General features: G+C 42.2%; 2 protein-coding genes and 4 pseudogenes across 4 annotated transcripts; 5 read left to right on the forward strand and 1 right to left on the reverse strand.

Moving 5' to 3' along the window:
* The first annotated feature begins 946 nt into the window (after positions 1-946).
* On the forward strand, positions 947-17,172 carry LOC115798427 (5-hydroxytryptamine receptor 3A-like). The gene is made up of 11 exons (XM_030755277.1): positions 947-986; positions 1,713-1,873; positions 1,955-1,999; positions 3,035-3,144; positions 11,970-12,139; positions 12,234-12,394; positions 14,739-14,949; positions 15,060-15,206; positions 15,320-15,326; positions 15,542-15,626; positions 16,954-17,172. Exons 1-11 carry the CDS (start codon positions 947-949, stop codon positions 17,170-17,172), a joined length of 1,356 nt encoding a protein of 451 aa, XP_030611137.1.
* Positions 17,173-21,492: 4,320 nt separating this feature from the next.
* Positions 21,493-28,110, forward strand: LOC115798429 (5-hydroxytryptamine receptor 3A-like; annotated as a pseudogene).
* A 16,393-nt stretch (positions 28,111-44,503) lies between these two features.
* On the forward strand, positions 44,504-74,053 carry LOC115798215 (5-hydroxytryptamine receptor 3A-like). 3 transcript variants are annotated; one of them, XM_030754974.1, is made up of 11 exons: positions 44,531-44,595; positions 54,029-54,097; positions 60,300-60,463; positions 64,577-64,621; positions 64,758-64,867; positions 67,338-67,507; positions 69,417-69,577; positions 72,752-72,962; positions 73,045-73,215; positions 73,304-73,392; positions 73,644-74,053. In XM_030754974.1, the coding sequence occupies exons 1-11, from the start codon at positions 44,559-44,561 to the stop codon at positions 73,860-73,862; spliced, it is 1,446 nt and encodes a 481-aa protein (XP_030610834.1). In that variant the 5' UTR covers positions 44,531-44,558; the 3' UTR covers positions 73,863-74,053. The 3 variants fall into 3 exon arrangements, with proteins under 3 accessions (XP_030610836.1, XP_030610834.1, XP_030610835.1); XM_030754975.1 differs by having other exon boundaries at positions 73,343-73,392; XM_030754976.1 differs by lacking the exon at positions 60,300-60,463 and having other exon boundaries at positions 44,504-44,595.
* A 4,621-nt stretch (positions 74,054-78,674) lies between these two features.
* On the forward strand, positions 78,675-81,891 carry LOC115798432 (uncharacterized; annotated as a pseudogene).
* An 871-nt stretch (positions 81,892-82,762) lies between these two features.
* LOC115798433 (cilia- and flagella-associated protein 69-like) lies at positions 82,763-102,020 on the forward strand (annotated as a pseudogene).
* Positions 102,021-104,558: 2,538 nt separating this feature from the next.
* On the reverse strand, positions 104,559-108,578 carry LOC115798434 (lysine-specific histone demethylase 1B-like; annotated as a pseudogene).
* Positions 108,579-116,149: the final 7,571 nt, after the last annotated feature.

The following is a 116,149-nucleotide window of genomic DNA, read 5'->3' on the forward strand; positions in this document are numbered from 1 at the left end:
CAGGATTATTACTTATTACCTATTTATTTATTGTTAGTATTTAAGTAAGAACATACTGTTTTTTTTCTTCTTTTTTTGTGTGTGTGGTGGTGGTGGGTTTCTGCTTGTTTGTTTGTGTTCTTTTTCATAACTCTTTGACTTTAATAGTATGATAGTTTGTATGCACCAAGTTCAGCAGCGCTTCCAGTCTCATTGTGTGTCTGTGTCTACAATGCCAGTAAAGTTTATCTTGTCTTGTCTTGTTTTGTCTTATCATCAGTAGCAAAGATAACCTCCAGTGTGATTACAGCAAGCCCATTAAACTGTAAAAGAGTCACTTTCACTTTACTGTACAGAAAGACCGTTTTTTTCCTAAATAATAGATCAGGTTTGATGCTCAGCTGGCCACTGTGAGACTGGCAGGAGATGACAATGAGAACAAATGGGTTCAAATGGGAGCAGTGCTCATAATGTCATTACCACATTGTTTTGGTGATCAAGTTCCGCTTTAATTGAATTCTACCTTCTCATTTGAGGTTTGCAGCTTTGTGTGCGTTACAGTAAGTATCTGTTATGCAATTCAAAGACCTACAGCAGTGACTATGTGTTTGTCACCAGCAACCTGCAAATTCACATTATATCTGCCCCCAGGGATATAAAGCCCCTCCACCTGCCTTTATCTCAGTTTCATTATTCGTTATTCTTCTCCTAAACCAATTATCCTCAGTCTCACCTGCCCCAAGAAGCAAAGCAGTGTTTGATATATACTTTATGTTCCTCTCCTCTATCAGCCGATTGCAGCATCAGTCATGGGAGGCTTATTCTCATTTCAGGCAGCAAGCGAGGTCATTTATTGTGCCCAGCCCTCCCCTCCTCAGATTGAATCAAAGGACAGCAGCTATAACAGCAGGGACACATACTCCTCTGGAAGTGGCTGAGACACACAGACACACTCACAGCTGCAGATATGATGCATTTAGCTTTTCTCATCCTGATCGTCTTAACAGGTAAGACTTTGTGTTGTTTGGAGTTATGTTTCTATATCATTAGTTGACTTTTTAGGCAGCAGAGTGAAATGCTTCTCATCCAGTTTGCTGATTCTTTAACATTTTATTGTAATTGCTACTGTAACTCTTCTTATAGTTACTTCATATCATATTAGTATCTGACAGTACTGAAAAATGGTCAAATTAGAGTCACTTTATTTTTCCTAATGGAAGGCAAAACTTGAGATTCAAGTAAGGGAAGGAAAAAAGTGAAACAGACGTCATTTAATGGGCTATAAACCCAGAAGCCTCCCTGTTGGTACTACATCTGAAATTTAAAAGTGTACATAGACAATCTATTATAACAAAACATGGTATTTATTTTAAAAATAAACTTAATTATAATAATAAAAGTACAAAAAGCTGCTTTTCTTGCAGGGCATTTAGATTCTATTAAGGTTAGGAGCTCAGGAGTTTACAGTAAATCTAGATTAAGAAAAAAAAGAAACTTCTGCATGTATAACATGAAACCAGTATTGTGACACTACAAGCTAAATTAAATATTAAAAGCGCCGAAGAAAAAGAAACTGATAAAGCAGCAAACTAAGCAAAACTGTGTACTGTCAAATCTCATAAAAAAAAAAAATCCAATTTTTTTGCCACAAGAGGTAAAAATGAACAGTAGAAAAATATTTTTAAAGTAAAATTTTAAGGAAAACCATTTATCTGACAACTGTTTTGCTGCAGATGTGGCTTCCTCTCAGAAAGTATGCAGTTACCAGGATGTTCTTGATTACCTGAACCTGACCACAGATAACAGTGTGTTTAAACTGACCCGGCCTGTGCTGGACTACACACACCCCACCATAGTGCAGCTGGACATCATCCTCTATGCCATTCTGGCTGTGGTAGGTGCTGCATTACGGCACAAGCTAAATGCTACAGTGAAAGTGACCAGTACTGAGATTATGAGTGTTTTTTACTTTCAGATTGAGAAAACACAAACTTTTATTCCCTTCGTCTGGGCAACCCTGGTGAGTTTATTTGTTTGTTTGTTTTTTAGGATCCCATTAACTGCAACACAAAGCACAGCTAGTCTTCTTGGGGTCCATATTAAGAATACACAACAACACATTTTAAAACAACATTACACTAAAATCAGTAAACAGCATCTTCTTCCTTTTTTGAGAATTTCCTTGAAACAGCAAAGCCATCTTGGAGACAATATAATCAATATAATCAGACTGAGAAAAAAAAAGAAAAAGATAGTAATGATAGTATAAGAGTAGACATTAGTACTAGTAATTTAATTGTAAAAACCGCCTAAATGAAAATCTCATCTCTAAATAGGTTTAGCACCACTGCATGAGGCAGAACATTCCTACTGGCAAATACAATGCATTTAGTTTCGGCAATATTCAGTACCACTTTATTAATTTTGTCCCATTTTGTGATATTAAGTAACTCAACCTATAAGTTCTTTCGTATCTCCTCTATTTTTGGTGAGACAAAAAATAAAGTTGAATCATCAGTGTAGATGACCATCAGGCCCATTAACAGCATAGGGAAAGTCAAAACTGAAAATAAAAGTGGACCTTAACAACTCCTCTGTGGAACGCCACAAGATATAGAAAAAACACTTGCTGTGATTTCAGTTGCTTTTCTTTTTGCTTATTCAAATGTTAAATATTTTCTTACATAATTAGACAACTCTTCACATCTTTATATGGTTTGTTATTTGTCTCTTGTTAGTATCTTTTGCTAAAGCAGCTGGAGTATAACATTTATGCAAGTTTTGACAAATATTTTAACCCTAACATCATCTTTTCCTAAACCTAACCATGTGCCCAAACCTTATGAAAAAACATAAAATATGCAAACCATGATCTCCTGAAATGTGATCATTAACTGCCAGAGGCCACTGCGTTAGAGACCTGCATAAAGGGATACCTTGTACATAACAGTGGGATGTAGACAGAATGGCAATATTTTTCTCACTGGGATGAGAACACATTGCTTTTATTTATATCTCTGTCTTTAACGTTTCTGCTAATCTAACCATACTACAGATTTGGAATAATGAACGCATCTCATGGGACCCTGCTCATTTTTGTGGAATTACCCACATTACAATTCCTCGAGAAATCCTCTGGAAACCAGATCTCTTCATTTATGAGATGTGAGTCTGCAGCACACACAACCATTAAGCATTGTTTATCACAAAATCAAACACAGACAGGTTTTAAAGGAGACACTTTTTAAAATAAATAAATAAATAAAACTCAGGTGAAACCAGAGGGAATCAGCTAGCCTGGCTCTGTCCATCTTTAACAAAAGTCCCCTAAAGCTAATTTAATGACTTTATATTTTATTTGCTTAAGCTAGATAAAAACAGAAGTATAGAAAATACTGGCACTGGTTTTGCAAAACATTACATGACAAACTCTTTCCTGGCCTGGAGCAACAACATCTGAGAGAAGTGTATTGTGAATAAAATAGGATTTAAATTACCAAAGAAAGAAAACAAAGAAAGAAAACTGTAATGATAGACGTCGCAATACCAAGTGATGGCAAGACCAGGAAGAAGAAACACGAGAAGCTCGATAAATAGGGCTCAGAAGAGCTAGAAAGGATGTGGATGGTGAAGGTAACAGTGGTCAATTAAATGTGGATTATTAAACATTAGGTCTCTCTCTTCCAAGTCCCTATTAGTAAATGAGTTAATAATTGATCAACATATTGATTTATTCTGCCTTACAGAAACCTGGTTACAGCAGGATGAATATGTTAGTTTAAATGAATCAACACCCCCGAGTCACAGTAACTGTCAGAATGCTTGAAGCACAGGTCGAGGAGGAGGAGTAGCTGCAATCTTCAATTCCAGCTCATTAATTAATCACAGACCCAGACAAAGTTTTAATTCTTTTGAAAGCCTGACTCTTAGTCTTGTCCATCCTAATCGGGAAACTCAAAAACCTGTTTTATTTGTTATTATCTATCGTCCACCTGGTCCTTACTCAGAGTTTCTGTCTGACTTCTCAGACTTTTTATCTGATTTAGTGCTCAGTTCAGATAAAATAATTATAGTGGGTGATTTTAACATCCATGTAGATGCTGAGAATGACAGCCTCAACACTGCATTTAATCTATTGTTAGATTCAATTGGCTTCTCTCAAAATGTAAAGGAGCCCACCCACCACTTTAATCATACTCTGGATCTTGTCCTGACATATGGCATAGAAACTGAAGACTTAACAGTATTCCCTGATCATTTCTTAGTAACATTTACATTTACTTTAATGGATTACACAGCAGTGGGGAATAAGTTTAATTACAGTAGAAGTCTTTCTGAAAGTGCTGTAACTAAGTTTAAGGATCTAATTCCTTCATTATTATGCTCTTCAGTGCCATGTACCAACACAGTGCAGAGCAGCTACCTAAACTCTGCTCCCAGTGAGGTCGATTAGCTCAACAATATTTTTACATCCTCACTGCACTGTAAACCCGGAAAAGTTGAATCTACTTAAAAAAACCAAGGTAACTCGTTGCCTTAAATTTTTTTAAGTAATGAAACAGTTCATTTAACTCAGCCTGTTCAGTAAGCACTACTCCATTTCCAGTTGAACTAATTGTATGTTCTAATTGACCAAACATTTATAGTTCATGAAAAAATAAAATATCTTTTGATCAATCAATTCCCCCTATCCTTTTCATGGTTGTGTGCGGGTGGTGGGAGCTGGAGCCTATCCCAGCTGACAAGGCAGTAAGATGCAGGGTACACCCCGTACAGGTCACCAGCCTGTTGCGGGGCTGACACAGACAACCATTCACACCTGTGGGCAATTTAGAGAGACCAATTAACCTAACCCCAGTAACTGCATGTCTTCAGATTGTGGGCGGAAACCCATACAGACACAGGGAGAACATACAAACTCCACATAGCAAGAGTCCCGGGCTAAGGTGGAATTGAACCCAGACTATCAGACTACCAACACGCCACCATGCTGCCCAGTAACACATATTTTTTACAGTGTTGAACTGTGTCTGTTTAAATTTGGTAAATAAACATGATAAAACTCAGCGCTGCTTAATGCTGGTACATTAACATTTACAAATAACATTTGTCCATGGAACAATTAGCTGTCTTAGCTAATTATAGGCCAATCTCCAACCTTCCTTTTCTCTCAAAGATTCTTGAAAGAGTAGTTGTAAAACAGCTAACTGATCATCTGCAGAGGAACGGTTTATTTGAAGAGTTTCAGTCAGGTTTCAGAATTCATCACAGTACAGAAACAGCATTAGTGAAGGTTACAAATGATCTTCTTAGAGCCTCTGACAGTGGACTCATCTCTGTTCTTGTCCTGTTGGACCTCAGTGCAGCTTTTGATAATGTTGACCATAACATTTTATTACAGAGATTAGAGCACACTATAGGTATTAAAGGTGCTGCAGTGCAGTGGTTTGAATCATATTTATCTAATAGACTCCAATTTGTTCATTTAAACGGGAGTCTTCTTCAGACACTAAGGTGCCGTTTACACGAAGCCGTTTTCACTGGAAACGGTGTCGTTTTGATGCGTTTCAGCCTTTCGTTTACACGATGGCGTTTCAGAAACGATCCGCGTTTACACGAGGACATGTGAAACGATGAAAACGATGTAGTTCCCATGCCAGGCCACAAGTTGGCGTTGGTTTTCTCTTTGCAAAGTTTGTTTACGCAAGACGCGCATGCGTGGAGTGACAGTAGGTAGTGCGGCAAATTGTTCATTACTTACAAAACGGCCAATGTGAGAGGTTTTGTGTGGACCGATGATGAGGTTGGATCGCTGCTGCACACAACGCTGAATTACAAAACGGTAAAAACACAGGAAAAGCATAAGAAGCACTCGTGAATCCGCGAGTACTGTTTATCAGTTTGCGCGTGCGCGAAAAACTGGCCGTCGCAACCATAGTGCGCATGTGCGAGTCGAGCGTTTTCAAATCACCCCGGTTTCAAGTGTTTACACGAAAACGCAAGCCGGTGCGTTTCTGAAACGCTCCACTCTGGCCCCCGTTTCTGAAACACATCGTTTTCACTCTGTTGTCGTGTAAACAGAAGGGCGAAACGCATCAAAACGACCCCGTTGTCGTGTAAACGCAAGGCCGAAACGCATCAAAACGACACCGTTTCAAAATGAAAACGGTCTCGGGTAAACGGCACCTAAGGTTAATTATGGAGTTCTACAGGGTTCTGTGCTAGGACCAATTCTATTTACATTATACATGCTTCCCTTAGGCAGTATTATTAGAAAGCACTGCATCAATTTTCATTGTTATGCAGATGATACTCAGCTTTACCTATCAATGAAGCCAGATGACGCACATCAATTAGGTCAAATGCAGGAATGGATGACCTCTAATTTCCTGCTTCTAAATTCAGATAAAACTGAAATTCTTGTACTCGGCCCCACAAATCTCATAAAAATGGTGTCAAACCAGATACTTACTCTGGATGGCATTACTTTGGCCTCCAGTAACACTGTGAGAAATCTTGTAGTCATTTTTGACCAGGATATGTCCTTCAATGCACATATTAAACAAATATGTAAGACCACTTTTTTGCATTTGCGCAATATTTCTAAAATTAGAAACATCCTTTCTCAGACTGATGCTGAAAAGCTAATTCATGCATTTATTATTTCTAGGCTGGACTATTGTAATTCATTGTTATCAGGCTGTCCTAAAAGCTCCCTGAAAAGTCTTCAGCTGATCCAAAATGCTGCCGCTAGAGTACTGACAGGGACTAGAAACAGAGAGCATATTTCTCCCATATTGGCTTCTCTTCATTGGCTCCCTGTTAAATCTAGAATAGAAATTAAAATCCTTCTCCTCATATACAAGGTCTTGAATAATCAGGCCCCATCTTACCTCAAAGACCTTATAGTCCCATATCACCCAAATAGAGCACTTCGCTCTCAGACTGCTGGCTTACTTGTGGTTCCTCGGATACTTAGGAGTAGAATGGGAGGCAGAGCCTTCAGCTTTCAAGCCCCTCTTCTGTGGAACCAGCTCCTAGCTTGGATTCGGGGGACAGGCACCCTCTCTATTTTTAAGATTAGGCGTAAAACTTTCCTTTATGATCAAGCTTATAGTTAGGGCTGGATCAGGTGACCTTGAACTACCCCTTAGTTATGCTAATATAGGCCTAGGCTGCTTCCCATAATCGACTGTTTCTTTTCATTCACCTTATTTACTGTGTTTATACTTTACTCTGTATTTAATCATTAATTATTATTAATTTCTGTTTCTCTTCTACAGCATGTCTTTTGTCCTGTCTCTCTCCCCTCAGCCCCAACTAGTCACGGCAGATGACTGCCCCTCCCTGAGCCTGGTTCTGCTGGAGGTTTCTTCCTGTTAAAAGGGAGTTTTTCCTTCCCACTGTCGACAAGTGCTTGCTCATAGGGGGGCGTTTTGACTGTTGGGTTTTCTCTGTATTATTGTAGGGTCTTTACCCGCAATACAAAGTGCCTTGAGGCAACTGTGTGTTGTGATTTTGTGCTATATAAATAAAATTGAATTGAATTGGTAATCAGAACACTCAGGGCAGTGACCCCCAAACTGGGGGAGTGGCTCCAGCAGATTCCTTGAACTACACCTGAGATCTCTGTCCAGAAGAGCACAGTCCTGGGAAAAGCTAAGATACAGTGCAGGACCCTCAACCTCCCAGGCTTCTGGTAGAGGACCTGAACTTGGAAGGCAAAAGACAGCCCGTAGGGGGCGAGCTAGAATTTTATATATATATATATATATATATATAAATAAATATATATATATATATATATATATATATATATATATATATATATACCGTATTTTTTGGACTATAAGTCGCTCTGGAGTATAAGTCGCACCAGCCAAAAAATGCATAATAAAGAAGAAAAAAACATATATAAGTCGCACTGGACTATAAGTCGCATTTTTTTGGGGGGGGGGGGGGGGGGGGGGGGGGGTATTTGATAGAATCCGAGACCCAGAGCAGAAATTCCATCTTGAAAGGCAATTTAAAATAATAATGGATTAAAGAACAGGGCGAACACGGTTACGCCTACGTTATGCTAACGTAACACATTCAGCTACATGACGCACAACGAACAGAGTACGTGTTTGGTATGTTAACGTAACATTAACAGTTATTCAGATAACCATAGCATAAAGAACATACTAACAAGTTAACCAAACCATCAATCCATTTAATTCTTCATCCTCGGTGTCACTTCTAAACAACTCCGCACACTCCGTAGGTAGATGAAGCGCCGCTTCCTCTTCTGTATTGCTTTCGTCAGACTCATCGTCAGCTGCAGTTCCAATTATTCCGGCCTTTCTGAATCCCAACAGGATGTTTTCGGTTGTCACTAAAGCCCATGTTTTCTTGATCCATCCAATGACTTCCAGGAAAGTTGGGTGGCGCATTCTCCCAGTTGCCGTTAAGCTGTGCTCTCCATCCATCATCCACTGCGCCCTCAGGTTACGCAAGACTGCCTTAAAGCTCCAGTTCACGGAGATGTCAAGTGGCTGGAGTATTTTGGTTCATGTGTTATAAATTTCACATATAAGTCGCTCCGGAATATAGGTCGTACCCCCAGCCAAACTATGAAAAAAAGTGCGACTTATAGTCCGGAAAATACGGTATATATATATATATATATACACACACACACTTCTCAAAAAAATAAAGGGAACACTCAAATAGCACATTCTAGATCAGAATGAATGAAATATTCTCATTGAATACTTTGTTCTGTACAAAGTTGAATGTGCTGACAAAAAAAATCATCAACGGAAATCAAATTTATTAACCAATGGAAGCCTAGATTTGGAGTCACACAAACTTAAAGTGGAAAAACACACTACAGGCTGATCCAACTTTGATGTAATGTCCTTAAAACAAATCAAAATGAGGCTCAGTATTGTGTGTGGCAAAGAAATGCCACACCACACCATTGCTGACCCACTGCCAAACCGGTCATGCTGAAGGATGTTGGAGGCAGCAGATCGCTCTCCATGGCGTCTCCAGACTCTGTCACATCTGTCACATGTGCTCGGTGTGAACCTGCTTTCATCTGTGAAGAGCACAGGGCGTCAGTGGCGAATTTGCCAATCCTGGTGTACTCTGGCAAATGCCAAGCGTCCTGCACGGTGTTGAGCTGTGAGCACAACCCCCATCTGTGGACGTCGGGCCCTCGTACCATCCTCATGGAGTCGGTTTCTAACCGGCTGTGCAGACACATGCACATTTGTGGCCTGCTGGAGGTCATTTTGCAGGCCTCCTCCACGTCTCCTGGTGTACTGGCCTGTCTCCTGGTAGCACCTCCAGCCTCTGGACACTATGCTGACAGACACAGCAAACCTTCTTGCCACAGCTCACATTGATGTGCCATCTTGGATGAACTGCACTATCTGAGCCACTTGTGTGGGTTGTAGAGTCCGTCTCATGCTACCATGAGTGTGAAAGCACACCAACATTCAAAAGTGACCAAAAAATCAGCCAGAAAGCATAGGTACTGAGAAGTGGTCTGTGGTCCCCACCTGCAGAACCACTCCTTTATTGAGTGTGTCTTGCTAATTGCCAATAATTTCCATCTGTTGCCTATTCCATTTGCACAACAGCATGTGAAATTGATTGTCAATCAGTGTTTCTTCCAAAGTGGACCGTTTGATTTCACAGAAGTTTGATTTACTTGGAGTTATATTGTGTTATTTAAGTGTTCCCTTTATTTTTTTGAGCAGTGTAGAAGTCATTAGCAGGACTCTGGAGAACTTGACTGCATACTGAGGAGGTAATTCAGCAATTTGATTCAGGTGTGTTGGATCAGGGACACATCTAAAACCTGCAGGACACCGGACCTTGAGGCCTGGATTTGAGGATCCCTGATATATATGTACAGTGTATCACAAAAGTGAGTACACCCTCACATTTCTGCAGATATTTAAGTATATCTTTTCATGGGACAACACTCACAAAATGACACTTTGACCCAAGGAAAGTAGTCTGTGTGCAGCCTATATAACAGTGTAAATTTATTTTTCCCTCAAAATACCTCAATATACAGCCATTAATGTCTAAACCAGCAGCAACAAAAGTGAGTACACCCCTAAGAGACTACACCCGTAAATGTCCAAATTGAGCACTGCTTGTCATTTCCCCTCCATGTCATGTGACTCGTTAGTGTTACTAGGTCTCAGGTGTGCATAGGGAGCAGGTGTGTTCAATTTTGTAGTACAGCTCTCACACTCTCTCATACTGGTCACTGAAAGTTCCAACATGGCACCTCATGGCAAAGAACTCTCTAAGGATCTTAAAGGACAAATTGTTGCGCTACATGAAGATGGCCAAGGGTACAAGTAGATTGCCAGCACCCTGGAACTGAGCTGCAGCACAGTGGCCAAGATCATCCAGCGTTTTAAAAGAGCAGGGTCCACTCAGAACAGACCTCGCGTTGGTCATCCAAAGAAGCATCCAAATGCTGTCTCTGAAAGATAGACACAGGAGTGCTGTCAGCATTCCTGCAGAGATTGAAAAGGTGGGGGGTCAGCCTGTCAGTGCTCAGACCATACGCCGCACACTACATCAAATTGGTCTGCATGACTGTCACCCCTGAAGGAAGCCTCTTCTGACGTCTGTACACAAGAAAGCCCGCAAACAGTTTGCTGAAGACATGTCAACAAAGGACATGGATTCCTGGAACCATGTCCTATGGTCTGATGAGACCAAGATTAATTTGTTTGGTTCAGATGGTCTCAAGCATGTGTGGCGGCAATCAGGTGAGGAGTACAAAGATAAGTGTGTCATGCCTACAGTCAAGCATGGTGGTGGGAATGCCATGGTCTGGGGCTGCATGAGTGCAGCAGGTGTTGGGGAGTTACATTTCATTGAGAGACACATGAACTCCAATATGTACTGTGAAATAATGAAGCAGAGCATGATCCCCTCCCTCTGGAAACTGGGTCGCAGGGCAGTGTTCCAGCATGATAATGACCCCAAACACACCTCTAAGACAGCCACTGCTGTAAAGGTGCTGGACTGGCCAAGCATGTCTCCAGACCTAAACCCAATAGAACATCTTTGGGGCATCCTCAAGCAGAAGGTGGAGGATCGCAAAGTCTCGAATATCTTGCCAGCTCCGTGATGTCCTCATGGAGGAGTGGAAAAGCATTCCAGTGGCAACCTGTGAAGCTCTGGTAAACTTCATGTCCAGGAGAGCTAAGGCAGTTCTGGAAAATAATGGTGGCCACACAAAATATTGACACTTCAGGAACTTTCACTAAGGGGTGTACTCACTTTTGCTGCCACTGGTTTAGACATTAATGGCTGTCAATTGTGTTATTTTGAGGGAAGAATAAATTTACACTGTTATATAAGCTGCACACAGACTACTTTTCTTTGTGTCAAAGTGTCACTTTGTCAGTGTTGTCCTATGAAAAGATATACTTAACTATGCAGAAATGTGAGGGGTGTACTCACTTTTGTGATACACTGTATGTATGTATGTATATATATATATATATAAACTCTGTATTATATTTAATGTATTCTCCATCAGAGATCATATTAAAAAAAACATAGATTAAGAGCACTAATTTGCTTGAAGAAACTAAATATAAAACAGGTAAGCATACAAAGAAACTGGAAAACAGCGGGAATAATTTAAGATAACTCTATTGCTGAAAATTAAATTGAATGTAAGGCAAACATAAAATTGCACTTTATAGTTGCTCAGCATCAAATGCAATTGCTTCATTTTTGCTGGCGCCATCCTGTGTTTGTTTAGAAGGTCAGCTCCTTCATTATGTGCTCACTTTTATTAAAGTACACACAGAAGCTTTCATACTACTTTTAAACAAACACATTATCCTGCTGCTGTGACAGCAGAGCTCCAGAATTCATGTCATAATCAGTGTGAAATATCATGTGAGGTACTCTACAAATGCAGCATAAGAGAAAAATTATGTGTGTTTGTATCTCAGGATACAGACGGACGACTCCCCTCAAAATGCATACATATACGTATCATACGACGGGATCATTACTTCTGAAGAGGACCTTAAGATTGTCAGCACCTGTAAGATGGATGTCCACAAGTTCCCCTTCGACACACAAAAATGTAACATCACCATCGGCTCTGCGATTCACTGTGGTGAGGGAGGATGTGTGTTTTGGTGCTTTTTGTCAGTTTATCATGCTTTCACAGTGGCTTGTGCTCTGAATTGTTTTCTCTGTTCTCACCATAGTAAATGAAATGAGGCTTTTGCCTTTCTCCAACTCATCTCGGGCGACACAGTTTTCCCGTGAGGTGATGAAGACGCAGGGAGAGTGGGAGTTCCTCCAGCTATCCATCTCCAAAGTCAATTTCACCATCGAAAATAGACAGTGGGAAAATCTCATATATACTGTATGTAACACAAAGAGAGATAAACACGGGTGGCAAATTAAAGAGATGTCATGTGAGGTATACATATCTACAACCCCAATTCCAAAATAGTTGGGATGTTGTGATATTTTATTCTCAATAGAACTGCGTGTCAGCTGTGTGGCAGGCAGAGTTGGACCCAAATGCAAGATTCAGGAGACAGAACTCATATGTTGAATTCTCTTCCAAAACACACAATACAAAAAATAAGGCAAGATTGGAGCCAAAATTTAAAAATAAACAACTCAGAGACAAAAGGGGAGACAAAAGAAGAGGAAGCACACATCATGAGGGGAGCCACAGAGAAGGACACAGCAAATAACAGAAAAACTGAGGCCATAAATACACACAGCAGGTAATTAGGGAGCCTGGAGACAGCAGGGGAGAACAGGTGAACTAAATCTAACTATGAGACAAGGGAAGCAAAACTAACTACAAAGCACATGATACAAAGGACTGCCAAAGTAAGACAGGAAGTAGACGTGGAAACAGAAACAGAACCACTAAGGGGAAAACACAGGGAGAACTAAACTAAAAACTAAAGACACTGGAAACTTAAGAATACTAAAGGAGAACACATAAAACAGTATAACATAAAACAAACATGTGATCACAAAGGCAGATAAACTAAACTAATGACAAAAGTCCATCAAACTCAAAAACACAAGGTCGCAGACCCAATGACAAGAACATAGAAAACATATCAACTGTTTAGACCATTTCACAAAAAAAAGTTGAGGCACAAACAACAAAATGCTGGAAAAATGAGTGTTACTAGAAAGAAGACCATTTTCCAACTAATTAGGTTAACTGGCAACAGACCAGTAACATGACTGCTTATAAAAAGAGCATCTTAGATGGGCAGAGGTTCACCAACCTGCAAAAAGCTGCATCTACAAATTCTGGAACAATTTCAGAATGCCATCCATCCATTCTCTTCTGCTTTTCTGGGGCTGAGCCCTTCCCGGATGGCCGCACTCCTCACCAGCCACCAGCCACCCTTTGAAGGAAACTCATTTCTGCTGCTTGTATTCGCGATCTTATTCTTTCGGTCACTACCCAAAGCTCGTGACCGTAGGTGAGGGTAGGAACGTAGATCGACCGGTAAATCGAGAGCTTTGCTTTTACACTAAGCTCCCTCTTCACCACGACAGACCGGTGCAGCGGCCGCATCACTGCAGAAGCAGCCCCGATCCGTCTGTCGATCTCCCGCTCCCTTCTCCCATCACTCATGAACAAGACCCCGAGATACTTGAACTCCTCCACTTGGGGCAAGAACTCGTTCCTGAGCCGGAGAGGGCATTCCACCCTTTTCCGGCTGAGGACCATGGCCTCAGACTTAGAGGTGCTGATTCTCATTCTGGCCACTTCACACTCAGCTGTGAACCGTTCCAATGTGAGCTGGAGGCCACTCCCTGATGAAGCCAACAGGACCGCATCATCTGCAAAGAGCAGAGATGAGACTCTGAGGCCACCAAGGAAGCATCCTTCCAATTTCAGAATGAAGCTCCTCAATATAAAATTATGATGACTTTGAATCTATAGTACATCATCTAGATCATCATTGTCATCCGTTTATAATATCAAAAGACTCTGAGAATCTGGAGAAATCTCAGTATGAAAGAGACAAGGCCAAAAGTGTCTTGGATCGTCAGGCCCTCAGGCGGCACTACATTAAAAACAGGCACGATTCTGTCATCGAAATCACAGCAGGCTCGGGAACAGACAGAAATCATTGCCTGTGAACACAGTTCACTGTGCCATGCACAAATACAGAGATTAAAGCTCTATGATGCAGAGAACAAGTCATATATGGACAAGAAGAGGGGATGGTACACAGCAGTAAACATGGTCCTGCCCCAACTTTTGTCAGAGGTGTTACTTCCATCAAATTCAGAATGACAAAATGGTCATTTTAAACACTTTAAACACTTGCTGTGTTTTCTATTTTCTCCTCAGTCACACCGTTTAAGTTTCTTTAGCCTGCCCACAGCTGCTGCACATCTACAAGTCCCTCAGCATCCCACCTTTGCTGAACTCATCCTTTTATGCACCTTTTGACTTTATGAGAGGCATAAAGTTATTGTGGACACCTGCTCTGTTCTGCACTGGGGTTTTGCTGTTGCTCGCCATATGTATTCCTTGTATTCATATGGCAGGGAGGTCCCAGAGCTGATTACAGGTGTCTTGTGTTAATAACTCTGTATTCATAAATCAAGCAGTTTAAAAAAACATAAAAATTTACTCCTATAATACCACACTCACACAATGTCATAATTTTTCACATGAGGTTAAACTAACCTGACCACTGAACCTGTTTTCCCAGTTCACCATGAAGAGGAGGCCACTCCTTCATGTCATTAACTTCCTGTTGCCCATCTTATTCTTCCTAACTCTGGATCTCGCCTCCTTCTTCATCGCTGATCATCGGGGGGAGAAGCTGGGCTTCAAAGTCACCGTGCTGCTGGCGATCTCGGTTCTGCTGCTCATCCTCAATGACATCCTGCCGTCCATGTCCAACAAGACCCCACTCATAGGTACGGACTCCTTCCATTTAAAGACAATGTTTAAGTGTGGTGCAGTTCATGTATTCAGAAGCACCAGATACCAAAAGAAAAAATAACTGTTGCTTGTTCCCTCCTTTCAGCGACCTACTGTATTGTGATTTTTGCCCTTATGCTGCTCAGTCTGCTGGAAACGATTTTGGTTACATATCTGATAGAAAAAGATTCCCAAGTCAAACTCAAGGTGAAGGACAAAAAGAAAAAAGTCAAACGTGACAACAGTGATGCAGGTAAGAGCTGTACAAAACAGAGAAGACCAGTTTACACAGAATCTTCTCAGATACTGCTCACAGATTCAGGCTATAATCTTAGCTAGTATCATTCTGACTACACAAGAATCCAGATCTCAGGTAACACCTTTTATGCTGCCAAAGATACACACTCAGTCTCATCTAATCAGCCAGTTCTGATGAAGTAGATAGACACTGCTTTTTAAATGTTAAACTCTCAACAACTTTTAGCTAGGACATGTTTGATGTTTGTACAGTGTAAAAATAAGCAGAGTGACTTTGGAGCTTATTAAATGTGTGCAAATTCTCGAGACAAACCTACTGTTTGATTTCAGAAGACAAAGACAGACCTGCTGTTCCTGCATCTGCAAAGTGTCCAGTGAGGAGAAACAGCATGAGCTACTGCCTGCTGTCGAAGAGGTACAGCTTTAGTATCATACAGATACTGCATTAATATGGCAAGGATTTGCAAGGATATGTTTTTCATGTGAGTTTTTAGGAGATCTTTAAAAGATCTCAATCAGAGACCACAAATCAACACACACACACACACACACACACACACACACACACACACACACACACACACACACACACACACACACACACACACACACACACACACACACACACACACACACACACACACAAACACAATTTGGAGAAAAATCTCATTACTTAAAGGCCTTAAAGTTGCCTTTAATGTACATGTAGTGCATCCAGTTTTAATAAAATAGAGGGAGTGCTGACAGAATGAGAATGAGGTTTTAGATTTGGACCAAATTGTAGATGCTGCATCCATACTGCAGGGGTCACTGCAGACTTATATTAAAGAGGTTATAGAGAGTACTGAGTTACATTATGGTTAAATATGGGATTCAGTGTTTCTGACAAGTCCTGTTTCAAGTCTCATCATTAATTCTCTTTTATCTCTCACATGAACCCTCATAAATGGTGTAGAAAGAAAGACAGAAAGAAAGACAGAAAGAAAGAAAGAAAGAAAGAAAGAAAGAAAGAAAGAAAGAAAGAAAGAAAGAAAGAAAGAAAGAAAGAAAGAAGAAAACTAGTATTCACAGACATATTTATTTTCAATATCTTTAAACTGAGACAAAAATGATTCTTGTGATTTAAGATGACACCAATGTGTCAAAACCTACTTCCTTTTCATGCAATATGATTGCACTGTTACTGCCCTTTACTACTTGTTTGTTTCTTTAATCAAGCTATTTGAAAAAACATTTAGGAAAAATTGCTGTTAATAACTGTTACAGTATAATAGAGGTGCTATACTGAAAATTGTAGAAGCTACCTACAAAATGTTGTTAGTAATGCAATAAAAATGTAGTATAATTATAACTAAACTGCAACAAAACAGCTCGTTGGCATCTGTGTAACAATGTAGACATTTGCAATTTTCCCCTTAGGGCTGATTTTTTAATTTCACTGACAGAATCTTCCTAAAGGAATTAATAAAGTTTATCTAATCTAATCTAATTTCAGTGAAAAAGTCACACGAGATGTGATTAAGCAGGAAACATGAACAGATGTAATGCTGCAGGGCAAAAATAGGTCAGCTCTTATGCTGATTGTGTTTGTAATAAAATTTTTTCTGTGCATTTAACATCTTTAGATGCCAGAGTTCAGCCTGCTGAGAAGTCATTTTGCCACTATTCCCCATAATGCCTTATTAAGCTCAGCAGTATAAACTGACTCTAATGCCCCTCTCTGACTGTTTGACTGTCTGCAGGTTAACAACAGTGTTCATACAGGAGAGTCTCATGTGTTGCTGCTAATCCTGGAGGAGCTGAAGGAGCTGAAGAAAGCCCTAAATCTACACCTCTGTGGCAGCGGGGAGGGAGGGAAGTACGTCCAGTGGGCTGCTAGAATCAACAGGGTTTTCTTCATTTTCTACGTTGTCACTGTGTCGCTCTTTCTAACTCTTATCTACACGGAGTGGAACACTTAGAAATGGAAAGTAATCCCTATTAACACCACAATTGCTCTACAGCAGCGTATTTGTATCAAAACATGGCTTATTGATGTATTTAAGGACACCATGTTGACACTGTATAACCTTGTTGTTTTGTGCTTTTCAAAACACAAACTCTGTATTGTCTTGTGAGCAGCACTTTATGTAGTTTTGCTTTTCAAACTTTTGCCTAATTAAAACTGAAGTTAGTCCTTTAGGCAGATAGTGGTGTGAGAATGATGAAAGTATTATTAAGTGCTGTACAAACAAAGAAACGAACAAACTACTCAAATCATTGACTCAGTTTGTGGGCCATGACAAACAAATACTACCATCTCATAATGTTTTTAAATAAATACAGTAGGTGCAAAAACCTTCAGTCATCCCAGATTCTGTTATTTTGCTTCTAAGGAGCCAGACATGCTTGGGAATTTTCAGTGGGATCTTGAGCAACATCTCTCCAGGCGTTCTGAACGTCTGCCTTTTCACTCTTTTTGAGTCCAGTTCTTGTACCTGACTATTTTTTAAGGACCAACTTTAAATTGTATCTGCAGGAATTCCAAAATACGCAAAAACTGGACTGGAAATCAGTGGCAACAGGTCTTATGGAATTTTACATTTGTGGTTCAAATCATCATCAGTATGATTCAGAGAGATGTCAGGAGAGAGGTACAGCAGATCACTGTTCGACTCAATGTGCTGCACAAAGCATGAGCTACCACAGTGGCTGCAGACATTAAACTATGTAAACAATATAAAACAAAAACATTAGACATAAGTAAACATGTTTAAACTAATCACACAAAAAACATTAAGAAAATGAAATAATTTAGACAGCAAGTGACTGGTGGAAAATTGAGGCTTGGATCAGAATTGATATATAAAAAAAAATAAAAATAAAAAAATTGGTTAAATAATATTAAAGGGCTCCAAAGTCAAAAGCAATCTAAGAAATAAAAAAAAAATAAAAAAAAATAAAACTGTGAGAAAGTAAAAATAAAACCACAAAATTAAAATAGATTTAAAAACATTAATAAAATACTACTTCAGACTATCAAAATACACCACTCAAGGGCAGAGCTGAACAGGGTGAACAGAGTAAAATGTGAATGGTAGATGGCACTTGGGTCAGCTATAAAACTGATGCACTCTGACCTGCAGACGGGAGTAAACAGGATAAAAACTGGACAATTCCAGATTTTCAGAACACCTGCCAGACTGATAGACCAAGGAGTGGAAATTTACAGAATGGGCGGCCTCGGTGGGCCACTCTCAATAAATAATAGAGCCAGCAGTCATCTTCAACTGAGGGGTGCTTTTGTCTTATTTTTCATCTGTTTTGTCTATGATTCAGTTTTTGATGATACTATGCCCCTAAAATCAGTTTGTAAACTAGTTGTTTTCCACTGTAAAAATGGGTATTTTATAGTCTATGAGGTATGACCTACTTTTGGAGCAGGCTCATGAGGCCATCTGAATTAGTTTCTTTTTTTGGTCCAGGGGGTTGCTGTTTGGCTCAAACCTGAAAACAGTGTCTGATGTGGTGCTTTTTCCACAATAAACTAGATTACAACAGCCTGCTGTATTATGTCAGAAGTATTACCCTCTCAGGAGTACAGTGTATACAAACCCTAACAAATTAAAAAGGCTGTGGACACAATGAACAAGCTACTGTAGGTGCAACTACTCAACATAGGTTAACAAAAGTAACAAAATATGGTGTTCAGGACACCACTTTAAACTGCTTTGCTATATTACAGCAGGGTTGAATGCAACTCTGGTCTCTTGCCTATGAACTTTGCCATTTCCAAAACCATTTGAAGTCCATCATTCTACAGTGAGGAAGATTATTCATAAGTGAAAAACATCCAAGACAGCCAGGAGTGGCTGTCCAAGCAAATTCACCCCAAGGTCAGATTATGCAATGCTCAGAGAAATCTCCAGAAACCCAAGAGCTGCATTGGGTCATAATAAGCTGACTATTCAGTTTAGTGTCACTGCTGAAAAGCATCAGAAATGTCATTTGATATCGTTTTCTCCTGTGTGTCATAGATGATGACTACCGAAGCCCCATCTGGGATACTCCTTAATGTCCTCACTAAAGACTGAGATGTCCTAATTGTTTTAGCCTTTTCTCCCATCATGTCTAAACATTTTCATAATGTCAACCAACAGAAACACTCAGTGCCTTTCCCTGCACTTATTTTTCCTCCTTAGAGAGAGGACAGCCAGTATCATTAATTGTTCCCTGAAACATTTTTCCCAGTGATGTCACGCAGGTTGGGAAAGACAACAAAGCTAACAGGGGGCTTGTGGTGTGTGTGTGTGTGTGAGACCAGTGTGTGGTATACCGTATTTTTCGGACTATAAGGCGCACTTAAAATCCTTAAATTTTCTCCTTGTTGTGCTTACTGACCTTGACCCAATTGGTACACTGCACTCAAAAATCTGTTAAAATGTTTTAGTGCGACTTTGGTAAGGGAAGCTTCACAAATATCGACATTTTCCAGAGCGTACAAAGCGTACGTCAGGGGGGAGGGGGTAACACCCAGCGTACGCTTTTCAAATAGTTAGAAAATGTCGGTCGGTCTGTGTAATTTGAGCGCTGCCGTCTGACCACCGATGGCCGAGGCATCCACACCACTGCACCATTCCGTGGTCTGCAGCGATATGGCCTCAGGTCTGGCGGATCATTAATTCTCTAAAATATGCCATCTTCGATTCACAAAATGACTCTACTGACGATATTAGACAGGAACAAGCTGTGAGTGCGGCGCAGCAGGTGTGGAAAGCAGCCAAAGCCACCGGAGATAAATTCAAGTGGAAGCATTGTTCCAGAAATAGAAACCGCGCAGACTGCAGATTTGGCCTATTTGCATCTATGCTGGTCCAGATATTTGTGTGTTATCTTGCGATCGGCAGCCGGCACTGTTGCCAACTTTTGTTCAATAAAACTCGCTGTCGGCTGTCTCAAAAGTTGCTAAAGGACGAATCGAGGTCTGGGGGTGTGTGCTGTCCCCCTCGGTGCCAAAGAGAGGTCCGGGCGATGCCACAGTATGAAGGGACGCAGCAGGAGCGCAGCAGGAACGGTGAAAGCGGAGTTTTCAAGTTTCCGGTGTTTAGTCAAAAAGGGGTTTCCTTTTATTTATTATTTTTTTAATGTTTTATCTTTGCTTATATTGATAAATAGACTAGTGCACAGGATTTGTGAAGGACTTATAAAATGAATAAATGACTTGTTTTTACACACATTAATAAAGAATATATTGTAGCGTCTGTTAAGCCGTTGAAGAAGATGGCGAGAGAAGGCCAACAAAAGTTGCCCTTTTATTAACGATTAAATGGTTGCTGTGGGCTGCAACCAAACAAAACAGTAAGAACAACGAGACTGACTCGGATAATGATGAGAGGGAACCCGGCATGCTTGATGCAGAAATCGCCCAACTGTTCAACTCAGACACTGAAGATGAGGAATTTGATGGATTTGTGGAAGATGAATGATTTAAAATGTGAGGGTATGTTTCTGTATTTGTTACAAATGAACAATATTCTGAGTTATTGTGAATGAGTTGTATAAAGTTCGACTTACCTGACGCTTTTTTTCGCTCTACATATGTTTTATCATGCGCCTTATGGTCTGCAAATACGGTATAATGGTCTAAGCTGGCACAGTGAGCACTTCTTAGACAAAAATTTGAAGGCAACATTTAAGAATATTTCATTTGATACTTTCTAAGACTGATTGGTCAGAAACTGTTTGGTAAGACTGAGAATTAAGGATGAATGTTTTCAGTGTAAACCCACCGTCAGAATTTCAGATTCATTTTTTTTAAAGATGTTAACTGCTTCATAAACAAGTTTTGTTCTTTTTCTATTATCTTATGCTTTATTTTACATGTTTAATTTGTATTGAGTTGATCTTCTGTATCTTTACTTACTTTTGATTTACACATTAACTAGTTTTTTAAACTTGCATTACACCTCTATCTGTTTTGGTATGTATTGGTTCAGTGCTGCTGTAAATATACAGGATTATGGCTTCTCTGGAGTTCGTACAGTACCGTTGTAATCTGGAAAGCACTCAATAGAATTACAGTCCAATCCACTTTTATTTCAATTTTCTTTTCTTTCCTCTCCTTCAATAAACAAAGTAAACAAAACACATAAAGGATTAACAATTCAGTTAGCCCAGCCCCCTTCCAGGAGCTGACAGTGGTTTTATTACTGTAGGGGGCTTGGTGACATTTCCAGTTAGCACTGACAGGACGAGGATACACATCCACCCCACAGACTTTGGCTCCGCACGAAACACAAGTCATGACATTTGGTGGCTTCATTTTTCTGCTCTTCCTCTCAGGTACGTTAAGCAGAATGATGATCTGAGAAATCTCCTGCAGGCTGGATAAAAGCTAATATTTAAAATTTGTTTTCATTAGCTCAGTGGATCTTTGCCACGTTTTGGATTTGTGAGGTTTTTATTGAAGGCATGAACCTGTCTTAGGTTTGTCAGGGCTTTCATTTATTTGAATTTGAGGGATTTCACAGTCAAGAACAAAACAAACAAACCTTGTTCTTAAAAATGTCAGTTTGGTGTCCCAACGACATCTTCCAGCAATAAGTAAAAGAAAGGGGAAAAAAAAAAGGACTCGATTGTGTCTTTGAATGATTCCAGAGAGGGGGATGTTTTGGTTCCCATTTGATACATTTGGATTATCTATCACAGGTAAATGTCAAATAGAGACTTCAATCTAAACATGCAATAATAAAAAAAAAAAAAAATGAAAATATGCTTATAATTTATAAATCATCAGTGGACTAATGGACTAAAACCGCATGATCCTGCCAATGTCCATCTTATATGGATTTTTAGTGACCACATTTGCTGGATAATTAATGCATTAAGATCAACCAATCTCAGAAAGTAGCGAATGAAATATTAATGTTGTGAGTGAGCTGGTGTTTTAGTGGTTTGATCATAAATTCAAGAGTGTTAGACACTGATGCACTGAGACTAATGGACGTTCTTCAACACTGTAACCAATTAGGATCTAATTTGATATCTGATGTCCTGATAAATGCCTTTTATGCTCATTTTAGACTCCATATAATTATAATCTTTAATTTGGAATGCCACTAGAGTAAGTTTACATGATTCACAGATCAAAATAGCTCTTATTTATCTTATACTCAGCCTTCCTGCAGCCCCTCACTTTATTCTGTGTCTGAAACAAGCTGTTTTAGCTCCTCTCCCTTTAACCCTGCAACACTAACATGAGGGTTGTAACACTATCATGCTCACTTTGATGTGGGTGAAAATCAGCCGAGGTTAGTGTTTTGGAGTCAAGCCATCTTTCTTCTGATTGGCTGCACCTCATAAACAAAAGGTTTGAGCAGCAGGTGGGTTTCACTCACATGCTGGTCCAAAGAAAAAAGAAACAATTACTTATACACAGGCTGATGTTTAAAACTTGGGCTATTTGCCACTGTAATAAGTAATATATAGAACTGAAAATCCAATTTGAGAGCATTTTGACTTTATGAATAATTTTTGTGAATTTATCTTGATGTTTGTTGCTGTAGATGGAGTGCGCTCTGAGCGTATCTGCAGCTATCAGGATGTTTTAAATTACCTAAACCTGACCAAAAACAATGAGCTGTTTTTCATGGCCCGGCCTGTGAAAGATTACAAAACCCCACACAAGTAACACTGGAAGTTCTGCTGTATGCCATCTTAGATGTGGTAAGTGCTCAAAACTGTATTTGTAAAGTTTTGAAATATCAAGATTTGTCTAACTGCTTTTAGTGATGAATGAAACATCATTTTGTTCTTTATAGTCTCGTTTCCTCTTACAAAGTTTAAATGAATCAACATTTTGCCAAATATGCTAATTCCCTTTCTGTAGTTAGATTTGCTGAAGATCAATACCACTCTAATGTTTGAAATGGGAGAAACCGATAGTCTGACTCGCTCCAAATTATAGAATCGACAACACACACACAAAAATTAATGCAATTTGTGCTCTTAGAGGGGGTTACAATAACAGGAAGTTTTGGTTTCCAAAGCTCAGGGACAGTTATACCATGTACACCCACCAAGACCACACCAATACTGGACCTGCCTTTGATCCCAAATCAGCCTGAGTCATGAATCAGGTCCGATTTGGCAGCTACAGCGTACTGCATTGTGGTCACAATATGATACACATGGTCAGTAATGGACAAAGTCCACAACTGAGTGGCACCAAGAGACCCAAGAATGCTCCTAAGAAAACTTTGTCACATATTTGTTTCTTTACAGGTTGAGAAAGACCAAAAGTTCATTCCTTATGTTTGGACCGTCACTGTGAGTTTTGCCACTAGACAATACATGAGACTGAACAACAATGGCTTTACATCTCTGAGTCTTTTTAATTTCTGTCCCTGTTTTTGACTTTTCTTAATTTCTTCCTGTTTTTGCTCCATGTTTTCCTCCACAGAGATGGCACAATGACTACATTTCCTGGGACCCAGATCAGTTTTGTGGCATTAATAATATTTCTGTACCTACTGAGATTTTGTGGAAGCCAGATCTCACTATTGAAGAAATGTAAGTATAAATGTGCCCACAAAGATAAGACATACTTGTCCCCTGTCTTTGTCAGGACACCCTTTCATATACTGCATTTCTCAGTCCCAAGATAACTCTAAACTAAAGAAAACTCAGCCTGAACCTTTAACCGGGACAATTACGCTCATTTCCATATTTTATTTTTCAACTCAGCTAGAATAACTTCACATAAGTTACAGTTCAAAATATTCCTCAGCCTTCAGTTCAACCACTGTGTAAAACATTTTAGCTCCTTTCCCTGTAAGCCAGCTTTCTTCTGATTGGCTGCCCCTCACAAATAGAAGATTTGAATGGCAAATGACTGATGTTGGTGTGCCCTCAACCAGAACCATGCCTGAGATGATCATATTAGGGATGTCTGCTTTTGCTGACATCTTATGGACCCACAAGAAAAGTTTATACTAGGTTATCTTTAAAACAGTCTAAAAAGTAAATCAACACAAAGTGTCTGAAATGAAGTATTTGTGTAATAATATAAACAATAAGGCAATAAAATAGACTTGGTGAGTTTATCATAGTGCTGACTGTGTGAAGCATGGAGGAATGAGGGCCCATATACACAATGTGGAAGCTGATTATGTTAACTTAAAGTAGTGATTCTCAAATCTAGGCCTCATGGCCCAGTGTCCTGCAGGGTTTAGATGTGTCCCTGATCCAACACACCTGAATCAAATGGCTGAATTACCTCCTCAGTATGCAGTCAAGTTCTCCAGAGTCCTGCTAATGACTTCTATATTTGATTCAGGTGTGTTGGATCAGGGACACATCTAAACCCTGCAGGACAATGGGCCACGAGGCCTGGATTTGAGAATCACTGACCCAAAGTGAGCTGATTTATTGCAGGCTGAGAAATATAAACAAAATAAAAAGAGAGCTGAGTAATCTAAACAGCTAAACCTAGCACTGGGGAATATACAAAAAGCTAGAGAAACTAAGCACTGGGAGACACTGGGGCAGATAAACAGACAAACTGATAAAGGGCGGGGGGAAGACTGAGACAATATATACACAGAGGATATTAGGCAAGTGGAGACACCTGGGGAAACACACACCTGAACTAAACTACTAAGGACAAGGTAAGGAAGTAAACTGAACACAAAACACAGAGACAAAACACAAGAGACTGACAAAATAAAACAGAAAATGACTACACAATAGACAGAAATGCAGAGGCTGGCACACAGGGAGGAGGGCACACTGAGGGAAACCACAAACACCTTAATAGAAACTAAATACTCAAAACTGAAAGACTAAGGAAAATTCAAAACTGCAAAGGCCAGGTCATGTTTGTAAATGAGAACTAGTTCTCAAGCAAATGAAACACAACAGAAGGATTTAGCAATATCAGAACTCCAAAGACCAAAAAACACAAAACACTGGGCAAAGGCCCAGGAGCATGACACACAGAACAAATCATGTGACTTAGCGAGGTTTCTCTTCTGCTTAAAAGTGAAAAAAAAAATCAGCTTCAGACAGGTGATGAAATATTGAAATATAGCTCAAATGATTAAACAAACAAATAAACATAAATGTCTATTTCCATCGTGGTTGTTTATAATGGTTGTTTAAGTTCACAGTCTTTTGTTTATGACGACAATCATTATAAATAATCAAGACTAACAGAGTGGAAAACAAGCACCACCATTTTTGATGAATTAAACTCAGTGGATCAAAAAGTGAACTAATTTAAATTTCCTGTAAATTCAGTTTACTTTGACATTGAAAATATGACATTATACTGATCTTTAAATGATAGCATACTTTTTTTATGGTGAATAGAAGATTTGAATATATGGATATCAATGCACAGTATAGGCCAATACATTTCTTACCCTGCCTCTTGATGGCTAGTAAAGACTACTCTGCCACTGTGATCCTGGTTATATTAGTGGGATGGATGGATGGATGGATGGATGGATGGATGGATGGATGTTCACTGACAATAATTACATGTCAGTCTAATAAATACTTAAGTTAGATTTTACTTTTTTGTTGTGATTTTAGAGTGTAAAGTGTAGATTTGTAACCAAATGCGCTTCTGATAAATTAGCCCGTTAAATAGCTGATGTTAGGGGTTTTTTTGTTTTGTTTTTTTTAACCAGTGCAGCTGCAGAGAGATACACAGAAGAACTAGCCCTGAGCTGATATCTGTGCTTTCCTAGTTTCTGAAGAACTTCTGTTTCTTTGTTTCCGTACAGGACAGAGAAGGACAAAGCTCCTCCAAGTCCTTATCTCACCATCAATGACAAAGGGGATGTTGAAGTCCAGAATGACCAGGTGCTGGTGAGCACCTGCAGGATGCATACTTACACATTCCCATTTGACATTCAAAGCTGCAACTTGTCCTTCAGATCTCTTGTACACACTGGTGAGGGGACATTTAGCAAAAAAGCACATATGCATGGACATACTGTATAGGCGCATATTCTTGCTAATTAAATGCCATGCAACACATAAATACTTGAATTTCTGTCACTGAAACTGGAGAAAAGACTTCTATAACCTTAATAGATCATGAAGCTTATATCTCATCAAATTTTATATGCATTTATCTGAAAACATTTGGTTGTAATTCAGTCAATTCAATTTTATTTATATAGTGCCAAATCACAAACAAACAGGTAAAAAGAAGTCCAACTTTTGGTGCCAAATACACTTGGGCACAGTGGCCTAATGCAATACACCCTAAAATTAAACCTGGATCATTTTTTTCATGTGTGGAGTGTAAACTGAAGTTGGGCATAGCAGAAAAAGTTTGAATCCTCTGATTCAGACTAATGTTCCAGCATGATGATTATTTAGTTCCACTTATTAGTATATTACCAAGACTACTCAAAAAATATGGAATAATTTTCATAAAGCAATGTAATTTATCTGGATCCTTATCTGAATCTAGGAAGTTTATGAAGGATTGTTTTAAATTTGTGAGAGAGCAAAACTGGACTCTTGTGTCACATCTCTTACAAATACATAATAACCCAGTACAGTTGGGTTATTACAGCTATAGACACTCAGTTTTGTTTACTTCTGCTGTAAAGTTGGGGATTTTCAAACGGGGGTCTACGAGTTCTCACTCATGTTTGGAGCCATCCTCCAGGAACTGCAGTTTTTGACACTTTGTGTTGGCTTCTTTTCATCTCTGGATGCTGCTTGGGTGTACAGTTAAAGCTGGTTGTGATTTGCGACAGTTTCTGCTCTTTAAGTCCCTTAGGCCCTCTAGGCCCTCAGGTCCGGTTGCTACTAGAGTTTTTAAACATGTTTAATATTTGTGACTAACACCAACATCAATTTTTACCTGTGGTGAGTTATCATTCATTTCTTCAGTGCTACCTCGTTACCTAAAACAACCTCACAGTGCTTTAATTTCCACCTCAGCCCAGGAGATTCGGCTCCAGCCAGGTGACAACTCTACAGAGGCCACCGAGTGGTCTCGTGATTGATGCGGACACAATATGAATGGCTGTTCATAACATGACAGTCACTGCCAACAATGCCAGCAATTTAGTTGACCAAGACATCATCATTTACACTGTAGTATTTCTAAATACACATACACATGCTGCATTATCAAACAGTTTTAAGTACAGTGAAAAGCTTGCATTTTTTCTTTTCTGCCTTTCTTTTTTTCTATCCTGACTTCCCTTTTTTTTCTGGCTTTCTCTCATAGTGCCCAGTCCAGCTATCCATTCTTTCTTTCTTCATAGTTTTCTTAGTATTTCTCAGTTATATATTTACTGCTTTGTAAATAAATATGTCACGTTTATGTTTCCTACACACTTAATTCAGTTGTATTTCAGATGTGCATTTCAGGTTATCAACAATCTGAACTTTAAATCCAAATTTTACAGATCAACATGAAGAGGCGATCACTCCTCTATGTTGTCAACTTCTTGCTGCCTGTCCTCTTCTTCTTGTGTCTGGACTTGGCCTCATTCCTGATCTCAGACAATGGGGGTGAGAAGCTCAGCTTCAAGGTCACCATTCTGCTTGCCATTACAGTGTTACAACTTATCCTTAATGAAATTCTGCCTGCGTCGTCAAACAGGATCCCACTTATAGGTAAATAAGCACAAAAGTCTTGCCTTTACTGGACACTACTTACTGTATTAATGATTTTTAATTTGCCCACAATACTGATCATCGTGCTCCCTTCATCGGTCTACCTCACTGGGATTTTTGCTCTGATGATGCTAAGCCTTCTGGAGACAATTCTTGTGATGTATCTAATGGAGAAAGACTCTACTTTCCCAAGAAACCAGGCTGAGAGTAACCAAAGCCTGATAGAGGACTGTAACAAACAGGGCAAAGCGAAGCCCTCACACAGGTGAGAGGAGGAGTCATTTGCATCTCTTATATGTAAGTTCAACATGAGGCCAATTATGGCCTACTCTATCATTAATTTTTTATGATTATTTATTGACTTTAAAAATCTGTACACCAACATCAAATATTCTGCCCACAGCTTTTTTTTTTTTTTGGCTCTGTTTTTTTGGACTTAAACATATTCTGTTACTTTAAATTGGTGAAAACTGTCTTTTCAGAAGTGCACAAATTGACTCAGGGTGTGCATATGTATGATGCAGCAGCTGGTGAAACACCATCTGAGCTGCTGCCTGAAGCCAAAGAGGTTAGAACTGGGTTTTATTTCCATGCAAATGAAGCTAAATATAATCAAATCACAGCTGAAATTATGACACTACATAAATGATTCCATCAAACCGCTTTTGCAGGCCAGCAGCAGTAAAGATTACCACCATGCTTGGAACGGCTTTCAGATGAGATGAGGGAGATGAAGAAGTCACTGACTCGCTACTCAGTTACAAGAAAGAAGAGGATAAGCCTGGATACTGGACCAGAGTCGCTAAAATAGTCAACAACATTTTTTTGGTTTTCTATATCACGGCAGTCAGTCTGTTTTTACTTTTTACCTTCTTAAACTGGGAAACTAAGTAGAAATGATCACTGCTATATGATGATAACATGATTTGAAAGTAACTTTATTATGACTACTGGACATAGGAAATGTACAAAAAAGTTGACATAAGGTAGAGCTCACAGCAAATCAATATCACCCCCTCACTTCTCTGTATTGGCGACTGCTTTTATGAGGACAACAGCTCCTACACACAGGTTGTATTTCTGCCTCTTAAATAATTTCCTGGAGACTTAATGAAGATGAAGGGAAGATGATCAGTTAGCTGTTTTACGACTACGCTTTCAAGAATTTTTGAAATTGTTGAAAGTAGCTGTACATAATGATATGTCTGTGGGATGGTTATGAATTATTTTTTCTCTAATAATCAACATTTTATTTAAGAAGATGTCCATCATTACTAGTTGAGGTTATAGGAATACTTGACTCAACAAAGCTCTGACTCTGTCAGCCTGTATTACAGTGCTGCAAAGAAACTTGGGGTTCTTATTTTCTTCAATCAGTGATGAATAGTAAGATGTCCTCACTTTACAAAGACTTTTTTTGTTTTGTTTTTTTGTATAGAGCAACAAACTCTTTTTTCTTCTAAATTAGTGACACACACTTTCCTCTCCAGCTTTCATCTGCTTTAAGCTGCATCTTTGTGAGTTATACCAGAGAATCAGTCACTTCTGATTTGAGGCTCTCTTTTTCAGAGGAGCCATAATATCCAGAGCTGTACACTGAGGATGTAACCCTGTTAATGAGATAGTCATCCTCTGAGGGAATAGAGTTTAGGTAGATGCTCTGCACTGTGTTGGCACATGACATTGACAATCACATCCTTAAACTTTGCTATAGCACGTTCAGAAAGACTTCTACTGTAATGGAATTTATTCCCCACTGCTGTGTAATCCATTATTGTACAGTAATCCCTCACTTATCGCGGGTATATTTATTATAATACTTATACATTATTTTAGTAGTTATACACTATTTTAAGTTTTTATAAACCCTCCCCACACACTTATACACCAAATATATACATTACTGTACAACACATACTACGCATGTGAAGAATGAGTCCCGCAAAAAACCGCGAAACAGCGAAAATACCGCAATAACTGTCAGTAACCTTCTCACCTTTCCCAAACATGACCTAACTCCCCTCTACTGATGGAGCACTTACTGTCATCTCTCCTCACCCTACTTCTCACATCTCAATATGCTGAAACATAAAAATGTGAACTTGTAAAGCTTTTACCCACATCCTGATTTTAGCACAGCCTATTAGGAAATGGATGCCAAGATTTATATACTGCAGTAATACAGGAGATGTTGCTTTCAAGTTGGACATAATTTTACATTAATGTCTAAAATACACAGCATGAAAATGAGCCTTGAGTGGTAATTGTGGTAACTGTGGATTAAAATGCTTTATTATCTTAATGTATCATAAATGCTATTAAAAGGCTGTTTGGATTCTTGCGGAAACTAGTTCTAGTTTCTTTTTAGAAAGTATAAACAGTTGATGCCTGTTGATTGCTTGAGCTTGTTTTCTGTCACACATAATATAATGATAATATTAAATAAAAACTTCACATTTCAGTAATCACAGCATTACTGTACTTCACCATCCCCTGCACTAGTTCAAATGGCTTAAGTGAAATGCCAGGGACATAACTGCAAAAATAAATAAAAGACTAGTAAAAATATACACTTAAAAATTAAAGGAACACTTTGAAAACACATCAGATCTCAGTGGGGAAAAAAAAAAAATCGTGCTTCCTATCTATACTGATGTGGACTGGGTATGTCTTAGGAATGAAAGGATACCACATCATTTGATGGAAATGAGAATTATCAAACTACAGAGGGCTGAATTCAAAGACACCATAAAAATCAGATGAAATAATGATGCGACAGGCTAGTCGCTAGTTAAAATTGTTGGGGTTGTAATTTTAGGGGTCCCCGAGTTTCCTTTTGGCTTAAATGAAGTGGATTCAATCATGTATAAAACAGTTAAACAATTAAAACTAAAGTTTCCAAAAAATCACTGGGATGAGCAGGATACAATGCAGGCAGTTTATTAGAAATAGTGGTTACACAAAACACAGACAAAGACCAGGACACAGACAGTAACAGAAATAAGACAAGAATACACAAATAGAGAAGAAGAAGAGAAGAAAGAAAAAAAGGAAAGAGAAGAAGAGAAGAGAAGAGGCCTCATTATATAAACTGTGGATGCTAACTCTGCCCACTTGCACACAGTCATAAAGTAAAATAAAGCATAATATGAGGTGATACACTCTCATGTGAACCAAAACGTCTGCACAAGTGAGATTGAGGCCTCAGGCATAATATGAGAGTAAATATAACAAGCATAGAGTGTTCATTAATCCAGTGTATGTGACCACTATAATTATCGAATAAAGTATACTAAAAATGATTACTGTACATACTAATACCAGAGCAATAAGAAATCCCTAACAGAATGGTACTCAGTAGTTTGTACGGACCCACGTGTGTGCCTGACAGTGTCGGGACAAATATAATGACTCCAAGATTTCTCACAGTTAAACTGGAGGCCAAGGTAGTACCATCTAGAGTAAGTATCTGGCTAGACACCATGCTTCTAAGATTTGTGGGCCTGAGTACAATAATCTCAGTTTTATCTGAATTTAGAAGCAAGAAATTAGACGTCATCCAGGTCTTTATGTCTTTAAGACATTCCTGTAGCTTAACTAATTGATGTGTGTCATCTGGCTTCATGGACAGATAAAGCTGGGTGTCATCTGCATAACAATGAAAATATATGCAATGATTTCTAATAATACTGCCTAAAGGAAGCATGTATATGGAGTATCAATGACGTGCAGGTCGGATAAATGTGACCTGGCCGTACACACACAGGTCACACTTGAAAAAATCGGATATGTATCGGATTTGGGACCACATATCCAAGTGGCCTGGGTCGCATTTGAAAAAATCAGATCTGTGTTGTTCAGACTGGCATGAAAAGATCGGATCCAGGTCGCATGAGGGCAAAAAAATCAGATTTGGGACACTTCAGGCTGCAGTGTGAATGTAGCCTTAGATAGATATGATTCGACCCACTGCAGTGCAGTACCTTTAATGCCTATGGCATGCTCTAATATTATGGTCAACAGTATTGAAAGCTGCCTTGAAGTCTAAAAGAACAAGCACAAAGATGAGTCCACTGCCAGAGGCCATGAGAAGATCATTTGTATTCTTCACTAATGCTGTTTCTGTACTGTGATGAATTCTGAAACCTGACTGAAACTCTTTGAATAAACTGTTCCTCTGCAGATTATCAGTCAGTGATGGCTTTTAAGTAGAGGTTTAATTACAGCCACCTTAAAGGCCTGTGGTACATAGCCAACTAATAAAGAAAGATTGATCATTTTTAAGATTGAAAGATCAATAATTGGAAAGACTTCTTTGAACAATTTAGTAGGAATGGGATCTAATAAACATGTTGCTGGTTTGGATGAAGTAACTATTGAAGTTAACTCTGACAACAGCTCAATTGGAGCGAAAGAGTCTAAACAAATACCAGCAGTGCTGAAAACAGCCGAACATGAAGAATAATCTTTGACATGGTTTTGAATAATTTTTTCTCTAATGTCTAAAATTTTATTTGTAAAGAAATCCACGAAGTCACTACTAGTTAAAGTGAAAGGAATACTCGGCTCTACAGAGCTCTGACTCTTTGTCAGCCTGGCTACAGTGCTGAAAAGAAACCTGGGGTTGTTCTTATTTTCTTCAATTAATGATGAATAGTAAGATGTCCTAGCTTTATGGAGGGCTTTTTTATAGAGCAACAAACTCTTTTTCCAGGCTAAATGAGCATCTTCTAATTTAGTGAGACGCCATTCCCTCTCCAGCTTACAGGTTATCTGCTTTGAGATGCGCATTTGTGAATTATACCACGGAGTCAGGCACTTCTGATTTGAAGCTTTCCTTTTCAGAGGAGCCACAGTATCCAAAGTCGTACGCAGTGAGGATGTAAAATTATTGATGAGATAATCGACCTCACTGGGAGCAGAGTTTAGGTAGCTGCTCTGCAGTGTGTTGGCACATGGCACTGAAGGAATTAGATCCTTAAACTTAGTTACAGCACTTTCAGAAAGACTTCTACTGTAATAAAACATATTCCCCACTGCTGTATAATCCATTAAAGTAAATGCAAATGTTACTATATGATTTGGATATGCCTCCAAATCACTTAACCAACTCAAACTAGTCATGCTGAACAAGCATTCTCCAAGACTTGTCCAGACCTTCTTTTTTTTTACATCTAGCACACGTGCTCAGGGTGAACCTGCTCTCATCTGTGAAAAGCACAGGGCACCAGTGGTGTACCTGCCAATTCTGGTATTCTGCTTATGGGTAAAGGATCTTTCATATAACTGTCAATCTCTCTTAGAGTAACTGCTTATTGCCTGGAATCTCCTCCATGCTCATGAGATTTGTCATGGACTATGCTGGTGTATCCCTGCTGCTTTCTAACTGTAGACTGGGTTGGGTGTTTTTCCCCTTGGGGGTGGAGCTACACTCCCCTGCTGCTGTCAGATGCACCTGTGCTTCATTAAGCTATGAAGCTTTTGTATTAGAGGACTGGTGGAAGCCTTTACTCCTAGAGAGTCCTAGAGAGTCGCCAGAGAGTCAATGTCTGCTCAGTTGGTAACCAGGCTTGTTCAGTAAAGTTGCTTTGCAGTTTTTTCTCCTTGAGTTAGCTACTTTTTTTTTTTTTTTTTTTTTTTTTTACCAGTTACCCACCTACTAGGGTGCCAGTGAATAAACTCTTAGATTGCTTACTTCTTCTCAGTTATCAATTCCCCCACTAGCGTGATTGGACTTACCTGCCCTCCCAGAAGCCTTGCACCTTGGGATTTCTTCAGCACCTTACCTCCTCCCAGGAATGGGCTTGTTTATCCATTTATGTAACATGTCATCTGGCCTGGATTTAAAATGGATCTGGGAATTTTCCTTCTTAGCTGGTATGGATGCATTTTGTATTGCTTGTTGTGGCTTGTTTTTTGTCAGCTGTCTGGACAGCTATCAGCAACAACAGCTGGTTACAAGCAAACATTATACCAGCTAATGTTAGGCTCGAGTGTCCTAAAAGGTCAGCGTGTCCTCAACAGCTCACCTCAGTATCACGGACACTGGTCAGCAGCGCTTCACTGGCTCATCGACTTGTACTGAACTCCTTTCACAAAGCTTTCCAGCCTCCTCCAGAGTAAACGCTTCTCACCGGCACACTGACAACTGAGTTAAACAGTGGACTGACAGCACCATTCACTACGCAGAATATTTAACTGATGCACATTTGTTTTTTTTTTTTCCAGCTTGATATTAGATCAGATTATAAATATTTACACTGGGTGTCATTTGGTAGTGTGGCAGGCAAGGCAGAGGACCCCAATGTAGGACTCAGTGGTGAGAGCTAAATTTAAACTTCAGCTTCATTAGCAAGCATACTACATAGAGCAGGACTGGTCAGGAGCCAGCAGAACCAAACTATAAACTCGCTAAACCTATGAACTTGACCTACGAGCTATGAACAAGAACTTAACATGAATAGAAGGCACACAGCCGGGAGAGTCAACGATGACAGCTACTACAATGAGGACATGAGCCCAAACTTTTGCTCCTTTTTTTGTTTGTTTTTGAATGTCAGCTTTTAATTCAAATAAGCTGTTCAAAAAAGTATAACACATTTCAACATCAAAGAATAAAGATGAGTGAATCATTCATTTCCAAATATACTGATAGCTCCTAGAAAGACATTGAAGTTAGACAAAACTATCCTGTTCTAAAACTTAACTTTAATCTCAGCCAAACTCAGGATTTGCTCAGGAACAAATGAAACACTGAAATAAATCAAACCTCAACCGTTGGATATCACCCAAGTGAATTATATATTAACCTCCACTCAGGGATGAAAGCCAGCGGGGGTTTGAAAACGATGTGCCAGGAGTCAGGCGTTCTCTCCGGGTATAGTGAGACTCGACTGCCCGGTCAGCTGATAGCTGGTGGGGCGAACTGCTGTTAGATCAGCGGGAACAGACATCTCTGAAAATGTGGGAGGACTTTTACAATTAAACAATATTTTGATTAATTGAGCAGATATTTGAGGCTTACACATTTACATTCTCACTTGAAACATCTTAAAACTTTATTTTGTGTCATACAAACAGTTGTTGTATATTTTTATCTCTCTGATATTGGTATTTTACTGTCATTATTCAATATCATGCATTGTTACCTGTATTATCACACACACACTGGATTAGTGGTCACATTATATATTGTTTGTCACCTAAATTGACACACACACTGGAAAACTGCATGCTTTAGGTGAGTGGAAAGGACTGAGGCCTGCTCAGCTCAGGGCCTCAGTTTTTTCCACTAGTAAAACCACACTCATTCATAACTAGAGTCTCACCTTTGTACACAGTGCACTTTTGACACTATATTGCCAGTGTGAAGGTCAAGTTGCTGGGAGCTGTGTGTCCCAAGGGGGGGGGGGGGGGGGGGGGGGGGGGGGGTGTTGAAGTCCCACCTGAGCTAATTTAATAATGTAAGGGTGTGGTGGCCACATATATGCACATTTCACACCAGAATGCCCCAAGCTCTTATTGCGAAGAGAGAGACCGGAATAGATCTGGAAAAGGCGGGAGAGAGAGGCCTGGAATAAAAGGGCTTGACTCCTCCTTTTGCAGGCAGTTATATTTTGAGTTCTAGCTTGTTGTGAGTTTTACCGCCAATAAAGCTGAGACTACATACCTGCTCGTGTCTCCTTCCACCGACTCCTACATTGGTGACCCCGACTAAAGAACATGTCTGCTGACGACAGCTCAACGGCCGCGGCCGCTGTTTCCTCACCAGCCGCCGCCGTTTCCTCACCAGCCGCCGCCGTTTCTCCCGCTATTTTTGCGGCCACGGTCAAGCTCCCGGAGTTCTGGCAGCACGATCCAGAGCCTTGGTTCCAGCATGTGGAGGCCCAGTTTCACCTCCGCGGGATCACCTCAGACGACACCAAGTATTACCATGTCGTCGCGGCGCTGGACTCTGCTTCTACCCGCCGGCTGATGGGACTGCTCCGGAACCCGCCGCCTGCTAACAAGTATGGAGCGCTGAAGGAGAACCTGCTGCGGATTTATCAGCTTTCAGACGAAGAGCGGGCTGATCGCCTGTTGTCCCTGAATGGCTTGGGAGATGGTAAACCCTCCGAGCTGATGGAGCACATGCTGGCTCTGCTCGGCCCGGGCGACGCTTCGTTTCTCTTTACGCATCTGTTCCTGCGCCAGCTCCCCCCTCCCGTACGCACCGCGCTAGCCAGCTCCGCTCTGATACGGGCCAAGGATTACCGCGGGCTAGCTGAAGAGGCGGACAAGATTTTGCTGGCATCCAGGCATTCCGGTGTGCATGCACTTTTACCGAGTGCGGCTCTACAAGGGACGGAGACTAGAGAAGCTGGTGCTGTGGCCGCCGTCGCAGAGCGCCGGAGGAAGGAGAGCGTGCTCTGCTTCTATCATTGCCGGTTCGGAGTGAAGGCGAAGCGCTGCATTCCGCCGTGTACCTTCCAGCACCAGGGAAACGAGAGGGCCGGTGCTCACTAGCAGCTGTGTGCGCTGGCAGCTCGGACAAGCTGCTCTTCATTGAGGACACTGCTTCGGGACGCCGTCTGCTTGTGGACTCGGGTGCTCAGCGTAGCATCATGCCGGCTTCAGCTGCGGACGCCTTGGGACAATGTCACGGACCCCTGCTGGACGCGGCGAACGGTACCCCCATTCGCACATATGGAATGAGGTTGGTGACTGTGTGTTTCAAGGGACGTCAGTTTAACTGGGACTTTGTGATAGCGTCTGTGTCAGTACCTATACTCGGCGCTGATTTCTTGTGTGCTTTCAGGTTGTTGGTCGATGTATCTAATAGGTGCTTGATAGATGCTGTGTCTTTTGATACCTACCCCTGTACACTTGGTAGTCCTGGCCCCCTGCCCCTCGCTAACATGCTTGCCACAGGTGATGAGTACCAGCGTTTGCTTGCCGAGTTTCCCACCCTCACGGTTCCCACCTTCTCTGCAGCCGTAGCTAAACATGGTGTGGAGCATTACATTACCACTGTGGGTCCGCCGGTTTTTGCGCGTGCACGCCGTCTCGATGCCGCGAAGTTAGCGATAGCCAGGGAGGAGTTTGCAAACATGGAGCGCCTTGGTATTGTGCGCCGCTCATACAGCCCGTGGGCGTCCCCGTTGCACATGGTCCCTAAAGCTGACGGTGGGTGGCGCCCTTGTGGGGATTTTAGGCGCCTTAATAATGCGACGACTAATGACAGGTATCCGGTTCCCCACATTCAAGATTTTTCGGTTCATCTTGCGGGGGCAACTATTTTTTCAAAGGTGGATTTGGTGAGGGGATACCATCAGGTTCCTGTCCATCCGCGTGATGTGCCCAAGACCGCGGTTATCACTCCTTTTGGCCTTTTCGAGTTTTTGCGAATGCCCTTCGGTCTGAAGGGCGCGGCATAGACGTTTCAGCGCCTCATGGACTCCGTTTTGCGTGGTATGCCATTTTTGTTCGTCTATCTGGATGACATACTGGTTGCCAGCCCTTCCGCCGCGGAGCATTCAGTGCACCTCCGCCAGTTGTTTGAGCGTCTCAGTGAGCACGGTTTTGATTGTGAATCCAGCTAAATGCCAGTTCGGTCTGCCGGCCAAAGAGTTTTTTGGACACCTCGTTTCGCCCCAAGGGGCGTTTCCCCTGCCCGCTAAGGTGGAGGCGGTTTCTGCTTTTCCGCGCCCTTCCTCAGTGTAGCCCCTGCAGGAGTTTTTGGGGATGGTGAACTTTTATAACCGTTTCATCCCCCGGGCTGCTCACCTCATGCACCCTCTGTACAGTGCACTTAAGGGCAAGAAAGGCAACCAAGAGATAGAGTGGACACCTGAGCGGGTGCAGGCATTTGACAGTGCCAAAGCTGCTCCTGCCAACGTTGCCCTGCTGGCCCACCCGTCTCCCGAGGCGCCTGTTGCCCTTACTACCGATGCCTCCGATTTTGCAGTCGGGGCCGTGTGCGAACAATGGGTGGGTGGTGCTTGGCAGCCCCTCGCCTTTTTTAGCAGGAAGCTTCGGGATGCGGAGAGAAAGTACAGTACGTTTGACAGGGAGCTCCTTGCCCTTTTTCTCGCGACGCGTCATTTCCGGTTCCTGCTTGAGGGCCGTGACTTTACCGCTTTTGTAGACCACAAACCTCTCACATTTGCCATGGCAAAGGTTTCAGAACCATGGACTGTACGGCAGCAACGGCAGCTTTCTGCTATTTCAGAGTTTACCACTGACATTCAGCACGTCGCCGGCAAGTGTAATCGGGTGCTGACTGTCTGTCCAGGGCGCAGGTTAGCTCTGTGCATTTGGGAGTGGACTACTCTGCCATGGCTGCCGACCAACTTACGGATACGGAGATTCAGGCTTTTAATGTGGCCGAGTCCAGTTTGCGTTTGGAAGATGTCTCATTTCAGGATAGTGGCGTAACCCTACTTTGCGACGTCTCATTGGGCAGGCCTCGCCCCTTGGTTCCTGCTTGCTGGCGTCGGCGGGTTTTTGAGGCAGTTCATTCTCTTTCGCACCCAGGAGTTAAAGCCTCAGTTAAGTTGGTAGGGGCCAAGTTTGTGTGGCCCGGCCTCCGGAAAGAGGTCAGGGCGTGGGCTTCCTCATGTGTTGCTTGTCAGCGCGCCAAAGTGCAACGACACACCAAATCCCCTCTGGAGCACTTTCCCATACCCCAGAGAAGGTTCGAACATGTCCATGTAGACCTGGTAGGTCCATTTCCCCCTTCCCGGGGTTTCACCCATCTCCTGACAATGGTGGACAGGACGACTCGGTGGCCTGAAGCAGTTCCTTTGGCGTCAACCACCTCAGCAGATGTTGCTCGTGCGTTCGTCTCCTCCTGGGTATCTCGGTTTGGCGTACCGCTTGACTTGACATCTGACAGGGGTCCTCAGTTCATGTCTGAGCTGTGGACTGCTGTGGCGGAGAACCTTGGCGTCAGACTCCATCGCACTACCGCGTACCACCCGCAGGCCAATGGCCTTTGCGAGAGGTTCCACCGTACTATGAAGGCTGCCTTACGGGCTGCGCTGGTGGACAGCAGCTGGGTTGACCGCTTTCCTTGGGTCCTGCTGGGCCTGAGTGCGACACCTAAGGAGGACCTGCAGTCTTCTTCAGCTGAGCTGGTCCTGGGCCAGCCTTTGAGGGTTCCAGGGGAATTCCTTCCTGGTGCATCTGCTTCGGGGGCCGACAAAAGGAGCGGGCCGGTTTTCCCGGGGTTTTTGGCCCCAGTAGCGGCGCATCACTGCCTTCCACAGTCATATGTGCCAAAGGACCTGATGTCTGCCAAGTACGTTTTTATCCGCCATGACGCGCACCGTTCTCCACTTCGACCTCCTTATGATGGTCCATTCCGTGTGCTAGAGGTGGGACCTAAGGATTTTTTGGTTGAGCTGGGAGGTAGTCAGGAGCGGGTTTCGGTGGATCGCCTTAAGCCTGCTCACATGTTTCCGGATGGTCCTATTGATTTTGGCCCAACCTCCGCGCCGCGGTCGTCCTCCCGTTTCTATGCCTCACTCGGAGGACCTGCCCCCAGCTGCTGTTTTTTCCCCTGCGAGGGGGCAGTCTCGCCGTAGTCGGGGCTATGCCCCTCCCTCGTTTTCACCACCTGTGGTCGCCAAGCACAGCCGTAGCGGCCGCCTTGTTCAACCCCCTAGGAGATACTCTTGATGTGGTATTTTATTTTTGCTATGTTGAGTTGAAAATGGTTGCTGTTTTTATTATTGTATTGTTTGCCATTCTGTGTGTTCAGGGGGGCCTGTGTGGTGGCCACATATATGCACATTTCACACCAGAATGCCCCAAGCTCTTATTGCGAAGAGAGAGACCGGAATAGATCTGGAAAAGGCGGGAGAGAGAGGCCTGGAATAAAAGGGCTTGACTCCTCCTTTTGCAGGCAGTTATATTTTGAGTTCTAGCTTGTTGTGAGTTTTACCGCCAATAAAGCTGAGACTACATACCTGCTCGTGTCTCCTTCCACCGACTCCTACAAGGGAGTACTAAGTAAGACCGCCCAAAAAGTGTTTCTAGTAATGAGAAATTATGGACAGCTGGGCGGGGGAGTGCCTCTGTGGGAGGTATTTTCATGCGGGAAAATTGTTTGTTTTGACAGCCCCCAGAGAACAGTGTCATGGAGCCTCTGCAAGAGGATCGAACTAGTATGGTTCATAGTGGATGGGAAGTGCCCTTCTACGCCCACTGGCCCTGATAACAGCAGGGGGAGGTGTGAATTTGGGGGAATAAAAGGCAGTGGTAAAGTTGGGAGGGAGCACTCTTCTTGCTCACTCTCTATCGCCTTTGCAGCGGCTCCAAGGCACTCACTCCCAGGAGGGCTTTTTGCTTTCTTGTACTCTGTTTAACTCTGGACTTCTTCTTTCACCCCATTTTACTCACTTTTTTCACTCATTACTTTCTTCCACTCTTTTGTACTGTACTTCTCACTCACTTACTGTCCTGTCCTCTCCTTCTACTCTTTCTGTTCCTGCACCTTTCTCTGTCTCTGTGTGTACGTGTGTGTGTGCATATCTTAGTCTTAACTATGTTACTGTCTGTGTTTTGGCCTTTGCCTGTATTTTGTGGAACTACGATTTCTAATAAACAGCCTGCACCGGAACCTGTTCATCCCAGTAATTTATTGAAAACTTTGGATTTAATTGGGTTTGAATTTTTGGCCAAAGGAACATGGAGACCCTTAAAAATGTTACGAACACAGTCATATTTCAAACTTTTTGTCCGCTGTCCTCTGTGTTTGCCACGTTTGAGTTTTGCGGTGCAGTAAATGATGGGATATGGTAGGCCACGAAGGATACACCGGACCCATCGATCAAATCCAGGGAAAAGAAGGACTCATTTGGAGGAGCCTTCAAACATGGACAGCCTTTGTCACCTTGCTGTGATGTTATCGGTCTACAATGTGGTCTGCGAAGGATGCAGCCCATGAATTTGGACACTGACTTAAATAGGTAAATGGTCGTAAACTGTGGCAAAAACTTTATTAATCTTAAACATTTTAACTTTAACAACAGTTCAAGACAGTCAGACATCAATTTTAGGCAATTAAGCTCAATATCATTATTTATAACTCAGATTAACCAAACTAAGGAAACCAGTCAGACTGTCTTAAATTCAAGTTTTGGAGTTATAAAACATCCACATACGTCCCACCCACCCCAGACAAAACTGAACTTAGAAACATGCAGCTTTATTTTCTGCTAAACTCAGGAAAAGCGCACAGACACAAGCACAGACTCACTGCCTTCACTACAGGCAACTCTTCCTTAAAATTAGTTAACACACCAGCTGTCATGATGGCCCGGCGGGTTGGACCCAAGGAGCAGAGATGGCAATGATTGATAATAAGGTTTATTTACAGGTAGACAAAAAAACAAGAGGAGAGCTTGTGGCTGGGGTGTCTGGCAAATCACGGAGAGTCTATGGAGACATAGAGAAAGGGATGTTAACTGGGTTCAAGATAAAAATGGTGGAAATACGAGAATGTGACTGACTGGCCTTACTGTTTAGACTGACAGGGATAGACCTAAGAGGAGGGTTTGCTGGGGTGAGGGCTGACAAGGTGTGTCCAGGGCTGGGTGGTGGGACGTGGACTGGCGGTGTAATCCAGGAGGGCAGGCTGTGAGGGCTGATGTATAGATGGCTGAGGGGTGCTGGCTCAGAGGTGAGGCAGAGATAATCCGGGGGTCTGATTACTGGTGTGTGTTGGCTGGTCACACACTGACAATGGAGAGGGAAAGTGTTAATTGCTGGCTCAGAACAAAGAGTGAGTAAAACTGACTTTTTCTCAGAGACTGTGGCTGATAAATCGACCAGTGAAGGGACTGTGTTTTTAGAGACTGTAGACACTGAGACTGTGAGCTATGCTCCTGTGAGGCACCCAGCACCTACACCCGTTCTGTTTCCGTGGGTAGGAGGGGTCAAGGACAGGCTCACTCCTGCACCTGTATCACACGCATGAAAAAAGGAAAGCGAACCGTGATGTCACCCTGGAGGTCGAAACTATCTGGCAGCGAACCATCATCCCAGCTGCTCCTATATACCCCACACCCAAATTGGCAAACCAGCCACAGGTGTGCGCCACACATTCCACCTGAAACAAACAGGAAAACACAACCACACACACACACACACCAGACCATGACAGCAGCAACAGCACCTATAGACTTTGGCTCACAACTAACCTGATATTAAACCTCATCCTTCTTTTTCCTTCTGGCTCCTCATCCACCTGCATGTGGACATGGCATCAGAAGAGACACCACAACACAGCGTGTTAGCACTGCATAGTTAACTTATAATTCATATTTTAAAGGTGGAAAATCAGACCCACTGCTTTTGGCACATTTTGGAAATCCATTGCACGTCACAAACTAGTGGCTGCATTGCTGGATGCCTTATTACACCCCAAAACCATAGCTGTTTGTAAATGTGAAGCTCATACTAACTCTGTTTTTCTAGGCAACTCCAGAACAGATGCAGCAGCAAAGACAGCAGCTAAACAGAATGTGATACCAGACCACAGTATTAACATCAAAACCACACTAACTTCATCTGCTAACACAGATTTACAAGCTATCCAGAGCATGGCCACTCCAGAGGACAAACAGGCATGGAAAACACCAGGGGTTTGCATAACAAGTGAGGTTTAGTATAGTTCCAATAACAAGCCATGTCTGCCCAAACATTTTTTTCCACATTATGAAAAGTTGACACACAGGAAAGGACCATGTGCAAAAAAGGAGGGATGGCACAGCAAATACAGCTATACTGGTTCATGCAGGGATTCCAACCTTTTCTCAGAAAAATCACACAAAGTCTTGTGTGATCTGTGTAACTAACAATGTAGGCAGAGGCATTCAAACCTTTTGATCATCTACAAATGGACTTCACTGAACTCACACCATGTGAAGGTAAAAAGTATTGCTTGGTGATTGTGGACATGTTCTCAAAACGGGTGGAAAAGGGTGCAGTGTCCACTCCGGCTCAGCGAGATTGACAGATGGATTGAAGCTGAGTCTGCAGTGATGTGAGCACTGCACCGGGGTAGGTGAAGAGGGAGCTGAGCGTGAAATTGAAGCTGTTGGTTTACCGGTCAATCTACGTCTCTACCCTCCCTTATGGCCACAAGGTTTGGGTAGTGTCCTCACCTTATCTCCCTTAGAGATAGGGTGGCTTAGTGGTGAAGCCACCACATACATATGCCGCGTTGCGGCGCGGGTTAGCGTCCCGGACCGTTGCCAATTTGCCCACGTGTTTTCCCCTGTATCTTTCCCCCATTTCTTTCTCTCTCCACTGCTAACAAAAATGCAAAAAAAAAAAAAAAAAGAGATAGGGTGAGGAGTGCAGCCAACTGGGAGGGGCTCAGAGTAAAGCCGCTGCTCCTCCACATCAAAAGATGCCAGTTGAGGTGCTTCAGGCATCCGACTAGGATGCCTCTCGGGCACCTCTTGGGTGAGGTGTTCTGGGCATATCCTATCACTGGACACACTGGAGAGATTATATCTCTCGGCTGGCCTATCTTGAGGTCTCCCCGGATGAGCTGGAGGAGATGGCTGGGGAGAGGGAGGTCTGGGCTTTTTTGCTTAGTCTGCTGCCCCCTGCGACCCAGCCTCTGATAAAAACTGGAAGAAGATGGATGAATATCCTATTAACATATTTACCCAGCAAGCTAAGTGAAACTGCTAATGTCAGAAACTGACTAAAGTGCATGTATTTGTCCAGTGAAAGTAAGTGCCCGAGCAAAGTGAACTTAAAAATTGTCAGTAGGAAACAATTTCTGCTGGTTTACATCTGATTACAATGAGGGGGAAATCACATTCAGTTACTTTCTTGCCATTCCCAAATATGACTTCATGATGGAGCACTTAACTGTGGTCTCTCCCCCTCCCTGCTTCTTACATGTCCTGGAAGATGACAATTAACAAATGAAAGCTTTTACCCACATCCTGATTTTAGCATAGCCACTGAGGAAATGTGATGCTAAACAGATACAGATACAAGCTCTGTATAGCAATTACTTAGAGACTGTTGCATCAAGACAGACAGTTTTTCATCAGCACTGACAAGCAAGTCCAAGAAGGTTGGAATGGTTTGTAAAATGTGAATAACATAAGGCAATGATTCCTACATCTCAAACCCAACTCATTTTATTCACAATATGCAGCTAATGTGAGCTAAACGTTATTTAATGTATCGGATTACATTTTTTAAATTTCTTTCCGATATCCGATCCAGTAATTTAGGCCAGTATCGGACCGATACCGATACTGAATATCGGATCGGTGCATCCCTAATATAATGTATTCCTTTTTTTTTTTCTGATGTATTGCTGCAGCAAGTGGTTCAATGAAAATGTCAATAAAGATGGAGAGAGAAAGCATCATTGTCTGGTTCCCCTGTGCAGTGACAGACTTTGTGATGTGAACCCATTTGTGGTTATTGTGGCCCTGGGTAAAGTGTTTTTATCCAGTGGATGAACGGCTCTCAAAAACCAAATCTGTGAGAGGCGAGACTTATTAAGCTGAATAATCTTCAAATATGCCTGCCCACTCTCTGCTGCTCCTACTTGCTGGACTCTCTGGCCTATTGGTCTTTTCATTTACCCCACCCTCTTGTAGGGTAAGGCATTGCCCTTTAATAGACATTAATAAAGCAGGAAGCATCTTCAGACATCACAGAGGACGGAGGTGTTTACAGAGCTCTGAAAGCAACAATGATTACAGATTTCTTCTTTCTGCTCTTACTCATGGGTAAGCTAAGATAATTCTGCCTCATTTATCACAGGTGATAATTTCTGCTATTTATTATTATTAATCTAAATTCAGGAACACTGATTTTTATTTTAATAGATTAAAAAAATCAGTTTAAGGACTGCTTACTACTCAAACTAGACAGTAAGTATGTACCATTGGCATGAATAAATAAGTTAATAAATTGAATTAATACAATATCATATACAATAGAAAGCATAGGGAAGCCAATGTGGAGAGAAATTTAGCGAGTACAGAGAGTTGAAAGGAGAAGGGAAAGACATTGCAGGAGGTCTGGAAGCAGGGGGTGGGTCAACTAAGGAAAAGCTGAAGCAGAGAGCATGCTTTGACAACAAGTAGGGCTGATCATATTGTAGTTAAACAAAAACCAGCGGATTAGGAAAAGATGCTGGCTGAAAGAAACCCCATGGCAAAATCAAATCAAGTGTTTAATGTGCAATGTATGCTGGAAACAGAAATGTAAGACTCAAGTAGTTTAGCTTGTGTAATATGAGCTCTATGTATAAAAGTTCATTTTGAAGGGCTGTGTAGGGGTTATTATTGTTATTATTATTAATAATAATAATAATAATAATTATTATTATTAATATAGAATAGAGCTTTATTGTCATTATACATACAATGAAATTAATCATTATACAACGAATTATATGACGTCATTCCCTCATAATATAACGAAATTGCGTTCAGAACAAACACATCATGGGGTAGTTAGGTTAAAAAAAATTCATCTGGTACCAGATGAATTTTTTCAAAGGGTCCAAAAAACCACCTTAGCAAAGCATATTTGCACATTTAAAGCCAGGATAGCAATATGATAGAGTGTGTGTGGGGGCGGAGGGGAAGGGGGGGGGGGGGGGGGGTGCAGACGGCGACGAAAGTGTCAGGGCATTGTGGAGCCAGATGCCAGCTCCTAGCCAAAACAGTTTGCTGATAGTGATGGAAGTTCATCAGCGGCCGTGGTACACCAGATCCAGCTCACACAAATCACAGAGAGGGCTGACACATTGTCCCAGAGAGATATGATTACCAGCCCCAGAGGCCGGCTAGGGAGTTGAATTCCTGATAATGCAGATGTTGTTTTGGAACAGGCTGCTTGTTTTTTTTTTTCCAACAGCCTTCAGTTACGCTGGGGAACCCATTCAGTAAAATCCTATAATCCAAATTAATTAGTTACCATCCTCGCCGTGCAGGAACCAAACTTTATCTCCAGATCTAATCCTTTTCGCCTGCGAGCACGTGCTCAGCTAGACTACGCATCCAACTTGCGGCTCAGGTCCAACAGGCTTTGAGTCTGAGTCTGTACGGCTCTGCACAGCCTATCCATCTGGTTATGCAGCCTCAGCAAATGTCGAACTGCTGCCCAGATTTTCTTAATTTCCCAGTAAATCAGGTATCCTCCAAGTCCAAACAGAAGAGATCCCGTTACCAAGTAGCCGAATATGTATACGTCTTCCACGTCCTCAACCTCCAGAGCTGAGAGGCACACAGGTCTCCACAAGCTCCAAGAATCGATGACCGGGTCTGTTCCAGTCGTACACGCAGGCTCCCCTTTCCCCAGTCTCATAGTGGAGAAAATTCGATCAGTGGTGTTTAGGGCCCAGTTTGCCAGATCCATGTTGCTTCTTAATCTTATTTTTATTTGGTCAGTGTGTAAGAGACGCTCTTATGGCAAGCAGCAATCAGGAGAGATAGGGAGGGCGGGGAGGCAGGAGAGAGATAGAATGCGATCGTCCCTTCAGAGAGCAGGAGGGGAAAAAAAAAAATAATAATAATACATTTTATTTGTGGGTGCCTTTCAGGGCACTCAATGTCACCTTACAAGATAAAACAATAGCAACAACTTAAAACAATAAAATATGAGACAAGTAAATACATAATGAACAAGGTAAAACAATACAATTTGTTAAAACCAAAAAGAGTGAGTCTCTACTAACCATAGCAGTTAAAGTCCAAATGCTTGTTTAAACAGGTGGGTTTTTAATTGAGATTTAAAGAGAGATAAGCTATTTATGACCTTCGGAGGTAGTGAAAGTGTTTTCCAGAGATTAGCAGCTGTATAACAAAACGCTCTAGACCCCATTGATGATAGATGGACAGAAGGTATAGCAGAAGGTAAGCAGCACTGAAGAAGAACGAAGTGAATGTGAAGGAGTGTAAGAATGGATAAGAACAGCAATATAGGGGGATGCAAGGTTATGGAGAGATTTGTAGGTGAATAGATGAATCTTGTATTCGATACAATGGTTTATGGGGACCCAGTGAAGTTCCTGAGGAATAGGAGTAATGTGTTGAGTGGAAGGGGTTCGGGTCATGATATGTGCAGCAGAATTTTGAACCATTTGAAGTTTATGGAGAAGTTTGAGTGGTAGACCAGAGAGAAGTGAATTACAATAATCAATGCAGGAAGTGACAATGGCATGGACAAGGATAGCAGTACTGGCAGGTGTAAGAGAAGGGCGAAGGCGATTAATATTACATAAGTCAAAATATGAAGTAACCGTTCTGGCTTTAGCGATTCCTCGGCACACTACAATATGTAATTACATATATATGCCTAATAGTTGGTATTTATTAAAATTACCAGGTCTATTTCCTAATCTTCAGATTGTGCTGAAAAATCATTCCCAGTTTTGAGTACATGTTGATATAATCTTGAGATCTATCTTTTCTGAGTGGCTATTAGTTTGAATTCACCGGTCAGTGGGGGTGGTTGCACAGTGTTCCCTGAAATCTTACCTTTCAAACAGTGTTTCAGTTATGAATACTGTAAAGAAATTGAACAAAAAACTACTATTACCAATGTGTAACTGTTTTAGTGTTTCATGGGGTATCAGTGACCCATGGTGAAATACAGTAAGTGTTACAAGTGAGTGATTTCCATGAGTTGGGTGCAGCACAAAGAGGAGACATGGGTCTGCCCTCCTGTAATGGTATGAGAATATGAGAATTAGCACCTCCAAGTCTGCAGTGATGAAGATGCTGTACTGGTCCATTGGGGTGAAGAGAGAGCTGAACGTAAAAGTGATGCTGTCAATTTACTGGTTCATCTATGCCCCTACTCTCACCTATAGTCATTAGCTTTGGGTAGTGACCAAAAGCACAAGATCACAGATAAAAGCACCAGAAATGACCTTTCTCCGAAGGGTTGTGTTAATCCACATTAAAAGGAGTCAGTTGAGGTGGTTTGGGCATCTGACTTGGATGCCTCCTGGTGAAGTGTTCTGGGCATGTCCTACTGGGTAGAGGCCCAGGCAGACCCAGGACACGCTGGATATCTCTCGATTATATCTCTCGACCAGTGACGTGCGGTGAGGTTTGTGACGGGTGAGGCATCTGACTCATCTGGAATCGGATGTTCACATATATGAACCCAAAATAGAAGCTTAGATTTTCATTTTAATTATACTAATGATTAATTATGCTTTAATCAGCTCCATACTGTTCAACGATGATGGCAAGAAAAACCAAATATTTGATGTAAGGTCAATGTAAGGGGGGGTGTCTCTCTTTTTAAATAAATAATAAAAAAAATTATCTTACCTTTATTTGAAGATGGGGCAGCACTGCCCCCTATCGGTGCGGCACGGTACTTTCTGCCTCAACCTGTGTATTTTCACAGAGCATTTATGACCAATCACAAAGAATAAACATGTCGCACACATTCATTCAGTATATTAGACAGACTGTGGAACATCAGCATGTGCAGCACGTGTAATCAAACATGTATATTGGCAATATAAAGATAAACAGCAATGGGCATGCGCCAACTGCCTACTTCATTTGTTGCATGTGACACAGCGCCACAAGAGGTGAGCCACAGTACTGCACTGCCTTGCCTTGCATTTCTTTCATGTGTTTGAACACGCGTAAATTCCGCAATTTTGACCAAGTGTTGAAATAATTCAGAAAACAGTTTTATAGAACAGTTTTTTAGAACAGTCAAATGTATTTTTTCTTATCATTGTTAGTATTTTACTTGTCATGAAGACAGGGGAGGCACTGCCTCACCTGCCTTCCCTGATTGCACGTCAGTGCTCTCGACTGGCCTGGTATCCCTCAGTGTTCCCCCAGATAAACTTGAAGAGGTGGCTGGGAAGACCTAGCACAGAAGAAAATAGTAAGTAAGTAAAGTAAAACTTTATTTATACTGTATAGCACCTTTCACAGATAAAATCACAAAGTGCTTTACAATGTGCAAGTAAAATAAATAACAATATCCGATAAGACAAAGATGGATGGATGGATGGATGGACGGATGGATGGATTGCATAAAAGGGGTTTATTTTTGATCTGAATATCTGGGTTGTGTCAAATTGGAGTGGATTTATTTAATGTTATTATGTGTTCTGTGATTTGATTAGTTTTCCTCCAAGCTGCCAGAATCACTGCTATGACTGGATTTTTAAAACTCTTATGAAGATTCATTGACTAGGTGAGGAAAGGGAATGTCTGTTATTGATAACTTTTAATAATCACATTGTTCCATGCTGAGCTAGGGATTAAGTAATAATTGTAATTTTTGTGACCAGGGGTTATTTGCAAAGTGGGACTGAAATTTAGGCACAGTTATTTTTCCAATAAAATTTGGTTACAATGGAGTCTAGCCCGTTAAACTAGTGTGATGAAGATTGTACCAGGGTCATAAAGAAACGAGAACTTAATTTAGGGAGTATGGACATCTTATTGCTACTATTCTTCCAATTATTGACAGGTAATTTGTTGTAGTTATTGAAATCTTCTATGTTTTTTCTATAATGGTGAGTCTTTTAAGGAGAATTATTCTGACAGCTTTGTGAAAACATTAATATCAGTGTATTTAATATTACACGTTTTTACTGTTAGGGAGAGTTTTCTGGACACAGTATTGCAGCCTTCTTCAGAGACTGGCAAGATTTTACATTTGGATCAGTTTATGTAGTGATTATAACCATTTAAGAATATGGCTATTAGGTTAAAGACTTCTGGAATGACTATTGAAGAGTCTGTTCAGTCTAGCAGAATGTCATCTGTGTATAAGCTGATTTTATGATAATAATGCCATGTTTGTAAACTAGTGATACATAGGTCAGAATAACCGCTGCAAGAGGTTCAATCAATGAAAATAGCAAACAGTAATGGAGCGAGTGGGCATCTTTGTCTTGTACCTTGCCTCTAATGTGAGTATTTGAGAGTTGTAGTTGCTGTTTACGCGCCTCTGCATCATCGCGTGGAGATCTGGGGCAGTGCCATTGGATTGGCAGACCGGGGTGGTGGTCCCCATCTTTAAGAAGGGAGACTGGAGGGTGTGCTCCAACTTTCAGGGGATCACACTCCTCAGCTTCCCCGGAAAGGTCTATGCCAGGGTGCTGGAAAGGAGGGTCCGTCCATTAGTCGAACCTCGGATTCAGGAAGAACAATGCGGTTTTCGTCCTGGTCACAGAACACTGGACCAGCTCTTTATCCTCTCAAGGATATTCGAGTGTGCGTGGGAGTTTGCCCAACCAGTCTACGTGTGCTTTGTGGACTTGGAGAAGGCATTCGACCGTGTCCCTCGGGGTATCCTTTGGGAGGTCCTGCGGGAGTATGGGGTGTCTGGCCCATTGTTGTGGGCCATTCAATCTCTGTACAACCGCAATGAGAGCTTAGTCCATATAGCCGGTAATAGGTTGGATTCGTTTCCTGTGGGTGTTGGACTCCGTCAGGGCTGCCCTTTGTCACCGATTCTGTTCATAATTTTTATGGACAGAATTTCTAGGCGTAGCCAGGTGGCGGAAGGCTTCTTCCTTGGTGGCCTCAGAGTCTCATCTCTGCTCTTTGCAGATGATGCGGTCCTGTTGGCTTCATCAGAGGGTGGCCTCCAGCTCCCAGTGGAACGGCATGAGACTCAGCACCTCTAAGTCTGAGGCCATGGTCCTCAGCTGGAAAAGGGTGGAGTGCCCTCTCCGGCTCAGGAGCGAGTTCTTGCCCCAAGTGGAGGAGTTCAGGTATCTCGGGGTCTTGTTCACGAGTGATGGGAGAAGGGAGCGGGAGATCAACAGACGGATCGGGGCTGCTTCTGCAGTGATGCGGACGCTGCACCGGTCTGTCGTGGTGAAGAGGGAGCTTAGTGTAAAAGCAAAGCTCTCGATTTACCGGTCGATCTACGTTCCTACCCTCACCTATGGTCACGAGCTTTGGGTATTGACCAAAAGAATAAGATCGCGAATACAAGCGGCAGAAATGAGTTTCCTTCAAAGAGTGGCTGGCCTCTCCCTTAGAGATAAGGTGAGGAGTGCGGCCATCCGGGAGGGGCTCAGAGTAGAGCCGCTGCTCCTCCACATCGAAAGGAGCCAGTTGAGGTAGCTCGGGCATCTGATTAGGATGCCTCCTGGCTGCATGTCCCTCTGGGAGGAGGCCCCGTGGTAGACCCAGGACATGCTGGAGAGATTGTATCTCTCGGCTGGCCTGGGAATGCCTTGGGGTCCCTCCGGATGAGCTGGAGGAGGTGGCTGGGCAGAGGGAAGCCTGGGCTTCTCTGCTTAGGCTCCTGCCCCCGCGACCCGGCCCTGGATAAGCGGAAGAGAATGGATGGATGGATGGATGGATGGAGTTGTTGTTTACAATTTCTTCAGATGGTAAAGAGTGTTAATCAGTTGAATGAATGACTCTGGATACCCAGAATTTCTGGAGGGTGGCAAAGAGAAAAATTCAGCTGACTTTGTCAAAAGTTTTTTTTTTTTGCATCCATTGATGTCATTATGGTGTTGAAGTGTGAGATAACCCAATGAGGCTGAACAGGGAGTGTGTATTTTTCGGTGCATGTCTACCTTTAATAAATCCAGTCTTATCTGGGTTAATTATTGACAGTATAGCGGTTTCTATTCTATTGGCTAGAGTTTTGCTGACTGTTTTAAAGTCACAGTTGATCAGAAATATGCGTCTAAAGCATCCATTCCCAGAGACTGGGTCATGACCTACAGGTGAGTTGCAAGAGATTTTAATGGAATCACCAAATAAATTTACAGATTTGGCCTTTTATAAAGTGGACTCATTATTTTTAAACTCATTCATGGTTTCCACTATAATTCTGGCAGATTTTGTAGGCAGCCACAAGAAATGGATGCTTGGCTAATAAAAAAAAAGCAACCAGACAAAGACCAGCTAGCTAACGTTAGCCAAATTACTGCCTGTGAAGAAAGCCAGCACAAGGATGGCTGTGAACAGACCTCTCTGCCTTGCAAATAAAAAAACAAATTCTAAAGACCAATCTGCTACTAAAGTTAGCCAAACTGCAGTCCATGAAGGAAGCACAATGGGCATGAAACTATGTAACCCTTTATTCAAGGCTTAAGTAGTGAGAGTCATAGGCCAGCATCTAGGTTTGGAGGAGGTATTGTCAGCTAGGAGTGAGGTGCAAGGAAAGCGCTGAAGCCAGGAAATTAGTTAGACAATTATTTTTAACAGTGAAAAAAATATAAATTACAAATAGAATTAAACTTAACTGTAAACAGTATTCAAAAGTCCACATCAAGTTTGTTAACATTCATGTCAATATCCATAGCTTTTTTAGTCTGAGTCTATCTTTTTTTGGTCATCCGGTACATTTGGTTTCTTTGTGCGTCACTAGTGGTAAGAGAGTAGTTACCACAATGCTGGATAAATAATGAAGATACGAATGCTGTTCTCCATTCAGGACTCCAGTTCTGGGCTCAGGCTCTCCATTCAAAGGATGAATACAATATACAAAATGTACACAATAGCATTCATTTACATTTCTTTCTAGCTCAGTAACTGTTATACGTGAAATAGTTTTTTAACCCATGTAAATAAACAATATGATATTCTATTTATCTATTTATCAATCATGAAATTATGATTAATTAATGTTAACTAATCATTAATTACTTCACCAAATGAAATAAAATTCTAAGGTTGCTTTACGTGGCAGGTAAGAAAATGAAATGGTTCATCATTCTCAAATCAATTCTGAAAGCAGTAAATTATGTATGGTTTCTTTTACATAGTATTCGTCACGTGCTTGCCTAGCATGGTTAGCATAATTTTTAGCAACAATTCAGCATAAACAATACAAAAACAATCATATGTGCTGCTTCACTTTGTCATGAGCTTAAATAGCAATCCATGTGACTAGAATAAGTTCAAACAATATTTTGGAGATGTTTTTGCAGCTAATTAGCATGTGCAATTAGCATGCCAATAGTAGCGAATCATTAGCATTTTGCTGCAACCGACATAAGTCACTGATGAAAAATTAGTGGAAAAACTGTTGATATTTCAAACAACTTGAGAAGCAGTTTATTTCAAGATTTAGTGCAGCAGGAAATTTTGCAGTCCAATTAGAAATAATCACATACTGTATTTCTAAGACTGTGCAACTTTGTTGATTTACATAAAGTACATTTGGGGAAATTAGTTTGTCAAGTCTGTGTTATGTTGCTCAACTATTAGTACTGGAACAACAGATGAACAAATATATTACGAACTGAGCAAATAGCAAATATGTAGTTACAATTAAGGCTGGACTGCAGCAAGTTCAAAAGCAGGCTATGAATACAATGGGGAGCAAAAGTAAAATTGTGAAAAGAATCAAAGAGGCAGCTAGCAAGGCTATTGTCTGGAATCAGTGTTTCATTCATAGACTGGCGTCGGCATGGAGATGTCTGAGACATCATTTCCTGATCTTGACAAAACGTTAAAAGAAGTTATCCATGTTGTGAATTTGATTAAAGGTGGTGCATGCAACCATAGAAATAAATACATATGCAACTCTCTAACTGAAGAGTCTTTAGTTTAGCAATGTGGTGCAGCCTCAGTTTGTGGAAAACAGACTAGAAACTTGTGACATGAATATAAAATGGTTGTATTTGATTCCAAACTGACTTTCCTGAATGTACCCCTTGAGAAGAAAAAAATGTCCTCTGAACCAGTTTCAACCCAGAAAAACTGATCGATCAAGGACGCTGACAGCTTGCCCTGACACTAACTGGCAGATAAAATGCTCAGCTGATCTGATCACCTTTACTGTGCCAGCTGAAGGAATCATCAGCCCTGATTTGCTTTTTATTGTGAGCAAGTGATAGCGTTGATCAAAAGATACAGATGCAGCATCAGTCACCAAACTACCACAGCACACATCACATTAGTAAATCTGGCTCTAAATGTTCCTTTTTCTTTAAAATTCCAACCTTTGTAATGAAGAGGCATTTTTCACAAGGTGTTCTTGTTTAAATTACCTGCATAAAAGACAACACATTATTCTTGCCTCCCTTCATTGGCTTCCAGTCAAATTTAGATTTAGACATGTATGTATAATTATATCATAATTTCTTTGTATATGAAATTTGGATTTTTCTGTAATGTGAAGCACTTTGCAAATGTCTGAACTATGCTAAAGATTTTTTTGAAGATCTTTACTCCTTTTTTTTGTCAGGTGGACATGGCTTCAGTTTAGAGCTACAAGATGGTGATCAACAAAAAAACAATGAGACCGCTATCAAAGGTACTATTATTTTATTATGTTTTGTCAAAATCAACTTGTACATACAAGCATTGTATGCACGAGAAAGGTAATTTTGCATTATGTCTACATTCCTGAGTTACATACTGTATTTTTTAACAAATAAATAAATGGTATCAACACACAAACATGTGACAAAGAAACCACACCATCTTTCAGATTGAAGGTTTTACATATCAGGTTATAACAACAAGAAAAAAAAAATCTATTCTGCACCAGCCTCTAACCTTATTGAAATACAACCTCAGAGGGGAAAATAATTTACAGGATAAATTTCACCATTAGCTGCCAGGTGCTGCTAATCACTTCATTAACAGATCACCATCAAGTGTGATCACCTCTACAAAAGTTTTGGTACTGTGTGTTAACACAATCTCAAGCAGGAAAGACATCCACAAGACAACTGTTGGGCAGCAACAATTGTGTCTTTGAAACACAGTTGTTGTTGCCCATCAATCTGGGAAGGGTATAAGTGATTTTGTTCTTTGAAGTCCATCATTCTACATTGAGAAAGCATTCCAAGGTTCCAAGATGGCAGTGCGCACAGATGCAGCGGCTCACAGCTCTTCCTTTCAGTGCTCTTTTTTGTACTTTTTGTATTTCTTATTTGTTAGTTTTGGTGCATCTGTCTCCGCAAACAATTGCTACACACGCCAGGATCTTGTGGACATTGGCTACCGGCACAAGATATCAGTATCAAGTGATTTTCACTACACTCATTAACATCCCAGACGACATGGCGAGACCGCCGTGTGGTCCGTGGATTGTTATCGGGTCTGGAAGGCGCCGCCGATGGCGGAGGGAGAGGAAGCAGAACCGGGGCTGCAGGTCCGGCCTCATGCTGAAGCTAAAACGCCAACCACACAGGCCTCTCCTCTTTCCCTACTCCTCACCCCAGCATACACCCCCCTCAGACGGAGAACCAGGGCTACTGTAAAAACCATTACAACCTGGCCTGAAAACGCACTCTCCGACCTATAGGACTGCTTTGCATACACAGACTGGGACTTATTTGAACACGAGGACCTGGAAACATCCGGGTTTTCCCTAACCAGAAACCCTGGATGAATAGCCAGGTCCGTTCACTCCTCAAAACCCGCGATGCTGCCTTCAGGTCAGGCAACAGAGCTCTGTACAGTGCTGCTCGAGCTGACCTGAAAAGAGGAATTAAAAAAGCCAAGGCAGACTAAAGGAGGAAAATAGAGTCCCATCTGTCCAGCAATAACACAAGGGAGGTGTGGCAGGGCATTCAGAACATCACAAACTTCAGAGGCTGTGACTGCAGGAGACCTGAGTTTGTCATTGCAGCCATTTGCTAAAATCAAAAAAGTTAATTTTATTTCTCATTAATGTACACTCAGCACCCTATCATGACATAAAAAAAAACAGAAATGTAGAAATTTTTGCAAATTTACTAAAAAAGAAAAACTGAAATATCACATGGTCATAAGTATTCAGACCCTTTGCTGTGACACTCATATTTAACCCACATGCTGTCCATATCTTCTAATCCTCCTTGAGATGGTTCTACTCCTTCACTGGAGTCCAACTTGATTAGGAAAGGCACACACCTGTCTATATAAGACCTCACAGCTCACAGTGCATGTCAGAGCAAATGAGAATCATGAGGTTGAAGGAACTGCCCAAGGAGCGCAGAGACAGAATTGTGGCAAGGCACAGATCTGGCCGAGGTTACAGAAGAATTTCTGCAGCACTCAAGGTTCCTAAGAGCACAGTGGCCTCCATAATCCTTAAATGGAAGAAGTTTGGGATGACCAGAACTCTTCCTAGACCTGGCCGTCCAGCCAAACTGAGCAATCGTGGGAGAAGAGTCTTGGTGAGAGAAGTAAAGAAGAACCCAAAGATCACTGTGGCTGAGCTCCAGAGATGCAGTAGGGAGATGGGAGAAAGTTCCACAAAGTCAACTATCACTGCAGCCCTCCAACAGTTGGGGTTTTATGGCAGAGTGGCCCAATGGAAGCCTTTCCTCAGTGCAAGATATGTGAAAGCCCACTAGAGTTTGCCAAAAAACACACGAAGGACTCCCAGACTATGAGAAATAAGATTGTCTGGTCTGATGAGATGAAGATTGAACTTTTTAGCGTTAATTCTAAGCGGTATGTGTGGAGAACACCAGGCACTGCTCATCACCTGCCCAATACAATCCCAACAGTGAAACATGGTGGTGGCAGCATCATGCTATGGGGGGGTTTTTCAGCTGCAGGGACAGGACGACTGTAGGACAGAATGACTTGAAGGAAAGATGAATGCGGCCAAGTACAGAGATATCCTGGAAGAAAACCCTCTTCCAAAATGCTCAGGATCTCAGACTGGGCCAAAGGTTCAACTTCCAACAAGACAATGACCCTAAGCACACAGCTAAAATAACAAAGGATGGGCTTCGGAACAACTCTGTGACCATTCTTGACTGGCCCAGCGAGAGCCCTGACCTAAACCCAATTAATCATCTCTGGAGAGACCTGAAAATGGCTGTCCACCAACGTTCACCATCAAACCTGAAGTAACTGGATAGGATCTGCAAGGAAGAATGACAGAGGATTCCAAATCCAGGTGTGAAAAACTTGTTGCCTCATTCTCAAGAAGACTCATGGCTGTACTAGCTCAAAAGGGTGCTTCTACTCAATACTGAGCAAAGGGTCTGAGTACTTATGATATTTCAGTTTTTCTTTTTTAATAAATTTGCAAAAATTTCTATATTTCTGTTTTTTTCTGTCAAGATGGGGTGCTGAGTGTACATTAATGAGAAATAAAATGAACTTTTTTGATTTTAGCAAATGGCTACAATGAAACAAAGAGTAAAAAATTTAAAGGGGTCTGAATACTTTCCGTACCCACTATATATCAATATTTACCTGTACATTAAGCAGGTGAGTTTAAGGGAAGAAATGGAAAAATAAACAACAAACCAAACAAATGCAGTTCACATGACCCAAAATGTACGCGCAAACCTACTATTTCACCACCGGAAACTTTGAGCCCTGTTTTGCGCTTCCGACTCCCCAAACAGAGGCACCCAGCAGACTATGCACACCATCCTGATAAGATGTAAGTAAAAAAAAAGAAAAGGGCCACTCACTGTCAGCTTCTGTAGCATGGAATGTGGATGTTTTTATTCTGCCAGTTCGCTAGCAACCTACCACAATAATAACGGTGATCTCTAGTCGCTGACGTAAATAAACAGTAAATGTGTGAAAGCTAGTGTATGGATGTGCATCAATGTCCGCTGCCCATAATCAGTGACTGCGGCGCGCCATCACTTCATCCCCCTCCTCCCAGAGGTTGATGAGGTGCGGCAACCTGGAAAGGTAATCAGTCATCACGTTAGACTTGCCAGGCTGATGTTGAATGATAATCGGAAAGGCTGCAGTGAAAGGTACCACTGGGTCAGGCGACTGTTGTGATCCTTCGTGGAATTGATCCAAGTGAGTGCTCGGTGATCAGTCTCCAGGTCAAACTCTTGTCCAAGCAAATAATATTGTAGCTTCTCCAGTGCCCACTTAATAGCTAAGGCTTCTTTTTCTACGGTGGAGTACCTAGTTTCATGTGGCAGCAGCTTACAGCTCAGGTATAGGATGGGATCTTCCTCTCTGGGGTCTCCCTGGGACAGCACTGCTCCAAGGCCGGCCGCGGAAGCGTCCACTTGAACCCGGAATTTCTTGCTGAAGTCAGGCCTCTTGAGGACTGGGGGAGTGCAGAGGCACGCTTTCAGGGTAGCAAAGGCCTTTTCACATTCCCTCGTCCAGGTTACTGGGTTTCTTTGATCCTTACTGGTTAGTGCAGTAAGAGGGGCGGCAATTGTTGCAACTGGGGCACAAATCTTCTGTACCAGCCAACCAGTCCTAGGAAGGATCGTACCTTCTTCTTCTTAGTGTGAGGCTGAGGACACTTCTGGATAGCCTCCATCTTGTCCACCTAGGGTCGTACCTCCCCTTGTCCTATTTGGTAGCCGAGGTAGCGTGTCTCCTGACGTGCCCACTCACATTTAGAGGGGGTTGAGTTTCAGTCCTGCTCTTTGAATCCTTCCAAGGACCTTGGTGTTGTAGGTGCTCTTCCCAGGTATTGCTGAAAATCACCACGTCATCCAGGTAGATTCCACTTTAATCGCCTTCCCTTCTGTGCCTGAGCACTTACAGCGCACAGTGGTGGAGGTTATAGAAGGACTGGAAGGAGTGATTTGTCACATTGATGATCAGCTTGTGTGGGGATGCAACCAGGAGGAACATGATGCCCATCTCCATGCTATGCTGCAATGGCTGGAAAAAGCAGGGGTAACGCTGTCATCCAGATAGGCTGCACTACAATGGTCACACTCCTGCAGTACTCGGTCTATCGGCCTCTGGAAGGTAGCCAGTGCTCCATGTAGCCAAAATGGCATCACAGTGAACTGGAACAGTCCAGCTGATGTTCGGAAGGCTGTGTATGGTCGAGAGGACTTTTCCAGGAGGACTTGCCAATATCCTTTACACAAATCCAGGTTTACATAGGTTTACAGTTTATTTTTTTTATTTTTATTTTTTTACATATAGTGATAAGAGAAAGACGCCATGGATGAAGAAGAAGGTACATATCCAGCTAGTGATCGATAACTACCTAACTATTTGGAGTTGGTTAGCAACAAAACATTCTAATTACTCATGGAAACATACCTTTGTCTTCTTGCCTATTTTCTATCTTCAATGTTCTCTGCTCCAGAGGGATAGGTCAGTTTCTCTGACATTTTGCTTTTGTAGTCTTATTCTCCAATGATCCAGCATTGCTGATGCCGCATGCCTGCCCACACTACCCGAATGCATGCTGACACACGAAGTTAGTAAGGTGTAAGTAAGGTGTCTACTCATTAAATTAGTATTGTCACAACAGTATAGTTTTGTAGTCTTATGATAGTTTCTAATTTCTTTTAAGATATTGGCATGTTTAAAAGAAAGAAAAAAGAGAAAAGTTTCACAAACAATTTAGGTGAGCTTGGGGCCCCCTGGTGGTCAGGGGGCCCTATGCAGCCGCATATGTCACCTATGCCTTGGGCCGGCTCTGTGTCGGATAATGGACCACAGTATTATGGGCAAGTTTTTGAGTCTTTTGCTACCCCGTATGGGTTTGAACACATCACCAGAAGCCCAAGATTTCTGCAGAGTAATGGGGAAGCAGAGCGCTCAGTACAAACTGTGAAAACCTGTTAAAGAAAGCGGAAGACCCTTATTTAGCTCTTCTTGCTTATAGAGCCACACCACTGCAGAATGGATACAGCCCTGCCGAGCTCTTAATGGGCCGATGGTTACGCACAACGCTGCCACCACTTCCCTTTACACTGGATCTTGCACTGCCAGACAGTGACAACTTGGCTCAAAAGGAAAGTAAAAAGAGGATGATGGCCATTGCTAACTTCAACAGGCATCATTGTGCCAAACCTTTGAGTAACCTATCACCAGGTGAACAAGTTTGGGTCACAGATGCAAAAACACCTGGGACTGTGATCCAAAATCACGCCACACCAAGATCCACCCCACAGATTTACCCCAGGGATCAGTGAGGCAAAATCACAAGCATTTGATTCCCTTACAATCAACTTTGCAAGATAAGACTGTGGAAATGGGGTTGACCGGAGTGCCTACAGAGCAGTCTTAATCAGCTGTTTCATCATCTGTTACTCCTGCAAAAGCTGATGTTGTGAGGACAAGATTAAGTAGAATAGTAATGAAACCTACTAAACTGGATCTTTAAGATCAGAAGGAAAGTTTAGGGTTAAAAAAAAAAGAGAGAGAGTCCAAGGACTGGTAACTGTTTTTATGCCATAAAACATATCTAACCTTCTTGAGCTGATTGCACTAAAATGTAAAATATTTATTGCAGAGTAGGTAAGATATATACATCTTAAAAATGATCAGATTTTAAATATTTTAAACCTTGCAGTCCTGAACTCTTAGTCAACAAAAAGTCCTTTATATATTAAGGTTTGATAAAAGGTTCTGAATCAGTGCCTACAACTAATCCTCATTTAAGTAAAAAAGGAATATTGATGATGTATGTACATATTTTTTTTTCACGTAAGCACCAAATTTCTGAAGTTTTTTTTTAATTAAAAATCAGTAATGAAAGCATGGAAGTTGCTTTATTGTTATTGTTTAATTAAATAATTTTTGACAGAGATATCTTGATATAATTTCAGATAAAGAAGAGGAAGTGGAGAATCTCTGTAATTTTCAAGCTATTGCACACCACCTGAAACTGGAAAAAGATAGTATTAAGTACACCATGAGCCGGCCTGTTGTGAACAACAGTAGAAGTACAACTGTAAAGCTCAATGTGAAACTCTATGCCATCCTAGATATGGTAATTTCTTTGGACAATTTTTATGATGATAGTTAATATTCTCTTTGCTAAATTTTGTGTGTGTGTGTGTGTGTGTGTGTTTGTGTGTGCTAAAGAACAACTCAGCCTTTTTTTCCCATTGTTCTTCTTTTGTTGTTCTTGTTCTTGTGTTACTGGCCACAGCTTTTTTAAAGCTACAATTTCTTACATCAGTGTCGTCTTAATTTTTTTCTGCAACCTATATGGTTGGCACACAGTAAAGAGACACGGTTTTGTGAGTTATATCTCCCTGGCAATACTGACAGGTATCACTGGATTACTTTAATGGTGAAGAAATCTTAAAAACTGCTGAAGCACTTTCTACCAGCGTTCCCATCCAGTCGTGGTATATGCAGTTAGGTGTTTGATGCAGACTGAATACATTTTTGTAGGTGGTAGGGAACACTGGAAGACTTGGGACAGTTTTTTTTTTTGTTTTGTTTTTTTTGTTATATTTTTGTGGGACACAGAGGAACCAATGAGATTAAAGGTTACATATTTTTTTTAAGTAGGTCAACAAGAAACTTCCTCTGGAGGCCATCTTGATGCACCCATAAAGAATGTAGGTGGAATTTATTTATTTATTTTTTGGCATTTTTGGCCACAGCAGCTTTTATTGGCAGTGGAGAGAGAGACAGGAAATGGGGAGAAAATGCAGGGGAAGACACGCAGGCAAATTGGCGACGGGCCAGGACTCGAACCCGCGCCACAACACGGCATATGTATGGCATATGTACGGCATATGTACTAAGCCACCCAGGCTCCCCGGAGTTTTCATTTTTACATCTCCCAAATTGAATATTAAGCTGTCCAATGCCACTTTTATGTATATAATATCAATATGGACCCCCTATTCCTGTGATGGCTACAACATAGATGCATGTAAAATTTAATGATCACATTTTTGCATATTTAGTTGCACATTTTTACAAAGAGAATAAATTAAAATGAGCATTTGGGGAGACTTGGGATATCCAAATCCATCTGTCCCATGTCTGCCCACATCACATCTCTCCCCTATGGATTAATATTTTCAATTCTATTTAAATTTCTTAAAATGATACTAAACTGTTTATTTCATATGCCCACACACAAGAACTACAGAATCAGTCATGAAGTAATGATGGCTGGAATGCAAGAAGTAACTGAAGGAAATAAATGAGAACAATCAGAAGTAAAAGAAAAGGATTCCAAAATCAATGCTGTTCCAAAAAGGTTAGCAGTATAAATCAAATGGAAATGTGGCATTATCTGCCAGTTTCACCAAAAGTCAAGTATTCAACAAAGAACAAAAGGAAACCCTCATGCAATACTTATCGACATCCTCAAAAATATTCCACAGGCTAAAACCCAAACAATGTACAAAGTTAATAAACGTTTATAGTTCTTTAGGTTTTGTACCATAAAGTTTTAAGGTTATTCACATTTATTAAGTTTATTATATTTTATTTTATAATAAGCCTGGTGCCTTCATAAACAACCATGGACACAGAGAAATTGTTTTAATAAATGTATGTTTTTAAAATATTACTTATTATTTCTTAAGACAATATATTAGGTGGCTGATGTCTATGTCCTGTGTCCCACATCTCCCAATATATATAGGTACATTTTAATTGCCTGTATCTTATCAAAATGGATGTTATTTTTAAGAAATGTTCTGCGGCCTAAAAACTTGTGAATAGATTATAACAAGCATAAAAAGTCTGTGTTGTTGTGAGACAGGGTTCCACACAAACTCATTTTGTAACTTGGTTCATTTATGTCCCAAGTCTCTCTGGTCTCCCCATATAAATATTATGGCCGTAATCCTAAAGTTATAATTGGTAGAGTCTTGGTAGGGATTAAGAAAGAGATTTCTTATCTTAATGTACAAGTTCAGAACTTTTAAGATTCCTTCAGTATTAAAGTAATCCAGTGATTCTTGTCAGTACCGCTACACAGCAAAAAATAAAAGTTAATTTGTCTCTCTTCATTTTTCAAAATGTAACCAAATAGGGATTTAAAAACCCACATGTTGCTGCCATTGTGTAACCCAGTGTAACCCAGTAAACTGAGCCTGTCAGTTACACAGGAGTCACTTCTGTAAAAGTGACCAATTACAATATGGCCCTTTTTCTTTTGGGCTCTACCATCCAAACTGTCAAAAATCAGACTGATTCAGCATTAAGAGCAGACATACCTGTGAGAATGTGCTGCACATCTGCCAAGCACATCTGCCAAGCCTGCTTTGCCTACTTGCTGCTGAGATCTGTACACATGGGTTGCTGAATTTTTACATGAGGAGTTTAATGGCAGTGATTACCTGCACTCATGGTTATGTTTTATTTTGCACAGTACTTATGATAGAAACCTGATTCATAAACCAGCATCTTTTTTCAGGTTCTTTGTGCATGGATATTGTGGACAAACCTCTGGTCCTTTGATGGGAGGCTGAAGGGAGACTAGCATGCTAGTCAGTCTGCTTCTGGCTCTACTTTCACTGCTCTGAGATCAGTTAGAATCTGTGCTATCTGTGTCAACAAAGTTAGCATTAGCAAGTAAACAAACTTTTGCAAGGAAAGCTGTGATGATGGAAAGGAGACGTCAGCTCCTAAATAGGCAAGCTAGACCAGTGCAGGCTGCATGGAGCTTTCATCCAAGTGTCTAAATCAGGGCTCTTCAACTCCAGGCCTCGAGATCCCCTGTCCTGCAGGTTTTAGATGTGTCCCTGATCCAACACACCTGAATCAAATGGCTGAATTACCTCCTCAGTATGCAGTCAAGTTCTCCAGAGTCCTGCTAATGACTTCTATATTTGACTCAGGTGTGTTGAAGCAGAGACACATCTAAAACCTGCAGCACAGGGGCCCTCGAGGCCTGGAGTTGAAGAGCCCTGGTCTAAATCATATGGGCACAAATCAGATGATACAACTACAAAATCTATTTTGACCTGTAATCTAGGGTGTCCTGGTGCCATGTGAACTTATGAACACCCTTCAACATGACATTTGTTTTGGACAAACTGTCAAGCACAGTCCAAGAGCAGAACACCACACTGGTTCAGATCGGGCAGGATGTTCCTCCCAGTCACACCCCTCCACGTCTCATTGTTCATGTCCATGTGAACAATGACGTTCCTTATTAAGACAATGGAGTCAACAGACGGAGCACCCTCCAACACCCGACCCACTGATTTCAGGAAGGCAGTATACTCTGGATAATCTGGATATTCAATGCATAAGCATCAATAATATTCAGAACACATTGTTGATCTGAAGGCGAAGCAACCCTCTTGTCCAACCCTATTGTACAACCACCTAACTGGGGGGGATACAAGTTTATGCACCCCTGAGCGCTGCCTTTCACCAAGAGCAGCTCCAGATTGAAACAGCATCTAGCACCTCTCCAGGAGATTGCTTCAAGATCCTGAAGTGTGCATTGAGGCAAGGCCAACTAAACTGCAAAAACTGATCTTGCAATCTTATATTCAGCCAAATAAAGTATTTTTGATCTTGTTTTGAGAGTGATATACTAAGCAAGAGCTGAATGTGTAAGATTATTAAACGTGCTTTGTCTAAAAACTAGATATTTACACTCGATTATATTCTAAATCTTCCCAAGTTTTGATGGAGGTCTCTTCCTGATAAAAGGGAGTTTTTAACTTCCCACTGTTGCCAAGTGCTGCTCATAGTGGATTGTTATAATGTTGGGGTTTGTAGGGTGTTTACCTTACATGTATAAACCTTGAGTCAAGTGTTGTGAATTGGTGCTGTATAAATAAGACTGAACTTAACCGAACAACAAAGTGGCATAGATGTAGATATAAGCACAAAAAGTATAGCACATGAACTTAGACTGATGGAGTTCGTACAGCTATTATGTGTGTGGATTTGTGTATGACAGCCAAAGTAGTGTTAGATGTGAAGATTGTGGTGCTGGCAATTCAGGGTGAAGTGTTGAGTTAGCTGTTTACAACAACCACAACTACTGTCAATAATAAGCCCTGCAACACAGTGGTGACTTAACCAGGGTGTACCCTGCCTCTCTGGACTGTAGCTGAGCTTGACTTGTGTCTACCTGAATAAACACTGTGTTAAAACTCTTTATTTACAGAGAGAAATTGACCAGACCTTAATTTCTTACATTTGGGTTTATTTGGTGAGTTTCCTCTTTTATGCACATATTTTTTTTCACTGTATTGTTAAAGTTCAAACTAAGTGTAATTACATTGTTTCATCCTTTCTCTTTGTCTCTGCTTGTATCCCTTCCTTCCTTTTTGCATCCCTCTATGCAGACTTGGGACAATGAGTACATTCATTGGGATCCAGCTCAATTCTGTGGAATTGAATATATAACAATTCCTACTTTATATATGTGGATGCCAGATATAGTTATTGAAGAGATGTAAGTAACATATATACGCATACATTCAAAATCACAGATAGTTGCATTATTCTCTCTCTCTCTTTCTCTTCCTCTTTCTATATACATACATATATGTGTGTGTGTGTGTGTGTGTGTGTGTGTGTGTGTGTGTATGCGTAGAAATTGCCACATAAGGAATTTCACACCAAGAAATATTATTCAAATGAACCTTAATTATATTATCAATTGATCACAAACGCACACAGACTCATTACTGACAAGAAAGGGGCATGGCAAATTGATTTCAACACTTTAATAAACCAGTAAATCAAAAATAAGACTGTAGCTGCAACAAAAAAAGCAGAAACAGTAATTACTTAAAATATTAGTTTATTAGAGTATAATAAATATTTCTTAAAGAAGAGGTGAAGAATGAAGAATGTGCCCTGGCCCTTCAGGATCTACTTTGGTATTCTGACATGGGAGATGACATGAGCATCCACAAGTGGTAAATGGCAGAAAAGTGCCTTTGGTGTGGGTGCTGGATTAATCAGCTGGCATTCAGGACAGGACACAAAGCAGCTTTTATTTATGAAAATATATTTATGTCAAAAGTCCACAAAAGAAAAAGCATAATAAAAAAAATAATTATATAATATTTTAAATCCTTTGTCATTCAGAAACCCACATGTGTAGAACTTGGCAGCCATGCACTGAAAGAAGCCATCACACACTCACTCTGGCTTACTTGTGTCCTAGGGTATTTTAAAAATAGAATGGGAGGCAGAGCTTTCAGCCCCTCTTCTCTGGAACCAGCTTCCAGTCTGGATTTGGGAGACAGGCACCCTCCCTACATTTATATGATTAGTTAGGGCTGTACCAGGTCACCCTGAACCCTCCCTCAGTTACTGTACGTTGCAATAGGCCAGTCTGCATGAGGCTTCCCATAATGCACTGAGTGTTTCTTTTTCATTCACCTCTTTTCACTCTCTCTCTCTATTTGTACACCATTTTGCATTTAATCATAATACTCTAGCTTTCTTCCACAGTATGTCTTAAGTCTTGTCTCCCACCCCTCACTGATCCTGGTTCTGCTGGAGGTTAATTCCTGTTAGACAGAAGTTTTTCCTTTTAACAGGGGAGTGCTGTTCATAGGGGGCTGCCTGACTGTTGGGGTTTGCTCTGTATTATTGTCGGGTCTTTAACTTGAAATACAAAGAGCCCTGAGGCGACTGTTGATGTGATCTGGAGCTATATAAATAAAACTTATTTGAATTGAACAGAACATGTTGTGTAATATCAGACTCTTTGGATTTGCACAAAATTATAACAACAACCTTACTGTTTTATCAGACAGTTGTTCAGATCAGACAAATGAGCAACATAAGCACGTTTTATATTTGTTCACATTTTGGAAAATTAAGTTTACTCAGCTCATCACAAAAAAAACATGCCTCTTGTTAACTTTTTTTTTTTATCATAAAAGGCTTTGATACTGTACAACAGACTGATGGGACATTCAGAACTTGTCTTCAGCATTAAAGTAATCCAGTTACAGTTTTCAGTATTTCTCCTGTTACACAACAAACAATAACTGTCAAAAGTCAGTTGATTCAAGTGAGCAGAATTGAGCTTCGAGCTTTGTTAGCCGCAAGAGTGAATCTGCTGCACCGCTCGCAAGCAGACGTGCATGATGGCTTCTCTGTAAGCATGGTTGCTTCTGTGCAGGTGGGTTGTTGACTTTACACACAAAGAATTTTATTGTGCGAGTGGCAAGAAATACCTGTGCCTGTGAAATTAAATTATATGCTCGGGATTATGTTTTTTGCTCATGTGTGATTAAAATATAATTCTATACATATCCCCTCAAAATCCAGCTAACAAAATCATGCTATCCTTTAAATAGTTTTGTTATATTCCATATGGTTAGTCATGGCATTGGGGTTGTAATGAGCCACCTAGGGAATAATTTCCTGGTAGTCAGGAAGCCATAACCCACTGCCAGTTTAAAACCCAGTTTAAAAACAATCCAATGTTTTCAGGCTTCAGAAAATCTATACAGATCAGGTATCACAATGACCAAATTTACTATAAAATAAAGGTCATTATAGTTGGAACAGGACATTTGTCTTGATGTGCACTAAAAAATGAAATGACCAAACTCAGAAAAAATTTATTTTATACTCATCTTTAAACAAATTCTGTTCCAGAATCTTTTTTAAAAATTATGGAGATAGTTCAACAAAGTTCAGTATGATTCAGTGCACCACAGCAATAATAAAATAGCACAATAGTCAAAACTGTTTGCTCTCTCTACTGCAATACATGCCATTTGAACACACTGATTAAATACACCGGCTTTATCAGTGGTATCACTGCACCCATAGAAGTATCAGGTTTTATTTAGCAAAGATAAAACATGACTGCAGAAATAGTAAATAGCAAGTTATGCCATAATGTAAGTTATTTGCCATAGTCTGATAATCAGTTTTCATTTGTTCTCATACAGGACAGAGAAAGACAAAGCTGCACCAAGTCCTTTCCTCAGCATTTATCCAAATGGCACTATTGAGTACAGGAATGACCAGGTGGTGGTAAGCACCTGCAAGATGCACGTTTACAAATTTCCTTTCGACATCCAGAGCTGCAGCCTCTCCTTCAAGTCTGTCATACATGATGGTAGGTTCTGTTTACATGTGCTTGTTATGCTCACAAAAGCAGACACCTCAGTATTAGATACCTCAGTATATGCTGCCTGTGTCATGGTCCTGGTTTGACCCAGTGTTTTGTGTTTTTTGAGTTTTGGTGTTAAAGGATTTTCATTATGATTTTCCCTGCCTTTCTAGTTAAGTTAGTATCTATCTCTTCTGTTCGGATGTCTTGTCAAGATCTCTGTCTGTTTTTATCTTTCTGTGTTCCTGGCATCCCCTGTTTGTGTCAAGTTCATGTGTCTTACTCTCTGTCTCTGTGTTTGCCACTTCCTGTTTTATTTTGGTTCTTGTTCTTTGGATTAAGTTTTGCTTCCTATGTGTTCTGCCCAGCTGTTTCCCATTATCTCATTCCTGTGTGTGTGTGTGTGTGTGTGTGTGTGTGTGTGTGTGTGTGTGTGTGTGTGTGTGTGTGTGTGTGTGTGTTCCCTTTGTCCTTGTCACATTGTCATCTATGGCTCCCTGTTCGCAGCCTGCCCAAAAGGCAAAGGAAATAAAAGTGACACACAAATTTTCTGTAGTCCACCTTTAGCTTTGACTGCATGCAGCTGCTGTGGCATCATTTCAGTGAACTTATGTAAGACCATAAACTTTATTTTCATCCAAATTTGAATCCATTTTGCACCAAGATCTTATTGTGATGATGCTAGATTTAGACCACTGTGTAAACAAGCAAAGTGCCTTGTGGCTTGTTGTGATTTTGCACTATATAAATAAAATTGATATCTAGTCTGTTTTGGGTTTGAACAAGTACCTTAAATTCAGGTTATAGATCTGAGGTGGAAATGCAAAGAACAGAGGACAGGAAATCATCACTGAGAGGATCAGTATCTGGATTTGTTATGTAGATACAAAGACAACCTAAATCTTCACCGTTGGCATGTAAGAAAGTTGCTCTTCAGTTGGCTTAAAAGTAACTGCAACTTTCTTATGAAAGTGTTCACCAGGCAGTGCATTTCAGGTGTAAATAACATGGTTAATTGTTATCACTGTTACCTGGTGTAAAATACAATGTAAAAATAGCCATTTCAGAGGGAATGACAACAGTAAGTCATCATCTGTTTCTGAGTTCATCAACGACTATTTTGCTGACTGAAATGGGTCAAACAGCATGATGTATACTTATTTACTTGAATCCTAATTTCCCATTGACCTTATATGGGCCTGTCAAGGACAATCAGAGAATATGGCTGGATGTGGCCTGCTGGCCATACAGTCCCCAGATCTAGAGTAAAGTCTTCTCCAGCACATTCCAAAGATCTCATGCTCCCTGAACCACTCTTTCAGTTCAGTTTTATTTATATAGTGCCAAATCACAACAGTCAGTTATCCCATATTGTATGATAAAGATAATTACAGAGAATTTTTTCACAGTTTAAGCCCAAGTGATCTTGACATTATCATTTTGGAATTTGTCTGTACCATGGAAAAGTCATTCATTACATAATCAGATAGTTCACTGATCTTCATTTTTTGGACATACATGTTGAACATATGACACCAATCCAATGGAAGGCTCTTGCCTATTTGCTTAGTTAAATGCAGGTGTTCACTATTGTTTTGTTTTGTTTTGTTTTTGTTTGTTTTTTTTGGGGGGGGGGGGGGGGGGGGGGGGGGGGGGGGGGGGGGGGTGGGGGGGTTGGGGGGGGGTGGTTTTTTTTTTTTTTTTTTTTTTCTTTTTTTTTTTTTTTTTTTTTTTTTTTATTTTTTTTTTTTTCTTTTTTTTTTTTTTTTTTTTTTTTTTTTACTTTTTTTTCTTTATTTTGGTTTTTTTTTTTTTTTTTTTTTTTTTCTTTTTTTTTTATTTCGGGGGGGGTTGTCCAGACTTCTCTTCCTTTGATCTGCTCACATTTTTCAGATCTCTCTTTATATTCTTTCAGATTCAGAAATAGTCTTAAGGACCTCCAAAAACAATACATCGGCCACAGAGTGGTTTAATAACTCGATGCATACGCAGTACGAGTGGGTGTTCATCAACATGTCAGTCACAAATGAAATTGTTGATCATTTTGGCTTCAATCAAACTACAGTTATTTACACTGTAAGTATTTAGTAAGCAAAAACTCATAAAAGAAAACTGTTCTGTTATCCTCTGTTTGTCTATATAGGCACTCAGTGCCAAGTTAAGCCATGATAACATGAGTTTCCTCCAAAAGCGATGGTTGTGCTGGCCCATGCTGCAATGGTTTGGCTCAGTTCAGTTGTAGGGCTACGTTTGCTTTGCCAAATTTGCAATGGGGAATTAGCTATGATGTCCTTAAATGAACATTTGTTAATAAGTAGCCATATATAATATAATAATATTATTATTATTATTATATATCATGGCAGAGCGTGTACAACCACCCACTCAAGGGGCCACAATCACATCTGAGAGTATAAATACAGTAATCCCTCGCTACATTGCAGTTCGCGGACTCGCTGTTTCGCGGGTTTTCAATCAATATTAGTGTAAAATATTTATTGCGGTATTTTCGCTGTTTTGCGGGTTTTTGCGGTACTCGTTCTTCATATGCATAGTACATGTTGTACAGTAATGTATATATTTGGTGTATAAGTGTGTATAGTGTATAACTACTAAAATAATGTGTAAGTATTAAAATAAATATAGGGTCCCTACTTTGCGGATTTTCACTTATCGCAGGTGGTCCTGGAACGTAACACCCGCGATAAGTGAGGGATCACTGTATTTAAAAACAGTGGCTAAACTGCTGAGCACTGTAATGTTTAAAATATCTTAAGTTATAACAACAGACTAATACTTTTCTTTCTGGCCTAACATAATATGTTTCTTTCTGGCCTTACATAATATGTATTTTAGACATTGACACAATTTTTTAAAAACTTTTCCTTTGTATAGCACCAGAGTGGATTTTAGCCATGCCACAATATTTCCTCCACCATGTTTGACAGATGATGTGCTATGCATCTGACCACAAGCTCTTTCTCTTTTCTCGTCTCCATACTTTTCTCTTCCCATCCTTCTGATACAAATTAATCTTGGGGTCATCTGTCGAAATATTTTTTTTTCCAGAACTATTCAGGTTTTTTTGTATATGACTCCTGAGTCTAATCTGGGCTTTTTGTTCTTCAGTGTGATCAGTGGTTTGCACCTTCTTGTAAACCCTTGACCTTGAAAATGATATCCCTTCCACCTCAAAAGTGTTCTTGACTTGGTTAGATCATGTAAAGCAATCATTCATTTTAGCTGCTTTCTGTGGTCTTTCTAGCCTTTTGGTGTTGATGAGTTGGCCAATGTATTTATTTTTTTAAAAATTAACTAAATTATTGATTTGCCCCCCTCTAATGTTTTTCCAGTCTCTGGTTTATGTTGATTTTTCAGCATAATGATGACCTCACTCACTTGCTTCAATATCTCTTTGAACCTCATTGAGAGTTCTAGTGACAAGCTACCAAATACAAGTTCAACACTTTGAATCAACTGTTTACTTTGCCATGAAATAGCAAAGGAACTATTTATCAGTCAATTTTCTGTTTCCTTTTGAGACTCTGAAGATGGGGGGGCTGTGTATAAAATGGCTCAATTTCTAACGTTAATGCCAAATGTTTGTTTAAAAAAAACAACCTTAAATTAAAGCCGCAAGTGGCAATGATCGGGCCCTTGCACCTGGCGTGCATCGATCCGTGGTGCGCTCGAGCCTTGCCACCCTCAGAGGTTTTTTGATCGTGATGTGTACAGAAGAATGTCCGTTATGAATTTCATTCATTTACGGGATAATATATCTTTTGCTGTCCATATATACCGAATCCAATATTTGGAGGGTGGTCACGGATCCAGCGTGCAAAATGGGGCATGGGTCTGATTGACTTTTTGATTGTGATAGTGTACAGAATGTCTTTAACCAATTTCATACATTTCCAAGAAACTAACATTTTTGCTCTCCATATAAACGCAATGCAGTATTTGGGGTGTGGTCATGGCTGTGGCATGCAAAATAGAGCATGGGTCTCATTGACTTTTTTGATCAGGATGATGTCAGGAATGTTGAAACAAATTTTCATGCATTTCAGAGAAACTAAATTCAGAGAAACTAATTCTGTGGACCGTCATACAAATTTTCATTTGCTTCTGTAGAGGGTGCTATTGCACCTATAGCTTTGAATCTGTAGTTATGGATTCAGCCTGGGTTTGTACATGAGTGATTACATTTTTAGGCTGATTGGGCAAAACATGTGTGAACGAGTGCACAAACAATTTTGTGGCAAGGGAGAAAAATGAAGGCCAAATTCAACAGCCTGGTGTGACAAGGCCGTTGAATATTCTACAAAACCATGAATAACTTTTGATGGACTACTTGTCTAGATGATCTGGAGCCATTTTGGTCTCGCTGGGTGAAATGCCCTAGGAGGAGATTATCTAAATAGCAGGCCTGAAAATGGCAAAAAAATTGACACCTTCAATTTTTTTGGCTGACTTCCTGTAGGGTTTCGGGTATGGGTCCAAGAGAATTTTTTTGTACGTCTTAGAATGTTACATGAGCCTGCACAATTTCAGATATGTAGATAACATGTAGCTCCCGGGCTATGCAAAAAACATGGTATTTCATGATATTTCCAGGTCCCACTAGGTGGTGCTCTAATGTTTAGGGACTTTATGCATATCATTGTGTTCAGGGCGGGAGGCTTATCAAATCACTAAAGTTTGACGCAGATTGGGCAATGTGGCATTGAGTTACTGCCATTTTTGCCTTCATGGCAAAACATCGAAATTTGCCATCCTGCCAGGGTCACGCCCTTTGGTGAAAACTCACAGTTTTGAAAAGAATGTAAGGCCAATTCCTGAAGGCTTTCCAGGGGAAATTTGAGTTGGTTCTGCTCAACCACCTTGGAGCTGTACCTCAAAGTATAAAACATGACATTTCCTGTACCCACTAGGTAACGCTGCGACTGCCAGTAAATATTATCATATGTATGAGCTCAGGGGCAGACCGTCATCCTACTGAAGAAGTTTGATCCAGATTGGATAATGCAGGTTTGAATGAGAGGCAATCAAAATTTCCTGGCGAATGATTGAAATTCACTATGGTGTCACAGCCACGCCTTCTAGTGAAAACTCTATTTAAAATTTTTTAAAATTTAGATAGCATAAATCTGTTTCTGTTGCTTTTTTTTCTTTTCTTGCCTTTTTAATGATGCAGTGCATGGCTCTGCTGAACTTACAGTAAAATTAACCACCTGGGATAACATTTCACAGATTAACATGAAGAGGAGGTCTGTCCACTACCTTGCCAATTTCATTCTGCCAGTACTATTTTTCTTGGTTCTGGATTTGGCCTCCTTCCTGATCTCAGACACTGGGGGTGAGAAACTCGGCTTCAAGGTCACTGTCCTGCTTGCTGTCACAGTGATGCAGCTTCTTCTCAATGAGATTCTGCCCAGCTCTTCAGACAGTATTCCACTAATAGGTAAAGAACTGTATTTGATGGCACATTGTGACTTAATCAGTAGTGATTTGTCCACATTAATGATGCTGCCTGCTCTCCTCAGCTGTCTACTGCATTGGGATTTTTGCTCTGATGCTGCTCAGCCTCCTGGAGACGATTTTGGTGATGCATCTGATTGAGAAAGACTCTGCAGCCCAAGATGATGAGACAGATGGAGAACAAAGCTTGGCTGAGACCTCTAGAGACAGACCCAACTTCCACAGCATTTTCAGAGGTGAACTTAATTTATTCCACAAAGTGGACACCTATGTATGCAGTTCCAGCTTGTTGCATTCATCTTTGTGTCTAATACATTATTCCAGAGATGAAGAGATGTAATCACTGTGCCTCTTCCTACGAAGTATCTGCTGATGAAAACCAATCTGTGTGTATGTCATCTGTGACCCAAAAGGTTAGAATTACTTTTAAGGTTGTTTTGCTTTTTTTTTCTTTTTGTGTCAAAACCTGAAATATAAAAGCTTCTGAAAGGAATGATGTTTGCATGAGAGAGATTATCCTGAATCTTAACTTGTATATCAAATGCAAACACTTGTATTAAATCAAGTGGAAATAAACCAGTGTGTCAAATGTAGCAGCAATCAGTGAACCTTATATGATCCACTAAAGTCTTATTAATTACCTTTTCTGCAAATACTTTTTCAGGATAGCAGCAGTAAACTGACAGAAGTGTCCTCTGCTCTGGAGAAAGTCTCAGAAGAGTTGTGGGAGACTGGGAAAACAGTGACTCTGCTCAGCAGCAGCAGGAAGCCGGGCTACTGGACCAGAATGGTTAAAAAAATCAACAAGATTTTTGTCATTTTTTATTTGATAGCAGTCACTGTGTTTTTTAGCAATCATGGCTCTATTGTGGACCTTTGCTAAAGATGATTAGGGCTAAAGTTTAAAAACAGGTCCATCAGTAAACTGTTCTGATCAGCTTCAGCTTCCAGATTTTATCTTCAATTTCAATCACCCATATTTTGGCCTTGGCAGGTAACAGCTGGATAATTAGATTTAAAAAATTATATATAAAATTAGGATTCCAGCTTCTAATGAAATTCCAAGTTGGGTAAATGACCACAGACAGAATAAAAAAAATTCAAAATTTTATGTCAAACTTTTATACATCTATGATGACAGAGTTGTCCAAGTTTATTGCTGTTTTCTCCCCTGCTGTTTTTAAAGATAAGCTTCATGGTCCACACTAATGGATGTTTCTATTCCTGCATCCACTGGATTAAAATGGAAGCTCTGCTCATTACTTTCCAGTTGCCATGGTAAAACATGCATCACAGTAAAACGTGATGTGGGAGCTCCACGGATGATGGCCTTTTTTCCCCTCATGATTGTGCTTAACTCAGGGTTAACATACCCAGAGCTGATTGAACTCACTCTGATCTGCCTTTCTCGAACTCAAAACTCAGTGTTACAATCTTAAAGTTATTCAACTCAGAGTTACATTTTTAACTAAGAGTTTGAACATGATTACCAGAATAAAATCCAGTTTTGTTAAGTTCCGTTAAATGCTTTACATTTCAGTGATATCATAAGGTTCTATTTTGTCAAAGCAAATCATGAGTGTTTCACACCAGTTTCAGCAAACTATTCCTTGAGCAGTGTTTTTGCATGTTTTACACACTGATATACATGTATCACATATTCTTTAATTATGACAAAAGTTTCAGTAGTTACTGTACGTACTTGATCAGGAATATACACAATGTTAATGTTTACAGTGTATTATTCAGAGTATATTGTGTTGAATGCATGGGAATACAAGCAATGTATTTTGCGTGTACTGTATATCCTTCATTTACATGTCATTGGCATTTAGTTCTGCATCCTACTATAACACCAGAATAAAAATTATAAACTTTTTTCTTCTTCTCTGTTTGTATGTGTAAGTCCTTATGTGTATTTGTTGTACAACCAACAGACTGAATTTTAAAGTACACTTCCTCCATGTGAAGGTAGTGATCATGAGGTTTAGTTATTCTGTGCTCTCCTCCATGATGAGAAATAGAATTGCAACAGGAGCTTGTCTAGGGTCAAACCTTGGACCAAATTTATTTTAGCATATACATGTAACATTTGAGCCATCTATGTGACGCCTTCAGTGGTCTTTCTTGCTATTACTATGATGATGATTCATAGCTGTCCTTTTCTATTAAGCCTAACAACCTCAAAAAGCTCTTAATTCAGTGACTGTTTCAGTATTATCATAGGTGGCAAAAGTAGAGACATTCTTTGCTTAAGCAGAAGTACAAATACTTGTGTTAAAATAAGTTGAAGTACTGAGTCAACTTCTTTACTCCAGTAAAAGTGAAAAAGTACAGGCTCTGAAATGTACTCAAAGTAAAGGAAGTAAAAGCAGCTCTTAGGACAAACATTTCTTTCTATTTTTGTGCAAAGCTAACTGAACCTCACGCTATATTAATATATAATAAAAATTATACATGGGAATACCAACATTTATATCAATCCTATTTCTAATTCTAATGAATTTCTCAGCTTAAATCTAGGATGCAGCAGTGAATGGGAAAATACAAAATGCTCTATTTTCTGTCACCTACATTGTAGAGGGTGACTCTGCCTCCACACCTAAACACAAAGACGAGTATAATCAGGGTTAAAGTGGGATTTGCCAGGTGGGGGAACCCTAAGATTAATTGTAGTGGCTCAGAGGGGGAAAGAAAGAATCAAACTTTCTTTTGTGAGCTCCAGTAGACCAGCTGTGATCAGCTGAGCTGTGCAGCTACTGCTCTGAAGTTACTGCTTTTTGTGGATGAACTGAATTCAACAAGATTTAAGATGTTTCACAAGCTATCATAGCTTCTTTCCATCCCATACGCTGACAGTATATTGTGTATGCTGTCTTTATACTGACAGTATGACTGTATGTATGTTGTCTCCTGAAGTGTAGGAAAATTCCAGCAAGAGGCCTTCTGTACTGCACAAGGTTAATGTCCCCGGTTTCACTCGTGTCCGTTAATTCAAAGAGGAAAAACTTCCACAGTACTCTGATGTAGAAGGAAAAAGGAAAAAAGTTTATTTACAGGTTCACATCCTTTTACAAGAGCCTCCAGGCCTAAGTTTTCTCCACATTAAGAGCATAAATCAGACACACGATGATTATGAGTGTCCCCGTTTCAATGTCAGCAGTCACTGGGTTCTTTTATTATTATTCACGTCTACCTTTCATTTTAAAACCGCAGATATGAACTGTTCTTCCATTCTGCTCGCACGGGGAGCAGAGACATATGTCTCCACGTGAACGAACCCGACCCACCCGGCCGGGTCCTGTTCCGCTCCTCCGAGATCCTCTGGAACCTGCTGGAGAGAGGCGACGAGGAGGAGGTCGCCGCTCAGCTCGGCAGCCTGGAGTGTGTCCTGTACGAACGTCCCCTCCTTCCTTAAGATGCTTCTGAATGTGCCTGATGCAGGGTGTCTACAGGATGCTTTAGATGAGGGGGGGGCACAAACCAGTCTGGAGGGGCCCATGTAAAAATCTGAAAATTGTGCTTAGAAAACACTGGGCATTATTTTTCAGGTTTGTGTGCAGTGTCCTGATGCAGGTTACACTGCACAAAAGGCTGAAAATTATAGATTTCAATAACAGTTTTGCATGAAGTGAAAATATTGCATTTTATAATCAGAAAATTTTCTGCAGTTGTTCCTGAAGGGGACTCCCAATGGATTCTATTAAAGCATATAGATCAGCAGTGTCAAACTCATGAGCCACACACAGCCCAGCTTGATCTCAGCAGGGGCAGACTCAGAGACAGGATGAAACTAGACTTCAGCTTTATTTCCTGATAAAAAAAGCTGGACGGGACCAGCAGCAAAAGCTAGGTAACTTACTTAAAGTCAGATACGAGCGCACAGACGCCAAAGACAACACAACAATGAACAGAGAAAACCTCAGGGCTTAAATGTAAAAGGGATAATGAGGGGAGTGGAGGCAGCCTGGGAACACAGGTGAGCAGACCGTCAAAATATAACAGGGAGCAAGACAAACAAAGGAAGAGAGACGAGCAGACAAAGGCGGTCTTGACACACAACAACACCGGGAAACAGTGGGGAACTAGTGATCACAACATAACCTGTAACACAGGAAGCTCTTAAAAGGAAAACGAAACTCAAATTAAAGTCCAACCTAAAAATCTGGGGTCACCACGACAGCAAGAAGGAAATACACTACTCAACAAAAAGTTAGGGATATTTGGCTTTAAGGTGAAATTTTATGGAAAATGTAAAAGTTCTTTTTCTACTACTTCGTTCGGTGTTTCACTATGGGAATCGCCTTGGCGTGGACCAACTACGGAAGCTCCAATGACACCACGTCTGTCTGCGACAGACCTGTCCAAGCCATGCTCAGGCCCCGCCCCTCCTACTATCACGGCTGACCAGCTCCTCCCTACTGATCTCGCTTTCTTTCCCGTGAGAAACTACATCGGGCTCCCTCAGCGCTTCCAGGCTGGCTTGGTTAGCTGTTTAACAGTTCTCAGGCGTCCCGTAGAGGAGTACGTCGCCGAACGCAGTTCTCCAGTTTCAGTCCTCGATTGTGCTGAGTAAGTCCTTCGAAGAAGTGTACTGTAGTTATACACCCTGGACAGCGACTGCGTCGTGGCGAGCTGTCTTCACGGTCGCCTGGTTTTAATTAGCAGGGTAGCCGTTGTGTGTGTGTGTAAACTTGGGCTAACGGCGTCACGGCGAGCTTTTCGGTGTCCGGCTAGCATTAGCTTGTTAGCGGGTCAGTACCCGTGTTAGGTCTGGCTAGCATTAATTTGCTAACCGACCCTAAACAGTGTTAGGTTTCAGTTAGCATTAATTTGTTAGCTGAATCCACTGGTAGAGCTCAGCTAACGTGTCACGACGAGGCTGACTCTCACGGCGACTAGCTCGGACTTACCCCGTTGCTAGCGCTAGCTACAAACAGGCTAACGTGTCACGACGAGCCTTGTATAGCTCAGTCCACCATCTTTCCGACCACGATGGCTACGGCTCCTACCCCCCGCCAAAGGGTCAGAACAAAGGCCAAGAGGCTGCATCCCGCCCATTGCCCCGCATCATGCGGTGCTTCCATTCGGGCAGGGACTCTCATCCGATGTGGCATAGCTTGCATGGGGTGCTAAGCATGCTCAAATTTCTCTGGCGGGACCTGCAAGGTTGCTCTCACTGCTCCTTGATGCCAGAGAAAATCCTGGAAAGGAGGTTGAGAGTAGCAGTGGCTAACAGCCAGGACCCCTGTCTGTCAGCCAACAATGCTATGATTGATATCCATCAGCCGACAGCCACAACGAGCTGGGCGGACATAATGGAGGAAGTGTCCCCGGTTATGCCCCAGTTGTTCGAGGGGCTCCTCGACCCAACTGAGGGTGAGCCAGCGGATGAGGATGCGGATGGCAATGCCAACTCCGACCTCCTCGGCCTAGAAGACATGGAGGAAGAGGAGGATGACTCCACCTTCCCTGCCCAGCAGTCCAGGCCCCCAAGTGGGGCTGAAGCTGTACCCCCAGTGGACAGCAACTTGTATGATGTTTGCAAACGGGCTGCTGCCAGCTGGGCATCACATGGCCAGCAGCCCAGGCGGCTGAAGGGGCAGAACGTGACCTGTATGATGGCAAGAGGCTCCCTCCAGCCTCACCACCTGCAAAGCAGCTTCTGCCAGCAGTGCCTGCTTGCATGAAAGAAATGAGTCGCTATTGGTCTAGCCCTTTTAAGAGCAAGCTTCCTACCCAGGGCTGCTCTAAGCTGGAGATGCAAGGAATGGGTGAGCTGGGGCTGACCGGACCCCCAGCAGTTGAGCCTTCAGTGGCTCATCACCTTCACCCTAACCGCAGGTCAGTTTCAGCTTCTTCTAATATTTCTCTGCCCAGTAAGATGGATCGCCTCACCTCATCCATCTATCAAAGGATGTACAAATATTCAGCACAGTCAGTGTGTTCCCTTAATGCGGTTACACTGCTGTCAGCTTATCAGGCAGAGATTTTAGAGGACATGGGCCGTCAACTGGACTCGGGGTCTCCAAACCCGGCCCTCTGGGATGAGATCTGTGTGGTCAACGATCTCATCCTACGCTCCTCCAGGGGAGCAGTCCAGGGTTGTGGGCGTGTAATGGGTCTTGCAGTCTCAGGTGAGAGAGCTTTATGGCTAAACCTGTCAGGATTGGGAGACACTCAGAAGGCTGAAGTCATGGATGCAGCCTATGACCCAGCCAAGGGTCTCTTTGGCCCAGCTTTGGAGAAAATGAGAGAGACAAGCACTCTCAGAAAGCAGGAGGGAGAAGCTTTCAATCTCTGCTTACCCAGAAAAGTGAACCCACAATCTCACCAGGTGCCTAGAGTAGGCTTCGCAGCAGCAGCTGCAGCCGTGAGGGGTAGGCAGAGTGGGGCTAAAGTTCAGAGGCAAGCGGCAAGACTGCAGCCTTCCCACCAGGTCAAGGCAGAAAACCCAAGGCCTTGGGGCAAACACTTTTTGCAGCAGCTGCTGCAAAGAACCGAATGTCACACCCCGGGGAAGGGAAGAAGAAGCGTTCAGCCTAGCAAGCCTGCAACGTTGTGCATCACCTCTCTCTCCTCCCTCAAAGAGGAGGAAGGTGCTGGAAGAGGCAACCACACCTCCCAGGGTTCATGGTTCAGAGGCTCCTGGGGTTCCCAGTTCATCAGGAGCCCTCTCTCGGTTCCCACACCTAGTTCAGAGAGAGGAGATGTGGGGTCAAAGGTCGCAGTGTCACCATGCACTTCCCCGGTTTCATTATTCACTTCAAAGCAATCTATCAGTGTCACCAAGCACTGCCCAAAGTTTTCAGACACTTTATTGTGTTTCGGGGGTTCAAAAAGAAATAAAGTGTGCATTCCTGCAACCAGGCAGTTTGCCAAGGGCAGAATGTCCCCCCAGTTTAAAGAAAATGGAAAAAATGAAAGAAAGTCACTGTCACGTCACCACGTTCCCCGCGGAGGGAGCTCGCGCTGTTCACGAGGGGGACACCTCCATGTGGGAGGCAGAGGTGACGTCACACGTGTTCATGGGCCCGCTCCCTGCGCGGCTGGAGCAATGGCGCGCATGCGCAGTCCATCCCTGGGTTATGGCCACCATTTCCCAAGGATACCGGCTTCAGTTTGCAATGAAACCACCGAAATTCAACGGAAAGTTGATTTCAGTGGCCAAGGGAGAGTCAGCAAGCGTATTGGAGGACGAAGTTGCTTCCCTGTTACGCAAACATGCGATCAGAGCGGTCCCGAGCAAGGAAGCTCAGCAGGGCTTTTACTCCCGCTATTTCCTCATTCCAAAAAAAGAGGGTTCCTCTCTCCGGCCCATTTTAGATCTACGTGTATTGAACAAACACTTGAGAAAGTACACGTTCAGAATGCTCACACACAAAGCGCTCTGTCGGGCCGTTCACCCAGACGATTGGTTTGAGACAATCGACCTCTCAGACGCATATTTTCACATCGCCATTTATCCTCCACACAGGAAATATCTCAGGTTCGCCTATCAGAACGCAGCATACGAGTTTCAGACTATCCCATTCGGGCTGTCATTAGCCCCAAGGGTGTTCAGCAAATGTGTGGAGGCAGCGCTGTCTCCGTTAAGGAACAGCGGCATCAGAATATTCTCTTACATAGACGATTATCTGATATGCTCCCGATCACGGGAGCAGGCGATTAGAGATTCCAGGGTGGTGGCAAACCACCTTACGGAGCTCGGCTTCAAAATCAACCTGGAAAAGAGCCGCTTGAAACCCGCACAGTATACGGAATATCTGGGGCTCATTTTAGATTCCAGATCTTATCGTGTCACGCTTTCAGAGCGCAGGATCGCATCCTTCACTCAGTGCCTCTCCCTCTTTCAAGTGGGGAAAGTCGTGCGTTTCCTGCTCTGTCTCCGCCTCCTCGGCCTTATGGCCTCGGTAATAAATGTGGTGCATTTGGGGCTGCTTATGATGAGGGATTTCAGCGTTGGGTCACGTCCCTACGTCTGTGCCCTCACCGCCATCTCGGTCGCAGTGTAAAAATAACACCGTCATGTAGAGCGGCTCTCCAGCCTTGGAGGAACCCAGCAGCTCTTGCGGCGGGAGTACCTACCTCTGGGCGCGGTGTCATCCAGGATGACCCTGACCACAGATGCATCTCTGTCAGGGTGGGGCGCAACCATGATGGGGAGGGCAGTAAATGGTGTTTGGTCTCGGAGGCTCTCTCGGGCTCACATCAACATACTGGAGCTGCACGCAGTGCGCTTAGCTCTAATGCATTTTCTGCCATATCTCCAGGGTCAACATGTTTTGGTGAAAACAGACAACTCTACAGTAGTTGCTTATATCAACCGCCAGGGTGGTACTCGTTCCCTGCAGTTGCACAGACTGGCCAGGGAAATAATTGTGTGGAGCAGCACAAAATTCCTCTCCCTTCGGGCAACTCACGTGCCGGGTATTCTGAACAGGGGGGCGGATCTCCTGTCCAGAGGGAACCCGTTGTTCGGAGATTGGCGACTTCACCCGCAGGTGGTGGAGCAGATATGGCAGAAATACGGCCGGGCTGCCGTAGATCTCTTCGCCTCGCAGGAAAACACACATTGCCCACTGTTTTTCTCCCTGTCAGACCCAGTCGCCCCACTGGGCATGGACGCTCTGGCCCACCCATGGCCAGACACACTGCTATATGCCTTTCCGCCTCTCAGCCTTATCTCTCCAACCCTAATCAGAGTGAGAGATCAGGGGCTGTCGCTAATTTTAATAGCTCCACGGTGGCCGTCGAAACACTGGTTAGCAGAAATAATTCAGCTCCTGGCGGGCGAACCGTGGCCGCTCCCCATCCGCCGGGACCTTCTGTCTCAGGCGCGAGGGGAGATATATCATCCTCACCCAGACCGGGTGGCTCTCTGGGCCTGGCCCGGGAAAGGTCGAATTTGAATGCTGCAGGTCTGCCTCTGAAGGTTATTGACACCATTCAGAATGCAAGAGCTTCCTCCACACGCTCTCTTTTACAGTTGTAAATGGCGTGTTTTTGAAGAATGGTGCTATGAAAGGCAGGTTATCCCTTTTCAGTGCTCTGTGGTGGAGTTGCTGTGTTTTCTTCAGGATTTGCTGGACGGAGGGAAAGCTTTTTCCACAATAAAGGTCTATTTGGCAGCTATTTCAGCCTGCCATGTGGGATTGGGTGATAAACCTATTGGTCAGCACCCTCTTGTGTGTCGCTTCATGAAGGGGGCACGCCGTAAGCTCCCAGCCTCAAGGCCACTGGTCCATTATGGGATTTATCACTGGTTTTGGATGCACTCTCCTACCACCCCTTCGAGCCAATCGAGGCTGTAGGGTTGAAATTTCTCTCACTTAAAACCGCTCTGCTGCTGGCTCTAACTACAGCCAAGCGAATTAGTGAGTTACAGGCTTTGTCCATTCACCCCTCTTGTTTACAGTTGGCCCCTGGTCTTACTAAAGCATGCCTGAGGCCAAACCCGGCCTTTGTCCCTAAGGTGATAGAGTCAATCATACAGGTGCCCCCACAGTAGAACTGCTGGCATTTCACCCCCCCGCCTTTTCCTCTGTAGAGGAGCGCAGGCTTAACACCTTGTGCCCTGTGCGGGCCTTGGGGCATATGTGGACAGAACAGCTGGGTTCAGGAAATCTGATCAGCTGTTTGTTTCCTGGGCCCACCCCCAACAAGGGCAGGCCTTTGTCCCGCCAGAGGCTGTCTCATTGGATTGTAGAGGCTATAACTCTAGCCTATAGCTGTAAGAGTACTACAGCCCCATCGGGGCTTCGAGCTCATTCTACTAGGGGAATGGCTAACATCCTGGCTTTGTTCAGAGGGGTGTCAGTCCAGGATATCTGTGCAGGCAGCAAGTTGGGCTACACCACACACATTTGTGCGGTTTTATAGACTGGATGTCGCTCAGTCATCCCTGGCTCAGGCAGTCCTGGAGTCTAGTGCCTCAGGTCTGAGCTGAGATCCTGGGCAGCACTGGAGCACAGCTTCGGGAGGGGCTGGCGCAATCCGGGAGTGGGCTATATCTCCCATAGTGAAACACCGAACGAAGTTTAGAAAAGAACGTTGGGTTACGTAACGTAATCCCTGGTTTCTTTGATAACAGAGTGAGGTGGTTTCACACAACCATCACTTCCCCTCCTTGCTTGGGCACGGAAAGAAATCTGCTTAGAATGAGTAGGGAGGAGCTGGTCAGCCGTGATAGTAGGAGGGGTGGGGCCCTGAGCACGGCTTGACAGGTCTGTCGCAGACAGACGTGGTGTCATTGGAGCTTCTGTAGTTGGTCACGCCAAGGCGATTCCCATAGTGAAACACCTCACTCTGTTATCAAAGAACCAGGGATTACGTTACGTAACCCAACGTTCTCACTACAGTGATATCATATCATGAAGGATGCATTCGTGATTTCCTCATCTCAAACAATTTATTGAAACAAAAAAACCAGGACATTCGTTGGTCGATTCGAGGATCAAACACCTATTGTGAATTTTGCCGTTAAGCTCCTCATTAGAGAACAGCAACTTGTGCAAAAAGTTCTGAAACATTTAACAGTTGGACATGTGCATTCAAAAGCTTAGAGAAGGTCACATCAAGTTCATCTGTAAAGGTTTGAATGCATTTTAGGCTCATCCTGAAATTTCACCCAAAAGCCAAGTATCCCTAACTTTTGTGAGTAGTGTATCTAACCCTAACCCTAACCCTAACCCTGTGATGTTGTAAAACTGTAAACAAGGCTGAGCAGTCAGTCCACACTCAGCAAGTATATTTGTGATCTTCTCTCCTTTATTTCAGATTCTTACTTTGGCCACGGTCACAGCGTCCACGCCGCTGGAGGCAGAGGCAGTAAGAAGGCTCCGATTCGGCACTGCATCCGAGTGTTGAGGTCAATGACCTCTCTGGGTGGTGAAGAGACTATAAATCAGGACCTTTGTGATCAGGGAACCATCAACCAGCTTCTGGGTGACTGGACTGGACACACTTCATCTCAAACTGCTCAATATCATGAATTCAGTGAAGTCAAAGCTGCGGTGTTTTCTCAGGAATCTTGACGCAGATGGAAGCGGGTCCTGATGATGATGATGATGTCATCGCTGTGGAGATAAAGTCAGACATTCAAGTGATCCTTTCAACGCTGTGTGAGACCGACATGCACAGAAAGGTAAAGCTCGTATTACTAACTCACTAATTAACCTGATGAATTGCAGAAACCGTGGCAGCGCCAGTCATTTCTGATTAAAACTACATGAATGTTGTAAGAATGTGTTCTCACCATAATCTGAGGCCAGATTTTTTTTTTCCTGCCAAAGTTAAAGAAATTAAAATTTCTTCACATTTCATATCAATATTTACATATTTTGCTATAAAGTCAGAACTATTATAGCTTATTATCTCGTACAGTCATCCCACAAACAAAGACTTTTCCCCTGAATGAATAAATATGCTTGAGTTTGTGAATAATCTGACGAGTATCCGGTGATTGTGTGTTCGGATGCTGCCTGCGCTGCAGGAACTGTTCGGCTCCGAGGGAGTCGAGATGGCAGTTCACTTCCTGAGAAAAGGCTCGGACAAGTTCTACAGCGGCCTCGGACACAACAAGCTCCTCCTCTCCACAGTGGACTGTGTGTGGTCAGTTCAGCACACTTTATTATTTATTTATTGATATTTTGTCATGTTTCCACTGCGGGAGGCAAAGCAGAGGGACCCCCACTACAAGACTCTGGAGGCTGAACTCATGTTTAACTTAAACTTTATTCTTAAGCACAGGAAAAACTAAGCTGGATGGGAGCCAGCTAACAAAAACTCAAACACAAAGCACGCAGCAGGTAATCCGAACATAAGTGATGTTACACTACACCAGGATGTGACAAAGCAGACCATAAATACACAAGGCTAAGGAGGGGAGTGACAACAGGTGGGATCACAGCTGAACATACTTTCAGAGACACGACGAGGGGAAGCAAAACTAAACACTAAGTATAGGGAAACACGAGACTGTCACAATAAACAGGAAGTAACTAAACATGTGCTGCGCCTTAACACAGAGGGAACCCTAAACACCAAACAGAAGGAAACAACGGGAAGGGGAAACTAAAGACAAAAAGGGGCCATGACACGGGGACAAACAGACACAGGTACACAGGGAAACCAAATGAGAAACAAATAACTATAACAAAACTATAACCAAAAACAGAATACAAACTACAACTAACTGGGAAGCCAAAGTATATGAAAAACTAGTAAACGCAGCCAGAAATATACAAAAACAGAACTTCATCCACTAAAGAGCTCAAAACACTGCCACTGGCCCAGGACCATGACATATTTCTTCTATGTTCAACAATATTTTTGTGTTTCGTTAAGAAAACAGAAATAGAGCAGAAAAATGAACACAGAACAACAAAATACAAGAAAAGCATCATGACTTGATGCATGCTCAGTAATCCCGGGAAGGAAAAGTTGATTGAGTTTGTCTGGATGCAGCACTTTCAGTGGGAAAATGTTTCAGCGCTCATCCAAGTAACTTCTTCAATACAGCTTCCCCAGCCTTACAGTATAGCTGCATAACAACCAAAACCTTTGTCTAACAATGAGCCATGAGCTCTGGTTCATGATTGTTAACGTATCATTATTATTGATCAGTAGGGGATGAGTACTGTTCACAGAGAATTGGGGAATGGCTGATTACTGCCAGACCTGTTGAATCAAGAAATCACTAAAACAGAAGCTGTCTGACAAAGTGAAGCAGGTCTCAAAAGGTCAAAAGCAGGTTGGCCATCCTGCTTAATCACAGGTTGTTGGTTTCCCCAGCGTATAATTCAATCCTCACTTAACTGCGTACGCTATTTATGCTGGGGGACCCAATCCTTGGGGGTCTTGAAAGCCACAGAGACACAGTGTTTGGAAAAAATGTGTCTCAGCTGTTCCGATACTCCTGACGCATGAGGGATCGCCAATTGTTGTCATTCAGGCGGCGGTTATCCTCCTTCTCTCCTAGATTGCCTGGAGCGTTCTTTAGGGACTTTTTCCAGCTTTGACAGATGCTGATCTGGGATCATGGCCTTTTACTCAGGGCCGTGTTCAGCTTCCCAGCTGTGGGGATGATGTTCTCTGCAGTGTCCTGATAACAGTTTGTGCGCCAACTATCAGTCGTCCTGAAGAATTGGGATCAAGACTTTTTTTTTTTTTTTTTTTGTCCTCTACAAATGAGAAAGCTCCTGTTGATGTGGCCTCTCTCCCATCAGGTACTGTATTGTGGGCTGCTACACCACAGAAGATTACTTTCTGGTTAAAGATGGGGTGTTTCCATCTCCTCGACTTACTCAGTGTGAGTAAAGGTTTCCTGAAGTTACTGTTGAGGCTCTAAAATTCTCCTTTGTCCTGCATTTATTTTATGATAAAAAGCAGGCTTTCAGCTGTTCTGTGTTAAATGTAGTTCTTATTAGGCAGAACAAATGTCTGATATCTAATTGTTTGGATATTTCTTCTTCAGACTAGCCCCAGGTGTGTACACAGCATCGTCCTTGCCACCCTGCTACAGTTATGCGACAACCCGAACACGGTATCCCGCATCCTGACCTGGAGGGACGGCACGGACAGACGGCTCCCAGACTCCTGCTGCAGCTGTGGAGGGAGGAAGAGGAGGAGCTGGGGTTCATCGGAACAAACACGGAGGCATCACAGGTCGTCTGCAAGTTTAAGCCAAAGAGGAAATGATGAGGCTGTGAGGAGAAACCGATGAAGATAAATGTTGGCAGTCACAGTGGAACTTAAAAAGCCAGACATTTGTCATCATCCAGACATTCAGATCATTACAGGGATGACCTGAGAGAGTTCAACTTATTCTTTCAGTGAGTGTTTAAACAGAATCAAAGTGCTTTTTGAGTTATCTGCTACACTAAGAGGTAAATGTTTGTACCAAACTAGTGATGCAATGAAAACTATCCTGGAAGTCTGTGCTGCCTTTTTGGTGTCATTTACAGGCACACTTTCCTCTGCTGTCTGTGACACAGCATCATTCCTGTTTCCCCACTTGTGTTTTGTCAGCATCAGCCTTTACTGTGCCTCTGATTGGCTCTGACAGACATTTTTCCATAACCCTATCTGTAACATTAAAAAAAAAAAGCAGATTTATTGATATTTCACACAAACAGGCCCAAGGAGAGCTTCTACGAGAGCTAGCTAACTGGAACAAAAAACACATTACGTGAGGAGGACGCAACGAGGAGCAGAAGAAAACTGAGGGCTTAAATACACACAAAGAGAACAGAAACAGCATTGTTCAAACAGTTTTTTCTCAGAGACCCGTAAGAAGAAGGAGGGGCTCAGATTAGTGCTGCTCCACATCGAGAGGAGACAGTTGAGGTGGTTCAGGTATCTGACTGGATGCCTTTTGGGCGCCTCTTGGATGAGGTGTTCCAGGCATGTCCTACCAGGAGGAGGCCCCGGGGCAGACCCAGGACACGCTGGAGCGATTATATCTGTCGGCTGGCCTGGGAACATCTTGGGGTCCCTCTGGACGAGCTGGTGGAGGTGGCTGGGGAGCGGGAGGTCTGGGCTTCTCTGCTTAGGCTGCTGCCTCCACGACCCAGCCCCGGATAAGCAGAAGAGGATGGATGGAGAAAAAACACAGACTTGAAATGGAGATCAGGAAATCCAGGAATGAAATCAAGGAAACCAGCCAGAAACTATAAGAAAAAGCATTCCAACTCAAAGCTGCAAAATCCCATAATAACTTAACACATGAACAAAAGATGAAAGTCCAAAAAAACTGAAAACACTGGGTCACTGGTAAAAATGAGCTTTTGGGTTTTGTTTTTCATAACATATAGTCTGTGTAATCTGGTGTATTTCTCTCTGTTGCTTTTGTTTTACCTTGAAGATCCTCAGAGGCCCATCCTGACACATTTCCAGCCTGATGACCCTCAGCCTTCATTTCCTGCCAACCTGCCGAGCGCTGCAGTGCTGGAGATGTCAGAGAACCTGCGGTCAAAGATTTACTCCATCTTCTGCAAACTTGGTAACTGAACAGTTACACATAGTATAAACTATATTTGAAAGATTGGTTCAGAATTTATTTTAGCAAATTCTTTGAAATCATTTGTAGCTCCTCCTGTGGATCAATTTTAGACAATTGCATATTTAGGCATATAAAAAAAAATCACTGTTATTAATGTGTTGTTTAGCTTCTTGTAGCCTGTATTCAGTTTATGTCTTAGTGATTTTGAAATATCCTCTCATGATGTGTTGTGTTGGTTATATTTGCATGTTATTGTCTAATCAGAACATCCAAAATGTTTCCTTTCAGGCTTTCAGGAGCTTCCTGGATTGTTGGCCAAAGATTATGTGACTCTGACCATCATCAGGAGATATCTAGACTTGAAGGTAAAAAGTGAGGGAAAATTGTGTTAATGCTTCATACAATAGTGTAAGTAGCCTTTTGAAAATCCTGCTTTGGTGTGCCTAGATCTTAAGAAACTGTTGGGAATTTTTATCACTTTGATATTGGTATTTATTGCTACTATTGTTGTATCATTTATTAACAATTATATCAGTCACACACTGGATTGATGCACACTGTGTGCTTTAAATTAGTAGTATAAAGCTGAGACCTGTTAAATCTATTGAGAGATTGTTTATGATTCGGTTAAACAAATTTCATCAGGATTGACTGATTGTTACAACCAGCGTCATAATGTGAAAGGCATGAGTGCAGGTTTTAATGAAGAGTCAAATACATACGTTTACAGTCTGTCTGATCAGGGATAACATTAAGACCACCTGTCTAACATTGTTTTGCCCCCCCTCCTTTCTGCTGACACAACACTGACCTGCTGATGACCCCATGAGAGCTCTGAAGGTGTGCTGTGGTATCTGTACAAGATATTAGCAACAGATCCTTGAAGTGCTGTAAGGTGTGAGGTGGGACCTTCATGGATCAGACTGGTTTGTCCAGCACATCCCACAGATGCTCAATTAGATTGAAATCAGGGGAATTTGGAGGACAAGTCAACACCTCAAACTCATTGCTGTGCTTCTCAAACCATTCCTGAACCAATTTTAGCTTTGTGGCAGGGAGCATTACCCTGCTGAAAAAGGCCACAGCCATCAGGGAATACTGTTTTCATGAAAGGGTGTACATGCTCTGCAACAATGCTTAGTACAATGCACTGTGTATTCTGGCACCTTTCTCTCAGAACCAGCATTAACCTTTTCCACTCTGGGAAAATAGGCTGTAGGATGCAGCCTGAGTCTGCCTGCAGAGGAAACTAAAGTAACTTGTCCTCACCACTGTCAAAAGGTGTGCTCCACAATAATTCAATTCAATTTTATTTATATAGCACCAAATCACAGCAAACAGTCGTCTCGAGGCACTGCAAGCTAAAGACACTACAGTAATTACAGAACAAATCCAAAGAATCAAAACGACCCCCTATGAGCAGCACTTGGTGACAGTGGGAAGGAAAAACTCCCTTTAACAGGAAGAAACCTCCAGCAGAACCAGGCTCAGGGAGGGGCAGTCATCTGCTGAGGGGGGGAGAGAGACAGGAAACAAGATAGCGACTTCATTCCCATATTTCAGATTGAGATGCTTTGGCATGACCTTGGTCTTTTGCCTGTGACGACCCCTGCCTGTTTTTACTCTTCAGGTGTTTCAGGTCTTTGGTGGGCAGGGCAGGAATCATCAGTACCTACCGGGAACACCTGGGCCATGTGTTCCCAGGCTATAAATCTGAGGCAGGAACTTCTTTCTGGGTGCTGTGCACCAGCCTGTTGCCAATATGTTTTGTGTTATCTTTGTTTCCTTTAGGTGTTTGTTATTTGCTGTATTTGTAACACTTACAAACATCTCTACACACATGGACACCCTACTGGCTTCCACACCTCATCTGTCTTTAGTTCTGTTTAAGTTTGTTGAATAAAATCCTTTTAAAATGGCAAATGGTGTGTCCCATCCTTTTTGTCATGGCCTTACGAGCCAGGTTTTCTATTGTTCTTTCAAGTCCTGTTCTTGCAGGGACCACCGTGCAAGAACAGGACTTGGTTAGCACTGTTGGTTAGCACTCCCAGCCAGAAGGTCCTGGGTTTGAATCCACCTTGGCCCAGATATGAGTTTGCATTTTCTCCAGTTATAGAAAGAACAGCTTATTGTCATCATACAGAATATACCATGAGATTGGAGATTGTACAGTGATCCTCTGGTTTCCTCCCACAGTCCAGAGACATGCAGTTACTGTGGTAATGTTAATTGTGATTCTAAATTGCTCATAGGTGTGAAGGGTTGTCTGTCTCTGTGTGTTGGCTCTGCGACAGGCTGGCGACCTGTACAGGGTGTATCCTGCCTCTCGCCCTATGACAGCTGGGATAGGCTCCAATGAAATGAGAGCAAATGAAAAAGTCATTGGGGTGGTACAAGAAACAAGGGATTAAGTTTTAAATTTTGGTGATGATCCAGCTCACACTCTGGATCCAAGATGTTGTGAAAAGATTTTTTACCGTTGTGCGTCTGGGACAACATTCACGTATTTGCGTTTAACTTTTGTCCATCTATTAAAAATAAACAAAACATTTTGAGCCAAAAATGTAGGAAACTTTGTGGAAATATTCCTTAGCTACCCAAGAACATGATTTCAGTTTCAAGGTCAAATGTCAAGGTCACCCCATCACTGGTCAAATTGTAAAATACCTATCTCAGGGAATTTTTCATCTATCACAATGAAATTTGGTACTGAGGGATACGATGGCGTTCTCTGTAACATGACATAACCCGACATCGTCATGACGTTTCTTTTGATGTCATGATGCCATTGGTCAAAATGTGCTTTTTCATTATAACTCAAACTATTCATCTCAGACACTATTTACAAAGATTTACATTTTAAAATCTTCATCGAATTCTTCATCTTCCAGGTTCTGTACAATTGCTTACGTATGTGTAAATATGACAATGATCAATGGTAATATTTATTAGAAAAACCTTTTAAAACATCACTGTGGCTGCAGCAGCACGGCTGCCTCGCTAGCCTGGACCCTGAAGTGTTTTGCACTCAACACACATTAGTAAAACTAAGGTCTTGAGTCCAAAGAATCTTCTTTCGTATCATTACTAAAAAAAGCAAGAAACAAAACATAAAGGAGAATCTTTCTAATCTAACTACATTTTACAGTGTGTAGTGCAGTGTAGGTCGAAAAATTGTGTCACTCTAAGGTCCAGTGACTTCCAGTGCATTTTCTCTTGCTTCCTACCAGTATACAAAGATATTATAACATCATAACCACCAAATTATTATTCCTGCAAATTATTAGTGACAGATTAATAATACTATTGCAAACAGAATTACTTATACTTACCAAAATATATTTTCCCAAATGTATCCTATTATTTTAAAAAGAAATGGCTTCAAGAATCACTGATATGTCATTTAACCACACTTAACAGAGTTGTGGAAGCATTTTGATGATTCTAAATAATCACACGCAGAGATTAAAATATAGTTTAAGAGTTTATTTAAGATTAAAGTAGTTTAAAATAAAAAAGGTTAAAGTTGGGCAGGGATCCTCAAGTCCAGGCCTCGAGCTCCGGTGTCCTGCAACTTTTAGATGTGTCTCTGCTTCAACACACCTGAAGTAGGGGGGAAAATGAAGGAGAGAAAAAAGAGAGGAAAGATAAGATCCCAGCAATCAGAATATGATCCCCTATGAGCAAGCACTAGGCGACAGTGGGGAGGAAAAACTCCCTTCTTAAAGGAAGAAACCTCCAGCAGAACCAGGCGCAGGGAGGGGTGGCCATCTGCTGAGACCGGCTGGGGTGAAAGGAAAGAGAGGAAGGAAAGATAGAGAGGAGGGGAGAGAGGAGAGAATAAGGAGGAAGAGGAGGCTTAATCCTCAGGTGGACCTGAGGATTTCATCTGCTTCTCTAATTCTTTCTCTCTGGCTTTCAGCAGTTTTTCTTCTATTTTATCTTTCTTTTTCAGGAGCTTCTTTATTTCATTACTATCATTATCTATGTCCGACTCTCCAAGCTGCAAATTTATCACTTCCAGCAGGTTCATTGTCTCTTGTTGTGTCTTTATGAGCTCTGCTCTGTCAGTCTTTTTCTCCTGAATGTCTTTCTGCACTTCTGTCAGTTCTTTCAGTGCCTGACTTACTTTCTGACATTCCTGATGCTGTCCACGTAGACCTTTCTTTTCCTCCTCCAGCTGTTTTCTTCATTGAATTTTTTCTTTTCTTCCTTAAATTTTTTCTTTTCTTCCTTAAATTTTTTCCTTTCTTCTTGAAGCTTTCTGGTGTCCTTTCTAAACATTTTTTGCATGTTATAGACCTCCCTGTGCTCATCCATCAGCTTTTTATTTTGTTCTTCAAGAGCCAGCATCCCCTGCTCCACCATCTCTCTGTGTGCTGCCTCATTCCACTCAGCCTCGGCTTTCTGAAGGCGTTCAACTTCGGCAGAGAGAGTCTTGTTCTCCTGTTTCAGGATCATGACTTTCTTGTCTGTCTCATTCCACAGAGCCTGGGCTTTCTCAAGGCGTTCAACTTTAGCAGACAGAATCTCGTTCTCCTGTTTCAGGTTCAGGATTTCCTCGTCTACCTCATTCACACACGGAGCCCCGGCTTTCTGAAGGCGTGCAACTTTGGTAGACAGAATCTTGTTTTTCCGTTTCAGGTTCAGGATTTTCTCGTCTGTCTTATTCCACAGATCCTGGGCTATCTGAAGGCGTTTAACTTGGACAGACAGAATCAGGCTCTCCTGTTTCAGGTTCACGATTTCACTGTCCTTCTGCTGAAGCTGCATTTTATTTGCTGCTGCTTCATCATTTAGCTTTCCCACTTGAATCTCATATTGGTCCAGCTTGGTTTGCATGTCTGCCTTTTGGACCTGCAGCTCGTTGATGTGCCATTTTAATCTCTTGGCTTCCTCCTTTAATTTGTTTTTTTCAGAAATGAATTCATGAAAGTCTTTCTGAAGGTTGCTGAGATGATGTTGTATACTATCCAACAATTCAGGGTTTTCGTCCTTGTTACTCATGTCTGACATTTTAATTTTAATGGTTTTGTCTGCAGAAGAACATATAATCGTTCAAAAAGCCCCTCAGGGATTTATTTCACAGGGGCAGTTTAGTAGTTTATGTCATACCGGGCCAAGAACAGGAATGATTTTATTGACCCTTTCCAGGACTGACTGCAGGTAGAGTTAAGCTAGCACAGCTAATCTGGGAGCATCTGTCATTTAGCTAGATAGAGAGAGGGGGGGGGGCATATAAGTCATCTTCTGAATGCTTTATCACACTGGGACATGTTTGATGAAGGCAGAGACTGAGGTATGATCTGCAAAAGATCATAAAATGAAATTTATTTGACTTAAATTCAGCAGCTCCTCATATTAACTGACCTAATGTTTTTGTGAGTGTTTACAGCTGTTTGTAACGCTGTGACTGTGATGATAAATGTCTACAATAACCAGATCCTGACATGGAGATATGACATCTGCAGGTTTATGAATAAAAAAAAAAAAACAAAACATTTTTATATTCACTGATTTTTAGCAATTTAAATATTATTAATGAAAATCTTTAACACAAAATATGAACAAAGGTTACAAATTAAAATAAGACACTGCAATAGACACTGATCTGCTTTATTTTATTTTAGCAATGAAACTGTACACTAAAATGATAGAAAAAGCTGTTTCCAACGTTTTTAAAGTGCTTCATAAATTAAATGTAGTGTTATAATCACACAAATGCAGAAACAGAGTGAGGAGCAGACAGCAGCAAACAGAAGGTCTGAAGATCAGTCTGTATCAGAGTCGTTAGCTCAGGGTGATGCAGTTCAGTAAGAGCTTCATTGTTTGGAGGCTGGTTTCAGTGTGAGACTACATGGTATTATCTGCAAGTTATGTTTTCAAAATTTTGTTATCGCCAAATACAACTTTTTAAAAATATAGTTCACTCTTACCTGTGAAAGGTGAGCCCATGTGATTCGGTTTCGACTGTAAAATGATTTGAACAAGCACCAGAGTGATGCAGGGCTCTTTATTTTTGCCACATCCAATAAGGAGGGGATCTTGACGTCAGTGCTCAGCGTGTGCGTGTATATGTCTACGTTTATATCGTCTGTATTCAGTTCAGAATGGGTGGATGCCTTCCCTGAGTTTAGCAGCATATAAAGCTGCATGTTTCTAAGTTCAGTCTTGTCTCATGAGTCTGCATTAGGATCCAGTTCCTGCCTTCCACACAGCGCTTTATGGTGACTGACTCATTTTTACATTACACTTGTTGTTATGGAGGAAAAAAATCAACTTTTAGCTGCGAGAGCTTTGCAGGGTTTTCACAGCAGTGCAGGATTATCAAGTTCAGTGGTTCCACATTTTACTGACCTCTAATACGACCTCAAACACACAGATCCTTTTGTAGCAAATTATTAAGTAAGCACGTTCTTAATTATTATATTGATGCATGGGTGGAAGGTTTCAGGCATTTTTACCTATTCTTATAATTAGACGAGGGCTGCAACAATTCTTTGAATAACTGAAATAATAAAAGAACTGATAGTTGCAGCCCTGTATCAGACAGACTTCATGCTTTAAGGCTGCTGCTGACACAAACACTGTAAACTGATGTGTTCAAAGGAAGTTCATTGAAGTGCTGCTGCTTGTGTGATCACAGATGCAGAGTCGTGTTTCCCAGGCTGCCCCTGAACACATCCTAAAGCCTTCAGCCTGCGGCAGACAGATGGAGGTGTGCTGCTGACCCTGTGCAAGAAGATGCTGTTACTGCTGCTCCACAGACACACAGATTTGGATGGAGGACTTTATGGAGCCAGAGCTTTTTATTAGACATGTGACACTGTGACATTTCCTAAAAACTGGACTCACAGATGAAGCAGAGATTCAAGTCCAGAGATGCAAACAGAAGGTGAAGCAGTTTCTTACTCGGTGAGTCAAACTCAGTTCTCAGTGGTTCCCACACATTTACACTCTTTCTGTGGGGTGGGTGGATGTATGAGGATGTTTTATAACTCCAAACATGAACTGAAGACGGTCTGACTGCTTTCCTTAGTTTGGTTCATGTAAATAATGATTTTGAGCTTAATTGCCTAAAACTGATGTCTGAATGTCTGAACTGTTGTTAAAGTGTTGCCACAGTTTATGACCATTTCCTTTCTGAAGTCATTGTTCAGTGAACATCACACTGATGGGCTGCAACAAGCTCACTTTTTATTGAGGATTTCATTATTTCTACTTTACTGGATACAAAATGTTTTAGAAGGTTTCCAGACAGAAACATCAGCTTTGCTTTAATGTAAACATGTATAATCTGATCTAAGATCAGCTTCACTGATAGATGATGGCTCTGACAGCCACAGCAGAGTTATTAATCTATTAATACAAGCCCACTTTTACTCTTTAACTTTAAATAAAAAGGCAGAGTGTAAGCAGCTGTCAGTGTGCCAGTGAGAAACTTCCACGTTACTCTGGAGGAGGCTGGAAAACTGTTAAAGGCGTGTCAGTGATACTGAGGTGAGCTGCTGAGGACATCCTGACCTCCGTCAGTGAGCCCTGGTGTTTATACTGCTGTTAGTGAACCTGTCTTTGAAGTGGATCCATCATCACTGACCTGCAACACTTAGAATAAACTCATACGAAGTGATAATGTGATCGCAGAGAAAGTGGGATTTTAGGACACTGGAGTCTAAAGTTAGCTGGCATAATGTTAGCTTATAAACAGCTGTTGTCATCAGCTGACGACAAGCCACAGAGAGCTATCCGGGCGGCATCCGTGAACGAACACAGAACATTTTGCTATCTGGGTTGTTCTCTTACACAGGAGGAAGCACTTTGGTGAAGTCTGCTTCACTGCAGACTGGCTTTTTAAAGAATCAGTCAGCCATTTGCTGTTTTTGCTCTGGATCTTTTCTGTTTACATTTTAATAGCACAGCTGCGAGTCTTAGGAAAGAAAAAAGCATTTATTTATTTTAGGAGCATTATTATTTAAATATGCCAGTGGTTTATTTTTGAGCAGTTTCTCATGTACATCTACAGCTGAATGTTAATAAAAGTGTCTTTGTGACATTTGGGACATTAGCTTTGACTCAGAAGTGCCTTTTTGTTTGTACCTTTGGGAAGAAAAAATATCAAGATAAAGCTCATACATCACCATTCAGGTAAAACAATATTGAGATATTATTTTGGTCCATATTCCCCAGCCCTAGTAGTTCTAAACATATTTAGGGTGTTTTTTCTTTACTTTTTGACAGCAGGTTTACCAAAAGAAGCATCTCATGCCATGATATGAACTATAAGAACCCTCAACATAGCGCTGAGTTATGCACTATGTATGAGAATGTTGTGACGTCCCTTCTTACCTCAAGTAAGCCTCTGTATGAAACCAGCTTACATGGTATCAAGCCAGGCTGCAATGACTGTAGGAGAGCTTCATGGAGAGGCCAGAAGGGCTCTTAATGCATGTGTACCCCGCTCACTGAGAGGAGGGAGGTTCTGTTTGTTTATCTTTCTGCCTCTTAGCAATATAACTGATAATGTTTTGAACCAAAATTAATGAAACCTTGTGGAAATATTTCCTAGGGCCCCAAGAACATGTGATTAGTTTCAAGGTCATTGATAGTTTTTAGAACATTTTACAAATCTCTCACCATCGGAGAGGACAATTACTTTCCCACACAGGGCCAAGTAGGTCTGGACTGCATTTTCTATTTGTCTAATATTATAATTTGTTTGATGATCTGAAACATTCAAGTGTGGCAAAGATGCAAAAAAGCTAAGAAATCGGGAAGGGAGCGAGGACTTTTTCCCAGCACTGTGAAGAAAAGTCCTTGAGTCGAGTTGTACATAAACCCAGATAACACTGAGGTATCTGTCTGTCACGGTGCTGCAGGTCGGTGAGGTGTGGGCCGAGATCAGCAGGGAACTGAGTGGACGGCGTGAGGCCAGTTAGCCCCGACTGGGAGGCTCTGAGCACCATTTGTAAGACTGCAGAGGACACGGCAAGGAGGCTCATGGAGGAACAAAACAGCATCCTGGAGCACCATCAGGAGGAGGACGGCAGCGAGGAGGAGCTCACATACACAGAGGTGCTGAGAGTAAAACAGTGGAAACGCCTCACCTGAAACTTCCACCTTTTATGCCACACAAATCACATTCTTTTTTCCTTCATGAACTTCTGTACAGATCAGATTTATTTCCACATGCATAACAAATCAGTCCAGGTTTTCAGATCTATTCATTTCTTTAGTTTATTTTAATATATGTTTTCCTTTGGGACATCTTTGTTTTAATAATGATTTTGTGTCTTTTTTAATCCCGGATGAAGTCTCGCTGGAAGCAAAAGGAGTTCATTGCCAAATCAAGATAAGATAAGATAAGATAAAACTTTAATGATCCCACGACGGGGAAATTTGCGCATTACAGCAGCTCAGTACAGAGAAAAAATGAAAAGGATGAGTAAGAACAAATAACTAAACTAAAACTAAAATAGAATAGAATAAAATAAAATAGCCAAAAAAAACTATACACATATACATAAGCACTATATACATAAATATATATATCAATGTCAATACACACATTTACATATACACACATATACACACACATCAAAACACTAAATACAGATATCAAAATATTATATACATTTGTAGCCGGTAATGTACACAGCATACACGGTATGCATTATATGGGTGAGTGTAATAAATAAAATGTATCTGGACTGTAAGGATAAAGTGATGGCAGAGGAGGTAAAGTGTCCAAGTGACTCAAGACATTATGATGTGTTATACAGTCTAACTGCTGTTGGGATGAATGACCTGCGAAAGCGCTCCTTCCTGCAGCGAGGATGTTTCAGTCTCTGACTGAAGGAGCTGCTCAGCTCACCCACGGTCTCATGCAGAGGGTGATGGGGGTTGTCCACAATGGATGTCAGCTTTGCTAACATCCTCCTCTCACCCACCACCATCACAGACTCCAGAGGACATCCCAGCACAGAGCTAGACCTCCGCACCAGTTTGTCGATCCTGCTCCTGTCCCTTTCGGTGCATCCACCCCCCCAGCAGGCCACTGTGTAGAAAAGGGCAGATGCTACCACTGTGTCATAAAAGGTCTTTAACAGAGTCCTGCAGACACCAAAGGACCTCAGTCTCCTCAGCAGGTGGAGTCGACTCTGGCCCTTCTTATACAGGAAGTCTGTGTTTGTAATCCAGTCCAACTTGTTATTGAGATGAACACCCAGGTACTTGTAGGAGACCACTGTCTCAATGTCCTTTCCCTGGATGTTCACCAGTGCTGTAGGGGGTGGCTTCCTCCTGAAGTCTATAACCATCTCCTTCGTCTTGCTGGCGTTGATTTGGAGTGCGTTGTTCTCACACGAGCCGACAAAGTCACTGATGACCCCCCCTGTATTCCTGGTCGTTCCCATCTGATACACATCCGATGATGGCCGTATCATCTGAGAACTTCTGTAGGTGGCAATGGTCTGAATTGTACCTGAAATCTGAGGTGTACAGACTGAACAGAAAGGGTGAGAGGACCGTGCCCTGTGGTGCCCCCGTGCTGCAGACTACTGTATCAGACACACAGTCATGGCACCTCACATACTGTGGTCTGTTGGTGAGGTAGTCAATGGTCCATGCCGTCAGCTGACTGTCTACTCCGGCTCCCTCCATCTTCCCGCTCAACAGTGCAGGCTGGATGGTGTTGAAAGCACTGGAGAAGTCAAAGAACATGACCCTCACAGTGTTTCCTGCCTGCTCTAGGTGAGAGAGGGATCTGTGCAGCAGGTAGATGACGGCATCTTCCACCCCGATGCCGGGCTGGTAGGCGAACTGCAGGGGGTCCAGCGCTGAGCTCACCAGTGGGCGGAGGTGGTGCAGGATGAGCCTCTCCATGGTCTTCATCAGGTGAGAAGTCAGGGCCACAGGTCTGTAGTGGTTGGACTCCCTGGGATAGAATAGAATAGAATAGAATGCCTTTATTGTCATTATACAGGATGTACAATGAGATTGGAGATGTGGCACTGGAACTATGCAGGAAGTCTTCCACAGTTCAGGAACCCTCTCCAGATTCAGGCTCAGGTTGAAGATGTGCAGGACCACCTGACAGAGCTGGTCTGCACAGTCCCTGCAGTCTGGAGCTGATTCCATCCAGACCTGCTGCCTTCCTGATCTTAGTCTTCCTGAGCTGACTTCTCACCTGATCAGGTGTGAGGTGGATGCGAGGCTGGGTTGGGGTGGGTGATGGGGCTGGCTCCGCTGTGGGTGAGGGTGAGGAGAGTGCAAGCAATGATGGCATTGCACCAGGAGAGAGGGGGGGTCAGCATACGGAAGGGGGCAGATGGGAGCTGAGGGGTGGGGGAGGTGGTCAACAACCCAGAGTCAAATCTATTGAAGAATAGATTCAGGTTGTTAGCCCACCCCCGGTCAGCAGACACTGTGGCTCCTCCATTGTCCTCAAAGTGGCCAGAGATTTTTTTCATGTTTCTCCAGACTTCTCGGACTTTGTTATGTTGGAGCTGTTCCTCCATCTTCCTCCTGAAGCTCTCTTTGCCTCTCCGGATCTTGTATTTTACATCCTTTTGCACTCTCCTCAGTTCCTCCTTGTCTCCAGATCTGAAGGCCCTCTTCTTCTCGTTCAGCAAGGCCTTCAGCTCTGGGGTCACCCACGGTTTATTGTTAGAGAAGCACCGTACCTTCTTGGTTGGCACAGTGTTCTCCACACAGAAGTTCATGTAGTCTGTGATGCAGTGGGTGAGGGCGTCGATGTCCTCACCGTGAGGCCTGCAGAGTTCCTGCCAGTCTGTACATTCAAAACAGTCTCTCAGGGCCTCACTGCAGTCCTCAGACCACAGTCTTATTGTCTTCTTGGTGGGGGGTTTCCTCTTCACAATGGGGGTGTAGGTGGGGTGAAGAATGACCAGGTTGTGGTCTGAGTGGCCGAGCGGGGGTAGAGGTGATGAGCTGTAAGCCTCCTTTGTGTTAGCAAACAGCAGGTCTAGAGTTTTATTGTCCCTTGTGTGGCAGTCAACATATTGGGTGAAGTTAGGGAGAGTGGAAGAAGGTGAGGCATGGTTGAAGTCCCCAGAGAGGATAATCAGGGACTGCGGATGTGCCGTCTGTAACTGAGAGACGGTGGTGTGGATGTCCTCACAGGCTGCTGTAGCGTCGGCCGACGGCGGGATGTAAACAATTAACACAATAACGTGAAAACTCCCAGGCCAGGTGGTATGGCCGAACGCTAACCGCTAACAGTTCAATGTCTTTGGTACAGCGCTGCTCCTTCACAGTGATGTGTCCTGGGTTACACCATCTCTCATTAACGTACATCGCCAGTCCCCCACCTCTCCTCTTACCACTCTCCCTCATGCTCCGGTCCGCTCTCACCAGTTGAAAGCCCTCCAATGTTACTACGGAGTCCGGTGTGTGGTCCGTGAGCCAAGTCTCCGTGAACAGCAGGAGGCTGCTCTGCTGGTACTCCCACTGCAGTCTGGTTAGCGCCGTCAGCTCTTCCATCTTGTTGGGTAAAGATCTTACATTACCCATGAGAATAGATGGAATGCTCGGTTTGTACCGTCTCCTCCTCTCCCGGTACTTCGCTCCAGCTCTGCATCCCCTCCTCCGATGCCGTAATTCCTTCGGAATCTTGGGTCGCTCCTCCGGGAGTACGCTCCTGTTGCACAGGGCTAACAGCTGATCCCGGCTGTAAACAATAGAGTGGCTCACAGGTTCTCCAGATGAAGTGGTGAAAAGTCCCAAAAAGAGTATAAGGAATGCCACTACTCTAATGAAACTTTGCAGGTCCATGGCGGGTTTGATATCTAATATAACTACGAAACTAAGAGTCTGAAAGAAAAACTAAAAACACAAGAAAAACACACAAGAAAGGGAAGTAACCTGGGAGCTGCAGTAACAGGCTGCCTACCGTGGCACCATCTTGGGGGAAAAAAAAAATCATGGGAAGATTACGTTTCCAGGACTTCAAACTATGAGACCTTAAAGGTTGAAATATTTTAACTACAACCATGAATTCCCCCTATTATTAACAATAATATCTGCATTCTCATCATAAGTTGCGAGAGTATATTTTTGTTATGCTCTTTGAATGCAGGAAGTAAAAGCACAGAGGGAAAAGGACGCTGAATCATCCAGAGCTAAACCAAAGGACGAGGGCGCTGCTCTTCATCCTGCAGAGGTCTCCCATTAAAACACTGCTTTATTTCATTTCTATGACTTTTATCCACAGAAGACTGAAAGTGTTTTAGTCAGACGAGCTCAAACCTCCAGTGTGTGTTGGTTCAGTCGGACTTTCTGACAAATGATGAAACCTTTCGTGATGTTTGCCAGTCACCCTCCTACATATCTGCAGATCTCACTTCACTTGTTTAAGAACAGATGAGATGTGCTTTATTGATCTCAAACTTATTAACCTCCTTTCTTGTATCCATTAAATCTAAGTTAAGTGCAACAAAGTAACAACTAGCTTATCAAAGATCTTAACTCTGCACTGGTGTTGAACAAAGCATAAAATCATCTGCACCCAAACTGCATTCAGAGGTTTTATGAACTCAGAGGAAAGACCTTAAGAAGCTGGGCTTAGAGCCAATGGTGGTGATGGAGGTTGTGTAGTTCATTTCAAAGTTAATTTAAAATCAGATATTAGGGTGGTAACAAATTTAAAACTGAAGTTTTAGTGAAATGTTTTGCCATTTAGATGATGCTCTGTAAAAAGTTCAGGTGGATAAAGATTTGCTCTGAAATGTTAAAAATCAAGGCGAGTGACTGACCATTGTCTTGATGTGCTGCTCTGCTGTGTTTCAGCATTTCATCGGGCACGTGATTGCAGTAGAGAGCACAGGCGCTCAGGGTCCCGCAGGAGTGAAGGTGACCCTGGTCAGAGCTCCAGTCAGGGCCACGGGTCAGGACAGAGGGCCGCCAACACGTCCAAACCCGGACGCCGCCAGCACCGGATCATCCAGAGACTGACGGGACCAAAGACGCTGGTTTAATGCAAGCTGTTTACACTGTTATTGTAACGGCATTTTATTTTCTTTATTGTGCTGTGAATCCATAAATCTAAACTCTGTGTAAGAGCGCATTAATGTGCTTTATATGTGTAGAGCAGAGAGACCAGGACCCAGTTGCTGGATGTAGTTTGAAGTTTGAAAAAGTGAGTTTTAATAGCTTAAAATTTCAAAATAACCAAAGCAAGAAGATGGAATTTTTTGTTTTTACAAATAAATAAGAAATAAATCCAATCAAAATATCAGTTTTCTTTTCAATTCAATTTTATTTATTTAGCATCAAATCATAACAAACAGTCGCCTCAGGGTGCTTTATACTGTAGGTAAAGACCCTACAATAATACAGAGAAAACCCAACAGTCAAAATGACCCCTGTGAGCAGCACTTGGTGACAGTGGGGAGGAAAAACTCCCTTTTAACAGGAAGAAACCTCCAGCAGAACCAGGCTCAGGGAGGGGGGGTCATCTGCTGAGGGGGGGGGGGCAGAGATTAATAATAACTAACAATTAACAGGTAACAAATGAACCAAGTGGTGCCCACAACAAACCCCGCCCCCGGCAGGTTTTAGCTGATTTGTTGTCACTCTGAAACACTGAATCACAGAAATAACACACAGGTCTTGTTGTCCATGCCCATAATTTTCCTTTGACCTTTACCTTGAGGTCAAGGTCACTGAGATTCAAACTTGATAAGCAGCATAGCGATGGGTTATTAATCTCCAGTGTCAGTAACGAGCCTGTGTCCTCTGAGTGTTTAATGAGACCTTTTTTTGTAAATGAAAACATCAAAAATCACATTTTAGCTTCAAATTCCAGAGCAGTCATGGACTTTTCTCCCTTTTTCTTTAAAGATGTCAGGTGAAAGGACCAATATCCTTTCTCCTTACTAAAATTATTATTATTATCATGCCTCCATGGGGTAGTGGTTAACACATGTGCTTTACAAGCAAAAGGTCACTGCTTCGATACCAGCCGGAGGCACGAAGGACATCTGATGCAAAACTCTGCAAAGTCAGCCCTGCAGAGCGAGCAGCCAAAAGTGTCTTTTATTAAAATATATAACTACTTATGTAGTGATCCCACTGGTCCAGATGTACCGCAGCTAATTCATGATACCAAAAGATATTAAAAATGTAATTCTGGAGGATGATTGCTCACAATTTGGCAACCCCAATGGAAATCTTGTTGCTATTAGTGACTTAAATACACCTTATAAACTGCATCAGTTTGTGTTGATGCTGCTTTGGATTTATGAAACTTGTGATTTAAGGTTCCAAAAACAAAGATGAGCACAAAGATATGAGTGTGCGTGAAGCTGCCGGCCTCCCTACAGGTAACTGCAGCTCGTTTTTAGGACAGTTTGAGTAAAAAGCAGTTTCAGAAAAAGATGCATTGTGACTTTTTTGTTGCTCTATGTTGAATATAGAAAGACTTGGTGTTTTGTGGTGACTTTGATTGGCTTTCTCAAATTCTCCTGTGAGTTTCCGTTGGCTGAGTGGGGACAGCAAAGCTCTTTAGCATCTTATCTGCTTGTCCAGCTGCTGTGACCGAGGGCCCGTTCTACTTCCTGTCCTAATGCACTGCTTGATAACAAAGATCTCAGTGTGCAGAGTCAGGGAGGGGGTGTGGGGGCGAGGGCAGCTTCAAACAAACCACTGACTGCATAAACACTCTTTACAGCAGCCTGAACCTCGGACATGTGACGGAGAGACTGAATGTCAAGGCTTCTTTCAGCTGAACAAACAGCACGAGGCTACGAGAGAACCAAGAATGGTGCATCCAGCTTCCTGCAGCCAATGTTCTGTTGAATTACTGAGATACACAGCACACTGGAGGCTGCTCTTTATTACAGTGTGTTTTTAAGGACCTAATAAGCTACTTTCCAGCTCCACATAATTATGTTTGGCCTCTAGAAAAACAGATCTGCATAATTGTCAGCTCAAAATAATCCTCATTTATCTTATACCAGGAGCTGGTGCAGCTCCTCAGTTCATCTTCTGTCTAAAACAAGCTGCCTCTCACTTCCTTCTGATTGGCTGTCCCTCACAAACAGAAGATTTAAACTGCAGGTAGGTGGGGCTTCTTGTTTACACACCCGTTGACAATTTGAGCTCCTCGCGCCACGGTGACACCCGTAGAAGCATCGTCCCACACCCGCCCACCTATTCTGTCTCTTGCCTCGAGCACCACCACCTGCAAACGCACAGAAATTCAACATGGTGAAGCACACTCACCGGCCACTTCATTAGGCACACCTGTTCAACTGCTTGTTAGTGCAAATATCTAATCAGCCAATCATATGGGAGCAACGATGCATTTAAGTATGCAAATGTGATCAAGATGAAGCTGAAGTTCAAACTGAGCGTCAGAATGAGGAAAAAGGGGATTTAAGTGACTCTGAGCATGGCGTGGTTGATGGTGACAGACAGGCTGCCAGTCCCGAAGCCCCGGCACCGATGATGATAACGTTTTTCTGCACAGAACCGTAAAATGGATAAAAGGTCCAATAAGCCATGATAGAATAAATAACAATAAAAGCTAAATGTTGGTAATGTGGATGAGGACACTCACAGAGCAGAATCTTTCTGGTCTAATGTGCTTCCGCAGGACCAACTCCAGCTTGCTGAGGTGAAACCGAAGCACGTTCTCCTCCAGTTCACTGAACTGCATCCCAGACTCCTGAAGAAAGTTCTTCTTCACTTCTTGGACCTTTTCTGTAGTGAGAATGACACAAACATATGTCCGTCCAGCTTGTCTTAGCCACAGACTGTACGCAAAAGATGGAACAGATCTGAAAATGCACCCAATGTGAAAGTTTAACTCTTTATTGGCTGGCAGAGTGTGACTCAGGGCTGCACAGAAATCTAAGGTGAAATCACCCTCCTGTGACCTCAGATGGTTTTATGATCTTAGTTGCCAGTTTCCAGTTTATTGAATCCAAATACGGCAAATTAGGGTGACTGATAAGTTACAGTGTGGAGCGGCGGAGTTAGCACCTCCTTGTGGATGTCACGTGGATGGCTTTGCCCATCGTTTATATACAGTCTATGGTTTAGGAACCATTTGATAACCTTACAGCACAGCCATGACATCAGTAATTTATATGTAGAGTTCAATATCTGGACTGTATAGTAACTACTGGCTGGTAAGAGCAAATACTGAAAACGCTGCTGTAGCTGCTACATGAGCTGCAGTTCAGCACCTCTCCCAGGGGCGTATCCTGGTTCTGCGACTTGTCCTTCCTCCATTCTGACACCACATCCAGGATGGCATTAAAGTGGAAGTCCACACGCTTGTCGATGGTGGGGTCGGTGACCTGTCCTCCCTCCTGAAAGAGGTGGCATCGCTCCCCGAGCTTGTGCATCTTGATGGCCAGCTGCAGGAGAGAAGTCATACAAGGGCTCCTTAAAGGGTTGTAGATGTATTCAATTCAAATACTTCTTTTAAGGATTTACAGAAAGTGGTTCCCAAACTAGAGGGCACAGCACGGCTGTGAACAGGACTGCCAGGTAAACTTAAATACGTACATAGCAAAAATAAGTTGTGCCATATTTCACCCGCGGCTTCACCGCAGTACGGTACAGACGAGAGGGCCCAGCAGATTGCCCATCGTAAAATATGAACTTGGAGATTTCACAGTCTTCTGCTCCTTATTTCATTCTTTAAATAATATAACAGTGAAGTTGAACAGGTGAGAACAATGTGCCCCCCATAAATAAATACACACACATCAGGGCGATGGGGTTGTTTACACACCCGTTGACAATTTGAGCTCCTCGCCCCACGGTGACACCCGTAGAAGCATCGTCCCACACCCGCCCACCTATTCTGTCTCTTGCCTCGAGCACCACCACCTGCAAACGCACAGAAATTCAACATGGTGAAGCACACTCACCGGCCACTTCATTAGGCACACCTGTTCAACTGCTTGTTAGTGCAAATATCTAATCAGCCAATCATATGGGAGCAACGATGCATTTAAGTATGCAAACGTGATCAAGATGAAGCTGAAGTTCAAACTGAGCGTCAGAATGAGGAAAAAGGGGATTTAAGTGACTCTGAACGTGGCGTGGTTGATGGTGACAGACAGGCTGCCAGTCCCGAAGCCCCGGCACCGATGATGATAACGTTTTTCTGCACAGAACCGTAAAATGGATAAAAGGTCCTATAAGCCATGATAGAATAAATAACAATAAAAACTAAATGTAGGTAATGTGGATGAGGACACTCACAGAGCAGAATCTTTCTGGGAGCAGAGGCTGTTTTGTCACCAGCACGCCGGTGTTGATGAGGCCCTTCCTGGTCATGAAATGGAGCACCCGGTCCAACTCCTGCACGCAGCGCACGCGCACCAACCCCCGAACGGTGATGTGCTGAGCGCATTTCTCTGCAGTCAGCACCTCCTGCAGAAGAAAAGCAGGAACAAAATCCCACCGTTTTGTTTGTTGCTCTGTTGGGACGCTCATGCTCCCTTTTTCTAGGAATAGATGTGAAGTGAGAAGAAAACACACACATACAGAGCTGCACCTTATTAACAGCCTCGTTTAGACACATTGAGCCGGTGCAGTTTTGTTACTGAAACTATGACACGTCCCATGACGCTGCTGCTCAAAGTTGGTCTTGAGTTTGTGACGCTTGAAGCTGGTGTAAAATTGATGTGATTGTAGCTTTAACAGAGCTTAATTGTGTCTTTCCGCCCTGAAAATGTCATACGGATATCTGCTGTATTGAAGTTGTGAGGGCTTAATGCTGGAAAAATAAGGCAACTCACAAGATGTTACATTTCAGCCTGCCTTATGTGTTGTATACATTTTGCATGCCTTTATTTAATAAAGTGATTAAAATAAATAAAAATCAGCTGATTGTGAGGGGGTCTGGCAGGAACTTATTTCAGACCCAGCAGCCACTTTCGGCTTTCGGAAGCCGGGATAAGGTTACGCAGAGCCAGATACATGGTGGGATCACGGGAAAACTCTGGAAACTCATAAAGCTCATCCAGCTCCATCACATCAGGCCGCGCACACACAGAGCCTTTCCACACTCACTGGGCTGGTAGAAGGGCTGGAAGTACGGACACAAGCCTAGAACTGAGGGATACGATCAGGATTAGGACCTGGCATCTCCAAAGGGAGCAAACCCGCACAGTATTTACGTGTACAGCACAGTACAGAGAACAGTAGGCGCTTAATTATGCCATTTATTCTGAGCTCGTAGACTCACTCTGAGGTTGGGCAGCTCTGCAGTGATCTGCCCTCAGCTCGCCCAGAGACACATTGCTGGAAGAACCTGATGGACTCATACTCGTAGTAGGCAGTGAGGAACGGGCCGGCTGGACTTTCTTTAAACAGCGGCGGTAAAATGAGCATTGAATGCCACCAGCTGTCGCTCACCTCTGCCACTCCCTTTGGGAATTAAACAGCTCGGGGTTAACGAGGACCCAGAGACTTGTGATGTTTGCATACTGTCCACAAACAGATGATAGCACACATAACCAGCTTACCAAGTCCTCTGGCTGGGAGCACTGGTCGGGCCCCTCGCTCTGTAGGCAGAGAAACAAGATTTCTCTCAGAAAAATAGAGGTGGTCCTGACAGGGCAATTATATATTTTCCCTCTTTACTTTAATGTTGTTGAACTTCATGTCGCAGCGGTACGTTGCTGCTAAGGAGGTGGTGAGCTGGATCTCCTTGGTAAGCTGGCGCCACTTCCTACAGTCAGGCTTGGTGCACTGAACCTGAGGGGAACACATCAAAATTAAAGCATTCACGACACGGAGAACATTAAAAAAACAAACAAACTGTTTATACCTGTTAGCTGGAACCAGAAAGGCTTCCTATACATACCCAGTATGGAAGCTGCTGATCTGCCATCAAAGCTTTGAGACTGGGCTCACTTTTCCCGTTACTGGTCCACACCTTCTTCCAGGAAGCAAAGGTCTCATAGCCGTCTTTGTGACTGAAGTGAAAGAAGGGAAAAATAAATTAAAATCAATGTAATTATATTCTCATCTGGACAGCAATAAAGCAAATAACACATAACTTCACTGAGTTTGGCAGTGCAGAAACATTCAAAGATTTTGGGAAGATGTCTGAGGGATGTGACAAGATTATTTTTTTAAAAGACGTTTCACTGAGGAAAGAAAGAAAAAAAAACAGATCAAATGTTATGCACTGGTTAGCTCTAGTAAAAGTATAAAGGGATATTAAAAAAAAAAAATGTGAAAAAGATCCAGCCATCCATCTTCTGCTGCTGGTCCACGTTGCAGGGGCAGCAGTCTCAGCAGAGATACCAAGAGGTCCCGTTCCTAAGGGGGGGGGGGGGGGGGGGGGGGGGGGGGTGTCACCAAAGTGTTCCCAAACCAGACGAGACAAAATCTCTCCACCATGTCCAGGGTCTCCTCCTGAAACACGTTTCCTAGCAGGATTCCAGGAGGCGTCAGATGCTGAACCACCTCCTTTCGATGTGGAGGAGTAGCAGCTCTACTCTGAGTTGCTCCCAAATGACAAAATTCTTCACTCTGTCTGTAACGGAGAGCCCGGATACTCTTCAGAGTGTCAGTCCATTCCCACAGCTCGTGGTCATAGGCCATAGGAATGTAAATCATCTGGTAAATCAAAACATTGACTTTCGCACTGCAACCAACCAGGACAACATCTGCAACACTGTAGACGCTGCATCAATCTGACTGTCAGTGGATGAAGACTGATGTTTTTATCCACCTGTGCTCACAACCAGAACTGTGTGCTTAAAATAACCATATTAGGATATCGAGTCTTTGTGACATCACGCAGAGCCGAGAGTAGAAAACAAAAAATGTCTAAAATGGATTGTTTTGGGGTTTTTTTTGTTTTTTGCATTTTTGGCCACAGCGGCTTTTTTGTGACAGTGGAGAGAGAGAGAGACAGGAAATGGGGGAAACATACGGGGGAAGACACGCAGACAAATTGGCGACGGGCCGCGACGCAACGTGGCGTGTGTATGTGGTCGCCGGCTTCACCACTAAGCCACCCAGGCGCCTAAAACGGATCTCTTAGAGCATCCTGAATCCCGAGCCTTTGACTCACAGGGAATACTTTCACATACACTGACTTCATTATTCATTATGAGAAACTTTGGCCAAATTCTGACTAACATCTGAATGTCACAGCAGAAATCCAGACTCATCAGGCCAGGAAACACTTTTCAAATCTTCTAATGTCCAATTTTGGTGAGCCCCGTACCCTCAGGTCCTATCAACAGAAAGGAAAATTCTCCCCTGACTTCTGCCATCAACAAGCCATTTTTGCCCACAGAGGACTGCCGCTCTTTTTCAGGCCATTCTCCATGAACCATTAGGATGGTTATGTGGGAAAATCCCAGTAGATCAGCAGTTTTGGAAATACTCAGACCCGCCCGTCTGGCACCAACAACCATGCCACATTCAGAGTCACTTAAATCACCTTTCTTCCCCACTCTGATGCTGAGCTTCAACTTCAGCAGGTCATCTCCATCCTATCTACGTGCCTAAAAGCACTGAGTTGCTGCCATGCGATTGGCTGATTGGATAATTACATTAATGAGCGGTTGAACAGGTGTACCTAATAAAGTGGACATGCATAGAGTGACCTTTTCCACAACAGCAGACATTTTTTATTTGTCAGAGCAGAAACACAGTAGAGGAGATGTTTGATGTGCAGCGTTCAGCCTTACTGACGTGATTAAATTAAGCCATTGTAATTACATTTGAGAGACTGCAGCCAAAATGTGCTGCAGAGTTAGTGTGATCGATACAGCCACGGCAGGATCACGCTGATGAGTAAAGTCGTACTATAACAAACAAGCCAAATACTGCAGTAGGAAACACAAAATACTGCACAACATGTTTTTGTAACACTTTACAGCTCCCCGAGCTTGTGCATCTTGATGGCCAGCTGCAGGAGAGAAGTCATACATGTTTTCAGATCATTAAAGGGTCATTCCACATAAAATCAGTCAAGTCTGAGAAAGGATCCCGCGGATCTCCCCAGAATCCAATACATTGTTTTGTACAATAACTGCAGTATTCCATGCAAAGTTTTACTGTCACGTGATGAAGTACATATGGGGGGTGGGTGGGTTGAAATTTGACGCTTTTACTTCACATTTTTTCCAGCATGAGAGCAGCCTGGCATTTTCAGGACTGAGAAACACAAAACAACACCACAATCAACCCAGTCCAGGGATCCCAATCTAAAGCCAAACCAATATATAACCAACTTTGAGTATCATGGGATATATCATAGTTTTAAACGGCACCAGTTTAATGATGTAGAGTAAGAGAAATAAGCACTGGTACCCTATTTTTTTAATAATTCACTGGAGAAAAGCTTAAAAAGAGCATTTTGGGTCAACTTTCAGAGGTCATATGACCATGTGGATTCTGTGTCTGGTCAACACAAGTTATCGCCTTTGAAAAGGCTCGTTTTTACCTTTATTTTGACACCAGGTTCATCTTCTAGCCACGATTATTTATTTAAAAGATAAGGAACTACAAAGTGTCAAACTTTGGGCCACTGCTCTGCACTTTGAGGGCCTGTAACAGAAAAAAAATCATAGTATTTCCATGACTTCATTAATAATCAGCTGATTCTGAGGGGCTCCAGTGAGAGGCACTCACAGATTTGTGTTTGTAGCCCTTCCTGAGTGGAACATAAATGTGTGCACCAGAGTTTCACTGCAATCTATTCAGTCTGGTCATTTATTAAAGCATCAAATAGCTAAAATCCAAAATGTGAACCTCATGAAGGCGTCAGAAGAAAAGTCCTAGTCTGATGATCATGAATATCTGCGCAGTGTTTGATGGAAAAATCATCCAATAATTGGTGAGATAGTTTAGTCTGGATTAAAGTTCCAGAAATCCACGTTTAGTCAGATTCTGATTTTTATTTTCCTCCGTTTTCTTTGTGTTCTTTTGTTCTGTCATGAATTTTGCTTAAAGTTGATTCTTTTTGAGTTATCAGTGTTATATTTTTGTTCCTTGATGTTGACCTAAGAGTCCAAATATGGAGCTTTTAGTAAGTCACATCATTTAAAGTGATAAATCAATAATTAAAAATATGTATGGTTTCCTTCCTATAGTTACGCCTGACATTTAGGAATTTCTTGCTGTGTTCAATAATGTTTCTGCTGCAGGCCTCCAGCCAACCTCTCCAGGCTACAGGCTGCAGCTGCTGGAGCGCAGTGAGCTGGCTCAGACACTTCTCCTCTCCATGGCCACTCTGGAGAACCAGCCCATCATCAAACTGCAGCTCCTTCAGACCCTTCAGATCCTCTCCAGCGCCTCCGGTCAGTTATTGATGTTACTACAGATCCAGTGAGGGAGGGAAGGAGTCAGCACAGCAGATGACCTCCTTCATTAGAGAAAGTAGCTAGCCCTTAAACAAGACTACGGTAGCAAAACCGTGTGGCTCTGTCTTACGCTGCCGCGCTATCCTGCCCCCGTGCTGCACTTAATTTGCATAAACTCACGAAGTGACGAGCTTGAACTATAACCCAGCCTTTACTCAAACCCTATTCACAACAAGATCCCAATATGAAAACAGGAATGTAGTAAAATAATTTTACTTAAATTTTAACCTTAACATTACTTATTAAATTACTATTTAAACAAAATAAGGTTTACAGGAAAATAAATACTATATATATAACCTAACTTAACTTGGCTCCCACACCTTCTCAGGTTTGGGAGCTCATCTTCACTGTTTATCTTGACCAAAAAAGGAAAGTTGTAAAACTGAGGATTCTCTGACCCCCCAAGAAAGCTGGTTTGAACCAGTCTGTGTGGCAGCGTGTCTACCATATGTTAAAGCCTATATAAGGCTGTAAGTTTCTTTGTTCAGTGTGCAGAAGATCATTCTTTCTTTCACCCAGATGTCTTGAGCGTCTGTATTTTGACATTGTCTTTTTTGTAATAAATCTTGTGTTATTCTATAAAGACTGTGTTGACCAAGAATTCCTTCAAACACAACATCATGGCATTAAGATCAAGAAACTACAACAACCATGTGAACAGTCCAACACAGCTTTACTGTAACTGCAGTATTTTCATGCAACCTTTGAATAACACAAAGTTAGTATACCTCCGTTTGTTCTGCAGGATGTTTCACAATTTCACACCATTTACTTATTCAAGATCTGATTTAAAATGAAGATATTACATGTAAGCTTTAAAATTCCAGTTTAGCAGTTGTCACTGTACAGTCCTTACCTGTAAATATAACCTGTCCTCTTCCTCTTCTCTCCTGTCCTCTTTCTTACATCTTTCTCTGTGAGTGAAGTTTTCACTCACTCTTTTGTCTCCCTGGAGATGCAGCAGCTGGCCCTTTAGCTAGCAGACACACTGTGTGACAAACTGCACACAAACAGTTTGTGTGTTTGCAGATATTTGTTGTTGTTGTTGTTGTGCTGTTAGAAACATTGCATTTGAAATTACCTGCCACAACACAATATTCCATTTATGCACACTCCTCTTTAGTAGCACTAGCTAGATGTTGAATTACTACGACTACAACTTACAGTCATCTCCACTTTAATTCCTGAGTACAGTGCTATAAATGATGCCTGGTTTTGCGTCTTTCATCTCTTGTTATGTGATAAGCCCCGGTGATGGGGTATACACAGATAAGATTGGCTTTTATGTGTTATTGTTCCTCCATTTAGGCTCAGATTGGTTTGATGTTTGAAGGCACAGTGATGCAAAATTAAAACTTTCCTCAAATATCTTAAACCTAAAGTAAGAATCATGTTATGAAAATGTAAGGAGTAGAAAGTACACATATTTGTGTAAAAACTCACCCACTCTAACTGTACCCACATCTGTGTGCAATATTATATTATTCATACTGAACAATATCTATCACTCCTATATTGTGTAATATCCAATATTCATTCACTAGTGCAATATTCATTCACCAAGTGCAATACTCACCATCTTCATTATTTTACATATACACTTGTTTTATTTTTTACAATGTATATATTTTTATACATTCTCTCATTTTCAGTTTTTTTCATACATTTTATTTTCTGTATATATTATACATTGTGTTTTATTTTCTGTATATTTTTATATTATATTAGATTATTATATTTTTATTTTTATTTTAGAGAGTTTGACTTTCTATTGCATAGCACTGAACAGGAGTGGCCCTCCAATCTCATTGTACATCCTGTATAATGACAATAAAGGCATTCTATTCTATTCTATTCTATTCTAAAAAGTAGGTAGAAAAATAAATACTTGGGGTGCCTGGGTGGCTTAGTGGTGAAGCGGCGACCACATACACATGTTGCGTTGCGGTGCGGCGGCGCGGGTTCGCGTCCCGGCTCGTCGCCAATTTGCCCGCCTGTCTTCCCCTGAATCTTTGCCCCATTTCCTGTCTCTCTCCACTGTCCATAAAAGCCACTGTGGCCAAAAAAATTGCTAAAAATAAATAAATACTCAAGCAAAGTACAGATACCTGAGAATTCTACATAAGTCCAAACACTAATGAGGAAACTATATTGTCAAGTATTAGACATTACTGTCTGTGAATAACTTGAAACTTCCCAGCTTGAATATTGTAGCTCACATTTGATGTATTTTGATGTAAACATATTTATTCTTCCAAGATAAGCTCTATAGAGTCTCTATAAGCTTTTCTTTTTAATGTTTGTGTTTTTATTTTATTTATTTGTGTACGTATACATGTAATTCCAGTTGACAGGCTGAGGAAAAAAAGAAAAGAAAAAAAAGGAGAGAGAGAAAAGGGAGAAGACAGAAAAAGAGAACAGAGCACCACTAAACTAACCAAAATAATTCAAATGCTGCAACTACAAAAGAAAGAAAAAAGACAACGTACCAAAAAACAAAACAAGCAATACCTGGAACAAAATGAAGCATGGTTGTATAAGAACAACAATTTTGTTATGCTGTGATTGCATTAGTGTCTGTGTCTATGTCATGAAATGCACTTACCAACGAGGGTGGAAAGCTGCTACTCCGCCCACAAGGAGCTAGAGGCAGGCAGAGCGGGACCCAGGAAATCCGAGCCATCCGCAGCCCATCAAGAGCCACAAAAACACTTGGCCACACATTCCATCAACCGCATGCCCACCCCAGCAGAGAGGAGAGGGAGGTCCCAGACTGAGCCCCTCCGGTCGAGGAGCAAGGGCCCCAGGGAATTCGAGACAACAGGAAACCAGCCCCCCGTGCAGGCCGGCGGCAAGGCCCCAGGGCCCAGGTGCCCATGAACCACCCGACATACAGCCCCCGAGACTGGCACCACCGCCCCTGCCACAAAGGGTAGCCTGCTCCACTCCAGATACTCATTCACTCAACGAGAGACACAAACAAGAGACAAGACAAAGTGGCCTGAGTTTGGAAAACGTGCCTTGTCCATCCCAGCCACTCCACGACGGCCAACCCACCCCACCTGGTGGGCGTGCCGGGACAGCAGAGACCCCCCCAGCGCCAGGGGGGACCCACCAGCAGCCGGCGTGATCCCAGAGCCCCGGGCCCCAGACCCCACACCCCGAGCCCCACAGAGAAGACCGGCCAATCCGGCCAAGGGCCAGCACCCATCACCCCAAGCACCCCGGCCACACCCCAAAATCGTAAAGCAGCACCCACCCAAGCCCCTCACCACCATCAACTAGGACAAGCACACGGACGCCACAAGAAGGCAGCCCCAGGATTCCAGTCCTGGGGGCTATCGGAGTCAGCCCCAGGCCACCCACAAAGCACACTGGGAGCAGAGCCCACAGCCAACCACCCCCGCTAAGTAATGGAGCTGATCAGTGGGAACTAGAGAGAGTGAAATTCCTCCAATTGGTTTTTAGAAGAAGCAGACATTCTCTCTAAGCTAACATGATCTAATAATAGATTTCTGCATTGAGTATTACACAGTTTATTTTTTGATTTCCAATTCATGAGGATAGTTTTCTTAGCGATGCACAAGGCGGTAAGAACTATGTGTGATATATATGACTCCATCACTAATTCACTGACGTCATCTAAAATACATAGTCTGGGGGAAGTTGGAACACGACAGCTAAACCATGTGGATAGGTCTTCATATATCCTCTGCCAGAACTTCTGAACAGGAATGCAATACCACAGAGTAAGCATTTAGTTCTCCTCTGAATTGCTTGTGCAGTGGGTGCATATGTTTGATTGTGTAAGGCCCATTTGGAACCCATGTAGGTATTTCTAAATTCAGTTGATTGAGGTTAAATCTTCCTTGCAGGATAGATTTCAGTTGTTGATGTCTGTGTAGATTCTCAGTTATCCAGGTCATAGTAGTCTCTGGAGCTTGAAAAAGGCGACTGGACTTCTTTTTGTTTCTTGAAGACGTTTCACCTCTCATCCGAAAGGCTTCTTCAGTTCTCAACCAAATGGTGGAGAGACCCAGGTATTTAAACCCCTGTGGGCGTAGTCCCCTGGAGGTGGTTATGACCCTCTATTGATCATGTGCTTGAACACCATCCAACCTCACCATTCAGGAGAAGAAGGCCATCACAGCCCTAAGCAAGGATCAAAACATCACCATACTGCCAGCCGACAAGGGGAGGTGCACGGTTGTGCTGAATTCATCGGATTACCACAACAAAATTACTACACTCCTCAGTGACAACAATACTTATGAGGTCTTGAGACGTGATCCCACAAGCAACTACAAGAAAAAAGTTGTTTGCTGCCTGCAACAACTTGAAAAGGAAAAAGCCATTGACCGCCCCACTTACTACCGCCTGTACCCTGGAGAAGCCACTCCATGCATTTATGGACTCCCAAAGATCCACAAAGAAGGAGTCCCACTTCGACCCATTATCAGCAGTATAAACTCGGTCACCTACAACATTTCCAAACACCTCGCCACCATCTTATCACCGCTTGTTGGCATCACACCCCACCACATTGAAAACTCTACAGATTTTACTAACAAGGTCCAGAATCTTGTACTGGATCCAGATGAAACCATGGTGTCCTTTGATGTGGTTTCACTTTTCACTTGCATACCCACAACTGAGGCAGTGGAGACCGTCAGAAGACGACTACAGGAAGACGATTCCTTACTGAACAGAACCAGCTTCACCCCAGATCAGATTTGTGCACTTTTAGATCTCTGCCTTACCACAACATATTTTAAATACAATGATGGATTC

The sequence above is a fragment of the Archocentrus centrarchus genome, chromosome 19 (genome assembly GCF_007364275.1).
Source record: "Archocentrus centrarchus isolate MPI-CPG fArcCen1 chromosome 19, fArcCen1, whole genome shotgun sequence".
Taxonomy (NCBI): domain Eukaryota; kingdom Metazoa; phylum Chordata; class Actinopteri; order Cichliformes; family Cichlidae; genus Archocentrus; species Archocentrus centrarchus.

What these genes read in the sequence shown, in the direction of transcription:
- LOC115798427 (XM_030755277.1), top strand. Translation starts at nt 947, where the DNA reads ATGATGCATTTAGCTTTTCTCATCCTGATCGTCTTAACAG. An exon ending in GATCTCTTCATTTATGAGAT is followed by an intron (nt 3,145 to 11,969) that starts GTGAGTCTGCAG and finishes TTTGTATCTCAG; the next exon opens with GATACAGACGGACGACTCCC. An exon ending in GGGAAAATCTCATATATACT is followed by an intron (nt 12,395 to 14,738) that starts GTATGTAACACA and finishes CTGTTTTCCCAG; the next exon opens with TTCACCATGAAGAGGAGGCC.
- LOC115798215 (XM_030754974.1), top strand. Translation starts at nt 44,559, where the DNA reads ATGATTACAGATTTCTTCTTTCTGCTCTTACTCATGG. An exon ending in TCTATGCCATCCTAGATATG is followed by an intron (nt 60,464 to 64,576) that starts GTAATTTCTTTG and finishes CTTTATTTACAG; the next exon opens with AGAGAAATTGACCAGACCTT. An exon ending in TGTCATCTGTGACCCAAAAG is followed by an intron (nt 73,393 to 73,643) that starts GTTAGAATTACT and finishes ATACTTTTTCAG; the next exon opens with GATAGCAGCAGTAAACTGAC.